This window comes from Tripterygium wilfordii, chromosome 8 (genome assembly GCF_013401445.1).
Source record: "Tripterygium wilfordii isolate XIE 37 chromosome 8, ASM1340144v1, whole genome shotgun sequence".
Classification (NCBI taxonomy): Eukaryota; Viridiplantae; Streptophyta; class Magnoliopsida; order Celastrales; family Celastraceae; genus Tripterygium; species Tripterygium wilfordii.
Window position 1 is genome coordinate 3,277,267 of NC_052239.1, and position 137,119 is coordinate 3,414,385.

The window sequence follows — 137,119 nt, forward strand, 5'->3', positions numbered from 1 at the left end:
ATTTAACAATATTTTGGGCTTCATAAATTATTTTAATTTAGAGCCCACTATTTTATTTAATTGGGCTGCAAATTTTTTTGTGTCTACAGTCTTATATGGGACAATTTGCAACAATTTTCTTTTTTTAACCCTCACTTTATATTGGAGTGACTATAATACCCTAATTCTCTCTCCACCTTTTTTATCCCAAATTTTTAGTTTGGATTAGTTAATAAATCAATTCTTTAAATAAAAATTATTAAAAATTATTTGAAAAGTAATTGCTGATATTAATATATTTATTTTATAAATTATTTGTTATTTATTTTACCATTTATTTTAATATGTTTCAACTTTAATGCATAATACCCCATACCCCTACACGTAATTTACATAACTAGTTTAACATAATTTGTGTTACCAACAAAAGTACAATCAAACAACTACCAGCATTTCCGGAACCATATCTACCATCATTTATTATCTACCATATATGCTACAATCAAAATTGTGCACCAAACGAACCCATGGTAATAGAAGTTTTCGTATTAGAGGAAGAAGAAAAAAAAAGAGAGAAGAAAGAGATGGAGAAGAAAGAGAAGAGAGAGAGGAGAAGAAAGAGACAAAGAAGAAAGAGAAGGAGGATATCTAAGGGAGAAATAATGATAAAGGATACGTACAAAGGTAAATGATCATTCTATGAGTATTTTTATATCCTTGTCTTTTTTTGTTTGACCTAAATGTCCAAAAATCCAATTGTGAGTACATGCCCGCCATTATAACTTGAAATTGTCCCAAATGAAAACGAAAGTTGGGCTAGGAAACTACTAATGTGTGTACTCATTAGGCCCACCTAATGGGCCTCAAAAAGAACAACCGATCCAAAAAAAAAGGAAAGATTTAGTCACACCCCGACCTTTTCGAAATACATCTATTGTTAAGCGTACATTTAAAAATGACTGATATTTCTAATCACACTACAAGTATCCAAAATCTCATACAATTCTCAAACCCTAAATTGATTCGCAGACAGCTTCGACCCGTGAAACTATCGCCTATCGACTCTTTAGCCCGGTAGTATCATCTCAAGTGCACTTTCACGTTGACCCCACGCTCATCCGACTTGATCCGGTAGACCCTCGCACGTCAAAAATAATTGCCAAACCAATCCATTTGATTCCAATGTTGTCAACGTTAAAATAGTTGTTCATGTGCTACCTTTGGTGGCTTTCTTGATGTGTTTGACTGTATAGGAAGCTAAGGTTCATCTCGGTGCCTTTGGTTTGGTCATGGAAGTTGAAGAACCATAAACGCCGACACAATTAAGGCCAAGTATACAGTCCACAGCTTCAAGAGCAACACCAAGCTTGATGCCGTTGGCAACGAAGACTTCTTCTGTTATATCGAGTATAATTCTAGTGCTGGAGCTTTCAATTCCGATCGAGTTGCTATCTAATGTCGCCTTGCTGGTGGTAAAGGTGAGAGAAGTTGGAGTGGGTGGGGTGGGAAGAGCTCACATCTAAAAAATCACAAGGTCAATGCAAAGTCAATGTAAATTGGGGTGTGGTTAGTCAAATCAGGTATGACTAAAGTTTAAAAAAAAAATTGTATTTGTCGAGTTGTTTGTGAGTTTTTTTTACGGTAGCACTACACGTCCATAAAAAATCCATCCATAAACTTACATAACTGATGTGGCATGCCACATATGCAAGCTGACATGGCAATTTTTTAAAAAAAGAAATACAACCTAATTTCACTTGTAAATAGGCATGACAGAGACATAATTTCGAATTTCGAAAACCCTCACCTCCCAAATCTTCTTGATGAAGCTTGAAATCCACCGCCCAGATCTAAAATCCATGGTTCGCGAGCGATTCAACTTCAAATCGGAGGCAACATTGAAGAGAATATTTTGACAATCCATACTTGTTCAAGAGACCTACGCGAGAAATCTAGTTATCTTCAACCCATGAACCAGTAACAACTTTCTTGGTTCAAAGAAGCAAGTTTATGGAAAACCATTACATTGCGTTCTTCTATGGATACTATTTTGAGCGTTTACAGATTTGCATGTTAGTGTGATGACGTTATTCTTATTAATAGGTTTCTGATATCAAATATTTGTGTGATTTTGATTTCTTAAAAATTATATATGAATATTTGAACATTCTGATTTTGCTTGGTGCAATCAAAATGATATAATTACATTGTCTAGTTGCAAATACCATAACTAAATATCATTTTTCGATTGGGACATCATACTAAAACACTTTTTTTCCATTTTGGACGACTTAAACAAACTTGACAGTGGTTTATTACACTGTCAAATTAGACAATGTAACTATTTACACTGTCCAATTGTGACAGTGTAATAAGACACTGTCTCCACTGGAGACAAAACATCCCAAAAGGGGTTGCCCTATTACATTATCTAGTTGCAAATATTGTAATTAAATATCATTTTTTAATTGGGTCATCGTACTAAGACACTTTCTCCATTTTGGACAATGCAAACAAATTTGATAGTGGTTTATTACATTGTCAAATTAGAAAATGTAACTAGTTACACTGTCCATGTAATTAATTACACTGTCAAATGTAATAAGCCACTCGTGAGTAAAGTTGACAGTGTTGGTTTATTTTGTTTGGCAGACACTTATTACACTTTATATATAAATGTTACTCAGTCAATATAATAAGGCACTTGTGCATAAAATTGACATTGATGGCTTAATAAGCTTGGCAGGATCTTATTACACTTTGAATATAATTAATTACACTATCAATGTAATAAGCCATTGGTGAGTAAACTTGACATTGATCTTTTATAAGGTGTTTGATGGTTGTCAAGCGTTTAGTTTTAGTGCGAATGAATGTTTGATTCTAATGCTTAAATAGCAAATATTGTCAGTATTTATAAGTTTTATCAGCTAACTCAACACGAATCATCAAACGTTTACATACGAAAAAACAAGTGAGAATTGCATATACCACTTTGGTAAAAATGGGACTGTATACCATTTTGTAGGAATTAAACTAAACTACCGTCTACTAAACAAACGATATTGTTAGACTAAAATTGTTTTGGTAAACTATTAGAACTCTATGGACAGCCTTCGCGTATAGCCCCATTAACAAAGCCAGTCAGGCCCACAATCGATTCAATTTCCCGTGATTGATCAAGTGAGGGTGTTTGATTGCAGTGACGGTGATTGCCGAGTCTCTCTATGCTTGAGTGGTCTATTGAACAGCAACATCGAAATTTATTTTTGCTAGTGGCGGCTTCTGTAATTTCATGGATCCATTGGTTTGGCCTGCACCACCACGATCTAATCATCTAAGAAGCATGTGGATTCAAGTCAGAGTGGCAAAGCAGCCCAACGACCGTTTACAAGATCGCAACATGATTATGCTCAAACGCGTTCTCCATGATTTGCTCTCGTACGTTGCAACCGATAAAGCTAGATCGTGTGATGACCTGCAGCTACAATGTGAGAGAAAAGTAAAAGAGCTGCAAAAGTAAAAAAGGAAGCTTGAGGAGAGAGGAAAAGAGAACTGCGAGAGTAAAAAAGAGGAGAGAGAAGCAGGAAAAACATATCTAGCTTTTTTTATTTTTTTAATTGAATCTAGGTGGCATGCTGAGTTGGATAGCCACTTAGATTATGTAAATTTATGGAAGGTAAAATTATGGACGTAAATCATTTTCGTTAGTCTCGTTGCAAGGTTTGTTTGTTAAGGTCGTAGGTATGTTTGGTTTGCAGGTATGCAAGGTTAGGGTTTAGATGAAGAATAAGGAGGAGAGCAACAAAAATCTAATATTATTTTTATTTTTTAAAAAATTTTCTTTTATCTCAACCGTTGATGAGATCCAAATGCTGAGATTATAAGATACAGATATTGTTAAATTTGAAAAAAATATAAAATTTGAGTATATTCATAAATGCTATATATTTTATTGACGTTTATTTAAATGAAATATGCTTAATTAAATAAGGGGTGCAAATAGTTTCTATCTTTTTTCTTATTTGTTTGAAATTTTATTTTGGACGCGAAAACAGCACAAATTCTTTTTAAGAAAAGAAAAGTAGTGTGGGACGAAGTACTGCACTTCAGAAACCAAGAACAGAAATAGAAATAGAAATTATGGCAAATTACATTTTAGTACAATGACGGGGGTTTAGGGTTTAGGGTTTTTCTTTGGTAGTCTCTCTACAGCGTCATTTCTCCGTCGCCTACACCACCGATCGAGGAAGTGAAGAGAAGAAGATGTGGTATCTCTGTGTGTTCTACCACAGATTATTAGACTACAGGAAGCCAGAAGTGGAATCTCTTGCGCAGCTGTTCGGAGTGTCCGGAGACCACATCGAGTGGAGGCTACCCGAAAGCCACCACCATGACTCCCCTTTCCACTTCGTCAATCTCCCATCCGAAGATGTCGCTGCAAAGGTCGCTAATCGAAGTGCGTAGGTTTTTTCTTTCTTTCTTCCTTATTGTATGTGTGGATTTTTCTTCACACTTTTCGAAATCCTTCTAATGATTGGGTAAATGTATTCTTTGAGTTTTCCCAATTATCTACTCCTTTTAGTAGCTACTTTATGTTAATCCACTTTAGCTCTGAAAAGAAGAAGAAGAAGAAAACACTACAGCTTATTGCATATACAAATTTTAAATTGTATCATGTAACTACTCATCTTGTATAAGTTTTCAGAGTTGAGGTAGGATATAGTATAGATAAAGATTGGAAATGCTCGTTTGAGTAATAGATGGAAACTATAGGAACCTTGTGCTAATGCAAGGTCCAAGAGAAGATGGAGCTTGTTGCATCTCCTAGTGAATTAATTTTTAAAGTCATTTTTACTCTCATTCCTTCAATCCTTTGTTGTATTAAATTGAGCATTATGTTCGGCCAATAGAAGGATCATAATTACCGACCATAAAAGTGGAAACTCTACATCCAACTGCATTATCACTATCGTGCTTAATTTCACTTTCGCAATTGAATTCTGCACCACCCTCCTTTATTTTAAAAGCATTTGTTATAGCAGTTGATTAGTTTTTGATATAATAGGAGCACTATGTATGTTTCTTGATGTCTTTCATCATCATTTTGTGTCAGGTTTTTTGGTATTTGCATACTAGACTGTTTACTACATGGGAGCATGTGACTCAATGGTAGAATTGAAAGGGTGCAACCTAGAGGTCACAAGTTTAATTCCTGAAACAATCTCTCAACATATTATGTGAGGATTGGGAATAAGGTCATCCTGCATGTCCCCAACTCCGTCCATTGCGGGAGCCTTGTACATGGGAGTTGTTTATACTTTTTACATGCTAGATTGTTGACTATGTTTTTTCGCTTTCCATTCACCTCATTGCCCTAAATCGGGAGAGTGCTATTAAGATTTTTGAAATTCAATGTCATTCAGCTATTCTGCACTTCTATTATTCTTATACTATTCTGCTGCATGGTGTCATATAAAAGTATAGGCTAATTGCTGAAGGCAGCTTCCTTTTCTGACTTAAAACACATAGGTATTCTTGTGAAGGGAATATATGAACTTTGGGGAGAAGGCAATAGCTATGGGGAACTGGAAGATGCTATAAGAAGCTATCCAGATGAACGCAAGTTGCCATACGTGAATTCTGAAAGTACTTTCAAGATCACCGTTGACAGCTTTGGAAAGGTCATGAGCTTTCAGGAGCAAAATGAAAGAATTAAATCTCTTGCATACATTCCCTTCAAGGTGCTATTTCTATCATAATTTAGGCTTCATTTTGGGCTGGGCTGGAGTTTTCTCTTCATAATTGATTTGCCATGCACTTGTGACTGTAAGGATATTCCCTTTTTATGTATCATTCAGCATTTTAATGTTTCATTTTGCCAAAGTGCTCACCTAGTGACACCAGGTCAGGCAATGGAGTATTGAACAGAATGTTGGGCCATTAAGGAATAACATGCCTAAAGAATGAGTATCGCATGAATGAGAACATTGAGTTGAATGTGCCGAAACACAAGAAATGATAGTACAAGAAGCTACTAGAGATATGGTAGGGGTAGATAAAATGCAGGAAAATAGGCTAACGTGGTTTATGCATGTACTATCTGGAGATATTACGACAGTTCTTTGTAGCATAGAGAAAATTCATAGAGATACTAAAAAGAGAAGAGGGAGACCCAAAAAAACACATGGATAGAATTGATAAGAAACGACATCGATGGTATAGCATGAGGTGTAGCTTCTGATAGGAACAAATGGCAAAAGAGAATTCTTCTGGTGAATGCTCATTAATTTCTTATATAGATTCATGTTGCAAGCCCAACGTTCTTTGGGACTAGATGGGAAAAGGCAGGCTGAATGGGGTTCATAGGAACTTGCTTGTCAATATTCCACTGAACTCCATGGTTGATCTTCCTGGTTGGTGCTTCTACCATGTGGTTTACTAAAATAATTTTATTGGTAGTTTAATGCATTTTTGCATGCACTTCTTCGGTTTTTTTTTTATTATTTATATTTGTTTTCATTTTCTAGTTTATGAGTCTAAAGCTCAATATTATTTTTGGTCTAGTTTAAGCACTAATCAATGTACTGCAGGGTCGGGTTAATTTAAAAACTCCAGATCACAAGTTTTATATTATAGAAACTGATGATTATGGATCTAGTAATGGGCTCCCACCAGTTGTCCAAAGGAGAATCTTTTTTGGTCGGGAGGTTGGTGGTGCTGACAGAAGGTTATTACCGACATACCAGTTGAAAAGCCGCACTTATCTTGGCCCAACCGCTATGGATGCTGAAATGGCTTTTTTAATGGCCAACCAAGCGCTGGCTGCCAAGGGAAAATTTGTCTATGACCCATTCGTCGGTACTGGGAGTATTCTTGTTGCAGCAGCTCACTTTGGAGCTATGACAATGGTATACGTTTCTGTGCTTTAATAGCTACAACAGCAACAATAATGACAATAAAATTATTGTCGAGGATATCATTTTGTTGTTGTTGTTATTATTATTATTATTATCATTATTTTTTAAGCTATATATATTCAGCAGCTGCTTCCTTTTAACGTCCAGCTCTGCTAATTATTCAGGGTGCGGATATTGACATCAGGGTGGTACGTGATGGACGTGGACCTGATTGTAATGTTTGGAGCAATTTCAAGCAGGTGAATGTGTGTAATATTGTGGTTTTAAAGATAAAATCCTACAAATTACTTGAAGTAGTGTTCGTTTTCCGGAACATTCAGTGACCAACAGTTGTGCTTATATTGGAAATTTGTCTTTGAATTTAAAGCTTAGATAAGTGATTTATTTATTTCTTTGAGCAGAAAAATGAGGTAACTTACTTTAGTGAAACGGATAATGGCTTCTGCTTTATATTATTGGCTCATTATTTTGGACCACTAGTGACATAGAAGTCCAAATGCATGTGTTACTGAGAAAGGCCTGCATAATGATATCTGTTTATGTCTATTTGTAGTATGGATTACCAGCTCCGCTGGCACTCTTAAGGGCAGACAATAACCTTCCTCCATGGCGTTCTGGTATGAAAGAGGTAATACATAGTTATTGGTCACACTTGCTGTGCATATGTATTTGCTGTCAGATATCATATTTAACGTCCTTTTTAAATCTGAAAAGGCATGCTTGGGCTAGCATTTCTTCTGTTTTCTTTATATTTACAGTTTCTAGTGTTCTTTTAGGATTGACGTACTTTTCTTCATATCACATGTGCGCAAGTTATCCGCACAAAGATAGTCGGAGACTTTAGTTCAATTGTCAAAATTCTAAAATAACTACACTCATCGGATCATAATTTATCTGACTAAATATATTATTTTAATTTTTGCCATATTGATTGACCCAATGAAATCCAGTTTGAATTGCTGCACTGAATTCCTTTTCTTAGTTGTAGCGAGCATCATACCTGTCACCTGAAGACAGTTTCATTTCATGTTTTGTCCCGTGATTTTCTTTTGCCTAGGTTTTTGATGCCATAATCTGTGACCCTCCTTATGGAGTTCGAGCTGGGGGGCGTAAATCTGGTGGCCGAAAATTGCTGAAGGGGGTTGTGGAACCTTACACTGTTCCAGATGACAAGAGAACGGACCACATACCATCAACTGCAGCATATAGCTTAGTTGAGTGTATACATGATTTGTTCGACCTAGCTGCTAGGATGCTAGTATTGGGTGGCAGGCTTGTATTCTTTTACCCAGAACTAAGACAAGATGATTCCAAGGAAGACCACTACCCGGAGCACCCATGTTTCAGACTAATTGCATCATCTGAACAGATCTTAAGCTCACGTTATAGCCGTGTATTACTGACCATGGTAAAGCTGTGTCCATACACGGATGATATTGCAGAGGCAGCTAGGATAAAACATTTAGATTTTAAGGAGAACCATCTAAAGTGGTTAGAAGATGGGAATCTTCATTCTTCTGTTCTCAGTCCAGCTGATACCCAGTCAATTGCATCAGGTGATTCCAATTCGAAGCCTAAATACAGAGGAAAATATGTTTAGTGTTTGTAGTAGGTGACTAAGCTTTGCCAATGGTATCTATTGGCAGAGGGTAGTTTTTGTCTGGGTGTTTTGGTTGTGGGGAGAGGAATACCTAGGGGAGTTTTATTATTTGTTGTCCCCTGCATTTGTCTTTTGTAACTGGGAAATATTTGATGACAATGAAGTTGAGTTGGATAATGAGTTTTAGTTACATTTGGCGAATCGCTGTGCAGATTATTTGGCATGATTAGTTATCTGGAACTTCCATTAAATTATGAAACAAGTACTCCAACCCTTAACAAAAAAGCTGAAAGAATAATGACTGATTCCAACAGATGAGAGACCCTACTTAAGCAACTTCTTCAATAACGGTATTGTGTGTAACCTCCCATGTTGTATGGACTAGGCTGTTGTAGCTTTGACAATCCAATCTGTCCTTGCATCCCATCCCTTTGATACTGTTGCCACAATAGCTGCTCTTCCACCAACAGTCTCTGCTTCTTCTCCATCTCTGACATTTGCACGTACGGTGGCATAGCCACTGCCAGCGACGCTGCAAATGGGTCTACGCTCGTTGAAGCTATGGCGCTGCCATCAGTCACCGGTGGTGCTGGCAGTGCCAACATGGCAGGCTGTCCAGCCAAAGGGATCGCAACGCTGCTTGCGCTGCCATTACTTACACCGGCACTTGCCATTGCCGCCTGCACCGCCCCTTGTTGATACATCCCATCAAGTAATAACTTATCAAAACCACCACCAAGTGAAGGCTTTTGATAGGACCAATTGCTTGCAGATTGAACCAGCGCCGTCTCCCAGTCCCCGTCATCGTTGAATGCTTCCCACGCTGGAGCTTGTGCAGGCTCAGGAGCTGAACCACCATCAAATAAAGCTAAGGCCAGTTTATCTGCATGGTCTTCACATGTCACTTCATCCTCTCCTAAATTCAACAGATCACCTTCCAGTTGGAGATTCCTTAATTTCTCTGGTTCCTTGGGTTCCTCTTTCTTTTCTTCCTCGGCGACACGTTCAGGGGCTGGTAGTGCCTTTATAGCATTCATGTCTTCCTCTGCTTCTGCTGGTTCTTGTTCATCTTTAGTTTCCTCTTCTGGCTCATTTTTCAATTCAAGAAATCTATCCCTCTTAGTTTGTGCCAATGCGGATTTGTCTCGGATAAAATCATCCATGAGATCAAGCTTCTTCTGTGTGATTTTCTCCACCTCTGGGTATTCTGACGAGCGCGCAATGCCAACGGTCTTGCACCATGCATAGAATGTTTCCAGCTCGTCGAACTGCTTCGAAATTCGACAGAAGATCTCATAAACTTTGATAGAATCAGATACTTCTAACTCCATGAAACGATCTATTAAGATCCCCAATATCTCTGTTATGTCAAAATATATCTGAAAACTTTCTTTCACCACTGGATAGAGAGCTACTATGACAACTCTGTTGTTCTTTGCTGCACCTGTGCAAGTGCTTACAAAGATGATCAATGTTAAGATAAGCTTCATTGTTGATTAAGAATGGAGTTTATGATCTTCAATACGCACCTGTTGGGCGACACGCCAAGAAGCGTTCAAGGAGCTGCTGGAAATGTTGTGCCTTTGAGAACACATGTTCAGTCTTCATCTCACGAACAGGCGTAGATTTCGAATAAGCAGGCACTTCCTCATCTTCTTCTTCATCAAATCCAAACACACTTCGCTTGCCACGCCTGCCTTGCATCCTGAACTCAAGCCGTTCATCAAGATAAAGCGCGTAAGTGCGCACAAATGCAGAGTAATCCCATGAATTATATGATTTAGAGGCATCGCGGAAATCAGACATGTTGAGGAGGCGAGTTCCACGTCTTGTTGAGAAGAAGATCTCCTGCTCGTACGCTGGATCACCCTCAACGATCAAACGCTGAATCAAAATGAGTGTCTTGAGTGCAACAATCCAGTTCTTGGTCTTGTTGAGGCGCCTGGAGAGGGTGTTGACACAGGCACTGATGTAGGTGCGAGAGTAGGAGGTTAAGCTCAGTATTTCACGAATGTACTTCTCCTCGGCGGGGTATTCTTCGTGTCTGGTAGCCTTTACGATCGCCACATCAAGATCAGAGAGTGAGTTGCTGTTATTGACCTTGGCTAGGCCTATGCTGGTCTGGTCCTTGACCACTCCAAGAGCTCTTCGGATCTTGCTCGGAGCCATTGACATTTAAGGCAATACCAGTAACCTTTGGTATTAGCTGGACCTTCAAAATTAGTTACCTGCTTCAATCTTTGACAGGAAGAACAAATATAGTCTTGAATATGATTGATCTGCACAAAAATTGTACAGAACTTCTCAAATAGGGTTACGTTAATCGAATTCGGTAATGGTACTTAAGGAAGAATTAGGCTTTGTTGATGAGGAAATTTTGAGAAAAGAAAAGAGGAGAAAGAAAGAAAGAAAGAAAGCTCTCTCTAAATCCCTCTTTTCTCTTCTTTCGTTTTGTTTTCTTTGTTTTTACCACCTCTTCATTCCCTCCTCTATTTTTCTTCTCAAATTTCTCTCTGTTTCTTTCTCTGAAACCAAACGTCAAAGTCCAACCTCTCAATCTGCTATACATTGCCCGTTATTGTAGCATGAAGATGAGGAGATTCAATGGTTTAGAAAGTTTGTTTCTTTCCATGCATGTACAAATTCTTACATTTCTATTTTTGGTTCAAAACGACATTAATCTCACAGTTGTCTTACATTGTCATCTTATTATGACCTTTTCAAAGTTTCTAACGACCCCCAAATACGAGTTTTGCCAACAACACCCAACATATATTTGATATATCAATGAGAGGTGGTTTGATTGACAATCGACTGAGTTAGACATATGTGTGCCCAAATCTTAGATTTGCCGAAACTTGTAAAAGTTGTAATTGATCAAAATGTACGCATGATGTCATACACATTCTTTCAACACCACCATCGGCCAAAGAAAAGTTTCCATTCAAAAAAGAAAACAGTTCAAGATGATACTGTGATGGAGAACAAAATCTTTGAAATTATAATCATTCATCTTATGGGTACATATTTTACCAAGTGCCATGGGCAATATTACAAATGCATAGAACAAAACAGAAACAGGAATCTATGAAGCTGTCTGAACTCATAGGTCAAAAATGTAACTTATATTAAGGGGACAACTACTATATAATGCCATTTTATTCCAAATAAAATGAGCAAGTAACAAAACACAGCATAAAATAATATGTATGAGAAATAGGATCTCAAAGCAAAAAAACTGTATGCAAGCAACTTTACACAATTTTCAAATACCGGTAGTCCGGGACCCCTTCAGAGTGCTGCCGGGATAAGCCACTTGCAGAAGCAGAAGCTTGAAGAGAAAAACCGCAAGACGGAAATGAACAATTGGAGAATCCTATAGATTTTCTGGAGCAATTTAAAGGCAATTCACACAGTGAAGCCTGAATCTGTTGATTTATGCCTTCATATAGGAACTTGAGTTTACCATTTGATGTAGATCGGCAACCTGACTTCCTTCTATACTTTAAGAAATATCGATCACCTGACCTTCTTCTATACTTTAAAGAAAAAGTGATCGCCTTTTCCATTGCATCTAGCAACCATTGGTTTATTGCAATCCCAATCATCTTGTTTACTGTAAATTTGAGACTCCGAGTTCATGCTCTCATCAACTATGCTTGAGTTTAATAACTTATTAGAACAGCTCCCATTTCCTTCAATTGAGCTCAACTCCACATCATAAACTAATCCATGTGATTTTGAATAATCCCTATGACTAGAAGAATCACTGTCCCCAATCCTAATAAAGTCGGGCTCTCCGGGAGCACCTCCTTCCACAGAAATTTCCTGCTTTCGACAATCCAAACTTTCCCCGCCATGCAACCTGAGTTCACCCCAAAAAAATTCTTAAAAATCCTTGGCGAGCTACTCATAGCCCTATGCAACCGAAATGCCAATGCAGAATCATCAACTTTATCATCACAGTCACACTCCTTCGCACTGCTCTTGTTGGAGTTGACGGAGGTGTTGGCCTTTCGGTTTAGGTTTCATGAGCTTCAAATTTCTGGCAAAATAGGGTTAGGGTTGTAGGGAATGAGACCTCTGAATTTTAACTTGTTCTGTACATAATTAAGATAGAATAATTCATTTTAAGGAAGTAAAAATGTAGGATGGGAAGACTTAACAAGAAAATCCTGGTTAATTAGGGACTCCACTCTCTCATTATAAATTTGTGGTAGAGTTCACAAATTTAATTCTAGAAACCGCATACATCTACATATTACATTTTTCCGATCCCCTCCTGTTCACGACAAGAGCCTTGCGCATGATCTTTACCATATTTTTTTCATACCAATATTACTTAGTTTCTATGAAAAAATGTGCATCTTCTAACATTTATTTGGTACGAACCCCAGTAACTCAATTGCTGAGTTGAATCGTATGTAATCTCGAACACTGTGTTTGAGCTCCATCCCCTTCCCTCATTAAAAAAAAAGTGCCAGTTGACTGTAGTGGTGTGTTAATACAAATGCAAAACATGCAATTTTCAAACATGCCCCACATTCTCAAGTCCTAACATTAACTTAAAAGAATTAGAGACTTAAACCAGTTCAAAAGAAGTTTATAACATTAAGCTGCTCATAGAGTCGAACTTCTGATCTCTTGAAATGTTGGTGAGAAGATGAGCAAAAATAAGAAGCTTATCTTCACCACCAACAAGGATATACCTGAAATACATGTTAAAAGTACATTCTAAGAACTCAAATCCAGGAATAAAATGGAAGCCGGAATCCACGGGCACATTAAGAGATGTTTTTATACAAGACCATGTATCACAACTGTGCTGCAGCTAGTTGATCTTAGTGTTTGGCATCCTCTATCAACCTTTTATCAGTACCAGCTGCATCTTCTTGCTTATAAAGCATTTCCCCATCCATCACAGCGGAACTCGTCGCAGTCCCATGAATCTGTCAATTTACTGACAGAGTAAAACAAACAGAATAATGCACACAGAAGGAATAGCCAATGTGCTTCAAACTCCCAGTACTGTGGATCGTAAGATATAAAAAAGAGTATATAGGTTTACCATGGGATTAGACTTGAGAGGCATAGCATCAGTAGTTGGCCTTGCAGATATGTCTGATGGCCTATGAAATAGTAAGTGTGCAATAGATCGATCTATTGGATTTGTATCAGTTTCCATATCCATTAACCTGTTGCAACTGATCAAGGCTAATTAGTAAAATAAAGGGCTTGGTGGGTTGAAAACCTGACATAAGATCAAACATAATGCATTCAGAAAACATCATGTTAAGAGCATTGCCTGAAATGAACTTTCATCTTGGAGAAATGAAGAGGAATATGTGAACCTTATATCTCTATCAGCTATGAACTTTAGAATTGGAGAACAAGATGAAGAAATTGCCTAAATTGTTATGTGCCAGGATATACTTCGGCATGAAAGGAATTCAAGTACAAACAAGCCATGCTCAACCGTGAGTTAGTACAACAACAGGTATGACTTCCATTAGGATTTGGTTAAATTTATACATTTTTCTTTTGGAACCCACCCGAATCCTCCTCTTTCCAACCACCGCAAACCCTTCTCCCAAGCTTAGCCTTAGAAAAGTTAAAAGAATTGGAAAATCCAGATCTCCAAACACAGATTGTAAACAGTTGGAGTCGTCTATCTAAAGTTTCACCAGCCACAAATCAAATAAGTAAACTACGTCTTTCCTTTTCAGAGAGCCTGGTGCAAAATACCTAATGATGAACGTTTTCTTGCTAAAAATCATCTCGTAGCCAATAATCAAATAACAAAATTTTAGTGATTTCATTGTAATAGTCTACTTCATGTCCTATGCTGTAGCCATTCCGTGTTACTCCAAGGTATGGTGAAAGAGGATTAAATACCAGTGTAGGGTGCTTCAATAAAATTTAAGCCTTAAAAAAAACACATGCATTATTGGCACTTGCTCCCCAACATCCAAGTGATCCGGAAGCTAACATCATCCCCAAGTGTCGTACAGCTTTATAGCAAGAAGCAGGCAAAAGTAATAATTGATAAATCTCTTGGCAGCTACATATGAAAGATAAAAAGTATAGAAGAAACAGTAACATACTTATCAGTTTCTTCAGTCAGTGGTGCTCCACTTGTCTGTCGGCCATTTTTTATGTCACCATTAGAATTCCTGCAATTATGCCTCTGCTCTGCACTCTTAGCCAAACGATATAGACTATCCCTTATGCACAGTTTTGTCCTAATATCCAACTGAATTTATGGTGCAACTCAGTAAGATCCAAACGAATCAAGAACAAATAAAGAACAATAAAACATTGGAAAATAATGGGTGTGTGTGTGTGTGTGTGTGTGTGTGTTCCCATTTCAACACATTCTCCGAGACCAGTAAAGAGAAATCTTAATCCTCTATAAAAATATCTTGGTAATACTTCTGCGACCGAATGAGGATGAGTTCTCTCTTTCTTATCACTCTTTTTTTGAAAAGAAAATGCAAGTAAAAAGGGTCGGTACTCTTTATTTTTACATGTTTGGTACTCCTTATTTTACATTTTTTCTCTCAATCTACAATTGCATAGTACTCTCATATTAAACGGATTGCGGGTAGAAGGACAGCAGACATTGTCAATACCGCTACTTGTAGATCACCATATAATGAGTCGGATATAGCAATGTCAACTAATTAATAGTAATACCAGTCAGTTTAAAGCAGGATAAGATATCCACTATGCCGATTAAATTATAGAAGTTCTAAAATAAGGTTTCTCTATGACCCCCGATGATGATTTTAATATTTTGGAAAATTCTAATTGTTTACTCTAGGGAAAAAAAATTTAGAAAAACCCAAAGATAGTTGTGTTCACTACAGATTTTTCTATGTGATGCACGATGTATTAGACGTTTAAAATACAGTTATTTAGATAAGCAGGAAGAAGGGAAGAAACGCAACAATAAGGAATTCCACAATCTCACTTTTTCTTGGATGAGAAACAATAGAAAATTTCAAATCATCTAAAAAAAGGAAAAGAAAATCTAAAATCCCACACCAGACATCTCAGAAAGTTAAAATTGGATCTCTTCCTATGGTAGAAAGAGAAACCAGTGAATAAGAATGGTGAATGCTAGTAGCTCGTAAGTTCAATCTAACAAAAAAAATTTTTTACGAGTGTCAAATCCATTATATTAAAGGTTAAACATGCAGCACAACAGCTATGGGAAAATGTACCACGATACACACATATGCTCATGACTACTTGCAGCAAGATAACATGATTCAATACTAGGATTTCTAATTATATAACCTTGATCATGTGAGCCAGTATACCTGTTTCATGACCTTTTGAAGCTGCCGAAAGCTACTCGCTTCTACTGATGATTCATCCAACAAAGAACTAACACTAGAGCTCTCATGCGCATTTGAAGAATCTAGTTCTGATGGGATTCCTACACTAACTCCTCCAACTTCACTACGACCTTCAATTTCAAGTTCAGATTGATGGGCTTGCTTCTGATCCGAGACTGGATCACAAAATGCTGATCGACTTACCATACCCTCATGCTGAAACTTTCCAGTGAATGAGGCTTCTAAATCCTTTTGGTGATACAGATTTTCTCTCTTTGAATTTGTTGCTATAGCAGAAGCATCACATGTAGCACAATAAGAGCTCTCCATGGACTGGACTGGATTTGATGCATAAGAAGACTCCCCCCACGGAGCAGATGACAAGCCAGTGTCTTCAGATTTGGCAACAGACTGAGTGCAACAGGATGAGATTTGATTTGATGGGTGACCATACTCTTGATGCATACATGGAGTTCGTGGCTGCATGAAGCACAAGTAGTTAAGTTTTCTTTCTTTCTTATGCTGTAAAATGCAACACACAAAAATTATGGGACGATTCTCCAGAGAAGTGCACTGAATTTGCTTATTGATTCAAGTCACCAGATTGAAGATTTTTGCTCATTAAGGTGGATTGAGCATTTAAATCAATTAGAAATTCTTGGATTAAACCACCAGAGGTATAATAGATAGGCACTGACATAAGAACATTATGAGATAGCTGAATCTACTGCATCAACTACCATTCATCAAAGGAAAATTGTACATTAATCTTCCAAGACTTCAAGAAGAAACTATATATCGGAAAAATCTAAAACTTCAATATGATAACAAAAAAAGATGGCCACCAGTGGCAGGATGAAGACGTATCTACTGATATACCAAAGACAAAATAAAAATCATTTTAAAATTGATGATGGGTGAAGTTATGGAATCAACATTTCAATATATCACATTCCAGCAGAAACGCAGTTAACTAACAAGCACTCATGAAAACTCTAGTTCTTTTTTCCCTGAAACAAAAAGGCTATGCTAACCTGCTCATTGGCCATCCAGCCATCCGAACTTCTAGACTTCGGGCTTGGGCCATTTAGAGATGATGTTTGGCCAATACAAGAATGGTTGCTACTGCTAGCATGCAGAGTCCAAGGATTTATTTTGTCGACAGTGGAAAAGCTTCTACTTTCATCATTTATTGAAGGAACTGCATCATTTGACCTGGAAGCTTCATAATGTTCAGATACACCACTCGATGCTCTTTCCTCAGAACAAGTGAACTTGGGACCAGATTTGAATGCATCTTCACTCACTTCAGTGGTATGCAACGGCGCAAACCAGCTCAACTCATCTTCATGACTTAGAGTCCCTAACCCAAATGAAGAATCACAACCTCTGAAATGGTCACAATCCACGATATTGTGAGTTAAGCAATATATGTGCACCAAAAATTGCATAAATATGATATAATCATTACAATGGAAACCCAAAGAAATTAAACTACCTAAGCAGAAGAAAGAAAGGACAAATTTTTAGTTATTGAAGTGGCATTAAGTAACTACCTAAACATCCTGTCAACATCCTCAAAATTTACAATATCCTGCCAACCGTCAAATAGATCACTGCTGGCTTTATCTTCGCGATCATTATCAAGAAAGCTGAGATCATTGTCCACCTGGGATATATGACTTAGCGGATAATGATACAAGTTACCATCAATTGCAGCACCACCTTCACCTAAGATGCGGTTGTCAACACAAAGCTCAGTACCAACAGAATCACTAGACATCTTTGCAGCATCAGATGCTGCCCTCGTCACTTCTTTGAATGACTCATCACATGAAGTAGGAAATACACCATCAGGTGCGACGGACCACGAATCCTTCTCCAGCATTTTAACCTCGTCAGTTAGAGTTGCTAAGTTACTTTTGTGCCCTCTCAGATTACTGTATTTAGCTTTATCAGCATAATTGGTGACAATCACTTCACGACGCAGTTTCTTACAGCTATCATCCAAATATCCACACTGATTCACATAACCGCCAGTACGATGAGGCACTATATGATCTTCACTCCCACCAAATTCATGCCACGCACTATCTTCGAGCTGCCACACCCACAAAAAGTTAAGGATGTACAACATTAACATTGCACTTGCAAAAATGTGCACAGAAATTTCTTCTTCAAAATGTATATAATTATAGAAATTAAGTAGCCACAAAGTTAGATAGTGGATTCTCAAATTTTCATTTAGGTAATAACTCATGTTGCTATCTCATTTTTCACTTCCAGGTAAAAATATAGATCGTAATAGACAGCTATGAATGTTTTAGAATTAGCACAGGAAGCTCATGAAATCCATCTTTGAGGCACTTGTGCATGATGTACCTTGAACTGGATTGCATATAGAACCATTACTTCTTCAAAACTTTTTTTTTTGAGGGAAGTAGAAAATTTTAAGGACAGGCACCATGCAGGTTCTCAGCCAAAAGAAGAAGAGCAAAAGAAAAATACATCAAATAAAAAAGGAACCAAAAGCAAAAAACATGTCAACTAGAAATCCTAACGACATCCAATAATACGCTACTAAGCCTGGAAAGCCAGAAGTCTGGTGTAGCTAAGTGAAATATTTAAGAAAAAGTTATATCAGTTTCTTTGTCTGCAAAAATTCTGTTGTTCCTTCTAACCAAATTAGCCAGCAAGGATCATCCTGATGCTCTGAATGATCTTCATGTTTTCTCTTCCTTTCTGAGAATATTCCAGGCTATGATTTCTGAAGACATGTTCTTGCTTATCACTCCCTTCACCACAATCTTGTTCCAAATAGAGCAAGAGATCTTTCTCCATGTAAATGAGTTCTCAAAAACTTCACATCTCTTCTAACAAGATCAAAATTTGACAGACCAAAATTTTGTTAATGTCAAGAAATTAGTTCATTTTCTTTTCACATAGTAGAACATAATTTCATTGAACCAAAGAAAAAAATTTCCCTGCAAAGTAAAATACTTTTTCAAAATTTAGTGATTAAACACAAAAGATAAACCAGCTAGGAAGGTGGAATAGTTAATCAGCTAAAGCATTTACATCTCGACAAATAATTTACCTCAAACGAAAAGCCCAAAAGAAGCAGCAATTATCAAACCATACAAGTAAAATACATGCATTGTAATTGTTAGAAAGTAGAGCTAGCCCAAATTGAAAGAAATTTCTACCTCATACAAGCACAAGTCTGACATTCCTCCACTTTTTTACCCGCCACTGAAGAGGGAAGCAACTTTGTTATCTGATGTCATGTTTGTTGAATTATTCCAAAACTTCCTTTACTGAATCAGAAAATGAGCCAACATGTCATCAGTTACTCACGACGCTTTTGGTTTGCAAAACCTTATAGAATGGAATCAAATAGATGACCCAGAAGCAAAAAAAAAAAACTCAAAAAAAGAAGGGAAATGTGAGCCTAAATCACGGCTATATTAACCTGAAAAACAATATCAGGCCACCAACATTATTGTCAACAAAGCTGTAACCCTTAAATTTAGGAATGGCCTACGTAAAGAGTCACACTAAATACAGAAGGCTCCAGCAATGATGCAGGTTGCGATAAGGACGAATATATGCAACGTTACCTAGAAACTCTCTCTGTTGTTTGAGCCTGGGGTGCCAAGTTGCAATACAGAAACTTTAACATTACACACAAATATTTCCCAATGAAGTAAGTTCACCAGTACACCAAGAGCCCTTCTGTTGGCTGTACAAATCTGTAAAGAACTTTATTTTGCAAAGATCGCTAAAGAGTATTAGTCAAAATCCACTACTTACATGGAAATCCTACGGGATTTGCTCTTTTAACACCAAATGTACTTTTGCAGTTCATTCAAAAAAATTGAGTTTGATGGGTACATCTTCTCAAACTCTCCATCATTCTGATTATTGACCCAAAACGTTTAAAGTCTCATATATTTTCTCTCTTTTCCTTCCCTTCTGACCAAACCCTAGTCTTCTTCCTAACTTTGCTAATCTTACTTTACATATTTTCTATTTTGGTCACACTCATTCCAAATCCTTTAGATCCCAAGATATATCTCCACAATATAACTTCAAACTAACTCCCTGTTTAGTTGCAATCTTTTTGACCTTTTCTTGTCTCATGTATAAATCATCAGGCTTTCTCATTAACTTAACTTTCGTTTGGTGTTCCGCTGTTCCTTTATACATTAGGAAACAACTCTAGATGCAAAGGTCAATTGACGAGATGGACTTTTACTAATATCTCATATGGATTCATATGCTACCATTGTTTGGGACTAAAGCTTTGATGGCGTCGAGGGTGATGATGAAACTGCTCTGACACTTTGCAGGGCTCAAAAACCTGATAATATTTTCTAAGCACCATCAACACTTAATTACTTTTAGTATGGCCACAAGCTAACTTAAACAATTCTATTTTCACAAGAAGGAACAATTAAAAATTTTATAAGATGTAAAGCAATCTTTTTATAGCCTTTAGAAAGAAATTGCTTAAGCCAGGTGAGGCGAAGTTGTGATCCTTGAAGATATAAACTCTATAAAGGGAGTAGGGACTGACTGTTTGTAGAATGAAAGTAGTTTACTGTATTCTTGAAGGGTTTAAAGGGTTCTAAGGCCCAAAAAAAGCAAAGAAACTTTGTGGAGGAAGGGCGATGTCAAAGCGGTTGTTAGGATTAGAAGTGCTACGTAATGCTGCATGATGAGAAAGGAGTTGAGCAATGGGAATTGCAGCTTATAAAAGAATTATGCTAGGAAGATTATAGGCTTTTCAAGGATGTATGTAATAAGTTAGATCTAATAATATCATTTCCTATCCCCTTTCTCTCGTGTAGCCACACTTCCAATGAAACATCACATTTCAGCTACATGCTTTTTTTTTATATGTTGTTTCTTAAAATCCCAACACTCAAAACCATACACAATCGCGGATCGAATAGCCGACCTATAGAAATTGCTAAAGTGTGAACAATAGGTGAATCTACTGAAAAATTCCCCTCAAAATCTCTGCCTATATTTAGGATGAAAAGGGTTTACCTACTCCCTTTTACAATGATGATAGACGAGCTTACAAGGTTCATTCAGGATGAAGCTCCTTGCTGTAAGTTGTCTGTAGAGGTTACGAATAACAGGACGGGAAGAGAAAATTGATCCTAGCACCCCCACCCAAAGCCTCTCATAACCCCTTACCAAGCAAAAAGATGGGCTGAAAATAAATAGAAGGCAAAGTCTAGGAAGAAAGAGGAAAGACAACTGGTTCACTGCCCAGTAGTAAATCAAATTACTGCCAAACTAGACTCCTAAACCAGTGTGTTCTACGAGCTTTACCAAGCTAGAACTGGCACCAGTACTAAAGGTCTTCGAATCAGAAGCCTGAACTGGATCTGTTTGACTCCTTACCTTTCTCTACATCCTATTTACTAGTCAGGGTACTTCAAACAAAAACACTTCTAGTGTATAAAAAATCCCCTTCATTTCCAACAATTCCTCATCCTCACCAAAAGCAAAAAAAAAACACCTAATTTCCAAAAAAAAAAACCAAAGACCAAGCAACCAAAAATTATCGTACTCGATTTAATTTTCTCGCCTCACCAGCACTAAATCGAAAACCAAAAAGTTCTTATCATCTTCCAACAACAAATCGGTAAACAAACAGAGCCACAACAACTAAAACCGTAAAGCATATAGCAAGCGCACAAAGATTCAGCTCAAAAACAAAAAGAGTAAGCGCATCTACCCCCCACAATCAAACTAACCTCAAAAAAACGAAACTATTCCAAAGAAATCCGAACTTTCCCAGAAAATCACAACTTTTCCCGGATAATCGTAACTCGCAGACACCCCTCCAAGTAATTCCACCACAAAAATTTACCACAAATCGAGTGAAACCGTGCCCTTAAACAGACAAATACGGTAGTTTCTAGACTTTCTCCTCCTCGAAGAAGCTCTCTCTCTCTCTCTCTGCAAGTTGCAGACAAAAAACTGGATTTTTTTTTATGTTCGATTTGATTTAATATTTGCGTATTATTTGGAGAGTCGTGCAGGAGGCGCCACGTGGCGAGGGGAAAATGTTAGATATCAGAATTCGTGGACGAGAGAAGGGGATGAGATCCGATCAGTTTCTGCACCTCAATTGCTCCACGTATGCCTGTAACTTCTAGAGACTCGACACGTGTGTCCCGACAACACTTAATGGAAATTTTGTACGGTCCATGTGGTTCCAGCTGTGAAATCCATCTTTGCTCTTGGTGCTCTTATTATTTTATTGTTTACCAGTAAAATTTGTACACCTAGTTACTTTTTCTCAAGCTTTTTTTTATTGTTTTTTTAAATGTTCTAAATACCGATCGATACTTATCTGATTAAATCGGATATCAAACTCTTTTTCCACGGATTAGGGGGCTCCGTAATTAGTTTCAAATTATAAAATCAACAATCGAAATCTAATGGATTGAGAGATGTGTCACATCACACCATATTTTTATTTTTTCATTTTTAAAATTTGTATGATTTTTTCTTCACTATTAGATATGAATTATAGACTCTAAGGAATTACGGAGCCTCTCAATCCCTTTTTAGTGAGAATTAACTTGGACACATCAAGTAGGAAATCCTAAGCTTTATGATTTGTATTACTTGTATCATCTGTGATATATATTTTATCTTTATGTCGCGGATTCGGTGAATCAACTATACTAGATATGATTATGATATCGATATTTAAAACTGATATTTATTTACGTAAATATATGATAGGTTGTAATATAAAATATGAAGGAAAGTTTATTGGTGGATATACTTGGTGGTACAAAGGAATTATCTACATGGAATCATTATCCTTTAGTTAGTTTTTGTAAAGGAATTTGCATAGTTGAAATTCAAAGGCAATCATTCAAACTTTTGTCCAAAAACTATTAAGCAAGTTTTTAGGAATAAAACTGTTAAAAACAGAGTTTTCATTCAACCAAAATACACAATGGTTTGGAAAAAGGTGTCTCACCATTATATAATACAAACACTCTTTCATAAATTAAAAAAATTTAACTTTTCATTACAATTTCATACAAATTCCTAAGAGTCTTCTATGGTTTTGCAATCGTAGAAGACTATGCTTTGTTGTATCCTGGAGATTAATTTGCTTCAAACCAATAACAACAATTCGCGTGGGTGCAAATATTGCTTTAAGATAGCGAATCATTCGCGCCTCAAAATCTGCAATATTTTTGATTTCTCTATTACTCACCATTGTTTTCCCAACAATTTAAGACAATATTTGTTTCTCAATCAATGGAAGAGAGATCTGCAACTTTGAAAGTGATGAATCAATACTTTGTGAAGTTGGATAGCTATACGATGGAACCAACTTTATCCGTTGGCAAGACAAGATGGAAGTTCCTTCTTACTGCACTCAAGATTTTCTATGTTCTGGATCCAGATCTGCAGCCAATTCCTACACCAACAGATAAGGATGTTGAAGAACGAATTGCAGCAAGGAAAAAATGCGAGGAGGATGAACTTGTGTGCATGAGACATATTCTTAATACCTTTACATATTGTCTGTATGATTTGTTTACTGCAATAAAATCACCAAAAGAGAGATGGAATGCTTTGGAAGCAAAATACAAGACAGAAAAGTAAGGTAAAAATAAATTTATTATTTCTAAATACTTTGATTTCTGTGCTAGACAAAGTTCATAAACTACAGATACTTGTGAAACTTAGCAGTTTGAACATCAAACTTCTTGAATCTTTCCTAGTTGGGGTGATTATTGCAAAACTTCCATCAAGTTGGAATGACTAGGAAGAAATTATTTCATATGTCAAAAGATCTTACTTTAGAGTAGATTGAAAAACATATGCAAATTGAGGAAGAATAGAAAATTCGTGATGGATCTTTCTTCAACTCTAAAATAAATGTAAATAATGTTCAATGGGGTTTTAGTACAACACATAACAGTCTAAAAGTGAAGAAAGGGAATAATTTGTCAAGTCATAGCTAAGTCAGTTTGTGACATAGATTTGGATTCAGTTGGGCTCACAGGCACTATTGTTTGCATAATTTGCACGCTTGAGTACTTTTTTTCTTTGAAATACCGTTAAGAAATATGTTTCTCATTGGAATATAACATTGGACATATATATGTCTAACCCAACCGATTATCAACCGAATCACCTCTCGTTGGTCCCGCTTGAGTACTTGGGAATTAAGCACCACTATGTCATGGGGTTTTTTTTTAAGACGGAGCTACCAATCTAAGTAAAACAAATATTATCCAAGCAAAACAAAGATTGTTGCTCACTTAGACATTTTATCGATACAAACCCCAAAAAAATTCCTTTTTTTTGGATACATCCACACATTGGCAATCAAAATGGTAAAAAACCCCCAATAACAATTGCAATAATCAATATGCTTCATTGAAAATGTATAATAAGGGTAATAAGTATACATTACAAACAACTAGGTCTGTTCTTGTTTCCTTCACTTGTCTGTTCTGTTGGGTGTCTTAGTTGAATAGTCCGTAAGTTGTTGTATTGTTTGTTTTATATGTCACAAGTTTCTAAAGCTCAACACTTTGATGGGTCCAGCAAGTGAAGGCCACTTGTAACCCTTTTTTGTCTTGTAGCTCCCATCTCCATATAACATCTGTGTTGAAATGTAATTTGAAGGCTCCGCACTTCGTTTAAAACTTTAGAGTTTACAATTTAAATCTAATGGTTTGAGAGGTACACCACGTCACATCACATTTTTGGTTTTACATTTTAAAATTTGTTCAGACTTTTTCTCCGCCATTAAATACAAACCGTAAACTTTAAGAAATTACAGATCCCCCAATGTGTGTTGCTGGTCGGATATAGGATCTGTTGAAGAGCATTTAATATCAAAAAGTCCCACATCTTTGTAGGCGCCAAGGAAGGCTTCAAGCTTTCATTTCATCATTTTTTTTACAGTTTCCTAGTGCATGTGAATAAATACTCTTCCCCTCTCAAATGCCATCAAACACTAATTAATCCCAAAATGGTAAGAAATCCTGCTAAGCAGATTTTGAAGTTCAATTCCTTTATTTCTTTTCTTTCACCCAGATTATAGATGTTTCCCGCATGAACAAGTGGTCATGGATTGATCTTACTAGTAACCGACTTAATCCCTCGCTTAGGCATCTTCTGCATCGATACCAGTGGAAGGATCTCCACCAGACCGAGAAGCGCTAGCAGGGGTGTGTGAGACATAGGCGGTGAAAGGGTACGGAAGGGTTAGGCGGAATGACTTACAGCGACGGAAGGTTAGAGCGTTAGATGAGGGTTAGAGAGTGGACTGGTTCTCCTACTAAAACGAGGGGATACGTCCAGGTTAAAAACCAGAAAATCGGGAAGCAGCCGAAAACAGGATGGAAGAAAATTTTAGAATACCAGAGTAAACGTTCATGAAAATCTAGACACATGGATCTGAATACATTTATCTTTTAAGTAATTACAGTAACAGTCTAATAGTATCTAGTTAAAGAATAAACCTTTACTCAGATGTCAGATCATCTTCACCTGCACAGGAGCATCTTATGCAGCATTGGCAGCAAGAAAGAGGCAAGAAGCCAGTCTAAACTTACAGGATCTGAAATGCCAAATACCTCCACGGCCCTCCACTTGATATAAGGCAACTACACAGTCGAAGAACTGTCACCCAAATCTGTATTGGGCAATATATACATCTCGGGGTTAAAATTTAATCACAAACCCGCAATAACCAAAACTATGTTTCGATATAAATTAGCATGCTTAAGGGGTCGGGATAGGTTAAGGCAATAAATACCAGCTGAAGCTAAAGAAAATAGACAAGGCTGTAAACCGATTAATTATTCAAAGACTTCTCAGATTTCACTTTGTCAAAACACTCACTTGGCAAGTTCACATAGGCAAACAAGCTAAACCCAAGCTTACATTATAGTTTGTTTTCTTTGACTAAACCCAAGCTTACATTATAGTTTGTTTTCTTTGAAAGCAAAAGAGGAATTTTATTGCAACCCATTGGGAAGGTTAACTCTTTAATCATCATCAAAATATAGTCTGCTGTTGGATTCAAAATGAAATATTATAGTCTGTAATCTGTACACAAATCGTAAAATCTCCAATGCTCTCACTCCACAATTGTGACTGCATATCTGATTAGATAACAAGTAATCGTTGTTTAACCACTGAACAAGCATTTTATGCATGCAATTTATTATTCATAAAACCACCACCTTATTCATTTATAACAGTACAAGGTGAAATGCTCAAGCCTCATCTTGCTTATCTTTAATAAAAAATAGTAACTCTTTCTTCAAAAACAAAAAGAAAAAAAAAATTACACATTTATAAAAATGATTGTTCAACTAAGACTTAAGAGGCTTTGTTCAGACCCCACACATGCATCTATTTGCACATGTATTTTTTTTGGTTATCAAAACACGTTCAAACCTAACCAATACCGCACTTCCAAAACATGGTCAAGGCTTCATCCTAACCTAAGTAACATCCCTCACTGCATATTAGTACGCCAAATTGCTGCCACATTAGAGTATTGAATTAACCACAGCACATATTTCAAAGAAATAATTTTCCGTACTCCATACTTCTTCATGCCAAACAAGATGTGAGATCTTGAGAAGCTTTGACAAAAAATGGTGACGATCTACATTTGACTCAACGCAGATTTCCAAAAAAAGATACATTCCAGCGTTGCTAAAGGCCTCCGGGTGGATACCTAGGGGGTTGGGAGAGACAAGGCGAGGCCAGGGTGATTTGCAGCCTCCAGGAGGGGTGCCTTCACCTAGCTGCGGCCTTGGCAAGCTATGAGGCACCAAGGTGCTTACATAAGCACCTTTTTTCTTTTAGTTTTTTAAGAATACACTTACGGGAATAAATAAAAAATTTGAAGTATCCTACAACAAATTTTTGGGCTAATTAAATCACATGAAATGATTCTCAATCTGTTTTGAGCTTCATTATAGCATTTGTGCACCCATTTAAGTCGCCCATATGAGCTTCGTTTTAGTTTTTAACGTGTTCAATAATAATTTATGTTATACTTTTGGTCCCATTTAGCACCTCCTTCCACTCGAGCTTGTTCCTAGAATGACCGCTAATGTCTTGGGCGACTTGGGGGGCTTGATGCCTTAACTTCTAACAATACTGCTGTCATCATGCTACTAGGCATCCACTTAGGATATTGCACAATGATCCTAACACTTCACGTCTTCAACACATCTCTATTATGGGGATGAGTAACCATGATTTTTTTTTCCCTGATTAGGAAAAAAGAATTTATAAAGGAAACTGTGGGTTGATACAGTAACCATGAGCGCAATTGCCGTTGGCGACATTTGGGTCCACTTGGTTATATGCTACTTAAATCCCCCCAATTTCTTAACCATCAGTTGTTTAATCTTCTAGAGAACATATCATTGACCATAAAACCCTAATTCAGTAAAGGTGCTCGACAAAAAAGTAACTGAAGATATTGATGGCAAAGCCACTGACAGCATAAAATTATGAAAGCAAAAATAATGGGTCAAATGCACAAGCATTATTTTAAGTTTTAAAAATATTCAACTATCTAGAGCATCCACAGGAGATCCAATAATAATTTAAGGACCACTCAGTCTCATTTTTTATTTTTTCATGTTTTTCCGATAGGAACAGAAATTTATTAGGGATTGCAACCCAAAGATTGCAAAGAGTTATATCGCCAAGACCACTGTCAGGTTAAAGTACTATCCTACATTGTGCAGTCAGGGAGACAATATGTGTATGTGTGGTGCGTATGCGTATGCGTATGCGCATGTGTGTGTGTATAAGAGAATCCCTACACTGAAGGTATTCAACCTTGTAGCAGTAAAATCTAAAAACACCACCTTAGAACAGAAATCATACATGATACACCAAATAACAACCAAATGTCTATTCCCTACCAAGACTCAACTAAAGGAACCACGTAAAAGCATGAATCCATACACATATGTAGCTTCATGAAAATAACTATATGAAATCCATACCTTCCAGCAAGAACACCCCTACCAATCACTTGGAAACCAAAAGAACTTCTGGCTTCTTAGCTTTACTAGGTGTGTTAACATTCGAAGATGAATTTGCTGCTGCTGCAGCCTTAGCAGCAGCACTCGCCCTCTTATTGAGCTGAATGAGACTCCGTGTAGCCAAAATTGCTTGTGGGTTGATATCATGAGACGCTCGAGCATACAACCGCCTCACAGCCATCGATGCTGCATCCTTAACATCTTGTGAATTCAAAGGCCCCAACAAGCAATGCCCCAATATACGCAGCATTGGCTGCAAAAGCTCCCAAGGCAGCGGAATCCTGAGCCCCTTTGGCTTCAAATCCTCTGCATTGTCATTGTCAATCCCCAATTTGCTCATCTTCTCCACTACAACATCCCCAATCTCATCATTTCCATTCTCCATGCCCGCGTCCTCCAAAAAATATCCAGCCTTTTCAGTTTCGTCATCCCCGTCAAACTCTCTCTCGCACAAGCAATCCTGCCCTGCCCAGGCGGTGGCGAATTTACAGAACTCAACCTTTGACCAACTTGGCATCTGCGAGATCTGTTTGAAGTAACAATCGAGTGCAACCCCAACAATGGTGGCTCGCTTCGTTGACTTCACCGCATTCTGATGCTCAAGCGGAGGACAAAGGATCCCAACAGAAGGCCCGGACTTGTCCGCAATGTTGGCGCTTTGCCTGTTGCGAGGTGTATGGTAGAGTGACGGCTGGGCGAGATCGGGAATTTGAACAGTGATAGCCTTGCCGGCACGTGACTTCGCCTCGGATGAATATATAGCTAGAAGGACTGCCTCAAAGCCGGCGAGAGAGGGAAGGGAGGAAGAGGAGGATTCAGGGTAGTGGAGACGAGAGAGGTAGATACCTGAAATTAGAGGGAGAAAGGAGAGGACGATGAGGCGGAGATGAGGGTCATTGGAGAGGTACGTTTCGTAGAGCCACTGGCAGAGCGGGTCGGGACCGGAGCCGGAGTGAGGGGCGGAGAGAGCGGAGGAGAGGAGCAAGTATGCATCGGGGGAGGAGAGAAAGGAAAGCGCAGGGCGGTCGGAGTCGGCAAGTGTAGATAGAGAGAACGAAGAAGAGAAGGATAAAGACAGATCGCTGATGATGGATGAGAGGGCAAGGATTTGAGAACGAGCCTTGGAGATTGATTCCCACCAAGAGTGCATCGGGTCACTGGTGGTGGTGGTCATCGGGTGTGGGGTGGAGGAGAAGGTGGAGGAGGAGGAGGGAGAACTGTTGACATTGAAGTCCATGGTCGAAATGAAATTGGGGAAGAAGGTTGGGGTTTCGAGATTTCTTTACTCTCCGGCTGCACTGGTAGTTGGTGCCTCGGTAAAGTGTAGTTACCGTAATGGACTGGATTGCTTCCAATGGGCCTGGCCCATAACTGCCTGTAGACGAAACCAACGTTAACTTCTTCCTCCTCCAAAACAAACGTTAACCTGCCCCCAGTCACGCTCGCGCTCTCTGTGCATCGTTAATCTCGCCACTAATTAGAATATGATGTTTTTCCTTCTCTTTACTTGGTTGTGGATTAGGTTTCTATTTCTCTTGGTGCATAGACTGATAGGAGTACAATCCTGGAGTTTCTGCTGTTGCAATCAAGAATTTTACCATAAATGATGAACTCTTTCCTGGGCATTTCCCTGAGAGGCCAATCATGCCTGGGGTTCTCATGGTTGAGGTAATTCTTTGAGTCTTTTCATATACTTCTCATTTCCTTTCTCCTTCTTGCTCTTTTTTTTTTTTTTTAAGCTGACCAACTAATGAGTGATTCTTTGATTCTAACTTTTGTGTTACGTTTCCTAGCTGATGCATTTTTTCTAAGGAAATGAAAATTATTATGTTGTGATGGGCCAATTTACAATTCCTTCATTTTGTCTTACCTTTCGAATTGTGCTTTCTTAAATTTAACAGCCGCAAATAGATTATCAGGAGCACAATTTATGTTCACATTTAGTTGTTCTTTTGGATTTTGGGATCTCTGATGGGAAGGTTTGCAATTTCTTCCTTACCATGTTCACAACCAACCGGCTCATTTGGAAGATTTTCCATTGCTGGGTGCTTTATTAACATTTTGTGGAAATGTTTGTTTCTCGTGCCACTTTGAACTTCTTTGGGATGGAAATTGATGACTTGGAAGTAAATTTTAATGAAGTTCTATTGACAAATATGCTGTAATGCACATTCCCTTTCTTCAATACCACTAGACCCCAGCGGAGGTGGTTCGCTTCATAAAATCTCTTCCATAGCTTTTCAAATCTCATTCAATACAGAGCAGATAGCTGAAAAGAAGACATAAGGAAAAAAAATTGTTGGCTTTGCCTTCCTCTGTCTGAACAAATATTGGTGTTTCCAAGTTTCAATTGCCTTTGTGATTTCTAATTATTTTTGACGTTACTGTATTTCAACATACTTGTTGACATTTTAAAGTTAACGTTGTGCATCCTAAAAACTTTGTTTAAGGTTTTCAGTTTATGCTTATAGACCTTTACGTGAGAAAATTAGCCTCGTCAACTAGGAGAATAAGATTCTTTAAGTCTTTCCCCAGTATGTAACAATCTATCTTGATCTTTGGGGCCTATAGTTAAGAACGGTAGAGTTAGCATGAGAATAACTCACATTATAGAATTACCTCTTAACTCTTTATGCTTGATTCGCTTCATTCTTCTTTTATACAATGGATTAGTCTTGCTACTGTTGATACATGCTTAAGGCAGTTCAAAGGTATTGAGCTAAATATTAATTTCCACTCATGTCACCTGCCATGTGCTGTTTGTGAGTTGTGGGATTTGTGAAATATATGTTTTTGATAACACTGTTTTTTGAATTAGCACAAAAAAGAATCTGGTGACCTTTATCTGCTGGTGATGTGATGGAATTGTTCATTTCATTATCATGGTTTCTCTGGTGTTGTAAATGGACCACCTCCTGAAATACTATGAGTGTGTGTCAACATCCATTTGATAATTAATTCATGGAATAAAGTTTTACCGCTAAATGACTGCAAAAAAATCATGTGTAGAAGCATATTTGCATAGCAGCCTGTACACTTCATAGTTTGGACAAGGTAGGATTTTTTTGAAGAAGACAAAAGATTGTAAATGTGCAGAAAATGCATCTGGCTGTGTGTTATGTGATTCATCAGCACCATTGCTCTGGTACTTTTTCATGTTCTTTGTCATGCATTGATAAAGCAAAGCAACTGAAAGGAATGCTAAAAAGTCTTTATTTAGATGTCAACTAGAAATAGTATTGGGAGTAGAATTATTGTTGATTGACCTGACCACAATTTTTTTATATGATAATTCTAAAAGTTCTTAATTTAGATGTTAACTAGAAATAGTATTGTAAACAAGAATCATTGACACCTTCGGTTGACCTGAATTTCAAAACATTTTATTTGTTATTAATTGGGAAGTCTTAGTTGTTTAATGTGAGTCACTACATAGGTGGAATTTTGATAAGCTCCCATAGATGCAGCTAGGTCGTTAATGTGCTTGGTTATGAACTAAAGTCTTAACCTGCTGTAAAACCAAGCTAAGCCAAAGCACATGGAAATCTAAACAACTCCCTAATCATTTGTAAATAAGAATATGTTTAGGTGGTAATTTGTGGGGGAAAAGGCAATTCAACTCCCTAATCATTTGCAAATAAGAATATGTTTAGGTGGTAGTCTGTGGAGGAAAAGGACAATATAACAATATCTCAATCCTTTCACTTTTTTTCCTTTTTTCATCTAGCTGTATTAATGCTCTTTGATCCCTTCATTGTACATTTTTAAAGATTTTGCTTTCTTAATATATCTTATGAGTGTGTTTGCCATGAAATAACTTACAACCATTAAAATTTCGTTTTAGTTACAACATTGTAACTTTTGAAATATTGCATTCATCTTCATGGTTGTTCAAATTGCTTTCAGTTAGGTTATAGTTGTTACCATGCATTCTATTTAGTTCCCTTGATCATATTCTTATTTTCTGTTATTAAATGGGCATAGTGTTTCCTTCTTGTTCAAAGATGAATTCCGTATCCTCTTTCTTCAAGGGCCTAATTCTATGAGTTCAAAGCTCATTTGGCTGCAACCTGGAAACTGCTGTATTTCAAAATTCTGTAAAGGGTTTAGTCAATGTTAGATTTGCTAAGTATATTCTAGATAATTTTACGAGGAATGCCACTCGTGGTTGGATCCAGGCAATTGCTGAAACCAGAAGTAGGAGGCTCACTTGAAAAATTCTTCTTTGCTGGAATTGACAAAGTAAGATTGAAGAAATCAGTGATTGCAGGTGACACCTTAGTTATGAGAATGACTCTTGTCGAGCTGCAGAAACGCTTTGGAATAGCAACAATGGAGGGCAAAGCTTATGTTGGGGGTAACTTTGTTTGTAAAGGCGTGTTTTTGATGGCTATGGGGAGTAAATAATTGCTGAACTGGCATAGGGAAGTCAAGTGCTCAATGCGAGAGAAAGTTCATGCTTTTGAATTTCTGGTCAGAAATGTATTTACAATTTCAAATTTCTAGCTTTCTACAATCCAAGAGCGCCAAGAGGTGTCTTGCCTTGTGCAGCTTCAAAATAGAAGATCAACATGGCCACCATAGCAAGCCTAGCATGCTTAATCTCAGCGAATTTGAGTCTCACAAGCTTCTCAGGATCAGGAACATAAAAACCATCCTTCAGCGTCCCTGCAAACCCCAGTGGATCAAAGAACTTGCCTCCTGGGTACCCCTGTTAACGGGTGGAGTTCGCAAAGTTCTCTGCAGTTCTTGACCATTGACCATGGCATCGCCCATTCCACGGACTGTGAGTCTGGGTTGAAGAAGTCCACCCACTGCTTGCTCTCCACCCAACCCATGAGGAGAAGCTGAGTGCCCAAGAGAGACCCGAATGAAAATGGTGCAACGGCACCAGGAGCTGCTCCGGCCTCAAACCATGGGATGCCACTCCATGTTTGCTCCACGAAGATTCCAACCCCCGTCGCCATAGCCCACCGGCCATGGATGAGTTCTGCTTCTCGGTACCACTTCAGAAATGTTGGGTCCTTGCCTAGGCCTAGTGGTTGAAACCCTAATCACCTGGCAGCCTAAACGAACAGAATTCCGTCAATATGTTAGACTGATGTTAGTACAAGTATACAAGGTGCTTGAGAAAATGCAGCAGAGAGAATTCAGTGTGCTAGAGTAATGTACTATTTATATGTACACAAGGTGTTTGACAATGTGTGAGTGAGTGCTTACAAGCCGACGCCGTTGAGCCACTCGGGGGTCCTTCAAGTTGCCCCCGCCTCTGACACCAGGAATCCAAGACGACTTGGGCTGAACAGCAGCCGCAACCACCAACTTCCTGCTTTCAGCAATGGCAGCACCGCCATCCACTCTCGCTGCACCAGCCAAGAAGGCCTGCCTTCTCCTCTCTCCACTTAAGAAAGAAGAGCCCAACCCATTTAGCACCGCACCGGATGTAGCTGCAGCCATTTTTCTTTCCAGGTTGGATCAGTTGTTGTTGAGTGCCAAGTGAGGATCTAAAGATGTGTTTGTAAGGAGCCATGTAAGATAACGAAAATCTAGAGACCAAATCTTGGTAACTACCTCGGATAGATTTGGGACCAATGAGAGTTTGAGCTCAATCCGCATATCTGTATTGGAGCCAACCGTGTGTACCTTCTTCTACTTACCAACTTGAATCTCAGTCGAGTGGGGGGCCGTTTCCTCGTCTACAGATCAAAAAGTCGCTTTTATTTTGGAGCCAACCGTGTGTACCTTCTTCTACTTACCAACTTGAATCTCAGTCGAGTGGGGGGCCGTTTCCTCGTCTACAGATCAAAAAGTCGCTTTTATTAACTTGCAGATTCGGAGAAATCTCTACCAGTTGTTTGTTCTACAATTGATTGAAACAAAGAAGAACCTGAGTTGATCAGCCTTCAGAATTCTTCTCGTCACGAAATTAAACTGTTATTTATGACTGTTTCCCTGGCTGGAAATGAATCCCTTCAAATATTGTGCTGAGATTTTGATTACTTTAGACTCTAATTGGACTTTTTCTCTATATGCAAGCTTCATTACTTCAGAGTTCAGACTATAATTGCTGAATTGCCATTTTTTCTTCTCACTCTTTTTCCTTATGATTTAGTATTTAGAATCTAATAGTTGTGGTCATGTTTTAGTAATGATTCTCTTTTCTTGTTGATTCCAGGGCAACGCAATTGACAAATGCGAATCAAGTCTCTTGAGCTCGCTAGAAACAACTTGTTTGTTCTAATAAATTCACATTCTAATGTGGCTTTTGATAACTAGTTTGGGTTTATGAGTTTCAGGAAATAGCAGAATTATTGGCTGCAGGATCACAAGAGGTTAACCGGTCTATCGATGTGAAGAGTCTGTTTACAGATGCAGCCCAGGCAGCTGGCTATGCAGGCTACAGGGGTGGCAAACTTGATAATGTTACTGTTATTGTGCCTTTGGTACAAAAGAAATCCAACTCTAACTTACATTAAGTTTGCTCTCTTTCTTTCTTTCTATTATTTATTATTTGTTTCAGTTTGTACATATGCGTCCAGATTTTGTAACATTTCATGACCTCTGGTCATGTGTTGGGTTTCGACCTAACTTATCCTATCGTTGTCAGGTGCGAATTTTATATGATGTCATTCTCAGTTACCAAAAAAATACCTCCGACCTCGTGGACATATATATCTTTAATGCCAAAGAGTTGGTTAATTGTGCTTAATTAATAGATCTTCCCCTATTGATATTTTCCTCTTCAACCACATTGTATTGTATTTTCCCCTATTGTGCTTAATTTGTAATACATGTGGGAAATTAGACCAACGATTCTCCTTGACAGAAATATCACACGATAATAGAGAAAATTGAAATTGAGAAAAACAACAATCACAACATAAGATTTACGTAAAAAACTTTCAAATAGGAGGAAAAACCACAGCCGTTGTAAAAAGATAATCAAGAGAAAACTTCACTACGTAGAAAACTTGTACAACCACACACTGATAATTTTCTTTCACTAAGAAACCCAAGAATATCCAAGAGATTATCATAAGCCCCAATCTAGCCTATGTCTCTAACACCCGCCTATATCTCTAACATCCTACATCTTGAATCTCTAACCGATAGAAACTTAGGCTAAAGCCGAGAGATACACCACAAAGTTATCACCATTTGCTCTCTCTCAACACAAACCTTTGATTTCTCTCTACTAAAACATTAGTAAACCACTAGTATTTATAGTAATACAAAATCTCCTAATTCAATTATACCTAGGAGTCCCTACTCGAGATGTTTTCAATTACAAATATGATCTCTTTCACAATCCTAACTAAATACCACCTTGAAAAACGAGTTTCCACTCTATCGGGACTCTTTCGTAGCAATTAAAACTGTCCAGCTTCGTCCTTTGGTTTTAACACTTGATTTTTGATCAAAATTCCGCAATACAACTTAATTTAATTTTAACTTTGGATTAAACATGGAAGAACTGCATAGTAGAGATGTTGAGGAGAGCGCCGAAAGCTAAAAAACTGAAGTGATAGAACTTTTGGGGTTGGTCGGTGATGGTTATAGCAACATAATATGTGCAGAAAGCCTAAATTGCTGGACGCCAGGGAATATTACGGACAAGCCACTGCTACAAGACCATACCAAAATTATGAAATATTTAAAATCTTTGTTCTGCCTTTCGGTGCATGCCCAAACAAGTGTGTTAGTCTCTCATGATGGCCATTCAACACTCAATATGAATCCAAATTTGGGTGTTAGACCCTGGCCTTAAGGGTGACAAAAAATCGATTCCGGGTCGATTTTGAGTTGGACAATAGTATGTGTTTATGAAATAGTTACATGCCCGGATCCTATCTCGGATTGGATTTCGGATGTACTTGATTGATTAATCTTCAATTGGTTTAAGTTCAGACAAGTAAATCGAAAATAACTTAATCCGAGACAAAAAAAAATCGGACAAGATTTATGTGTTTCGATTTGGACATGATTTTAAATCGAAAAAAATTGATGTCCAAACTTAGTTTAATCCAGATCGGATAAATTCGATCATCCGATTCTAATAAAGTTTTGTCACCCTTATCTCGTGATGACATGACAAGATAAGTTGGGGAAAAAAATTCACCACTAGCCTCACATAGTAATCACTCAAGTGGCTTTTCATAAAAGTTGTATGCTAGTGACACATGTCACATAGGCAGACTCAACAAAAAGTGGGTTCATGTGATCCTAGATTGGCATGGGTCCCTACAAACTACACGCCATTCCAGCATTTGGAATCAATTTTTTTAATGGTTGGCATGCTAATGCTCTCTATATACAAGAAAGTCGAATCATTGTAAAGAAGCCTAAGAATCATCGCTAACAGAGGGAACCCAATCTTTAAAAGAGAATTGGATACCAATCGCCTAATTAGACTATAGAGGAGAGGTAGTTGAGGGTAACTGCTGTAAGATTGTCTGCAGTTTCAATCAGTGTCATCAAATCTGTTTATTAAAGTTAAAAAAATAGACTCGAACTCACATTGATATGCACTATCAACGCTCCTGATTGAAACTGTACGGACGTTACAACGACTTTTACTGTAGAGAGCCTTAACTTAGAGGAGAGGAAACGAATGAGATACAAAAACTGGACCACCTGCTACATATTATCATGTCAAATCACGAGATGGGAGTCTGCCACAATCATTGATGCCTATTTGTTTTGCAAAGAAGGGGAACTTTGTGATCTCTCAAGTCAAATATTCAAACCATGCCAAACCTTTTTGAAATTCCAATCCCCAACAAGCTCCCCCATGCATGGACCCATCCTCCACCACACTAATGGAGAAATAAAGTAGAAAAAAGTAGGGAGCTTAGTGACCTCAAAGAGATATTGGTCCAAGTCGCAGGCATGTTTACTACTTAATTATACTCTATGGCTTCCATCAAAACTAGCAATAATCACTACAAAGAAAATTTGTCCAATCAGATTTCATGTTAACTCTTTGCTAGCACTTCCTTATTACTCATAAAATGTGCTCTCATGACTCATGCCTAGTGCTACAATAGTCTCAACACTTAACAAAGAAAAAACCAAACCACGTTCTATAAGGTGGTCCATGACATGGCCTATCTTCTTCTCATCTAATTCCAAAGTAGGTTGCTATCATCATGACACGGTCCCGAGTCTCTCTTTTTTTTTTTTTTGGAAGAATTGAACTAACTAGAATCGCAGAAACGGGAGCGAGCAATTCCTACGAAATCAGCTCGAATAAAAAGAATACAATCATGAGGTACATTGTGGGAATACATGAGTCTCTCTATGTTCAAACTAAAAGCATAATTAGCATAGGTATTTGCCTCCCTATAGATATGATTTATATGAATCTATCAGTCCCTAGCAAGCCACACACGAATAATGGATGTAAATTGATGACCCAAGTGACTAGGAACACCTTCATTAGTAAGCAGTGAAACTACCACCTAAGAATGGACCTCGAGCTCAACCTGACGGAATCCTAGCTCGGTAAACAATAAGGAAAAATAGTATGCAGGCATAGAGGAAGATAGGGAGAGGTTAGAGCTTTGTTCAATGCCCACAATTCAGCCTCGTTGGATTCACAAATCCCCACCTACAAGAGAATAGGCAGATCATCAACCCATTTTCATCACCGAAAACGCTTAGGCCATGTCTACAGTTGTTCTCAACAAAATGAGACCATCAAAATAACTTTGTTGTGCCCCAACAAAACCACACTCATGCCCAAATAAAATGACAATGTTGTGGTTGCTCTTAGATGGACCATACCTTATATGATAAACCACAAACACGTGAACTCTTGTTTCCACTAAAAGTGATTTCTAGTCACTTAATTGACACATGGCGGCATGAGTTCATCAATGGCCATTCTCATCCAATCACCAGTGAACATGTGGCGAGAGCAATGAGATTTCCCTAATCGTTTGTTCATTTTGCAAGAAATATGGATTTATTTGAGTTGAAATTCAAGAATATTGGTTGAAGATGATGTATCCGAAAGATGAAAATCTAGGAATTTATTGTTAAAGTTATTTTTATTCTATTTTAAAACAATTTGTTAGCTAATCGAAATAACCTTCTTCGTTAAAAGTAATCGGATATTTACTTATAAACTACATAAGTGACTTGCACTTAACTGTGATATAAGTCTAAACGATATTATGCTGCTTAGTTTTTTTCTAGAGACTTCGGTTTTTCCGCACCAATGTTTTTTTTAATCTTTATTTTTGAAAATAACAATGTAAAAACAAATACAGTTGTAGTCTATTCAAAGTCAACCGTCAAGTCTCTTCCTGGCCGTCGATGCCACATTAAATCGCTACAGTCGATGCGGACGCGTGTCCCACAAAGCGACTAGCGTGTTCACACATTTCACATTCTCAGAACATAAAACGCGCACACGTCTCTCTCATTTCCTACGCTATTTATTTGCCCCCACTCCCCCCATCACCGTCATTTAACTAAGCAAACCCACCCCACTGTCACTCTCTGTCCTCAAAATCACACACTCCGAGAGTCTACAATGGCAGCAGTGAAAGCGTGTTTGCTTCTGTGCGTTCTCTCCGTGCTCTCCATTTGCGCCGTTGATGGCGCTGGCCATTCCCACACTGTGGCGGCTCCGGCGCCGTCTGTGGACTGCAGCATGTTGATCATGAACATGGCGGACTGTCTGCCGTTTGTGTCGAACGGGAGTGGCCCTTCTAAGCCTGAGAAGACTTGTTGCACCGGGTTTAAGACCGTGTTGAAGGCAGATCCTGATTGTATTTGTCAGGCCTTCAAGAGCAGTGCACAGTTTGGTGTGGTAATTGATATCAAGAGGGCAATGGCTCTTCCTGCTGCTTGCGGAGTCCATGACTCCTCTGCTCCTACCTGTGGAAGTAAGTCCTGTTGATTTTATCTTTCCCTCTTTTGGTTCGGGTTAGATCTTTTCACATATGATTTTTAGATGGCCTTTTTTTCGTCGATTTGTTTTTTTCTTTTTCTTATTTTAGAAAGTTAAGAGGGTTTGTGGCAACTATCTGTTTGAGAGGAGAGAAAATTCTCTGAACTATTTATTGGTTGGATGGTCTATTTTTTGCTCTCTGTTTGTTCTAAACTTGATATTAATTTAATTATGGTGGTTGTCCTTTTGCAGTGTCCCTTTCTCCTGCTAGTGCTCCTGGTATGTCCTGACCTTAATCTTTTTAATTTTTTTTTTATGATAAATCTGAATCTTTAGAAGAGATAAATACGATTTGATGATGACAAATCTCTGTTTATGTTTGTGAGATATTTTATTTAAAATCAGATGCATGCTTGATTTCTGGATTTGATCTGAATCTTGTTTTTTAAGGGATAGTTTAGAGTTAAAACATTCTCTGCGTGGCTGTGTGAGGATGAAATCTGCATCTGGGTGTTCTGTGGGATTTTGGATAATGATCTATTTTGTTTCTAAAGAAGCATTTTGGAGAAATCTGCATCTTGTTGTGTTATGGTTTTCCTATCTTAATACTTACCTGATCACATTCAAATTTACCCTTTTTGAAACCATCTAATTGTTTTTACCTTACATGGAGAGTTCTACTCAGTGTGCTTACCTTTAATTGCACAAACACTAATGTCTTCCTTATTATATTGGGATTGAGCCATGGATGGATCCTATTAATCACTACTGCCCTTTTAAATCAAGACTCTGTATCTTACCAAGTTTGATGGAAGAATAAACTCCAATACGATCCAGACTCTGATAAGGAAATAACGTTACAAAAGCAGGATCAATTTGCTTAGCAAATATGCATAATCATAGGGGTGGCAGAAACCAAACCAAACTGTTTTGTAGACCAAAATTTACGGGTTGGGTTCAGGTTATCCATGTAAGAGTTTGTTTGTTGTTTGCAGTGATTAATGTATTTTGATATGTTTAGGGCTTGCATGATTACTAACTCAATCGTTTTCCTAGTTTAGCAATTGCGCAAAAAAAATGATCTTTAAGTTGACCCTTAGCTAGTAATTTGTGTTCAAAGTGAGCTATAATCACATTTTGATTTTTTAAGGGTCGATGTAGTCTTTTACTTTGAACAGAATTTCAACTACAATGCATATTTCCATGATTGTGATTATTGGTTGGCAAACTCTTTTTTTGTGTTTACTATCTTAGTATGCAAAGATTGATTGCTTTGCCCAACTGTTCTCACAGAGACCTCTCCCACATTGAGTGGACTTGGACCTACATCTGCGCAATCAGTGACACCAGCTCCAGCTCCTAAGAGCTCAAGTTCTGCATTGTCTTCCTCAGTCGCATCTCTTGTTCTTGGCCTCGTAGCTGCGGCATTCTCTAGCTTCTGAGTGTTTGAACCATTTTGAGAGTGGATCACTAATTTTATGTTTAGCTCGGACCTTATATTGAGGGTTTTCCTTTTTTGTCTCTTGGAGTGTCACTGAACTTGAGTAGAAAAAACTTGATTTTGTGGACTACTTTGAATTTGGTTTTGAGACATCTACTTTTTGTCATATGAAAATTCAACGCAACAAACAACTTAAGCATATACTCAAAAGGTTTGACTTAGGCCAAACTATTACCAAAAGTACTTGTTTTCAAGATGTGGGTGGGGAAAGATGGGTAGTTTAGGGAGTTAAAATTGAACTTTTGGCAATTTGGCCATTGAAAAATCACCGTTGTTCTAACTCAGCCCCTCAATCTTAAAATATTTATATTTCAATTCAGTCGCTTGAAGTTCATATTTGTTTTAAACATTATTTGGATGGATTTTATCAAATCCGATCATTCAACTATTCTCCATGGCATGTTGATCAGAAATATTTGGGTAGATTTTATCAAATCCGATCAATCAAACATCCTACATGGCATGTTGACTAGAGATGCCCATATTTGTTTTAACTATATCATTTGGGTAGATTTTATCAAATCCGGCCAATCAACCATTCTACATGGCATGTTGGCCAGAAATATGCGGGTAGATTTTATCAAATCTAGTCAGTCAAACATCTTACATGACATGTAGTTAAATATCCTACATGACATGTTTATCAGAGATGTACAAAAATGATGTGGAGTTGCAATTGCCACCTGTGAACAAATATCTAAATCCAAGAAAAATGTATACAGGGAAATAGACATGTAACTACGATTAAGATCAACATAACAAAATAAATTTCACATTTTTGTACCAAATCAGTCACCAAAAATCAATTTTTGTTCCAACAACAAAACAAAACAAGTTTTACATCTAGATTTTTGCAGCAGTTCCTAAACTGTAACAGATGGTCCTTGAATGTCATTCATACCATTTACCAAAACCTACCAGATGCAACTAGTCAACTGAACTGCAGGTAAACAAGCAAAACAACACAGAACAATGACTTACAAACTCAAATCAAAAGAAACCCTAATACCCAAATCTGGTACAAGAGATGAATCGAAGATTGGGCAAAATATCAATAAGGAGATTGGGGCAAATAAGCAATAAGCAGAGCATATGAAGAAACACCCAGAACCAGAGATGAATCGAAGTTGCACAATCATTGAGGAATGAGATGCTTCGTGGTTGATTACAGTTTCGGGGAGGATGATGTGTTGATCCTGGTAATTCTTAGTGCAAGCGGAAAGTTGTGAAGGTCCATGGGAGTTGCAGAATTTTTCATATGATTCAAGATTTATTAATCAGTTGTCCGGTAAGCAGCTGAGTGAGTTTTGTAGATCCAAAAATCTATAATCAATTTGTATTGTCGATCGAGACCTATGACAACCTTGCAAGATCACACTCAAGGTCGACCGTCAGGCTTGACACCGATGTGGTGCCGGCCGGGGAAGCTCCGACGGTCAAGTTAGTTGACGATGAGAGAAATATTTAGTGAGTGAAGTGGAGGTTTTTAGAAAGAGAGAGCAAGAGATACCTCAAGTGGTTCAGCCCCCCAAAGAGGTTGGGGCCTCATATATTTATATAGTAGGTTGGTCATGTGAGATGCACATGCCATCTAAGTTGACTAGCTTTGATTGGGCCTTGGGCCTTTAATGGAGCTTCTTGACAGTGGGCTTTAAACCTTTATAGAATAGATGTACACTTTTATGGGTTTGCTGGGGTGGACTTTAGAGTCTCATGTGTATAGTTACCAATTAACTTTGGCCTACTGAATTTGACTGAGACTCCCATAAGTCTAGTGTCGGCTGGATCATGGGCCTTGTGGTGTGGGTTTTCATGGAGACGATTTTTGGTCCAAACAGTTTGTCCCCCACTCTCGAAGTCAAGTTTCTTGGCTTTGAGAGTAGTCATGTCGTCGGTCTGATTGTAATTGGTGACCTCTTAGGCTTTGTTTCAGCTCCTCGTAGTTCAAATCCGATCGAATACTGGATCGTGACCACTTGAGCTTTAATTTGGACTCTTATGGGTCCAGTTCGATCTGACAAATGTCCGTGGCCTTTCTGCTTCAATCAAACTCTCGTGGGTCTAGTTCGGTTGGATGTTGTACCGTGACCCTTAGGCTTCATTTAGACTCCCGTGGGTCTAGTTCGATTGGGCGTCGGACCGTGGCCCTTAGGCTTCATTTAGACTCTCGTGGGTCTAGTTCGGTCGGAAGTTGTACCGTGGCCCTTAGGCTTAATTTAGACTCCCTTGGATCCAGATCGGTCGGACATTTGGACCGTGGCCCTTAGGCTTCATTTAGACTCTCGTGGGTCTAGTTCGATTGGACGTCGGACCGTGACCCTTAGGCTTCATTTAGACTGTCGTGGGTCTAGTTCGGTTGGACGTTATATCGTGGCTCTTAGGTTTAATTTAGACTCCCATGGATCCAATCCGGTCAGATGTTTAGACCGTGGCCCTTAGGCTTCATTTAGACTCTCGTGGGTCTAGTTCGGTCGGACGTTGTATCATGGCCCTTAGGCTTAATTTAGACTCCCATGGCCCCACGATGGGCGCCAAATTGTAGATCCAAAAATCTACAATCAATTTGTATTATCGATCGAGACCTATGACAACCCTGTAAGATTACACTCAAGGTCGACCGTTAGGCTTGACACCGGTGTGGTGTCGACCGGGGAAGCCCCGATGGTCAAGTCAGTTGACGATGAGGAAAATATTTAGTGAGAGAAGTGGAGGTTTTTAGAGAGAGAGGGAGAGTAAGAGATACCTCAGGTGGTTCAGCCCCCCAATGAGGTTGGGGCCTCATATATTTATAGTAGGTTGGTCATGTGAGAGGCACATACCATTTGAGTTGACTAGCTTTGACTGGGCCTTGGGCCTTTAATGGAGCTTCTTGGCAGTGGGCTCTGAACCTTTATATAATAGATGGACCCTCTTATGGGTTTGATGGGGTAGACTGTAGAGTCTCATGGGTATAGTTATCAATTAACTTGGGCCTACTGAGTTTGACTGAGACTCCCATGAATCTAGTGTTGGCTGGATCTTGAGTCTTGTGGTGTGGGTTTTCATGTAGACAATTCTTGGTCCAAACAGGTTTCACATTTAAAAAAAAAAAGAGATATGGATGGTTAAGTGAGACAACTAAAGAACAAATGATATGTGCTTTAATTGGAGCCATGCAATGCTAACTTGGTAAGTATATTACAATATTCCAATAAAGTACAAAAATAATTACCACTTACATATATTCATCACAACTTTCGTTCTCATTCATTTATTTTTCGAATCTTCATGGTGAAAACCTTGTATTATTTATCAGATGAATCATTATGAACCAATGCCCATGAACAAGTCTCAACATTTACAGGTGGGTGTGGAAGGGTCTCGGCCACTTGACTCATGGGGTTGCGTATGAACAATCGTGGTACCGAATGCATAGTGAGGAGAAGCAAACCATTACAAGAAGCCAAGGTGTGAGCACCACTTTAAAATAGTAACATGAAAATAGTAATGTTATCAGAATCATGCGAAATTTGACCGGGTGACTTGTTTTGACGTGGTGATCAAACCTAATGACTATGTCACTAACCTCACCCTATTTTTGACAAATTCCATTGTTTATGACCTTTAATGGGCCTTTTAATATTATAATGTTACCGTTTTGAAAGGTAACATTATAATGTTACTGTTTTGAAACGGTAACATTAGTCTAACATTTGTCTATCAATGTCAATAAAAAAAAATATTAGCATTATACCCACATATGAGGAGAATTTGCTTTCAAACAGTAACATTAGACTACATTTATCCGTGTCACATTAGACTACATTTACCCGTGCACACAATGAAATTGTGTTTTTTAAGGTCATTTGCACGAATAAAAAATATAGCAAGAGTATTGTTTATAATGTTACTGTTTTGCAAAGAAAAAAATTTAACATTGTAACCATATGCAATGACACAGTTTGTTCTTAATCATATATGTCAAGAGTAGTTTGCTTTTGTTAGGTTTTTCAAAAAATTAACAGTGTACTCATTCCAGAATATGAAATCTGAAACATGAAACAATTTTTTTTCGTCACTAAGATTTAAGGAATGAAGTTGCCAACTAGTTGCAGCGACTAGGGAGATATTATGGACTTGCTCGTTCTGGTCCGACAATGGAAGAAAGTGGGGAAGTACTAAGGAGCAGTGAAGAAGAAAGTTTAAGGTAAAAAAATAATTAGTCATTCTATAGATGCTTAAATGTCCAACAATTTTTTTTTGGTAAATCTAAATATCCAAAAGTCACACAAGTGACGCCGGCTTTGAGGTGTGCTAGGCCGACATGTCCAAAGGCCTAACTTTAGCTGCTTTGGGCACACAGCTCAGCCTGGGCACAAACACTGGTGGTCTGATCTTATTGTTATTAGTCAAAGTATACCTGGTAGTAGTAGTACTAAAGCCAGTGATGTGAATCATGAACAAGCCTTCGCCCGCTGGGCCGAGTGGTCGCCCAATTCAGAGTCTTCGCCTTTAGATTACAATAACAAAAAGTGTCCGCCCCGTAGGTCGCCAAACCACGACGAGAGTTTCGCCTTTTGAATCGCCAGTCGAGTAGGGTGACCGGGCCAGGCCGAGTCAGAAAGGCTTTGATGTTAGTACTAGCACTAGTGTCAAGTAATCTTGTGCAATCATCAGCTGCAAGTGTTGCAGCTGCCAATCTGCCATGCACACCGCAGCGGATGACGACTGGCACCTGATCAAATACCAAACGGGGAAAAAGAATTGACTAATATGCACAGACGTGTAGGAACCAGTTTCAAATGCAAAACGGGGCCTCGGAAGACTTTTACAAGGTGATAGAAAAGGACCATCTAGGACCAGACAGTTCCTCCCGAGGCATGTACGATTCGGAATCCATGCTCCAATTTGCATTTGTGTGGTGGGGATAAGTAAACTCTTCACTGAACACTTCCTCTTTCTGCCATTCTTCCCATTTCTCAGCCAAACCATCACCTTCAAGCATTCTTACTACCTCTGACATATTAGGTCGTTTCATTGGGGAGCTTTGCGTGCACAGAAGAGTCACCTGGATCAGCTGTTCCACTTCTTCATCATTATAATTGGACTGCAGATCCGCATCAACCAGTGTCTCCAATTTCTTATCTTTTAAAAAACCTTTCACCTGAATCCACAAGAAAGCAAGAGAGGTAAGAATATTAGGAGACCAAAAGGTCAAATTTATTGAGGTGGTTACAAAACACACTTTAACAAGCCAGTTTCCAGATTGCTTGTAGAGGGGAACTGTACAAGTTTACCCATTTTTTTGGTATGTGAAACAGATTAGTGTTCTAAAAACAATAAGAGTGATTAGTTAAATAAATACTATAATATGCTCCAACCAAACTACCCGAATGCATGACCGTCAGCAACAATGAAATCAGTAAACCCAACCCCACCAACTTTTATCACAAAAAATGATGTAGGACTAGTGGGCCATTAATTTTTTACGGCCTCAAATGAGCCTTTTAATATTTTAGGGATATTTTCATAATTTCTTGTTTTTGTGTTTTTCACTACATTAGGGTTGTAGCCGACCCTAGAACTCATCATCTTTTATCTTTGAAAAAATATATCCAAACGTGAGTGTGTTTCCTCTCTATTAGGTGGATTCCAGTGTTCTTTTTTTTTAGATTTAATGTTGGTTAGCCTTATTCGATTATATTTAATGTTGGCCTTATTCGATTGTTTCTGTCTACGTCAGGTACCTGTGGTATCAAAGCAAGGATTTGACCTTGGTTCAATGACTAATAACGAAGAAGGAAACCATATCCGCGATGATGGTCGAGGGATTGAGGCCGTTCGGGAAGCGCATGATTCCCAGAGGCAGTAGATGGAAGAGTTACGCAAAATGCTTGCTCAATTCATGATTCGGATGCAACCAAGACAAGTTGAACGCCAACCTCCTCTGGAGATCTAGCCCCAGAGGAACACGCGCGCACAGGCCTATCTGTGGTAGAGGTCGTGGTAAGCCTTACCACCCTGGTCGTCCTGTTCCTTTCCGTCCTCATCAACCCCCAGTGCTAAAAGATTTAGATTCGGAAGATGGTGATCGGTTTGCAGGGTATCAGCCAGTAAGACAACAAAGGGGATTTGAGGTGTATCGGCTCAAGTCTACCTTCAATGGGAATCTGCAGATAGAAGATCTCTTTGATTGGATATCTGAAGTTGAGCGGCTCTTTGATATGATGGACGTGCCTGAGGAACGAATGATGAAGTTAGTAGCCTTTTGAGTAAAGGGAAGCGCTGCAATGTGGTGGGATCAATTGCAGATTAATCGGCTACGTCAAGGGAAGGATTCTGTACGAATTTGGCACAAGATGAAGCAGTTGATGATGGGTAGGTTCCTACCACCAGATTATTAGCAATACCTATTCCAGATGTACCAGAACTGTTTTCAATGTAATCGACCTGTACACTTTTTGAATTTAATAGCCTATCTGCTCACAACAATCTTGCAGAGACTGATATGAAGCGGGTGGCACTGTATCTAAATGGCTTAAGGTTATCATTGAGGGAGAAGATTGGGAAACAAGTTGTGTAGTGAGGCTAGTAAGTAGTAACCTAGCCTTAAAGGCTGAGTTGATGGAGCAAAGCTTTGATAACCTCCTCCGACACTGGATCCTATCAAGCTTGGGAAACCATAGTCATAGGTGTAGCACCCCAGAATCCTCCTATTCTCAGTACAAAGAGAGGCACTCACGGACACCAGCACCCATGACAATGCCAGCAGTAGCGCCTAAAATGTAGTGTCTTGCAGGGACACAACCCAGGGAAGGGGCAGCAGCAAAGCACAAGTGGGTACCAGAAACCAGAATCCCAACCCAAACCCCTAAGCACGGGCAGCCCCAATCAAATGCTATCAGTGTAATAAATCGGGATACAAGTCCAATGAATGTTCGGATAGGAAACCCGTGAATATGGCAGAATGTGAAGGTGAGGAAGAACTTGTGGCAGCCGAGGAAGAGGAGTATGGTAATGAAACAACCCCACCAACTTTTATCACAAAAAAGCCTCTGAGACCTAAGAGAGGACAAGAAGTTCCTTAATTTGCCTAAAGAAACAATTCCTAAGAAAAAGGATTACAGGAGATATAAATTCATTCCCAACATAGCAGGAAAGGGGGAACCAGCTACATTTTGAAAATAGGAACAAGACATATGTCGGCCAAAGAAAACCAAAGAGAAAGATAGTTTGAGGAACAGGTTAATTGTCATTAGGATCACAAAAACAAATTTTCCATTGTCCCAAATGTTCCCGCTTTCTTTTATTTTCCTTACCCTTTTCCCTTTTCGGTTTCCCTGACAATATTTAATAATCCCTCACAGTTTTTTTGCTGTAATGTATTTAAGCTAACCTAGAACAGTAAGTGCTTGAATACATAAAGAACAAGGAATTTAGAAACCGTATGGTAATTGATGCAGATTAAAAGACAAAAGGGATTAAACAATCATGGAATTTTGAATTATGGTTTATTTGGAAGTTTAGGTCCTTTTCAATTAGATTTAGGTTTGATTTTATGTTTGATTAGGTAGTATAATTGTTAGCTCACTTTTATTAGGTTTTCTATAGAGTTTAGAAGCGAGATCATTATCGTAATTTCCATGTTAGTTAGACAAACAAAAATAATTATTTATTACTATTTTATTATGATATTTTAGCAAGTCTATTGCTTGTTAAACAAGTGGTATCTTTTTTAGGGGTCAATTAGGAGTAGTTTTATTTCCTTTTAATATTTGTTTCCAATTAGGAGTGGTTTAGGATTTGATTTATGATTTCTCTATTTAAGGATTGTAAGTTTGTAGCCTCTCATGAAAGGGAGAATTTTTATTCAATCATAGTACATAATTTTTTGTGAGCCTAGAGAATCCATTTAGTCGATTCTATCGTCCCTTCTTCTCATCTATGCATTCAAATCCCTATTTTGCTATTCTTATTATTGAATATCATTTTTCCTGCATCAATAAAGAAACGATCAACTGCAAGAAGTCGAGGGCCCAACTTCAATCACTTGGCTTTAGGTAAGAATTACGCGCCCTTGAACACTATCAAAGTCAGAGAATCACATCCTATGCATTATCGAATACAAAAAGGAGCTAGTTCACTCTCACATGCCATCTACTTGCTAAATTACCAAACTAAGGGCACAAGTGCGTGAAAAATAGTAGGTAAAAAATATAATAATAAACTAAAGTGTAATGTCCATGGCGGAGTAAGATGTAGGGACGTGTAGAAGGGAGAGAGTATATGGATATACATACCCAATCGAGTAGCATTACATCATCGTCATTTGCCTGCTGTATAAGATCAACAGCCCTCAGTCCAGTGATCAGTTCGAGAAGCATGGCACCATACCCGAAAACATCAGTCTTCTCTGAAGACTTTCCAGTTGAGAAGTACTCTGGGGCGACATGCCCCATTGTGCCACATACAGCAGTTGTAACATGAGTATCTCTGTAGTCCATGAGTTTTGCCAATCCAAAGTCTTCAACAACGGGTTCAAAATCCTCATTCAATAGTATCTTTGCAGCTTTTACATCACGGTGAATAATCTTGGGGTTACATTCATCATGCAAGTAAGCAAGCCCTCTTGCAGCTCCAAATGCAATCCGCTTCCGTACTGGCCAAGCAAGCGGAGCTTGCGACTCTGGGCGCTCTACAATAATTCGCCGAGTGAACTAACTAAGTAATTGCATCACAGTTAGAAACTTCAGGGGTGGGCCCAATGGCCCTACCTCTTAGAGATGCCACGTTCTCAAAGAAAATAATCAAATTTAATAACTATAAGAAGAAAATTCAAAACATTTACTTGTAAATAAGGATTTCTATTAAACTGCACGGAAGAAGAAAATGATCTATTTCTTCGTACTTGAAACCCTCTTTCAAAGTATAAAGCTAAAATTATAGGGGGTTGACCAGTTGCAACAAACATAAAAGCAAAGAGAGATGGGGAAAACGCATTGTAGTAAAAATGCTTAATTTAGTGAAAACAGACAAAAAAATACATCAGCAGAGTTTATATGCTAGCAAGCAATACCTCGTAAACACGATGCTACACTTCCATTTGACATATAGGGATAGACAAGTAATAGTTCCGTTGGAGTCATGCAAACGCCATGGAGACGAAGCAGATTCCGATGCATAATCTTGCTCATCATTTCCACTTCAGTTTGGAACTGCAGCTCCAAACCCCGATTATGCTCCCCTTTCAATCTCTTTACTGCCACTAGAGAACCATCAGCTAACTTTCCTTTATAAACGTTAACTCCACCCCTACCAAGAATATTTTTATTGCTAAAAGCATCAGTGGCAACTTGTAGTTCACGCAGAGAAAACCATTTGAGCAGTCCTAAATGGACTTCTGGATCTTCTTCAGCTGCAAAAGAAACGCAGTTTTAGATTCCATACAGAAATCATGAGGCCCTTTTTCCATGTAATACTAACCGGGTACATCAAAGAACAGATCTCGTGGTTTTCTCCACCGCCTTACTGCAAGTGCAATTGCAGGAGCAGCAAATACTAGAGCAGCACCAGCAGCGACTCCAATGTTACCTGTTGAGGTGACATTTTATGACTAAAATGTGCCAAATTTGACTAGTTTTGCAAATTTATTATTTTATCAGGTGTGTCAATTCAATCAAAATTGCATTTGGTGTCTATTTATTTGACCAGTAATATTTTCCGTTATAAAATTTCTTGCAAGAAAAGATAGTCCGAAAGAAATTAATTTGCACTCATACGAATTTATAATATTTATATGGATAAAAGACTATCAAGTATCAACTGCAAAGCACTCCACCACTGATAGTTGTTTCTTAAACATGATTGCTCATCAAATTGTTTTCCAGAACATATTGAATCTAAATTCTGTTTAAAATAAAAAAGAATAGGAGAATACAAGTAAATCTATGAAGGCACTAATCATGACACAAATTCAGGAAAAAGAGCAAAGAAAATTCTGACTGAAATTAAAGGGGAAAAAAAAGAGATCATGACTGCTCAACAGAAGTGGTCAAGGTATTGGATAGAGCCTCATAACCCCCCAATCCTGTCACCAGAGCTGGTATTGTAACCTCAACCCATGAATTTCATTTCAATAAAATGCATGATAGCTACTCTTTATTCCAGAATTCAACTACATTTCAAGAACTTGGACATGTGAAAGAATTATATTCAAGACACTATCATACTTAATAGATTATTCTCCTTCTCCATTTAAAAGAGAGAATCTCTCTTATATTTTTCTGTCTTTTATATCAAACCATCCTCATCATCAAAACCTTAATCCCAAAAAGTTTTATCAGCTCTTCATTAGCTATTTTCAGGATCTAGTTCACAGGTAACAGAAGATCAAACTCTCCAGTTTCAAAAGGTATACTCACCGATAGATGGAGCTGGGGGATTTGGAACAATCTGATTAGGGGGAGAAACAGGAGGAGTGTTAAGTTGATTATTTTGAACACTGTGAAAGGAGGAATGCCACGGTCAGTAATTTGATAGGTTAGTCCACTAAATGAGTGCAGAAGTTATAAACCACATGAGGAAAACCTGATGGGAAAAAATAGTGAAAATGAGCCATTGACTGTGATATCCCCAGTCAGATTGTTATTTGAAAGATCTCTGCATGGAAATATAAGTTACAGGAAAGATATATACCACACCTGAATGAAACAGTTAATTGAGTGTCCATTTTGAACTCGAAGAACTAAAGACATCATTTCAAACACTCACAGGACTTGCAGCGACCTAACAGCAGTCAATGACATAGGAATAGTTCCAGTTAAGCTGTTATTGTTAAGACGCCTGTTTCATTAGAGAGAAAATAGGGGCAGAATTTAGACCAAAGATATTGCATTCTAGAAACCCATAACTAATGCATAATAATATCAAATGGCCTGAAGCATATTACTCAATGTTATACTCTTATATAACAGCACAACATCTCTAATTGCAACTTTGTTGTCAAGACAAGTGAATTTAGACTCACTTCAAAGTTATAGCCTGTGCATTCTTCCAATCAATAAATAGCCTGTGAATTCTTAACTATAACTCCTGTCATGAAAATAATAAGTGAACAAACACGCGTAACATAGTGTAGGCAAGTTAATGTCAGCTTATCATTACAAAGTAGCAAGAAATTGACAAGCTTACAAATATTAACAACCATGAAGTGAGAAACCTTTTTCTCTTGTGTTGTTGTAATAATCACACTATAAACTCAGGCTATCAATTTTTGTCAATGGAAAATAAGAGTATATGAAAATTATGTGAGAGAAAGCACAAACATCATAAGTTCACGGATTAAAAAAAACAAGATTAAAGATACATGTGCATACAGGAAACGAAGTTTCGAAAGCTTGCCCAAGGTCGGTGTAATTGTACCCGTTAACCCGTTCAAGTAAAGATCCAAGCTCACCAAGTTTGTCAAATTCCCAAGCTCATCTGGAATTCTTCCACTTATGTTATTGCTATAAAGCTCCCTGCCATAAAAAGCAAAACATAATTATTCCACTGCAAAAGGAAAAAAAAAAAGTCTAATGGAAGCATATTCTACACTCTAAAAAGAAAACATGGGAGGTTCTATTATACAATCAACTGCAGGCAGTGTCAGAGACATTATTAAGACAGAATAGCACAAAGATAGAAACACAAGGTATAAAAGTCCATATTCTTTCTATTAAAAGAAACATATTTAGTGAAGTGTTCATTTCATCTGTTCAACCAAACAAGTACTACCTAATGCAGCAAACGAGAGGTCTACAGGAAAAAAACAAACACAGGGGACGGATAAGAGGGAGTTCTTGAAAGATCAGTTCCTAACTAAATTTCCCTTCTAATAAACACAGAAAAAATTTCTTTGAGAAGGAATAAATACATTGACATTGAAGAAGCATTTAGCAAACTATGGTAATCAACCTCTGCCAACTAATATTCCAGCAGATACATAAAAGTAGTATATGAGTATTATTGGAGTTCTTAGTACAAAAACTATTTTCTCCGCTCCAAGGGCAACGAATTGATGAACTGATCAGGAATATCAATTTTAATTGTAACAGGAAGGACCAATAGAGATGCATGGACAGCTGACAGGTCGAGACTGAGAACTTCTCAGTTAAAGACTCGCAGTTGCAGGAGATAGGAGGAGATATGGGTGTTTCCTTTGTAAAGACGAAGTGGAGACCGTTAGTCACCTCCTTTATTGCAAATTTTCTAGATATTTTTTTGCGTAGCTTAATTGTCTGTTTTTTCTTCTCCTTGTACTATATCGGTTGGCACAATCGTGGAATAAAAAAATTTTCATTCAAAAACATAAAAAGAGATAGGAGGGAAAAAATGACACACAGATTGACATATTGCTGCCTGTCGATTGCTGCATTGAGCGAAGAAAAGAGAACAGGCCCACCAATCTACTTTGCATTGTTAATAGGTGTCTATCGAAAGTCCTCACTAATAGACTTAAGCAGGTGATAAAATAAATTATCAATCCCGCTAGGAATGCGTACGTTCAAGGCCGTTAGATTATCGATGCTGCTTTTATTGCAAATGAGGTTTTGGATTATTATTTAATGCCGAGCAACATTTCTCCTTTACAAGCTTGATTGGAGAAAGCATTTGATAATCTCAATCGGAATTTGCTATTTTCTGCTATGGGAAAGAGAGGGTTTAGCGAGAAATGGATAAACTGGATGAGAAACCGCATAATACAGCCTTGTTTTCTGTCATTAAAAATGCTGGAGCTTCCAATTCTTTTCATTCTTCAAAGCATTTGTCCCCATTCCTGTGTATTCTTGCAATTGATACAATCAGTGCAATGATAGATAAGGGAGTCGAATATGTGTCTGTAGAGGGAACTAAAATAGGGCCGAGTGAAGAGCAAGTCATCATCTCCCAATTTTTATACACAGACAATGCTGCAATCATGTGTTGTGCTAACCTAGATCAACACATTAATCTTAGACCCATCTTGTTGGGTTGAGGCAGCATCTGGTTTGAAGGTGTGTCACAGTTGTTGGTCCTGCTTTCAGAGTGGATGCCCTTGCTGATGCTCTAAGGTGCAAAATCATTGCTTTACCTGGCCAGTATCTTTGTCTTCTACTCCGATTAATCTATCAGGAATGTCCAAGGAGTTCTTAGATCACATCAGATTGTTCAACTTTGAGTCAAATTCCAACTTTTCTTTCATATTATTCACTTTTTTACTTTTCTTTGAGGGTTATGTTGTTTATTTAATTCCCTAGATCCAACTGTATATGAACTCATCATTTTTGAGGAAGCAATACTAGTTCAAATGACTGTGTGAATAATTAGTGAAAAACTGCAAGAAAGGAATACGCAATCCATCAATAGTAACAAGCATTATCCAATCAGACCCACAAAAGACTACAATCCAAAAAGCCTCAGCACATAAAGAACTTACAAGTACTGCAAATTAGGAAGCTGACCAAGCTGCGGAACCAATTTCCCAGATAGATTTGCATTTCCAAGATCACTAAGTGAACAAAGATGACAACACAACAATATGATGCTTAAGTAAAACAAAAAATAGAAGGCAGATTAGTTCATAACAGCAAGTGAGAAAGCTTACACTCGTGTGACACTCTTTTCACTGTTGCATGTGACATGAAACCAAGTGCAGGGATTAACAAGGGTAGGATCCCAACTCTGTAAAACGTTGTTAGGATCAACCAAATTGGTTTTTAATGCATTCAATGCATCGCCTGCATCACATGACATAAAGACACCCATCATAAATCATCAATAACATCGTACAACATATTTTATCCGCATCAAGTGCCATGTTTACCAATCTTTCCAGATCCATAAAATTTATATTCTTTAAATGAGGTCAATTAATGGAGCTGAACATTATCTCTGATCCAATACTGCTATTTAGTATTTACAACAGGAAAGTCATAAAATCAGATATGCCACTACAATTACTAGCTGTACTTCAAGTTAGCAATTTTAATGTGCCCTCAATGTAACCAAATTGGGAGCTAAAAGTAAATTCTAAATTCATAACTAAATATAGATCTTCATAATCCTAAATTTGATTCCCCTAACAATAACAGGAAAAGCAGTCCACAAAACGCGCAAAAAAATTTGAGATTGAATCAAATAAGTGAAAACCGGTACGCACCTTCAGTATTAGCAGCGACTCTCAAAAGAATCAATTGAAAAAGAAAAACTGAGCAGACGAAAGTCGAGCCCGAGATCACCGTCACCGCTCGCGCCATCGTTCGCTAAAACCCCAATATCCTCATCGTAACATCAAAATTACAACATTTCAACGCTCCATCATTCGCTAGAACCCGATTTCCTCCTCATATTGAGCAATTCCAACTGCGTTTACTTCGAAAGACAATCGAAGGCCGCTTGTTTCTGCTGAGAAAATGCAGAGAAAGAGAGGGAGAGAGCATGCATCAACGTCCTCACGTTACAACCACGTGAGCCTCTGCTTCTGTTTTTGTTTCTTTTGTAGAACAAGTGGGTTTGGGCTTGGTCTTCTTCAAATAGTAATAGCTTAGCCCATCTTCTACTTCTAGTGGACTCATTGAAGTTTAGTCAATGGGCTTGAGCTTGGGCTTCTTCAAGTTTAGTTTTTTTATAATGAAATGGTATATGCATTTCATTTAATTTATATATATTTAATATCCAAATATATTTTTAAAAGATGATATTATAGCATATGTAATGTAGTATGGTGGATGAATTATGTGAAGTTTTGTTATAAGTACCGGTATTTGCACCCCAAAAAGTGGTGTTTGCACCTTGTGTCAAAGCAAATAGAAAAAAATTTTATTTTCGTGTAAAGCTTTAGCCCTTCAATTATCTGTTCGGCGGGACTATCCACACCTTCTAATTTGTTTGTTTCACCCCCCTTATTATGACATATTTTCTGACATTAGTTATTGCTTTATGAAATGACCTCATTTTTTTTGTTCGTTTTTGTCTAAAATTCAAAAAAAATGAGGTTCTTTTTTGTCTTTTTAATTTCAAAAATAAAATGATTATTGACGTGACAAAATAAAAGAGGGAGGGACATTTTTGTCTTAATTTCAAAACAATAGATGATCAATGTGATGGTTTAGATATTCAATGTAATCTCCCACCACCCTTACAATTATGTAAATTATAATACAACGGTTTCAGAAGGAAATATAGAACGTGTACATTGAATGTGTGCTGCAAGTTATTCCGAATACGATGTAACTCATGCAACTACGTGATCGTAGTTGTATCTAAACCATTGAATCATAACAGGAGGCATCGGGTAACCCTCTATGAGGCAATCTGGACAAAGTGATTATTATTAACGAACCCGATAGTGATAGTAACATGTTCATGCGGCGGTGGAGGCATTTATCGCAATGACAAAAATGTCAAGCACTGTTGATCTATGCATCCTCGCCAAAACCAAGCAACCTAGCAATAGCTCGAAAGTCACAATTTTCATCAGCTCTTACATCTTTTACGACATAATGTAAGGATGCATTGTAGGTGGGAACTAACTACGATATAGATGCTCATAATTAGCAGAACTCAATCTTGAAATCCTTGTGTAGGGAGTGGTGGAGTATTATAGAGAGATAAATAACTATGTCTACTTGGTTCTTGAGAATGAAGAAAATTGTGTTGAACGACCTCAAATGCAGACGGATTATTCCGAGTAGATCTGTCTACTTTCTTCTTTGAAGAGGGGCATACTGATGAACAACTGTGTCTACCTGGTTCCTGAGAATGAGGAAAATCATGTTGAGCGACCTCGAATGCAGACGAATTATCACGAGTTGATTTGTCTACTTTCTTTTTTGAGGAGGGACATCCACGAATATTTGTCTTAACAACTAGGTCAAGAAGTGCAATTATTGATGGATTAATTATCCCCCTCAACTTCCTTAGTAGACTGACTTTACCATGCCTTGATTGATGCTTAAACTGTTCTATGAACATTTGTAGCTCGACACTACAATTGATATCATCATTGACAGGGGAAACACCTGGCAATAAGTCAAGTTTTTTCCAAAACTTATCAATGCAAGCAATAATATAGGACGACCTTCATTCGTATATATTGCAAGCTTGTGCACACATGACAGTCCATTACTCGTATGAAGTTTACATATGCAAGAGTACATGTCTTCTCCAACAACTGTAGACCATTCAAATTCCAACCAAATCAGATTCAATGCATCAACTGAGACAAAACCCCGTAATTCTCGGAATTGGCCTGTTTTGAATCGATGTTGGACAATAGTTTTGCTTTTCTCCAAACTAGCTTTTATTGATGTGAACTAACCTTGGATGAGTTGATGAATAGACGACACTGCTGACTCCAAGTTCGATTGTGATGTGCCCAAGTATTATTTCCACTTAGTGGTCAGGTTTCCGAAATGCATATAGGTGTCTGTCCAAGCGGATATGAACATCTCCTTATATGGCGTCAACCATACATCTTTAATATAATTCACGACTTTGGAGTAGTTTTGTAAAATTATCTCATGAGCAGATAAATTGTACACATACGCATTCTCGGTTTCTGATTCCAATAATATGTGCCACATGGAGTAGAATGAATCCCAAGATTACTTGTCTCGAAATGATTTGTTTCAATGGGCTATAACAACTCTGTTGATGTGCCATCTACAGAGCAGTTTCATCATCTCGGGAAAAACTTGGGCACATGACCTCATCTATGTCAAATCTCTATCAATGACAATAACTCTTGAAAAGTGGATTCATCCATTGTAGACCTCAAACAATTCAGTGCCCAAGTATAATTGTCCTCCTTTTTTGATTGTAAGAATACAAATCCTATGCAAAATGTCATCTTCGTTGAAGTCACGTCCACAATCTCAAATAGAGGCATCATGAACCTGTTAGTTTTATATGTAGTATCCATTAATAACACATGCGGGAATGCACGCAATAGTTCTAACAAGCCTGGATGTGCAAAGAATAATTCTTCAAGCTCATTAGTCTGAGCATTGATTCGATTAAAGAAAACATACTCGTACTAGTGTAGGAATGACATTAGTTGTTGCATTTGAGATTTACCAGCTGTCCCTGCAGTCCGAAACTTCTAACGTGTATTGTATATAGTTTTAATGGTGGACAAGTTGTTCGGATCCCTGTTATTTAACGTGTATAAGATGTTTCGTGGCTTCACCAAATTCTTTGACATATCTACCAATATGTCATTTTCAACAGCAGAAAGCTTACCGACATATGAATGACCCTCCATATATAATGTCGCGGAATGGTTATACATTCCACATACTACTCTTACCATTCAATCATTATCTGTCTTCAATTTCATCCCTTTCACTCTGAATGAACAATCTCTTTTTTGTGTCAGTTACCCTTGTGGAGATTTTCTTACTATTAGAGGTGCCACCACGATCACATTGTAACAATAATTTGTGTCTCCTCTCGAATCCACCAATCTATGACCTTTTAATAACAATAACAAAACTCAAATTACGTCTAATATTTTGCACCTATTCAATTAACGATTGACGTGAATTGAATACCTGAGAATGTATTAATTTTGTTAGAAATTAACAAAATATAGCATGTATTAATTTGGTTATTTAGCATACCATATCGGCAGAAAATTCATTTGTAACATCCACTTCAATACCTTCTTCACTTTCATCTACAAGATCATGTTCTTCTTTTTGTTTTATTTTATTTCTATCAATGTCATCTTGCCAACAATACAAATTCACTTTAATATATGCAATTAATCAAAATAATCATTGAAAAAATAAAAATTAATATATTTAGCTTACCACTAGAATCACTTGACAATCATAGATCTTCACCCCATAATTTCAGATGATCAATTTTTTCTCAACCTCGGATGGGAGAATGGTGATTATAAGCCAAAAAAAAAGGAAAGGGTTGGTATAGACAGAATTGAAGATATAAATGTCTATAGTTATAATGAGTGAGAGGAGAAAGGTGATTATAAGCAAAAAAAAGACATGATTGGGGTATGCAGTACTGAAGATAGAAATGGGTATAATTATACTGAATGAGGTTGGGCGCACCATTCAAACTTCACATAATCCGCACACAGACTAACACATCTGACACCATGTGGATACCATTAATTTACATTTTTCATTTTTATTTTCAAAAATTGACACGACAAGATTGATGGACAAGAGGATTGAAATATATTTGAAACAATTGACAAGACTGACAACATTGTCATAGTGATAAAGAGATATTGTTACAAGAATTCTGTTGTCACTATGCTTAAATATAGTCATGATAATCGGGTTGTTTTTTTATATATATAATCATGGTTGTTTCTTTTTTTGAAAAAACAATAGAATTGATAATCATGGTTGTTGTATCTGATTCCTTTTTTTTATAGAAATTGCATGCTAAGTATCAATTTTTGGATTCTAGCACTTTTGGGTTGCAATTTCAATGGTATTTTTCATAGCTGCAACAACATTCACTTTATTGAAGTTATGCGGTAAGTTTCTAAAAGGGGAGTTTATAAAGTAAGGAGGGGGTGTTAATAGCAGCACCCTTATTTGTTTTGAAGTTGATGTGTCATGTCATTTTTGTATTTTTATAATAATATAGATACTTTTTTAAATGTCAACATTTCAATTATCACTAAAATGAATATATAAGAGACTCTAATTTACGAATTTACTTTTTGACACATAATAATAATCGAATACATCATTCTCACTACTCTCGCATGTTATGTAAATTACAAAACAATGACCTCAGAAAGAAACATAAATTGATTATGTTGAATATATGTCGTAAGTTTTTCCGTATATGATGTAACACATTCAGTTGCGCAATCATACATATATCTAAATTAAATCATAATAGCAGGCATCAAGTGACTCTTTGTCAAGGATAACTGAACAAAGTGATTACTATTTACGGATCTGATAGTAATAGTTACATATTCATGCACCGGTGGAGGTATTGATCGTAGAGCCAAAAATGTCATGCATTGTTTAGCACTAAGAAGGTGTAATATATTATTGTACTTTGAAGCAATCCAATGACCTATATCTAGCCTTGTGATCCAGTTTTGAAGAGGTGTTGGTCTATCTGATTCGTATAAGTCCAGTGAGTTGTAAATAGACCATGCCCGCTCATAACAACCAAATAGATCAACATACTATGCCCAGAATGTCCTTAGCTCGTCAATCAAGTTTCACTGAACGTTGATCAACACATTGTCGCCAAAATCAAGCAACCTACTAATAGTCATAAAGCCACAATTTTCATTCGCTCTTACATCTTTTACAGATATTACGTAAGGATGCAAAATAGGTTGTAACATACTAAGATAGACATGTTGAACTCCTTACTCAATCTTGAACTCCTTTGTTTAGGGAGTCGTGGAGGATTGTAGATAGACAAACAATTGTGTCTACTCGACTTCTGAGAATGAAGAAATTAGTACTCAACGTACTCAAATGTAGAGTAGATGTGTCTACTTTATTCTTTGAGGAGGAGTGTCCACGAGTATTTGTCTTTACAACTGGTTCAACAAGTGCAGTTATTGATGGATTAATTATCTCCCACAACTTCTTTAATGGACTAACTTTACCAATCATTGACTTATCTTAAATTGTTCTGTGAACATTTGTAGCTCGATGCTACAACCAATGTCATCATCTTCAAGAGAAACATATGGCAATAAGTCAAGTTTCTTCCAAAATTTATAAATGCATGCAAGAGGTATAGGAGGACCTTCGTTCATATATACTACAAGCTCGTGCACACATGATAATTCATTAATCAAACGAAGTTTACATCTACCATAGTGGATGTCTTCTCTGACTACTTTATACCACTCAAATTCTACCAAAATCATATTGAAGGCGTCAACTAAAATAAAACCACATATTTCTCATAATTGTGTTGGTTTGAATCGATGTTGAATAACATTTCTACTATTCTCGAAACTATTCGACATCTTCTCGAAACTAGCTTTTACTACTGTGAATTGATCTTGAAGGAGCTGATGATTATATATACAACCATGCTAACTCCAATTCCAACTATGATATGCCCATGTATCACTTCAACTTAGAATGCTGACTCTTAGCTCTATTAGTTGTCAGGTTTTCAAAATGCATATAACTATCAGTCCAGGCAAAGATAAACATATATTTATATGACGTCAACCATACATTGTTAATATAATCCACGACAGTCGGATAGTTTTGTTAAATTATCTTGATAGTGCATAAATTGTAAACATACTCTACCTTAATTTCTGATTCCATTAATGTGTGCCACATGGAGTAGAATGCATCTAAGGATTCCATGTCTCGAAATCATTTTCTGCAGTTCGCAATAACATTCTTACCAATTTTGTGTTTTTGTGCCAATTACCCTTGTGGAGGTTTTCTTACTTTTTGTAGGTGTCATCACGATCACATTGTAACAGTAATTTTGGCCTTCTCCCAAATCCACCAATATCTGACATTTAGTAACAATAACGAATCCTAGATTACGTCCAATATTTTGAACCCATTCAATTAACGATTGATGTGAATTGAATACCTGAGCATATATTTAATTTTGTTAGAAATTAACAAAAATACAACATATATTAATTATGTTATTTAGCTTACCATATCAATGGAAAATTCATTTGTGACATCAACTCCAATTTGTTCTTCACATTCTTGTATCAGATCATGTTCTTTTTCTTGTTGTATTTCATTTCTAATAATATCATCTTTCCAACAATAGAAGTTCATTTTAACATCTACAATTAATCAAACTTATTTTTGAAAAAAAAAAACATTAATATAATCGGTGAGGGTAGTCCCTTTTCTATTTTGATCTCTATGTAGAGATATATTTACCTCATTAGAACCACCTGACAATCTGATATCTTCATCCGAGATGATCCATTAAATACTAAAACTATATGGTGTGTTTTTCAAAAGTATTGAGAGAATATAATAATGATAGTGTGCGTGCTCGCGCGATAAGTGTGTGTTTCTTACATACACAAACAATACTTGTTTCAGAAAACAAAACAAAGGCATTGCACGCCAACCTTAAACCAGTTTAATGTTATTTAGAAGCCTACTATAGCCTCACATAGCATAACCTTGTTCTACATGGCAGCAACATTTAGATGAAAATCTCTTAAAACTGCGGTCGCGCCTTGTTTTTTGTTTTAAGATGGATAAGCCATAGGAATGAACAATGTTCCCTTCACCTTAAAGAAATTTTTTCAGCCTCCTCGAGGCTTCTACTATACTTTCCCGGTGTCCAAACGCACTGACTCTAATATACTCTTCCCCACCCGGACCAAATCCACAGCCTGGCACAGTTATAATATGAGTGTTCTCAAGAATCTGAGCAAATACTTCCCAAGAATCGAAACCAGGAAAGTGCACCCAGAGATAAGGAGCATTTTTACCACCATAAGCTTTTAGGCCAAGAGAAGCAAATGTGTCGGCCAATATTTTTGCATTCTCCTTGTAGTAATCAACAGTGGCACGCACAGCCTGAAAGAGTTTTGTGAAAGTAAATTAAATTACCAATTTTTTTTCCTTCATAACAATTCAAACTTAATGTCAAAATGGTCAGAAAGGCAACATAAACGACTGCTAAGATGTTTCCCTAAATTTACATGGGCAGTTCTTTAACTTTATAGCTTCTCCTAGTCTTTTTCTTTTCTAGGACACAGTTGATAGCTGCGAGAACAATATATCCGTCAGTTTCACATACGATTTGGAAGGAGGGTGAGGGGCATTTGTGACTACCTAAGCTTCGCAAGGTTTGGAGACTTTTCTTCAAAGGCGATATAAGGTCTTATTTTCCCAATACCTATTCCTCGCCTAAACAGAGCCCGAAGGGTTCAAGGTAACAGTGATGTCTCAATCTTTCAGGCTCCTGCCATAATTTTCTGAAAGCTAGATTCAACTCTACTTTTAACCATGAAAGTTGTTGATATCATAAACATAAACATGATGCAGAACTTGCATAGAAGAAAGTAACAGAACCTAACACATTCATACACATAAAACTTGAAGCAAATGAAATTTGATGACTCTATTATTCTGGGAACTTGCTTGAAGAATAACTTACCATTAAGCCTTCTGAGGAGAGACATGCTAGTCCACCAGCCTGAGCTATATTCGAAGCACCATTAAAGCAAGTGCAGACAATACGATTGAAGTCTTTTATGACAGGAAATCCATTTGAAAATTGGAGTTCTTCAGGTATTACCGTCCAACCAAGACGAACTCCAGTAAAACCAGCAAATTTTGAGAAAGATGATATTTCGATTGCAACCTGCAAAAAAAAAAATGAAATAATGGACGATCTGCCATGAACTGTTTAAGAAGCAAGTTTAGCAAATCGTACAGTGTCAGGGTGTTCACTGTCATTTACATTTTACGATAGATTTACTTCTTAAGGATCACATGAATATTCACTAAGAATGATTGTCATAATTCAATCACAATCATAGGCAAATAGATGCTTTATGGGAGATGCTAGACATTTTTTCCCCTGTTTCATTGGAGCAATTCCTTTATTCAACCCCAGTCATGAGTCATGACATTGTTTATAACAACAAAAGAGCTTAACACATTTGAATTAATTATAATGAGGAAAATTGGAATACATCCAATGCATATGTAAGTGAAAGGAACGAGTGGCTGATCAATAATAACCATGATGAAGGCCACCTGTGCATGTCTAACAAATCAAAATCAAAAATTTATCAAAACAAGTCAAACCAATAGCCATTAATAGTTACCTCTCTGGCACCAGGAATTTCAAAAATTGATCGTGCAGAATCATCTGTGATATAAGCAGCATAAGCAGAATCAAAAATTATGATCGATCCATTCTTCTTTGCAAACTTCACAACTTGCTCTAATTGCTGCCTTGTCGCTGCATGGCCTGTGGGATTATTTGGAGAGCAAAAGAAGATGATATCTGTTCTTGAAGTTTCTTTTAACTCGGGAAAGAAGTTATTTTGTGGCCCACATTTCATATATTCAATATCCTGATACATCCCAGTTTGGTCTTCCAAATCACCAGCCTGCCCTAATATGACACTTGAGTCTATGTAAGCCTGCCACAAAGAACATCTTAAAGTGAGTGCCATTGATGCTAATTTATTATTTGAAAAACTATATAGGATGCTATAGCCTATAATAGCTTTCTCATTCGGAGAGTTGTTCCTCTTATAAAACATACAATAATTTCTAGGAAAGATACAAAATAGCTTCGCACAACTTGCAACAACTAAGAAAACCTAAGAGAAATTAGAGACGAGGTTACAAAGCACTAACAAGATATATAATTTAATTGAATCTACTTCAGAAAAGTAAAAAAGATAATGTCACTTTAGAATTGACATCTTGAAAACTTTGAACCGTCCACTATAGGAGATAAACATGACTATTTAGGTGTAAGGTATGCATTACATGCAACACCATACTTTTGTAGACGATTGACAGTTGACACACTTCCCAAGAAGAAAGTTTCTTTCAGACCTTGATTCCTTGAATAAAGAAAAAATAAATAGGGGTAAAATCAAGGTGTTAATGACCACTAAGTGATTCAATGAACAAATTACAGATATTGGGTAGTTCATTCATTATTAGGCTACCAGAATTTGAAATACTTGAATAGCCTCTAGCTATAATATGATGAAATGTATCAAGATTTGTTACCTTGTATTCAACCCAATAAGTTAACTTGTTGGGTTGAGAAATTTCACATCATTTATACATATTCTAAAACAATGCATGAAGAGAGTGTATTCTATAATTACCGGAAAGGATGGATCCTGTACCGCTATCGTCACATTTGACCCCAGAAGCAACTGCAGATATGGAAACAAAAAAATCTTAATAGCAAAGAAACCTTAATTTGATTCTACAGCTGTTTTCTAGCTACAGTGTCCTAACATTTAAAAAGGGCCTTGAGTATAAAGGGCCTTGAGTATAGAATATGCCAACCAACTCGAAAGGACCACAAAATAGGAATGACAATTGAAAGAAACAGCCACAGACTCCTTAACCTGAAGGCGAGTAATGTCACACTGCGAACCATCTGATACAAAAACTTCTGTGTATTTTACAGGTAGGTCTTTGTAGAAATTCTGTGCAATTGATTTCCTTAATGCCTGTCAGGTACGAACAAAAGTCAACATATTGCACAGGTTCCTGATTAACAGATAATGAAAAAGAAAAAAAAGAGGAAGAAATTTGTCATTGCATACAGAACTGGCAGCAATAAGGACTGCCGTGAAAAGATCACCAGAGCAAATGATACTTAGCTAGATTAAGTAATCAAATTCTAAAAATATGAAAAAATTCAGGGATTCTATAAAGAACAAGAAAAAAATTTGCAAATAACAAATGACTGCAAAACAAACATGACAATACCTCATTGCCTTGCTCAGCTCCATATCCTCTATAACCTTCAGCTGTTGCAAGGGCATGAGCAAACTGCAAAATTTTATCTCAGCGGCCAATTATTTTCATACTGATGATTAATTTTTCATACACAGCTTACGGCTTACCAAACAACCACCCTATTTTTCTGACAAAATTCTACAACAATATAATGACAGTTTTTCTTAATTCAGCTTCAAGGATTACAAGTAATGGTTAACAATGAACTTTCGTTTTTCATACACAGCTTACGGCTTACCAAACAACCACCCTATTTTTCTGACAAAATTCTACAACAATATAATGACAGTTTTTCTTAATTCAGCTTCAAGGATTACAAGTAATGGTTAACAATGAACTTTCGTTTTCATCAAAAAAATTAAAGTTGTAGTGTCTTAAATATTTATCAGATTTCAGATCTCATGTTCCCTTGCGCTAATTGGATTATCAGGTTGCAAAGATAGAACCCTCGTTAAACATAACCGACTTGATTATGCAACTAAGAACTAGAGTAATTCTACCAGAAAATGGAGAAGCAACACTTCACAATCTTTTCCTCAAAGTAAAATGTGCTTGCACATCTCACTATTTTGAGTATACGAACTAACAAATACAGTATTTCCAGACTTGGAAGTTCATAAAAACTACTAGAAGCAGGCAGCAGGGTTCTTTAACTTATTGACAACCAAAGTTATAATTTAACATGTGTTTTCACATGTGGTTTATTCATTATCTATTATAGTTGCACAATTTCACAGCAATACTGCCACAAACTGTAACAATCCTTTTCCATTTTCTGAATAGTGAATACTAAGTAGTTATCCAGGTCATCTATTAAAGATTCAAATCTGTTTGCTACAACTCTACATGTTTAGAAGGCGATACATATTGCATATGCTGGTCACATAGGACCAGCTTGATCTTTGCCTTTAAACACTGCGATTAACTTTTCAATGCAAGCTGCTAGAGTATGCAGCTAATACAAGATACTAAATTAGACAAACATTAGAAGGATAGAAATATTTATGCATGTAATCATCGTATATGATGGTAGACACTGGCACGAATCCTTTCAACGATGACATGAAATGAAGGCCACTAAACCACATAGCCATTGAGCAACAAACAGAAAAGCAGCCATGTGCTAAAACTTAATACCGTGATTACTCCAATCCATTTTCTAGAGAGATTAACTAGCCCGAAATAAGAAATTGGGTATGTGAACAAGATAAGCGAAAAAGAGAGCCGGATAATTGAAAAGTAACTGTAGGGGATAGGCAGTTTCATGCAAGTTCGGTTTTAATCTGATGGGCCTTAAACTGCAAAGCTCAAATCAAACTGACAAACCTACATATATGTTGTATTAAACCTATTAAATTATTTGCATTTAAGAAAAGGAAAACCGAATCTGAATTCAAGCTTAACACTTTTAACGGAATAGATTTGGGCACATAGGTGAAGTCAAGGTGATATTAGCTCTCGGTAAAGTACATAAAAATATGGAAGCTCAATACATAAGCTGTAAAAACTGAGTAAGGCACAAACTTACATCAGCCATGCTCAATGCTACCATGTCTGGTATAGGCTGTGTAGTATCACCAATTCCAAGGCTTATCACTTTTGCACCTGGGTACTTCTCCATGTGTCGAATCTCATGCATCGAGATCTGCTTTAAATGCAATCAGAATTATTAGCAGCAATATCACATATCAGGAAACTAAGGGGCTGATCCAAGTCGGCAACAGTATTCAACTTAGCTATTACTAGACAACGGTATTGCTAGCACAGACCGGAGCAAGTAAAGGGAGCAGAGAAATAGATGATCCTAGTCTCAAGTCAATAATCAGACAATCAAAAAATTTTGTATCTAGCAAACTGCAAACACCTTAATGTGAGAGCAGGTGAAGGGTTTGGATTCAGAAGGTATATTATCAGTCTACTTGTCGAAAGAGAGCAAACAAAATGAGGGGATAGCTTAATTCACTACCACCCTCACAAGGAAAAAAGAAAGGACAAATGAAAGGACAGACATAAAAAAGTTCTATCAATATCTGAGCAAAGAGAAGAATAAATGGGAGATCATAAAGGGCACCTCAGGAAATAAATAGCCACTGTGCAACTTCTCCAAGTTGACATTGCGGGGTACCTTCGTCAAAGAAACTGTGATCAAGCAACATAAACTACAGATGAGAAATTCATGATCATGGAGAAGACATACAGAAACAACTAACAGAATAGAAGGCACAAGAATAAATCAAAAAATGCAGAACAATGCACATACCAATTCCCTCCTTTTGGTGCTTCGAATTTTGTCTAGATCAGTAAACAGTAGCACAATCCAATGAGTAGGGGGCACAAAATTACTTATGCATGTAGGAAAATAAAAGGCATGAGAGATTGGGATTCTGGATTATATTTTCCAACGTGAATACAGTACCTGCCAAGATCAATCTTAGGTCGTAGGAAAGATATAAAAGGTGCGGAATTGCCAGTTGAAAACTTGTACATTGTAGTGTTTGGATTCGTTCTCAATGACACAACCCTCTAAAGCACTCTACTTTTTGTAAGATGGGTAATAGAAAGTATGCTAGATTAGTAGCTATGCATATCAACATTTATATATAACACTACAGTCAATCAACACCGTAAAAGTGTTAAAAAAATTTACGTCTCCATCAAATAGGATTTATTTCAATTAGGCAAAAGGCAACCACCGATTTTCTTATAATAGTTATTAGTTAGTATGTGGAAAAAAACACATGAAAATCAATTGTTTCACACCACGCGCCAGCACCTGGAGCTTTACCACTTGATCATAGTTGTTGGAATGATTCATCACTTTCATGTCTTTGTTTTGAGTTACACAACAACTCTGATTTCCACAAATCCACCTAATTTCTTCCTTTTAGGATATATTCTTTGAGTGATCGTCTTGACTTCTACAATGCATGGAGAATTGGCTATTGATCAATCAAGTTGCTCTCATCAAAGAATATCTTGAAATATTTAGTCACCTAATCTATTTGGAAAGTGAAGGAGAAAAAAAGAACCAGTTAATACAAAAGGTTCTAAAAAATGGTCGAGCTTTCTCGTTAGTCAACAAAAATACTCGTTTGGCAACCGTCGCTCAGTCAACAAATGGTTCTCCATGAATTGTCTGTACCAGAAAATACATGCAGAGAGAAATCATAAATATTGAGCATAACAGCCTTCCATAACATATCAGATACTTTTCCACAACAAAATACTAATTTTCATTTCTTCCATTGAATTAGGTCATATGACTAGCCTGCTTGAAAATGTCCATTTGAAGCTGGCAATACACATGAAATCACTAGCACTTAATAAAAGCGAGGTAACTTAAAGTTATAATAAGCAAACTAGCTTAGAGATTGACAGGCCATGTATCATACAGACCTAACAAGTCAACGCTCTAACTGGGCGTATTCAATTGGTAAACAATTTGAAATGTGTTCACTTTGACAAGTCAAGAAAACATTTTGTTGCCAGTCTTTCAACACACATATGAAATGGATGAAGGTACGTTATATGTATACCAAACTATATCCCTTATTTCTCCAGTATTTAAGGTCAAAACATTCTCCATAAGTTCAATATATGGTTCTACATTCATTCACACAATTCTCGCTGATGTTTCAATTAGTTGTTCTACCGCATTAAAATTTTTCCCAACTTTAAAAAGTGGAGAAAGCATTTCATTGACAGCCTTTGCATGTTTACACAAATGCAGAGGATGAATGTAAGTGTAATACTTGTACTCAATCATATCACATATTTCTCTGATATCTAAAGCCGAAACAGCCTCCATAAGTCGGTATTTCACATAATTTTTAGGGACTGTTGTACAAGACATGGCCCAGTGGTGGAGTTGCAAGGGTATAACCTAGAGGTCACAAGTTTAATTCCTGGAAACAGTCTTTCCACATATAATGTGGGGATAAGGTCTGCGTATATCTTGCTTGTCCCCAACCCCGCCCATTACGGGAGTGTTGTGCACGGGTGTTGTTTACCCTTTTTACCCTTAAGGACTGTTGTACCTCATTAAAATGTTTTTGCAAAGAAAAATATTTAAATTTCACAAACAAAATCAGAAATTTCATAGAAGCATCATACCCACAAAGCCTAGTATATCATGTGCACCTCCTGATGCACTTATATAATGTGTCCAAGAAAATGTATTGAGTTTACCAAAAGCTTGACCACAAAGATTATTCTGAACTCTACAAATAAATCAAATAAAATAATGCCCATGTCACTTTCTAAGTGCAGAAGAAGGAAATTACAATGAAAATGACTTCGTCTAATATGAAACTATGAAGAAACTCAGCATTGGAAAATTTTATATTCCATTACAAGAAAACATATAGACATCTAACTTTGGCAAAGAACCAATGTCAATGACAGAACACACACACTCTAGTCATCAAATAAGAAATATTTGACAAAATCAAAATTCAGAGATGGAACCTGAATTTAAAACAAGAGTATCCGCATTTGACTAAAACCCATAATCTGAAACTTGGAAAATACAGAAGTCAATAAGCGTGAGGTTTTTGGATTCGTTGAAAGGTACTAAATTCAATCAGTCAAGGGAGAAATAAAGGTAAAAGGTGAACAACTCCCACACGCCTGCCGTTTCCAGGAACTGAACCTATTACGTCCTCTTGCACCCTCAACTCCACCACTGGTAAACTCTCCAGTCAATGGACAAATGATTAACTAATAACGATATGCAACTATACTGATAAAAAAAAATTTATATTAAAAAAAGCATAATTAACTCGCGAAAGTAGAAAGAATAATCAAACCTTAAAGAAGAACCAAGTTTGGCAGGAAAAACAAGTACATCATATCTACTCCTGTTCTCCATTCCATCTCGCAGCAGTCCACACCTGATCGAGTTCTAGAAAGGCATTTTCTGGTGGTTAAACTTCACTAGGGTTTACGCTCAAGAGCCATGAATGCGCTTGTCGCTTCATTATACATCATCAGTTGCCTTGCTTCGGTTTAGACTTTAGATCATGATCACATATATTTGCATGTTAAATTTGAATTTTATCAGATATGGGAATGGGGTTGTGCTTTTTAATTTTTAGGACAATGCTGCTAGAGATCTTAAAATTTAATTTCAAAAATTCTCTAAATTTATATGGTATTAAAATCTAAAAGTTTCCCTAAATTTATGATTGATTAAAAACACGACAATACTAAAAACTCTCAAAATATGATCCCAAAACTCCCTAAATTTATGTGATATTAAAATAACATTGATTAAAAATATACATGTAAAGTTTACTTCACATTCAACACTCCATATTTTCCATATTAAATAGGAGTATTTTGGGATCATTTTTTGGACATCTCTAATATTATCCTAAAAACACACAATATAGGACTCATTTCATATCCAATATTCCACATCAAATGTGAATCTTTTGGAGAGTCATTTTTGAAGAGTCAAACATTATCCTAAATTTTTTTGGAAAATGCTAAATGGTGAAATGATCAAATCTCAAATGGGTTGGATTCATCTGGCCGAGCAAAGTGTCTGTCATTTAATGAGCCCGAGTACAAATTTTTGGGACTCCATCAAATTCGGGACTCCTTGGAAATCAAGTGCCGAGTCTAGGGCCTCTCAAAGCCATACCATCTTTCATCCTTAGTGGGCTCGATTAATTGTTTGGGCCAAAATCTCTCCCAAATCCCCGTCAAAAAAATCAAGTCGGATTGTGTTTCATGACAAATTTGACTAGTAGTCAACATGATTGGCGAACGACTATGCATTGGATAACCTGCCCACGATCAACTCTAATCAAAGACAAGTGCCCTCAACTTTAAAAAAAAGTGAAAAACTCCCCCCTTCAACATTGGTGATTGGAATACAAAACAACTCTATGGAAGACTAAATATCTGGGTTATCAATTAATTATGTGATAACGTTCAAAATTCGCTTGGTTTTGTCGACGTATCATATGATTGGGTTAGTTGTCATGAAGTGACTTCTTGCTTATACTTAGGTGATCTGCACAAGAAGACATGTAAGCTTACGGGTCCTTGAGGATTCACCTCGGGGATGTTCTGATGCTCAAGTTAGCTGAAATGCTAGTAGGAGAGTAGTATGCTCAGAGTTATCGCTTTTAATCATAAAAAGTTCAAAGTTCAATATCATTTACCTGACACTAGAGCCCCCCTTTTATACGAGTCTGAGTGGGTTAATTTTATTTTGGTGGGAATAGATATATTTCTTCATGATGTTTAAGAGGATTTTTCAAAAGAGTGGATTACTTCATGATTCCTTTTCTAAATCGGAGTCTCTCTCCTCTAGGATTCTCAGCTCCCTTTGGTGTTTGATCATCCATGATTTCCGAGGTACATGCTGCTCGATTTAGCCGAGATGTCTTCTCGACTCAGTCACACTGCTCAAATGCACTGTCTGACGACTCTTCAGGTACCGTTTGCTCGGTTTGACACCTCGACTATGGCTTGGTCGGTATAACTCGGTGGGAGCTTGTTGGGTACAAAGCAAAACATATGCAAGCATGGATATTCTCATGTGATGTAAAATACTTGCCATAATTGTCCTCTAGTTGTTTTAGCCTTAATTTGTAGAGTTTTGAGGATATGTCCATTAATAGTTGAAGCTTTACGGTAAGCTTAATAGAACTAGCCCGACTAGTTCAAGACTGAAAAAGGACCATATGTAACCGTAGCCGTAGCCGTAGCCGATTTATACTGTCAGTGTGCCTCTTGAAGATTCATGGCGTTAGCATCCAATATTTTTATGCTGTTGTCATGTAACCCACAATTAGTAATCATCATATGCATTTCATGAACACTGAAATATGCTATTTACATGCTAATTAAATATCACACAAAAGTACAGGCGTAAGACCAGTGTATTTTCCAAGAAAAACCAGCCCATGGCTATACCCTTTTCTTTCTTTCTTTTTTTCCTAAGCAGTTCATGCCGTGAAAACATTTCATTTCTATTCTCAACCACCTCTGCAAACATGTCTCTCAATACATTTAGTCAGGTGAATTTCAGCGGACCATGTGCTTCCCGACTTCTGAAAAATATTCGTTCCAGCCGGCATAAAAAACATTCAATAATTCTGGTGATATATAAATAAAAATGAAACGGGTGCTCCAATGGCCTTTCCTGCCATGTTAACAAGCACCAGAGGTTTTGCCAATGCCAGTGGCCAACCCTATAAGAATTACAGCTATATCAGGTGACTCCAATTGTGTAATATAAACTACACATCAACCCATCCCCGACCAGAGATAAGTGGAGAAAGGAATGAAAAAAAAAATAGGGAAAAAGAAAAGGACTAATATGCACAGACGTGTAAGAACCAGATTCAAATACAAAACAAGGCCTCGGAGGGCATTCACCAGGTGACAGAAAAGGATCATCTAGGACCAGACAGTTCATCCGGAGGGACATTCGATGTGGAATCCATAATCCAATTTGCATTTGTGTGGTGGGGATAGGTAAACTCTTGACGAAACACCTCCTCTTTCTGCCATTCCTCCCATTTCTCAGCCAAACCATCACCTTCAAGCATTCTCACTACATCTGACATCTTAGGTCGTTCCATTGCGGAACTTTGCGTGCACAGGAGAGCCACCTGGATCAGCTGTTCCACTTCTTCGTCAATATAATTGCCCTGCAGATCCGCATCAACCAGCATCTCCAATTTCTTATCTTTTAAAAGACCTTTCACCTGAATCCACAAGAAAGCCAGAGAGGAAAGAATATTACGAGACCATACAGTCAAATTTACTGAGGTGGTTACAAAAAACACGTTAACAAGCCAGTTTCCAGATTGCTTGTAGAGGGGAACTTTACAAGTTTACCCCTTTTTTTGGTATGTGAACAGATTAGTGTCCTAAAAACAATATGAGTGAATAATAAAATAAATACTATAACATGCTCCAACCAAGCTACCCGAATGCATGACTGTCCGCAACCATGAAATCAGTAAACCCAACCCCATCAACTTTTATCACAAAAAGCCTCTGAGTCTCTGAGACCTCAGATAGGACAAGAAGTTCCTTAATTTACATAAAGAACAATTCTAAGAAAAAAAATTACGGTAGACAAATTCATTCCCAACATAGCAGGAAAGGGGGAACCGGCTAAATTTGAAAACGGGAACAATACGTACATCGGCCAAAGAAAATCAGAGAACAAGATAGTGTGAGGAACAGGTTAATTGTCATTAGGATCACTAAAAACAAATTTTTTTCCCACTGTCCCAAATGTTCGTTCTTTCTTTTCTTTTCCTCATCCTTTTCTCTTTTCGGTTTCCCTGACAATATTTAATAATCCCTCAAAATTTTTGCTGTGATGTATTTAAGCTAACCTAGAACAGCGAGTACTTGAATACATTAAGAACAAGGAATTTAGAAACCGTATGGTAATGAAACGATCAACTGCAGTAAGTCGAGGGCCCAACTTCAAGCACTTGGCTTAAGAATCACGTGCCCTTGAATACTATCAAAGTCAAAGAGAATCACATCCTATGCACTATCAAATACAAAAAAAAAGGAACTAGTTCACTCACATGCCATCTACTCCTAAATTACCAAACTAAGGGCACAACTGCACAAGTGGCTGAAAAATAGGATTTAAAATAATAATAATAAACTAAACTCTACAGTCCATGTTGGGGAAAGATGTAGGGAGGTGCAGAAGGGAGAATGGATATACATACCCAATCGAGTAGCATTACATCATCGTCATTTGCCAGCCGTGCAAGATCAAAAGCCCTCTGTCCAGTGATCAGTTCAAGAAGCATGACACCATACCCGAAAACATCAGTCTTCTCTGAAGACTTTCCAGTTGAGAGGTACTCTGGGGCGATATGCCCAATTGTGCCGCGTACAGCAGTTGTAACATGAGTATCTTTGTAGTCCATGAGTTTTGCCAATCCAAAGTCTCCAACAACGGCTTCAAATTCCTCATCCAGTAGTATATTTGCAGCTTTTACATCACGGTGAATAATCTTGGGGTCACAATGATCATGCAAGTAAGCAAGCCCTCTTGCAGCACCAAGAGCAATCTGCTGCCGTGCTGGCCAAGCAAGCGGGGCTTGCGACTCTGGGCGATCTACAATAATGTGCTAAGTGAACTAACTATGTAATTGCATCACAGTTACAAGAAGCTTCTCTAGGGGTGGGCCAGACGGCTCTACCTCTTAGAGATGCCACGTTCTCAAAGAAAATAATCAAATTTAATAACTATAAAAGGAAAATTCAGAACATGTACTTGTAAATAGGGTTGTATTGAACTTCCTGAAGAAGAAAATGATCTATTTCTTTGTACTTGAAACCCTCTTTGAAAGTATAAAGCTAAAATTATAGGGGATTGACCAGCAGCAACATGTATAAAAGCAAAGACAGATTGGAAAAAAACAATGGAGTAAACATGCTTAATGCAGTGAAAACAGACAAAAAAAGTACATCAGCAGAGTTTATATGCTAGCAAGCAATACCTCGTAAACACGATGCTACACTTCCATTTGCCATATAGGGATAGACAAGCAATCGTTCTGTCGGAGTCATGCAAAAGCCACGGAGACGAAGAAGATTCCGATGCACAGCCATGCTGATCATTTCCACTTCAGTTTGGAACTGCAGCTCCCCACCCTGAGTACGCTCCTCTTTCAATCTCTTGACTGCCACTAGAGAACCATCAGCTAACCGTCCCTTATAGACTTTACCAAATCCACCCCTACCCAGAATATTTTTATTGCTAAAAGCATCAGTTGCAACTTGTAGTTCACGGAGAGAAAATCTTTTGAGCTGTCCTAAATGGACTTCTGGATCTTCTTCAGCTGCAAAGAAATGCAGACTTTAGATTCCGTACAGAAATCATGATGCCCTTTTTCCATAAAATACTAACCGGGTACATCAAAGAAATGATCTTGTGGTTTTCTCAACCGCCAGTAAGCAAGTGCAATTGCAGGAGCAGCAAATAGGAGAGCAGCACCAGCAGCGACTCCTCCAGCAATAGCCCCAGTGGCACTGTTACCTGTTGAGGTGGCATTTTATGAATTAAAGGTGCCAAATTTGACTGGTTTTGCAAATATATCATTTTATCAGGTGTCAATTCAATCAAAATTTCATTCAGTGTCTATTTATTTCACCAGTAATATTTTCTGTTATAAAATTGCTTGCAAGAAAAGATGGTTCCAAAGAAATTAACTTGCTTTCATACGATTTTATAATATTATATGGATAAAAGAATCTATTCAATTTTATGAGTGGCTTTTCTTTTTAACTTTTTCCAACGTTGCACAAAATGCAGAAAAATACAGAATATTATTCTACTGGTTATCCAAAATGAAGACAAAACACCTCAGGGCAATCTTTATGTGGTTGGAACTTAGAAGTTGATTACAATGGTTTAATCAATGCCATTTTGTTTGTGGCTCTAGGCACAACCATGTGAGTCTCAGGGGAATTATAACATGTACATAAAACTTTACTGAAGACATCAGTTAATATTCAACTCTATCACTGACAAAATACTAGTGTTTGGTCACTAAAAGAAAACAAAATATCACGGTAAAGAGGAAACTACATTTGAATTTTTGTGAATGTAATGTAATGTTAAGTGGCTGGTCTAGACTCTAAAGACTATTAAGTATCAACAGCAAAGCACTCCACCACTGATAGTTATTTCTTAAACATGTTTGCTCATCAAATTGTTTTCTTGCACATATTCGTTCTAAATTCTGTTTAAATTTAAAAAGAATAGGAGAATACAAGTAAATCTATGAAGGCACTAATCATGAAACAAATTCAGGCAAAAGAGTAAAGAAAATTCTGACTGAAATTAAAGGGTAAATACAGAGATCATGACTGCCGACAGAAATGGTCAATGTATTGGATAGAGACTCCTAAGTCCTAACCCTAATTCCTGTCACCAGAGCTGGTATTGTAACTTCAACCCGTGAATTTCATTTCATTAAAATGCATGATAGCTACTCTTTATTCCTGGATTCAACTACATTCCAATTTCCAAGAACTTGGACGTGCGAAAGAATTATATTCATGACACTACCATACTTAATAGATTATTCTCCTCCTCCATTCAAAAGAGAGAAAATCTCTCTTATATTTTTCCATCCTTCATATCAAACCATCCTCATCATCAAAGCCTTAATCCCAAACAGTTTTACCTGCTCGTCACTAGCTATTTTCAGGATCTAGTTCACAGGTAACAGAAATTCAAACTCTCCAATTCCAAAAGGTATACTAACCGGTAGATGGAGCCGGGGGATTCGGAACAATCGGAGGAGGGGGAGAAACAGGAGGAGTGTTAAGTTGATTATTTTTAAAACTGCGAAAGGGGGAATGCCACAGTCAGTAATATGATTTGATAGGTTAGTCCAATAAATGAGCACAGAAGTTATAAACTACACGAGGAAAACCTGATGGGAGTAAAAAGTGAAAATGACCCATTGACTGGGATATCCCCGGTCAGTTTGTTGTTTGAAAGATCCCTGCATGGCAATATAAGTTACAGGAAAGATACATACCACACCTGAATGAAACAGTGAATTGAATATCTATTTTGAAATGGAAGTACTAAAGACATCATTCAAACACTTACAGGACTTGCAATGACATAACAGCGGTCAACGACATGGGAATAGTTCCAGTTAAGCTGTTGTTGTTAAGACGCCTGTTTCATTAGAGAGAAAATATTATTTTCTAGGGGCAGAATTTAGAACAAAGATATTGCATTCTAGAAACCCATAACTAATGGATAATAATATCAAATGGCCTGAAGCATATTGCTCAATGTTATACTCATATAACAGCGCAACATATCTCTAATTGCAACTTTGTTGTCTAGACAAGCGAATTTAGACTCTCTTCAGAGTTATAGCCTGTGCATTCTTCCAATCAATAAATAGCCTGTGAATTATAACCACTACTGTGAAAATAATTAGTGAACAGACATGAGTAACATAGTGTAGGCACGTTAATGTCAGCTTATCATTATAAAGTGGCACGAAATTGACTAGCTTACAAATATTAACAACCATGGAGTGAGAAACCTTTTTCTCTTGTTTTGCTGTAATAACTACTACAAACTATGGCCGTCAAATATTGTCAACGGAAAATAAGAGTATATGAAAATTATGAGTGACAAAGAACAAACATAATAAGTTCACGGATTAAAAAAAAGATTAAAGATACGTGTGCATACAGGAAACGAAGTTTCGAAAGCTTGCCCAAGGTCGGTGAAATTGTACCCGTTAACCCATTCAAGTAAAGATCCAAGCTCACCAAGTTCGTCAAATTCCCAAGCTCCTCTGGAATTCTTCCACTTATGTTATTGCTATAAAGTTCCCTGTCATAAAAAGCAAAACTTAATATTCCAGAGTAAAAAAGAAAAAAGTCTAATGGAATCATATTCTACACACAAAAAAAAAACACAGGAAGTTCCATTATACATTCAACTGCAGGCAGTGCCAGAGACATTATTAAGACAAAATGGCACAAAGATAGAAACACAAGGCACACTGGCACAGTAGCCCTTTTTTTATTAAAAGAAACATATCGAATTGTGAAATGTTCATTCCATCTGTTCAACCAAACAAGTACTACCTAATGCAGCAAAAGAAAGGTCTACTGGACAAACACAGGGGACGGATAAGAGAGTTCTTGAAAGATCAGTTCCTAAATAAATTTCCCTTGTAATAAACACAACCAAAAATTTCTTTTGGAAGGAATAAATAATTAAATACACTGACATTGAAGAAGCATTTATAATGTTGAAGCAAACTATGGTAATCAACCTCTGCCAACTAATATTTCAGCAGACACATAAAAGAAGTATATGAGTAGTATTGGAGTTCTCAGTACAAAAAATATGTTCTCTGCTCCTAGAGCAACGGTTTGATGAACGGGACAGGAAGGAATATCAATATTAATTGCAACGCGAAGGACCAATAAAGTTGAATGGAGACCCGACAGCTCGAGAATAAGAACTTATCGGTCAAAGACAAGCAGTTGCAAGAGATAGGAGATACGGGTGTTTCCTTTGTAAAGACAAAGTGGAGACTGTTAGTTACTTCCTTATTCATTGCAAATGTTAAGATTTTTTTTGTACCTTAATTGTCTGTTTTTTCTTCTCCTTGTACTATATCAGGTGGCACATTTGTGACATTCAATAAAAAATTTTCAATAAAAAACATAAAAAGAGAGATGAGGAAAAATATGACAGACAGATTGACATATTGCTGCCTCTCGATTGCTGTGTTGAGCAAGGAATAAAAGAGAACAGGCCCATCAATCTACTTCCAGTGTTAATAGGTGGTTATCGAAAGTCCTCACCAATAGACTTAACCAGGTGATAAAATAAATCATCAATCCCACTCAGAATACATAAGTTCAAGGCCGTCAGATTCTCGATGCTGTTTCTATTGCAAATGAGATTGTGGATTATTATTTAATTCTGAGCAACAATTTCTCCTTTACAAGCTCGTCATGGAGAAAAATTCGACAACCTCAATCGGAATTTGTTATTTTTTGTTATGGGAAAGAGAGGGTTTAAAGAAAAATGGATCAACTGGATGAGAACCCGCATAACTACAGCCTTTCTGTCATTATAAATGATGGAGCTTCTAATTTTTTTCATTCTTCAAAGCCTTTGTCCCCCTTCCTGTGCATTCTTGCAATTGATACAATCAGAGGAAGCAATGAAAAGGGAGTCGAAGATGTGCTTGTAGAGGGAAATAAAATAGGGTTGGGTGAAGACCACGTCACATCTCTCAATTTTTATACGAGAAGATACTCCAATCATGTGTGGTGCTAAATTAGATCAACACATTAATCTTAGACCCATGTTGGGTTGAGGCAGCATCCGGTTTGAAGGTGAACCTTGGCAAAAGCAATATCACAGCTGTTGGTCCAGCTTTCAGAGTTGATGCCCTTGCTGATGCCCTAGGGTGCGAAATCACTGCTTTACCTGGCCAGTATCTTGGTCTTCTACTCCGATTAATCTATCAGGAATCAGGATTGTTCAAGGAGTTCTTAGAGCACATCAGATTGCTCAGCTTTGAGTCAAATTCTAACTGTTCTTTCATGTTATTCACCTTCTACTTTTCTTTGAGGCTTATGTTGTTTATCCAATTCCCTAATTCCAACTGTATACGAACTCATCATTTTAGAGAAGCAATATTAGTTCAAATGGTCAAGCTCCTCACTGCCCTGCACAAGGGTAGCGATTAAGGGCAAAAAAGGAATTTAGTTTTCTACTGATTTAAGATTAGTGACACAGTTTTCTATCAGTAACAAAAATCAAAAAACATTAAAACCAATCCGTTTCCTATTGTCAAAACCCTGTCACAGCAGTTAGTAACACTGCAACCCCATTGTCACTTAAAAGAATGCATATTGTTAGAACTCAATGTATAAGAACTTGCTCTCTAGAAACTTCATGAACTAGTAGTATACTGCATCTCATTACTCTACATAGGCTACCATAGTAAACCTTTTAACCACTATTCTTATCAAAATGCAGCTTTGTGCAACAGAGACATACAGGTACTAGGAATGTAATAAGAAGCTCGACTGTGTGCTATACTTAGTGAAAACTGCAAGAAAGAAATACGCAATCCATCAATAGTAACAATCATTATCCAATCAGAACACAAAAGACTATAATCAAAAAAGCCTCAGCACATAAAGAACTTACAAGTACTGCAAATTAGGAAGCTGACCAAGCTGCGAAACCAATTTCCCAGATAAATTTGCATTTCCAAGATCACTAAGCGAAAAAAGATGGCAACACAATGATATCATGCTTAAGTAAAACTAAAAATAGAAGGCATAATTAGTTCAAAACAGCAAGTGAGAAAGCTTACACTCGTGTGACACTATTTTCACTGTTGCAAGTGACATGAAACCAAGTGCAGGGAGTAACAAGGGTAGGATCCCAACTCTGTAGTATGTTGTTAGGATCATCGAAATTGGATTTTAACGCATTCAATGCATCGCCTACATCACATGACATAAGACACCCATCATAAATCATCAATAACATCATACAACATAATTTATCCGCATAAAGGCCATGTTTACCAAACTATCCAAGTCCAGAAAATTTAAATCCTTTAAATGAGGTCAATTAATGGAGATCAACATTAGGCCAAGAATATCTAATCCAAGATTGCTATTTACAACAGGAAAATCATAAAATCAGTCATGCCACCATAATTAGAAGCTCCACTTCAAGTTAGAAATCTAAATGTGCCCTTAATGTATCCATATTGGGAGCTAAAACTAAATTCTAAAATTCATAACTAAATATAGATCTTCATAATCCTAAATTTGATTCCCCTGACAATAACAGGAAAAACAGTCCACAAAAAGCTTACATACCACACATAAAAAAAAATTGAGATTGAATCAAATAAGTGAAAATCCGTACACACCTTCAGTATTAGCAGCGACTCTCAAAAGAATCAATTGAAAAACAAAAACTGAGCAGACGAGAGTGGAGCCCGAGATCACCGTTACCGCTCGCTCCATCGTTCGCTAAAACCCCAATATCCACTTCCTAACATCAAAATTCCAACATTTCAACACTCCATCATCCGCTAGAACCCCGATTTCCTCCTCATACCATCAAATTTTGAGAAATTCCAACACCGTTGACTTCGAACAGCAATCGAAGACCGCTTGTTTCTGGTGAGAAAATGCAGAGAGAGAAAAGACGAATTTGGGGGGTTTCAATCAAATCTTCGATTTAATTACGGGGCATCCGAGTATCCCAACATGTTTTTCAATATTGTTTAATTTAATTTTAATTTTATTAGGGTTTTTGTTTTTTCTATTTTTTTTAAAACAATAGTAAAGTAAACTACAAGAGTACAAGGTGAGAACTGGAAGGTCAAATCAAAGACGCACGCCCGCGCGGTGGGGAGGGTGGGACCCACAACCCCCACTCGCTTAACAGAGAAAAACGCAGCCGTCAGTCAAGTCAGCGAGCTATTTTTAGTTAGAAAGAAAGCAAGCATCAACGTCCTCACGTTAACCAGCACGTGAGCTGCTGTTTTTGTTTCTTTTGTAGAACAACTGGGCTTGGTCTTGGGCTTAGGCTTCATTAAATAGTGACAGCTTAGCCCATCTTCTAGTGGACTTACTCAAGTTTAGTCAGTGGGTTTGGGCGTCTTCAAGTTTATTTTCTTTAATGAAATGGTATGTGCTTCTCATTTATTTTATGGCCAAAACTATAAGTATCCCAGCAAAATTTTGTCCCAGCAACTTCCCAGTCTATTTGGCATGCTGATTAGGATTGCTGATGTGTATGTCTTTTTGAAATTAGTTATTTCAATTTCTCTTCTTCTGTCTCTCTCTGCAACTCCTCTCTCTCTATGCAATCTCTCTCTCTTCGTCTTCTCTAGACTTTCCACAAGATCTACGAAATCTACGCATCTCCCCCTCTTCGTCTCGATCTCTCTCCTCCCCGCCCTTTATCTCTGATTTTGGTTTTTCTTTGCAATCTATTGCGGTGGTCATTTTGTTTCTTAAGATTTTCTATTTTTTTTTATCTTATTTGCCACTTCACTAGTTTCAAGGACTAAGTTCGTGTTTAGTGCATTATAATTAGTGCTGTTCTTCTGCTTGAAAATTTGATGAACAATTCGTTTTTGACTGCATTATAATTAGTCAATGGTTGTTCTTCTAGTGGGCCCACTTTTGGTGGCAGCAAAGATGAGATTTTGCCCCATGTTGAACAAAGAATAGTAAAATCATAGATGAACATAGGACGGGTGGCAGCAGACATGGGGCTTGTTTGGGAATGCTGTGAGGTGTGGTATGATGTTGTGAGTTATAAAACTGTGGTGCTGTGAGGTGAGTTGGAACGTAAAAAGCTGTTTGACACATCACTTTTAAAACTGTGATGCGGTGTCGTGCGGTGCTGTGAGGTGCGTTTGGCGTATCTAAATTACGGTTATATTAGATGACTAATAATATTAATATAAAATCACTTTAAGGTTTACATTGTACATTAATTTAAAATAAAATAATTGACCTAATTTGATTACGTAGGACAATTCAACATATATTGAGTTTTGGGTCTGATTCTGCTGCACTGAACCATTTGCGATGATGATAAACAATGTAATAATTGTTTGTGATTAATAGAAAACAATATAATAAATGTCTACGTAACTCAAGAATAATGTAATTGTAGTATGTGATTAAAAATAATGTAATTGAAAAATGTAATAATTGTTTGTGTAACTCAAAAATAATGTAATTACAATCTGTGTGATTCAAAAATAATGTAATTGCAGTCTGCTAATTAAGAACAATGATAACAGAAAACAATGTAATAATTCAAAAATAATGTAATTACAATCTTATAATGAAAACAATGTAATTATATTGTTTTCAAAAAAAATGTAATTAAGAATGATCCGATAAAACCTATTGACTATGGATCTTGTTGGAAAGAGTTTTACATACTGATTCTGAATATGTAATTTTTTTTGAAATCTAACATGTATTTGGAAAGATTAAACGTTTCTAAATTTCGTGTAAGAAAAAAAAAAAGAGAAAAAATAGTGATGTCATTAGATGATGTCAGCTTGGGTGGGAAAAGAAAATAGATAAAAAGATAGGGGCACTTTTGTCTCAGAAAATAACAAATGATCTACTTTCCATGTCACATGGTGATGTGTCATTGCCACATAGACTGGTCATTTTGCTGGGATGAAAATTACTGGGATATGTATCACTGTCGATTTTATGGATACGGTGGTAGTGCTAAATGATCCAACAGAAATATCCTAATTTCTCCATATCCTACATGGCATTGGCATGTCACATCAACAGCCACATCAGCATTTTTGTCTCTATATAACATCCACTCTCTCCCTTTTTATTCTCTTTTCCCCCTTCTCTCTCATCTCTCCTTTTCTCCCTCCCACTCTCATGAGAACCACCACAACCCACCAGAGCTCCTCCGTCCTCCATCACGTTCACTTTCCGACTCTCCGCACCACCCATTGCCACTCGTATCGTCGGAAAAAGCAGCCAAAGGAGGAGGTAACCGCTGCACAAATCGAGTCGATCTGGAGACCTCCAATGCACCTTACCCACTCATTTTTCGGTCAGATAGCTGCCAGAATCCGACAGCCCATTGCAAATTACATTGTTTAAAAATAATGTAATTCGTCGATCCGTGCATCCAACCACCTCCAGCAACGTCTCTGGCCACTTCCATCTCTAGCAATTCTCCAGCCACCTCCAGCAACTCTTTAGCAACAATGTAATTTGTTTCTTACTCTTTTTTTTTCATATTTTGGAAATCACATTGTATCAAAAATAATGTAACACTGTGTTTGACACCCATTTAAATGAAATATGCTTTTGAGACAATTTGTTTTACCTTGTTATTATTGACTGGTATGTAGACTATTTTTCTCCAACTTCTATGTGGTAAAACTGAAAATTACATTGTTTTGATAAATTTGACATTTGACATTATTATGAAAATTTGACAATTTACATTGTTCTGGAAATTTGACAAAAAAAGTGTAAATGTATTTATGTATGGCAAAAAAACAGTGTAATAACATGTTTGTGGCAAACAAAAAGCAATGTAATCACATTATTTTTCAATGTAATTCGTGAATATGAATGATTAATTTGTCTATTTGTACTTAAATGAGAGATGATGAAATCATGAAAGTGGAAGAGAAAAGGAAAGAGGGAGATAAAAGAGGAAATATTTGATTTTCAAATTTTAAACATTATAGGAGTGGGAGAGAGGAGTGAAATTTGATTTTCAAAAATGGTAGTGATACTCATACATAATTTTAGTATCCATAGAGATACATAATGACATGGCTTGCCATGTAAGATGCTGACTGGACAATTTTAAATTTTCAAATTTTGAAAAGCAAATCCCTAAAAGCAAGCTACCCGGCTCAACCTCCCAAAAATTGAAAAATAGATCCTTAACCTCCCCCACATTTCTCCCAAAATGTCGAAGAAAGCTCTAGATGCCGGACGACGAAGATCATCTTCCGGCAACTATTTCCGACGACGAATCGTGGCACAGTCGCACATACCTCTCATCTTTGACGGTAAGATTGAGCAGAGAGGCGCAGCCTCCGCAGCAACAATCAACCGCAGTCGTTGATGAGTGGAGGTTTTTGTTGATTTTTGTGAATTTTTGTTTGTTTTCGTCACTATGGTGGCACTATTTCTTGATTTTCGGAAATGAAACTGGATGCCGATTTCATTCCAATGGTATTCGTTGCTTGTTTTGTTGGGTTGGTTTGAGTGCTTTAATCATACTTGACCGAGTGGATCATGTTGGGTGGAAATGTTTCATAGTAGAACTTTATAGCCACTTAAATTTTGTCTTGATAATATATTTCTTGGGAATTTATTTTATCTATTAAAGTATGTGGGACATTTTGTTGATTCATTTCTCTTTTTTGGCTATTTTGATTGTGTTTAGGATTTAGGAAGATAAATTCATGGTGGATTTAGGAAAATAAGAGGAGAGTGACAATACAGAACTTCAGGGAAAGGAACTTGGTTTTGATAAAGGAATTCTACAATAAGAATGGCAAGGAATTTCTTTATATTGATCGGCAACGAAAAAGGGTAATCACACTGTCATGGGTATGCACACGGTTAAATACACTGTTAATGCGTAATGTAGTTAGGCTTTTGGTCTAAATTCATTTTGATACATGGTCATTTTGATTTATAATGTAATAAGATTTGCAGTGCAAATTTTTTTAAAGGTCTTGATTCGATTGAAGGTCTTGTTTAAATTGATCGGCCAAGAAAGTGATAAATACCTTGACAAAATCATCCCAAATTTCTCCCAAAATCGACAATCCCGACGACGACAAAGATGAAAATACTATTCCAGTGATTGTCCTCTGTCACATACAACAACGCTTCGATTGTATTTAGAGCTTCTCTGTTATTGTGTTTGGATCTTCAAGTAAACGCAATGTTATTAGGTTTTCGACATAGATTTGGGTTACACAGTCTTTGGCTTTCTATATGTAATAAGATTTGCAATTCTAAGTTGTTTTAAGGTAAATACACTGACAGTTTGCAATGTAATTAGTTTTTGAACATGGATGTTTGTTACACTGGTATTTGGGTAAACACAAAGTTAAATACACTGTCTGTTGCATAATATAAATGAGTTTGGTATCAATTTTTGGTTGAACACACATGTAAATACACTGGAAGTATGAACAATATAATTTTATTGTTTGAAGGCCTTGCACTATTGAAAGTTTGCACAACATGATTACAAAATTGAGGGCAAAATTCATTCGTAACTTTTTGAATGACGAAGGGTCTTCATGGGATGTGAATCGCTACAAAAAAATTCAAATGATGAACAACTTGAAGCTCAATGTTATTAGGTTTTCGACATAGATTTGGGTTACACTGTCATTTGGCTTTCTATATGTAATAAGATTTGCAATTCTAAGTTGTTTTAAGGTAAATACATTGACAGTTTGCAATGTAATTAGTTTTTGAACATGGATGTTTGTTACACTGTCATTTGGGTAAACATAAAGTTAAATACACTGTCTGTTGCATAATGTAAATGAGTTTGGTATCAATTTTTGGTTGAACACACATGTAAATACACTGGAAGTATGAACAATTAAATTTTGTTGTTTGAAGGCCTTGCACAATTGAAAGTTTGCACAACATAATTACAAAATTGAGGGCAAAATTCATTCATAACTTTTTGAATGACAAAGGATATTCATGGGATGTAAATTGCTACAAAAAAATTCAAATGATGAACAATTTGAAGCTTTAGTGCACCAATGGGGAAGGAAATTTTTTGTTTCTAACGAAACTGATTATCTTGAAAAGTGTTCACGATGTGGTAACACTAAGTTAATTTTTGTTTGTTTAAGATATTACAAGACATTTGAATACTATTAGTTGGTTTGTATGATAATTTGCTACTAATATTTAGTATTTATCAAGTGCAAATGCAATGACCATTTATTTTACTATTCTTTTTAAGTATAAGTTACTAACTACACTTTGAGGATGAATGGGGTAATAAGCAATTGAGATAATTACACTACCAAGTGCACAGCGTAATAGAACATTGGGTTAATTACACTGCCAAGTGCACAATGCAATAACTCATTGTGTTAAATACACTATCAAGTGTATAGTGTAATTCCCTTTACATTCCTCTTGAAAGTCTTTTTCTTCATCACAGAGTATTAAATACTTCACCAGCAATACTTCACCTACGAAAATTGACTTTAAAATGAAAGTTTTTGCATGTGAATTGGACATGAACCTTCAAATGCAATAACTTCCCTAGAACCGTTCAAATGCAATAGCTTCCCTAGAACCCTTCAACTATATACAAAGGAGTAATGAGAGAACGATGAAGGAGGTAAGAGACATAGAGAATACCCACTCTCTTGCAAGACATGAGATAGGTCGAATAACTCTGTCATTCCAACGTTGCCCACGTTCTTCAATGAAAGAGGGTTTTTCTACATAGCCCATATACATGGTGGACAAGCACTTGCTGCTTCTGGATTCGCAGGCACACGCACACACACTCTCTCTAGATCTTTCGATTCTCTCCCTACAAAGTTTATCAAACGATGGTTTAAAACAGAGTCCAACCACCAGCGATAATCGAACCACAAGATTTACAAAGAAAAAGCCAGATGGGCAGAACGAAGTCAGACTATTAACAAGCAACAAGTGATCGCACGAACCCATAGCTTTGATTCTATGGAGAGAGAAGAAAGACAGTAAAACCAGGTAGACCCATAACTTTGATTATGTGGGGAGAGAAGAAAAATAGTAAAATCAGGTACAGGGCAACATCAGAGAGAGAAGTGGGAAAACAATCTTGACATTTAGGGTTTTGTGGGACCTAGTCTATGTGGCATGCTTAGTTGGCATACCACATAGATTATGGATATTATGTACACCAAATATTATGTATGTATGTATGTCATTTTCCTTTTCAAAAAGGTGTGTCATGTCAACAATTCATTCCATGTTGGCATGCTTACTAAGCATGCCACCTAGATTTGGGATTTGTTGGGTTAAAAAAAGTTGGGTCATTTAGAGTTTTCGTTATGGATAATGCTTGAAACCCTTAAATAGTAACCCCAAAAGACTCTCATTTAATGTGGAATGTTTGATGTAAAGTGAGTCCTACATGTATTTTTAATCAATGATTATTTTAATGTCATATAAATTTAGAGTCTCAAAATGAGAGATTTAACATTGTCCTTATTATATATATATTTATTTTATTTTATTTTTTTGATAAACAGTATATTTTAGTTATATACACATACATGAACAAGTACAAATAAATAAATTATATATATATGTGTATATATACGAACTTTCTCCTTAACCATTCGATCTATTCAATGGCGCAGATCATATTAAAAAAATCTCACACTGAACCCTCACCTAATTAGAGATGGAGGTGAATCTGCGAAAGAGAAAGAGAGAGAATTGACTGGGTAAGAGTTCAGACTCTAAGAGTGTGATTTTTTTTTTAATATGATTTGAGCCATTGAATAGATCGAACGGCTATGGAGGAAGTTCGCATTTTGTGTCGACACTTGTCTTTTCAGGATTTGATGGTTGGTGCGTGTTTTTTTTGACAAGTGTGGTTGGTGCGTCCAAATAGAGTAATAGGCCTTGTGTTAGTGTTGACTAGTAATGTGTAGAAAGTTGGTAATTCCTTGAAATAGACAGTGACTAATGTTATATGGATAAAAGAATCTATTCAATTTTATGAGTGGCTTTTCTTTTTAACTTTTTCCAACGTTGCACAAAATGCAGAAAAATACAGAATATTATTCTACTGGTTATCCAAAATGAAGACAAAACACCTCAGGGCAATCTTTATGTGGTTGGAACTTAGAAGTTGATTACAATGGTTTAATCAATGCCATTTTGTTTGTGGCTCTAGGCACAACCATGTGAGTCTCAGGGGAATTATAACATGTACATAAAACTTTACTGAAGACATCAGTTAATATTCAACTCTATCACTGACAAAATACTAGTGTTTGGTCACTAAAAGAAAACAAAATATCACGGTAAAGAGGAAACTACATTTGAATTTTTGTGAATGTAATGTAATGTTAAGTGGCTGGTCTAGACTCTAAAGACTATTAAGTATCAACAGCAAAGCACTCCACCACTGATAGTTATTTCTTAAACATGTTTGCTCATCAAATTGTTTTCTTGCACATATTCGTTCTAAATTCTGTTTAAATTTAAAAAGAATAGGAGAATACAAGTAAATCTATGAAGGCACTAATCATGAAACAAATTCAGGCAAAAGAGTAAAGAAAATTCTGACTGAAATTAAAGGGTAAATACAGAGATCATGACTGCCGACAGAAATGGTCAATGTATTGGATAGAGACTCCTAAGTCCTAACCCTAATTCCTGTCACCAGAGCTGGTATTGTAACTTCAACCCGTGAATTTCATTTCATTAAAATGCATGATAGCTACTCTTTATTCCTGGATTCAACTACATTCCAATTTCCAAGAACTTGGACGTGCGAAAGAATTATATTCATGACACTACCATACTTAATAGATTATTCTCCTCCTCCATTCAAAAGAGAGAAAATCTCTCTTATATTTTTCCATCCTTCATATCAAACCATCCTCATCATCAAAGCCTTAATCCCAAACAGTTTTACCTGCTCGTCACTAGCTATTTTCAGGATCTAGTTCACAGGTAACAGAAATTCAAACTCTCCAATTCCAAAAGGTATACTAACCGGTAGATGGAGCCGGGGGATTCGGAACAATCGGAGGAGGGGGAGAAACAGGAGGAGTGTTAAGTTGATTATTTTTAAAACTGCGAAAGGGGGAATGCCACAGTCAGTAATATGATTTGATAGGTTAGTCCAATAAATGAGCACAGAAGTTATAAACTACACGAGGAAAACCTGATGGGAGTAAAAAGTGAAAATGACCCATTGACTGGGATATCCCCGGTCAGTTTGTTGTTTGAAAGATCCCTGCATGGCAATATAAGTTACAGGAAAGATACATACCACACCTGAATGAAACAGTGAATTGAATATCTATTTTGAAATGGAAGTACTAAAGACATCATTCAAACACTTACAGGACTTGCAATGACATAACAGCGGTCAACGACATGGGAATAGTTCCAGTTAAGCTGTTGTTGTTAAGACGCCTGTTTCATTAGAGAGAAAATATTATTTTCTAGGGGCAGAATTTAGAACAAAGATATTGCATTCTAGAAACCCATAACTAATGGATAATAATATCAAATGGCCTGAAGCATATTGCTCAATGTTATACTCATATAACAGCGCAACATATCTCTAATTGCAACTTTGTTGTCTAGACAAGCGAATTTAGACTCTCTTCAGAGTTATAGCCTGTGCATTCTTCCAATCAATAAATAGCCTGTGAATTATAACCACTACTGTGAAAATAATTAGTGAACAGACATGAGTAACATAGTGTAGGCACGTTAATGTCAGCTTATCATTATAAAGTGGCACGAAATTGACTAGCTTACAAATATTAACAACCATGGAGTGAGAAACCTTTTTCTCTTGTTTTGCTGTAATAACTACTACAAACTATGGCCGTCAAATATTGTCAACGGAAAATAAGAGTATATGAAAATTATGAGTGACAAAGAACAAACATAATAAGTTCACGGATTAAAAAAAAGATTAAAGATACGTGTGCATACAGGAAACGAAGTTTCGAAAGCTTGCCCAAGGTCGGTGAAATTGTACCCGTTAACCCATTCAAGTAAAGATCCAAGCTCACCAAGTTCGTCAAATTCCCAAGCTCCTCTGGAATTCTTCCACTTATGTTATTGCTATAAAGTTCCCTGTCATAAAAAGCAAAACTTAATATTCCAGAGTAAAAAAGAAAAAAGTCTAATGGAATCATATTCTACACACAAAAAAAAAACACAGGAAGTTCCATTATACATTCAACTGCAGGCAGTGCCAGAGACATTATTAAGACAAAATGGCACAAAGATAGAAACACAAGGCACACTGGCACAGTAGCCCTTTTTTTATTAAAAGAAACATATCGAATTGTGAAATGTTCATTCCATCTGTTCAACCAAACAGGTACTACCTAATGCAGCAAAAGAAAGGTCTACTGGACAAACACAGGGGACGGATAAGAGAGTTCTTGAAAGATCAGTTCCTAAATAAATTTCCCTTGTAATAAACACAACCAAAAATTTCTTTTGGAAGGAATAAATAATTAAATACACTGACATTGAAGAAGCATTTATAATGTTGAAGCAAACTATGGTAATCAACCTCTGCCAACTAATATTTCAGCAGACACATAAAAGAAGTATATGAGTAGTATTGGAGTTCTCAGTACAAAAAATATGTTCTCTGCTCCTAGAGCAACGGTTTGATGAACGGGACAGGAAGGAATATCAATATTAATTGCAACGCGAAGGACCAATAAAGTTGAATGGAGACCCGACAGCTCGAGAATAAGAACTTATCGGTCAAAGACAAGCAGTTGCAAGAGATAGGAGATACGGGTGTTTCCTTTGTAAAGACAAAGTGGAGACTGTTAGTTACTTCCTTATTCATTGCAAATGTTAAGATTTTTTTTGTACCTTAATTGTCTGTTTTTTCTTCTCCTTGTACTATATCAGGTGGCACATTTGTGACATTCAATAAGAAATTTTCAATCAAAAACATAAAAAGAGAGATGAGGAAAAATATGACAGACAGATTGACATATTGCTGCCTCTCGATTGCTGTGTTGAGCAAGGAATAAAAGAGAACAGGCCCATCAATCTACTTCCAGTGTTAATAGGTGGTTATCGAAAGTCCTCACCAATAGACTTAACCAGGTGATAAAATAAATCATCAATCCCACTCAGAATACATAAGTTCAAGGCCGTCAGATTCTCGATGCTGTTTCTATTGCAAATGAGATTGTGGATTATTATTTAATTCTGAGCAACAATTTCTCCTTTACAAGCTCGTCATGGAGAAAAATTCGACAACCTCAATCGGAATTTGCTATTTTTTGTTATGGGAAAGAGAGGGTTTAAAGAAAAATGGATCAACTGGATGAGAACCCGCATAACTACAGCCTTTCTGTCATTATAAATGATGGAGCTTCTAATTTTTTTCATTCTTCAAAGCCTTTGTCCCCCTTCCTGTGCATTCTTGCAATTGATACAATCAGAGGAAGCAATGAAAAGGGAGTCGAAGATGTGCTTGTAGAGGGAAATAAAATAGGGTTGGGTGAAGACCACGTCACATCTCTCAATTTTTATACGAGAAGATACTCCAATCATGTGTGGTGCTAAATTAGATCAACACATTAATCTTAGACCCATGTTGGGTTGAGGCAGCATCCGGTTTGAAGGTGAACCTTGGCAAAAGCAATATCACAGCTGTTGGTCCTGCTTTCAGAGTTGATGCCCTTGCTGATGCCCTAGGGTGCGAAATCACTGCTTTACCTGGCCAGTATCTTGGTCTTCTACTCCGATTAATCAATCAGGAATCAGGATTGTTCAAGGAGTTCTTAGAGCACATCAGATTGCTCAGCTTTGAGTCAAATTCTAACTGTTCTTTCATGTTATTCACCTTCTACTTTTCTTTGAGGCTTATGTTGTTTATCCAATTCCCTAATTCCAACTGTATACGAACTCATCATTTTAGAGAAGCAATATTAGTTCAAATGGTCAAGCTCCTCACTGCCCTGCACAAGGGTAGCGATTAAGGGCAAAAAAGGAATTTAGTTTTCTACTGATTTAAGATTAGTGACACAGTTTTCTATCAGTAACAAAAATCAAAAAACATTAAAACCAATCCGTATCCTATTGTCAAAACCCTGTCATAGCAGTTAGTAACACTGCAACCCCATTGTCACTTAAAAGAATGCATATTGTTAGAACTCAATGTATAAGAACTTGCTCTCTAGAAACTTCATGAACTAGTAGTATACTGCATCTCATTACTCTACATAGGCTACCATAGTAAACCTTTTAACCACTATTCTTATCAAAATGCAGCTTTGTGCAACAGAGACATACAGGTACTAGGAATGTAATAAGAAGCTTGACTGTGTGCTATACTTAGTGAAAACTGCAAGAAAGAAATACGCAATCCATCAATAGTAACAATCATTATCCAATCAGAACACAAAAGACTATAATCAAAAAAGCCTCAGCACATAAAGAACTTACAAGTACTGCAAATTAGGAAGCTGACCAAGCTGCGAAACCAATTTCCCAGATAAATTTGCATTTCCAAGATCACTAAGCGAAAAAAGATGGCGACACAATGATATCATGCTTAAGTAAAACTAAAAATAGAAGGCATAATTAGTTCAAAACAGCAAGTGAGAAAGCTTACACTCGTGTGACACTATTTTCACTGTTGCAAGTGACATGAAACCAAGTGCAGGGAGTAACAAGGGTAGGATCCCAACTCTGTAGTATGTTGTTAGGATCATCGAAATTGGATTTTAACGCATTCAATGCATCGCCTACATCACATGACATAAGACACCCATCATAAATCATCAATAACATCATACAACATAATTTATCCGCATAAAGGCCATGTTTACCAAACTATCCAAGTCCAGAAAATTTAAATCCTTTAAATGAGGTCAATTAATGGAGATCAACATTAGGCCAAGAATATCTAATCCAAGATTGCTATTTACAACAGGAAAATCATAAAATCAGTCATGCCACCATAATTAGAAGCTCCACTTCAAGTTAGAAATCTAAATGTGCCCTTAATGTATCCATATTGGGAGCTAAAACTAAATTCTAAAATTCATAACTAAATATAGATCTTCATAATCCTAAATTTGATTCCCCTAACAATAACAGGAAAAACAGTCCACAAAAAGCTTACATACCACACATAAAAAAAAATTGAGATTGAATCAAATAAGTGAAAATCCGTACACACCTTCAGTATTAGCAGCGACTCTCAAAAGAATCAATTGAAAAACAAAAACTGAGCAGACGAGAGTGGAGCCCGAGATCACCGTTACCGCTCGCTCCATCGTTCGCTAAAACCCCAATATCCACTTCCTAACATCAAAATTCCAACATTTCAACACTCCATCATCCGCTAGAAACCCGATTTCCTCCTCATACTATCAAATTTTGAGAAATTCCAACACCGTTGACTTCGAACAGCAATCGAAGACCGCTTGTTTCTGGTGAGAAAATGCAGAGAGAGAAAAGACGAATTTGGGGGGTTTCAATCAAATCTTCGATTTAATTAGGGGGCATCCGAGTATCCCAACTTGTTTTTCAATATTGTCTAATTTAATTTTAATTTTATTAGGGTTTTTGTTTTTTCTATTTTTTTTAAAACAATAGTAAAGTAAACTACAAGAGTACAAGGTGAGAACTGGAAGGTCAAATCAAAGACGCACGCCCGCGCGGTGGGGAGGGTGGGACCCAGAACCCCCACTCGCTTAACAGAGATAAACGCAGCCGTCAGTCAAGTCAGTGAGCTATTTTTAGTTAGAAAGCAAGCATCAACGTCCTCACGTTAACCAGCACGTGAGCTGCTGTTTTTGTTTCTTTTGTAGAACAAGTGGGCTTGGGCTTGGTCTTGGGCTTAGGCTTCATTAAATAGTGATAGCTTAGCCCATCTTCTAGTGGACTTACTCAAGTTTAGTCAGTGGGTTTGGGCGTCTTCAAGTTTATTTTCCTTAATAAAATGGTATGTGCTTCTCATTTATTTTATGGCGAAAACTATAAGTATCCCAGTAAAATTTTGTCCCAGCAACTTCTCAGTCTATTTGGCATGCTGATTAGGATTGTTGATGTGTATGTCTTTTTGAAATTAGTTATTTCAATTTCTCTTCTTCTGTCTCTCTCTGCAACTCCTCTCTCTCTCTATGCAATCTCTTTCTCTTCGTCTTATCTAGACTTTCCACAAGATCTACGAAATCTACGCATCTCCCCCTCTTCGTCTCGATCTCTCTCCTCCCCGCCCTTTATCTCTGATTTTGGTTTTTCTTTGCAATCTATTGCGGTGGTCATTTTCTTTGCAATCTCCCTCAATCGTATCCCCAATTTGTGGTCTCTACCCCTCATGTGTGATTTGTGGTGGTCATTTTGTTTCTTAAGATTTTCTATTTTTTTTTATCTTATTTGCCACTTCACTAGTTTCAAGGACTAAGTTCGTGTTTAGTGCATTATAATTAGTGCTGTTCTTCTGCTTGAAAATTTGATGAACAATTCGTTTTTGACTGCATTATAATTAGTCAATGGTTGTTCTTCTAGTGGGCCCACTTTTGGTGGCAGCAAACATGAGATTTTGCCCCATGTTGAACTAAGAATAGTAAAATCATAGATGAACATAGGACGGGTGGCAGCAGACATGAGTTTTGGGCCTGATTCTGCTGCACTGAACCATTTGCGATGATGATAAACAATGTAATAATTGTTTCTGATTAATAGAAAACAATATAATAAATGTCTACGTAACTCAAAAATAATGTAATTGTAGTATGTGATTAAAAAATAATGTAATTGAAAAATGTAATAATTGTTTGTGTAACTCAAAAATAATGTAATTACAATGTGTGATTCAAAAATAATGTAATTGCAGTCTACTAATTAAGAACAATGATAACAGAAAACAATGTAATAATTCAAAAATAATGTAATTACAATCTTATAATGAAAACAGTGTAATTACATTGTTTTCAAAAAAAATGTAATTAAGAATGACCCGATAAAACCTATTGACAATGAATCTTGTTGGAAAGAGTTTTACATACTGGTTTTGAATATGTAATTTTTTTTAAAATCTAACATGTATTTGGAAAGATTAAACGTTTCTAAATTTCGTGTAAGAAAAAAAAAAAGAGAAAAAATAGTGATGTCATTAGATGATGTCAGCTTGGGTGGGAAAAGAAAATAGATAAAAAGATAGGGGCACTTTTGTCTCAGAAAATAACAAATAATCTACTTTTCATGTCACATGGTGATGTGTCATTGCCACATAGACTGGTCATTTTGCTGGGATGAAAATTACTGGGATATGTATCACCGCCGATTTTATGGATACAGTGGTAGTGCTAAATGACCCAACAGAAATCATCCCAATTTCTCCATATCCTACATGGCATGTCACATCAACAGCCACATCAGCATTTTTGTCTCTATATAACATCCACTCTCTCCCTTTTTATTCTCTTTTCCCCTTTCTCTCTCATCTCTCCTTTTCTCCCTCCCACTCTCATGAGAACCACCACAACCCACCAGAGCTCCTCCGTCCACCATCACGTTCACTTTCCGACCCTCCGCACCACCCATTGCCACTCGTATCGTCGGAAAAAGCAGCCAAAGGAGGAGGTAACCGCGGCACAAATCGAGTCGATCTGGAGACCTCCAATGCACCTTACCCACTCATTTTTCGGTCAGATAGCTGCCAGAATCCGACAGCCCATTGCAAATTACATTGTTTAAAAATAATGTAATTCGTCGATCTGTGCATCCAACCACCTCCAGCAACGTCTCTGGCCACTTCCATCTCTAGCAATTCTCCAGCCACCTCCAGCAACTCTTCAGCAACAATGTAATTTGTTTCTTACTCTTTTTTTTCATATTTTGGAAATCACATTGTATCAAAAATAATGTAACACTGTGTTTGACACCCATTTGAATGAAATATGCTCTTGAGACAATTTGTTTTACCTTGTTATTATTGACTGGTATGTAGACTATTTTTCTCCAACTTCTATATGGTAAAACTGAAAATTACATTGTTTTGATAAATTTGACATTTGACATTATTATGAAAATTTGACAATTTACATTGTTCTGGAAATTTGACAAAAAAAATGTAAATGTATTTATGTATGGCAAAAAAACAGTGTAATAACATGTTTGTGGCAAACAAAAAACAATGTAATCACATTCTTTTTCAATGTAATTCGTGAATATGAATGATCAATTTGTCTATTTGTACTTAAATGAGAGATGATGAAATCATGAAAGTGGAAGAGAAAAGGAAAGAGGGAGATAAAAGAGGAAATATTTGATTTTCAAATTTTAAACATTATAGGAGTGGGAGAGAGGAGTGAAATTTGATTTTCAAAAATGGTAGTGATACTCATACATAATTTTAGTATCCATAGAGATACATAATGACATGGCTTGCCATGTAAGATGCTGACTGGACAATTTTAAATTTTCAAATTTTGAAAAGCAAATCCCTAAAAGCAAGCTACCCGGCTCAACCTCCCAAAAATTGAAAAATAGATCCTTAACCTCCCCCACATTTCTCCCAAAATGTCGAAGAAAGCTCTAGATGCCGGACGATGAAGATCATCTTCCGGCAACTATTTCCGACGACGAATCGTGGCACAGTCGCACATACCTCTCATCTTTGACGGTAAGATTGAGCAGAGAGGCGGCAGCCTCCGCAGCAACAATCAACCGCAGTCGTTGATGAGTGGAGGTTTTTTGTTGATTTTTGTGAATTTTTGTTTGTTTTCGTCACTATGGTGGCACTATTTCTTGATTTTCGGAAATGAAACTGGATGCTGATTTCATTCCAATGGTATTCGTTGCTTGTTTTGTTGGGTTGGTTTGAGTGCTTTAATCATACTTGACCGAGTGGATCATGTTGGGTGGAAATGTTTCATAGTAGAACTTTATAGCCACTTAAATTTTGTCTTGATAATATATTTCTTGGGAATTTATTTTATCTATTAAAGTATGTGGGACATTTTGTTGATTCATTTCTCTCTTTTGTGGCTATTTTGATTGTGTTTAGGATTTAGGAAAATAAATTCATGGTGGATTTAGGAAAATAAGAGGAGAGTGACAATACAGAACTTCAGGGAAAGGAACTTGGTTTTGATAAAGGAATTCTACAATAAGAATGGCAAGGAATTTCTTTATATTGATCGGCAATGAAAAAGGGTAATCACACTGTCATGGGTATGCACACGGTTAAATACACTGTTAATGCGTAATGTAGTTAGGCTTTTGGTCTAAATTCATTTTGATACATGGTCATTTTGATTTATAATGTAATAAGATTTGCAGTGCAAATTTTTTTAAAGGTCTTGATTCGATTGAAGGTCTTGTTTAAATTGATCGACCAAGAAAATGATAAATACATTGACAAAATCATCCCAAATTTCTCCCAAAATCGACAATCCCGACGACAATAAAGACGAAAATACTATTCCAGTGATTGTCCTCTGTCACATACAACAACGCTTCGATTGTATTTAGAGCTTCTCTGTTATTGTGTTTGGATCTTCAAGTAAACGCAATCTTATTAGGTTTTCGACATAGATTTGGGTTACACAGTCTTTGGCTTTCTATATGTAATAAGATTTGCAATTCTAGGTTGTTTTAAGGTAAATACACTGACAGTTTGCAATGTAATTAGTTTTTGAACATGGATGTTTGTTACACTGGTATTTGGGTAAACACAAAGTTAAATACACTGTCTGTTGCATAATATAAATGAGTTTGGTATCAATTTTTGGTTGAACACACATGTAAATACACTGGAAGTATGAACAATATAATTTTATTGTTTGAAGGCCTTGCACTATTGAAAGTTTGCACAACATGATTACAAAATTGAGGGCAAAATTCATTCGTAACATTTTGAATGACGAAGGGTTTTCATGGGATGTGAATTGAACAACTTGAAGCTCAATGTTATTAGGTTTTCGACATAGATTTGGGTTACACTGTCATTTGGCTTTCTATATGTAATAAGATTTTCAATTCTAAGTTGTTTTAAGGTAAATACAATGACAGTTTGCAATGTAATTAGTTTTTGAACATGGATGTTTGTTACACTGTCATTTGGGTAAACATAAAGTTAAATACACTGTCTGTTGCATAATGTAAATGAGTTTGGTATCAATTTTTGGTTGAACACACATGTAAATACACTGGAAGTATGAACAATGTAATTTTGTTGTTTGAAGGCCTTGCAATATTGAAAGTTTGCACAACATAATTACAAAATTGAGGGTAAAATTCATTCATAACTTTTTGAATGACAAAGGATATTCATGGGATGTAAATTACTACAAAAAAAATTCAAATGATGAACAATTTGAAGCTTTAGTGCACCAATGGGGAAGGAAATTTTTTGTTTCTAATGAAATTGATTATCTTGAAATGTGTTCACGATGTGGTAACATTAAGTTAATTTTTATTTGTTTAAGATACTACAAGACATTTGAATACTATTAGTCGGTTTGTATCATAATTTGCTACTAATATTTAGTATTTATCAAGTGCAAATGCAATGACCATTTATTTTACTATTCTTTTTAAGTATATGTTACTAACTACACTTTGAGGATGAATGGGGTAATAAGCAATTGAGATAATTACACTACCAAGTGCACAGCGTAATAGAACATTGGGTTAATTACACCGCCAAGTGCACAATGCAATAACTCATTGTGTTAAATACACTATCAAGTGCATAGTGTAATTCCCTTTACATTCCTCTTGAAAGTCTTTTTCTTCATCACAGAGTATTAAATACTTCACCAGCAATACTTCACCTATGAAAATTGACTTTAAAATGAAAGTTTTTGCATGTGAATTGGACATGAACCTTCAAATGCAATAACTTCCCTAGAACCGTTCAAATGCAATAGCTTCCCTAGAACCCTTCAACTATATACAAAGGAGTAATGAGAGAACGATGAAGAAGGTAAGAGACATAGAGAATACCCACTCTCTTACAAGACATGAGATAGGTCGAATAACTCTGTCATTCCAACGTTGCCCACATTCTTCAATGAAAGAGGGTTTTTCTACATAGCCCATATACATGGTGGACAAGCACTTGCTGCTTCTGGATTCGAAGGCACACGCACAAACACTCTCTCTAGATCTTTCGATTCTCTCTCTACAAAGTTTATCAAACGATGGTTTAAAACAGAGTCCAACCACCAGCGATAATCGAACCACAAGATTTACAAAGAAAAAGCCAGATGGGCATAACGAAGTCAGACTATTAACAAGCAACAAGTGATCGCATGAACCCATAGCTTTGATTCTATGGAGAGAGAAGAAAGACAGTAAAACCAGGTAGACCCATAACTTTGATTATGTGGGGAGAGAAGAAAAACAGTAAAATCAGGTACAGGGCAACATCAGAGAGAGAAGTGGGAAAACAATCTTGACATTTAGGGTTTTGTGGGACCTAGCCTATGTGGCATGCTTAGTTGGCATACCACATAGATTATGGATATTATGTACACCAAATATTATGTATGTATGTCATTTTCCTTTTCAAAAATGTGTGTCATGTCAACAATTCATTCCATGTTGTAAGCATGCCACCTAGATTTGGGATTTGTTGGGTTAAAAAAAGTTGGGTCATTTAGAGTTTTCGTTATGGATAATGCTTGAAACCCTTAAATAGTGACCCCAAAAGACTCTCATTTAATGTGGAGTGTTTGATGTAAAGTGAGTCCTACATGTATTTTTAATCAATGATTATTTTAATGTCACATAGATTTAGAGTCTCAAAATGGGAGATTTAACATTGTCCTTATTATATATATATATAGAGAGAGATTTTTTTTTTGATAAACAGTATATTTTAGTTATATACACATACATGAACAAGTACAAATAAATAAATAATATATATATATATATATGTATGTATCTATATACGAACTTTCTCCTTAACCATTCGATCTATTCAATGGCGCAGATCATATTAAAAAAAATCTCACATTGAACCCTCACCCAATCAGAGATGGAGGTGAATCTGCGAAAGAGAAAGAGAGAGAATTGACTAGGTAAGAGTTCAGACTCTAAGAGTGTGATTTTTTTTCTTTAATATGATTTGAGCCATTGAATAGATCGAACGGCTATGGAGGAAGTTCGCATTTTGTGTCGACACTTGCCTTTTCAGGATTTGATGGTTGGTGCGTGTTTTTTTTTGGCAAGTGTGGTTGGTGCGTCCAAATAGAGTAATAGGCCTTGTGTTAGTGTTGACTAGTAATGTGTAGAAAGTTGGTAATTCCTTGAAATAGACAGTGACTAATGTCTAATTAGGAACATGATGGTTATGAACAACAATTAAGGAAGCTTAGCTCTACTCTTACATTTTTTGTAAACCCAAAACAAAAGGAACAAAATCTGGTAATTAAAGACGTACCACGGTCCACAATTGTTATACAAAACAAGTTTAGTCAGTGGGATTGGGCTTCTTCAAGTTTATTTTTTTAATGAAAATGGTATGTGCTTTTCATTTATTTTATATATTTTGTAGTTATACACACATACACGAACAAGTACAAATAAATAAATAATATATATGTACGAACTTCTCCTTAATCGTTCGATCTATTCAATGGCTCGGATTATATTAAAAAAAATCTCTCGCATTGAACCCTCACCCAATCAAAGATGGAGGTGAGTTCGCGAAAGAGAAAGAGAGAGGATTGATTGGGTCAGAGTTTAGAGTGAGTTTTTTTTTTTTTTTTTTACTATGATTGAGTCATTGAATAGATCGAACGGCTCTGGAGGAAGTTCTTATTTTGTGTCGACACTAACCTTTTCAGGATTTGATGGTTGGTGCATTTTTTTTGGCAAGTGTGGTTGGTGCATCCTAAAAGAGTAATAGGCCTTCTGTAAGGGTTGACTACTATAATGGGCAGAAAGTAGGTAATTCCTTGAAATAGATAGTGACTAATGTCTAATTAGGAGTATGATGGTTATGAACAACAATTAAGGAAGCTTAGCTCTACTCTTACATTTTTTGTAAACCCAAAACAAGAACAAAATATGGTAATTAAAAACGTACCACAATTGTTAAACAACACAACATATATATATATATATATATATATATATATATATATAAGAATTCTGTACGTAAACCATTAGAACCCAATCAATCAAAATGTTCTTTCATGAAAAATCTGTGATTTTAGGGCTTTTGCTCTTTTGTGCGTCTCTGTATCACCCAGTAGAAGGGAAGACCTATCACCATGAGTTTGTGGTATACATATATGTGTTCATGATATCTCTCTCTCTTTTATATATACACACACACACATGATTGTATGTAATTAGTGTTATGATATTAAATATTGTTGCAGGTGAGATCATCTTCATACACCAGACTCTGTAGCACAAAAGAGATTTTGACTGTGAATGGGCAGTACCCAGGGCCAACCTTGAGAGCTCAACAAGGAGACGAATTGATTATAAGGGTCTACAATAAGGCAAATTATAACGTTACCCTCCATTGGTATGTTCTTAATTTCTCCCATCACTCATCGCCGTTTTTTTTTTTATATTTATACCAAACACGCCCTTTTACATATTTCAACTCTTATAAATTATATCTCACTGGAAAATTGGACAAGAATCTGGTTTGGGTTAGCTCGTTACTTGGATACCCCTCTCAAATTAGAGAAGTTATGGGTTCAAGTAGAGGAGGCGAAATAATTTCTTAAAATAAAATCACAAGAGGATGGTAGGGAGCATGAAAGAAACTCGAATGTCGAACATTATCATGATTCAAGCCCTAAAGAAGAATATATTACCAATATGCCCAAAGCTTCTTGTGTTATTGGATTTTAAGCCAAAATTTTGAGATAAAGGCTCGGATGATGATGATGAGATTTTAACCTATGAATCCATATATGTTTCATAATATCATATTTCTGTTTATAATTGTTGAATTATGTCTATATGGATCTATAAATGTATATATACAGGCATGGAGTGAGGCAAGTGAGGAATCCATGGGCCGATGGGCCTGAGTACATCACACAATGCCCAATCCAACCTGGAAAAGATTATACATATAGAGTGAGCTTGACTACTGAGGAAGGGACTGTTTGGTGGCATGCACATAATGGATGGACTAGAGCAACAGTTCATGGAGCATTCATTGTTTATCCCAAACAAGGATCAAACTATCCATTCCCAAAGCCTCATGAAGAAGTCCCCATTGTACTAGGTTTGGATATTATTTGATTTATAACATCTTTAGATGATTATTTAATTTATTTATAATATCTTTAGAATATTATTTAATTTATATTCAGGCATGACAATTGGTATCACTTTGTTTTTCACTAATATATATAGGAGAGTGGTGGAAGGAGAATGCCATGGAAATTCCTGGAAATGCAAATAAAACAGGAGGAGAACCTATCCTTTCCGATGCATACACCATCAACGGGCAACCTGGATACTTCTATTCTTGCTCCAGAGAAGGTACATTTACATAGGGTTTACCATGGATAGATTTTATCAGTCATTACCGGTCAACTGACCCATTACCGGTCAACTGATAATCAACCATCAACTGACCCATGTAGAGATGGATCGGATGGTGGTTGTCAATATACTCAAAAGTCTGTTGGTCGATAATTATCAGCCAACCGACTCTCATAATTAAATATATTCTTACAAGTTAAAATAAAGTTGATTTCTGTTGTCTAAGTTTATACTTGATATTATGCATCAAATAAGAAAATAAATCAAATTTGACACAGTATATCCAGTCTCCATTCATGTTGGTGTAAGATGCATCACATCAAAACTAGTCCTAGTTATTTTGGTGCCCAAAGCGACACGGTACATTGTTGTCCTATTGTAAATTTTTTTGGGTTTATTTTCGGGTTGGGCTTATTTTGAAAAAATGATTGTGATTTTTTGGACTTATTTTCGGATTGGGGAGAGGGAGAATGCAAAGGAAGTTGTTATATTTTTTTGGGCTTATTTTTGGGTTGGGCTAATTTTAGGCCCAATGTTTGGTGTAAAATTTTTTTTAAAAAAATGTGGTGTCCTTATGGCTTTAGACCCCAAGAAGTAACTTTTGTTGCTTTACCCCATAGTCGTCCTTGCATTACATTATTGGAGTCTATATTGGTGCCCACAGATTAAATAAAACTTTCACGAATTTGAGAGAAATAGCCTTTCTTGAGATTTTTCTTTTCAATTCCTTGTGTGAATTTCATTCACGAAGAGATGTCCCCTTAGGAGTTGTTTATATCTCCTCCATGGCGAGTTACAACTCCAACATCTCTCTCAACTATCCATGAGCAATCAAGATTGGGAATGGGTTGGGTTGATCCATCACGGGTGCCCCAAACCCATCTCACTCAACACATCGTGACCCTCTACCCTCATATTCAGTTGTACCAATGTTTATTTAACAAAAATAGAAGTCTCAATTTCACCTTTTTGGTGTGGCAGGTACTTTCAAATTGATGGTGAATCATGGCAAAACATACCTTCTTCGAATTGTAAATGCGATTATGGATGAAAATGTGTTCTTTGCCATTGCAAAGCACAAAATGACACTAGTAGGAAAAGATGGAATCTACATGAAGCCATTCAAAACAGATTTCATAATGATCACACCAGGCCAATCTATGGATCTCTTACTAGAAGCAGACCAAAACCCTAGTCAGTATTTCATGGCAGCAAGAGCTTACTCCAGCGCATTCGGGTCCGGCTTCGATAACACCACAACAACAGCAATACTAGAATACCATGGCACCAACCAGACTTCACCTACACCAATCCTTCCACAACTTCCTCCATATAACAAAACAGAAGCTTCAACTGATTTCACTAAGCAATTCAAAAGCCTCGTAACCAAGAACCATCCGATCCAAGTCCCTCGAAAAATCGACACTCGATTATTCTTCACTATATCAGTCAATCTACTTAATTGTAGCACCAATAACCCTTGCACAGGTCCATTCGGTAAAAGGTTTTCTGCTAGTTTAAACAACGTTAGCTTCGTGACACCATCGATCGATATTCTTCAAGCTTATTACTATGGTGTGAAGGGCGTTTTCGAGAACGATTTTCCAATCAATCCTCCTCATGAATTCAATTACACGGGCGATGATCTCCCGGAGAACCTGTTGACGCCTGAATTTGGTACTAAAGTGGTGGTTTTGGAGTATAATACCAGTGTGGAGTTGATATTGCAAGGGACTAATGTGTTGGCTAGTGACAACCATCCTATACATTTACATGGATATAGCTTCTATGTGGTTGGTTGGGGTTTCGGAAATTTTGACTCAAAGAAGGACCCTATGAATTATAATCTTGTTGATCCACCTGAGGAGACTACTGTTGGAGTTCCTAAGAATGGTTGGGCTGCTGTTAGGTTCAGGGCAGATAATCCAGGTAAGCTCTCTTCTCTCTCTATTTACTTAATTTTCGAGTTTGATTGTGAGCAGGGGCAGTACCAGGGGACTACACTAGGTTGTAGCCCCCAACTTTTTGACACAGTATAATACTACTATATATATATATATATATATGCATATATGTTTATATAGATTTTTTATGTGAAAATATCTTTTTATATTTGAAAATATCTTTTTTGGTGTACATATCTTTTTATGTGTATTTTTTAATAAGTGTATATATATGTTTGTATATTTAAATAATAATACACAACAATATTTACGTATTCTAGCTATACATTTATATATTATTTCATCTTATATGGTCTTTGATTAATGTTCATCAATTTTAATATGTATTTATATTACCCTTTTAAGTTACTTATGAGGCCAAACATTAAGATGAATGTTTATCGATAATATCATTTCAATAAGTTTTATTGTTGTAAAATAGTCCTAAAATTTTTTTTTCGTCCCATTAAATTTCTCCGAGCAAATCAAAATACAGTAACCCATGCCCTAGTATCAATTCCTAATTCCGCCCCTGAATGTGAGGGGAATTGAATTTACATGGTGGATTGGATTAATGATTATATGATTTTGTATGAATGTGCAGGTGTATGGTTCATGCATTGTCACATAGAGCGGCACTCGGTGTGGGGGATGAATATGGTGTTCGTAGTGAAAGATGGTGTTGCTCCTAATACTCACATGCTTCCACCTCCTCATGACTTACCCAAATGTTAATGGCCGTGTTAACTTTATTTGAAAAGATTGGATTCAAAGATAATTTATTTGTTTAGCTAGGGGTGTAAATGATCGATTTCGGTCATTTTCTTTTTGAATTTTTGAAAAGAAATAACCGATCGATCGATATTATCGACGATTATTTTGGTTATTCAATCAGTTAACCATTCGTGTCTCAGTTCTCACTAAATATTTTTTTGAAAATAAATGACAGTTCGATTTTATTTTTTAGATAATTTCTTACTGTCCTTTTTCTTATTTCATAACAAACTTCCCAAAAGAGAAACTGACATCTCATGTAAACTCTATATAATTTGATTATGCCACTCTCTGCAAATACACATATTTTGTTATTGAATGGTGGTGATTTGCTCATTATTAATTGCATAATGTTAAGGTTTCATCCCTTCTTCTTTCAAAAAATTAAAAATATAGAAAACAAAAATTAAGGGTAATGTCAATTGGATTCATCATATTTTCTTGTGGTACTACGCTATTACTTAATTTGGTTTTAATATTTATATTATGTTAGTAATTTAGACTTTAAATAGACAAGATAATATATCTTGGGGGCGGTATTGGCACCCCACAAATTGGTATTTGCATCCCAATTTGTTTTGAGACCCTCTTTTTTGGTGGAATTGGACCAATAATCCTCTGTAAATCCTTTTTTTGGGTGGTATTCAAACAGTTTAATTTAATGGAGATGAAAGTAGCTACAACGTGTTTTCAATAGCCGCATCCGGTGCTCCCTCATTCATCTTCTTCCTCACAAGCACTAGCCTCTGCAATTTTGTCTCATATTATGATTTAATGGTTTAGATACATGTATGATGCTACAAACGAATGAGTCACTCCGTACAGAAAACAACTTGTAACATACATTAATTTCAATAACACAAATCAAAGAATTAAATATCAAATTATATGTAAATTAATGTTAAAATAATGAACTCAATGATTTGGAGTGGGAATGCTAATTCTAGGAGATTTAAATACCATTACTTGTATTATAATGCTCCAACCACTTTATTAAGCGAAAATGACATGTAGCCCATCAGTTTGGTAATCCACGGGAGTCCAACAGGTTTATTTCATTGATTAATAGTTTTATTTTCATTCTTTTATCTCAAAATTCATTGTCCAAAATTTATTATTTTAATATAAATTATATTGTTTTTAAAGTACAGTATAGAATTCATTGTTTTAATTCTGAATTCATTTGTTTTTGAAATTCCATTGAATAAAACAATGGAATTAAGAAATTCCATTAAAAAAACAAATGGAATTAAGATTTACCTGATAAAACTCATAGACAATGGATCTGGTTAAAAAGAGTTTTATGCACTGATTCTGAATATGTATTTTTCTTTAAAATCTAACATGTATTTTCACTATTTTGAGAGTTAAAACGTTTTAAAATTTCGTTTAAGAAACTTTGACTCTCATGACTATCACTATATGAACTACTTAACACTATTGAGACTAAAAGTGGTTGTATTGTGGGCTCTTGGGAATCCAGTAAGCCAATGGAAGTCAATGGATTAGAATGATTAATTAATTAAATGGAAGTAAATTGTTAGGACAATTTTGTCAAAGAACAATGACATCAAACATGATTGGTGGACACCACCCAGGACAAAATATTCACTAACAAAGCATAGACATGAACACACGCACCTCTAGACTTGATTAGTTTTATCTTTATTACATAAGCCAAAATGGGGGAACCCTACCTCGTTCATGCCGGTCATTGTCTTAACAAAAATGACATGTAATCCATCAGTTTGATAGTTCATAGAAGCCCAATCAACTCTTTTATCTCAAAATTTATTATCAAAAATTTATTGTTTTAATATAGATTTTACTGTTTTTTAAAGCACAGTCTAGAATTTATTGTTTTAGTTCTGAATTTTTTTGTTTTTGAAATTCCATTGAAAAAATAATGGAATTAAGAAATTCCATTTTAAAAAAACAATGGAATTAAGATTTATCCGATAAAACTCATCGACAATAGATCTTGTTATAAAAAGTTGTATGCACTGATTCTGAATATGTAATTTTTTAAAAAATCTAACATGTATTTTGAGAGTTAAATGTTTTAAAATTTCGTTTAAGAGACTTTGGCTCCCATGAGTTACACTATATGGATTACCTAGCACTAATGTTCTACTTTTGGGTTCGAGTCCACATCATAAATAATTAAACTTCAGAAATGACAACATCTCCAATCTAGTAATTCACTTCTAGGTGGTTCATGGTTGAGTTAATCTTGTGGTCATGGGCTAGAGACTCTAACCCAACTTATTCTGTTGTCAAATAAAAACTCTGTTAACAAATACAATTTTATAACGGGATAAAATTGTATTTGTTGTAGATTTTGATGGAAAATAATAGTTAATAATTTTGAAGAAAATAATAGGGTTTTTTTTTTGTAAGGAAGAAAATAATAGTTTGAATTGATTATTAAATTTTGAGTTATTCTTTGATATTCAAATATAAATTTTAAAAATAATTAACAATCATGTGGAATTGATTTTTATAGGAGTAATCCATGGAGAAAAACACTAAAAAAAATATAAGAGAAGGTCGTGATAATAGGATAAGAGCATCCACAATGGTGCTACTTGTGCACACACTCCAAATTTCACTAAATTATATTCTCTCTCTTCTCATTTCTCTTAGGTGGCACAATTTAATTGGGTGATTGGGTCCCACAATCTACACTATTCATCAACACTCCATACATTCCAACACTCTATATTCATTTTCTTTATTCTCTCTCTTCTTTTTCATCATCTCTCTCTTATTTTTCATCACCTCTCTCTTTCTTTTTATCTTCTCTCTCTTTCTTTCCATCATCTCTCTCTTACTTTTCATCACATCTCTCTTCCTTTTTCATCACCTCTCTCTTCACTATTCATCAATTATCATACACTTCAAAGATCAAGTATGAACTAATTTTTCAAGTGTCATTTTTTATCACAAGTGTGCATGTAGTGCTTAACTTATCAAGAAAGTATCATCTCAAGTACCCATTGTGAACATCTAGCGCTTAATTTATCAAGAAAGTATCATCTCAAGCACTTCAAAATCATCCCATTGTGGATGCTCTAAGCACGTTCACATAGTGACTTTCCCCAATCCCATCGGGTTGAAAAACCAATTTATAGGCAGGCACCGTCAGTGTCCAACGCACCCTCGGATTTCGTGAATCTCATCGAATGTATATCAACCAATCAAAAGACGCCATATGTCGCCGCCCACTTCAAGGAACTAAGAGGAGGCTTTTTTTTTATTTTTTATTTTTAAATAGCACTCTTCATATTTAAATTTAAATATTAAAGTAGTATTTGATCTTTATTTTTTGGGATAAATACTGAGATGACTCCTATAATTTTAAAAAAAAAAAAAAGAGTCAATCAAATCGTTATACTTTGTTTCGGATTAAACAAGCTCCGTAAAATTTAGCTGATATGGATTATAATATGACATATCTTTGATTTGACAAAAAAGAAAATTAGGTATAAAATGTGATACGGCTCAAAAAAAAAATGCAAATCACTTAAATAAAAAATTGAAGGTATGATGTTTGGGAGAATACAGAGATGTTGTTTTAGTTTTATTATTAGGTTTTCATTTTTAGTTTGATTTGGGGGGTTTTGGTTAAGATTTTAGACACGAGTTTTGGTTAAGTGTTTCGATTTTGTATTCGTTTTAAGGTTTTTGATTCAATTATGAATTTGGTTGAAGTTTCGAATTAGAGATTCGTTTTTGATATTGATTTTGTTTTGTGAATTTAGACAGTGTTTCCGAACCTATTGGTTGTTACTAATTTTGGTATTTGTAAACCTAATTTTGTTTGCTTAGATGATATAATTGATTTCTGAAGCGAATTTTTGTGGTTCAACGAAAAAGCTCAATTGACCCACCTTTTCAAATCATAATAACTTAATTGGTCCATTAACTGAAATATAAGGGCTTCCTTGTTCCAAGTGTCTACCATGTCAATAATTATTTTTAAAAAATACATATCATATATTAAACAACCATGTTAGACCCGTTATGACATAAAAGAGTACAAGGGTTTGTTTAGACCAACATTCAAAATAGAATGACTTGTTTAATCCGAAACAAAGAATATAGGGCTTCATTGACATTTTTTTAAAGTATAGGGGTCATATGGATACTCATCCTTATTTTTTTTTATCGAAATAGCATTTGATGTTGTTGTGTACAATGTCATTAGTGTTTTTTTTTTTTACAATAATATTGTTGCAAAGAACGTCGTTACTTTGAAATAAAAATAGCCCATTGAAAATAAAAATAGCCAAATGACGTTTTTGGCAACAACGACATTATTGTTATTATTTTATTTTAAGTATTATTTATTATATTTAAGGTAGTATTCTATTATTATATTTAACTTCTATTCAAAAAAAATTTATAACTTTCTTTTTATTTGAGGTGTATTAATATTTATATTCAAGAATTCTAATTGAACTTCTATTTCTTTATGTTTATTCTTTTGATTTTAAGTAATAGTAGTACACGAAGTCAATTTCTTTAGCGCGTTTATGTGCCGAGAATAATTCAAAATGCAAAATATTTTAACATAAGATAACCTTTTTTGTTTTTTTTTTTTCACAAAATGAATAGGGAGATATGCGGATAAACATAAAGTAGAATAAAAATATGATGCTTATAAAAAAGGGGGAATAAACATGATGGTTTGAGTTTGCAACATATCTCCTTACTTCAAACAAAACAATAGATTGATGAACCGCCATACAAAAATCAGTAACACACACAACCTAAACAAGTTAATGACACTATTGCCTGATGATGTTCGGAACAACGTCAAGTGTTATTTCAGTAAAAAAAAAAAGACCAAATACTATTTTTGAAAAAAAGACTGAGTGCTATTTTGATATTTAAATATATAGAGAGTGCTATTTTGGGGAAAAAAATTTCAAACAAGAGAGCCAAAAATATTTGTTTTTTGAATATGTGCAAGTGTATGTTCACATCACACTTGAGTTATATATATACTAAACAAAGAGAGCTAGCTAATGCTATACAATGTGATAATAATAATAAAAAAGAAGAAGTGGTATCCCCACCCTCCAAATTGGTTATCCCACCCCCTAATAATTGATTTTAATTTATTATTATTATTATTTTATATATGTAAGTAAATAAAAGGTAATTTACATGTTTCACGTGCTTGTTAGCTTGATTTGATTTGTCTCTGTCTTTTATTTGCCTATGTCTTCTATCTCTATATCTGATTCATTAGAGAATCCCATCAACAGTGATGATGGCAATTGGACTAAAGTATCACGAGATATACTGTAGTATATCATGATGGCATTTGGCTGCTACCTTTAAAAGGCCAAATCTTCACTCAACTTCCTTTGCGGTCTGTTTGATTACATTTCTTTGTTCGATTGAGCTACTTTTCAAGGTTGTCTCTGTCTTCTATCTTTGTTTGATTGCATTTCCCCATGACATTAGTTGCAGCATATGGGTCAATGCCAGATATGAGTCACTTGATTGCTTCTAAGTACAATGTGATTTTACACGTTCTTAGTTATGAATAGTGCTTGACATTTTTACCTCTGCGTTCTATACCTCCATCTCAACATGAACGTATTACCATCACAATAGGATGGTAATCACTTTGTTCAATTGACATTGACATATGGTTACCCAATGTCTCCTATTATGATTAAGTGATTTGATATAGATATGATCATGCATTAGATGTACTAGCTAATCTACATTGATGTAATGTAATAAGTTTGCTTGAATTAATTGATGAGGGTGGGAAAACTAATTTCTTGAATGAGAATCAAATGTCAAATCACACGCAATTTAAAAGAATTAAATATCAAATCATATATAAAATAATAATAAAAAATTAAAATCAATGATTAGGGGGTGGGATAACCAAATTAAGGGGTGGGAATACTTTTTCTCTAAAAAAAACACATAAAGGAAACTATACACAAGCTATACATTCATATATTCAACAATGACAACAAACACCCACCCCTCAAAAAAGTCCTAAACAATTGATAGTTTTCTTAACAAATATTGATTTTAATCGCTAATTAACTTTTTAAGATGGCAACCATTAATTAATAGGAGTATAGGATAAAAGTAATTGCTATAAGAAAATGTTAATGAGTGTCCGTAGATCACTGAATAAAAATGAAAAAAATGTCAACCGTGAACATATTTCTCCATGATATTTAAAAAAAAAAAGAACGGAAAAAAAAGTATTGGAACTTAAAAACGATATGTATTTTAAGTTTTAAAAAATAGGTAAGAAAGTCTTTGTCACACATCATTTATCATGATATACTGTAATCAATTCTTAATAAGTGTCCTTAAAGCATCCCTTAACACCACCCGTTAAATATAAAAGCTTCAGTGAAAATGTGGCAACTCAGCATTAATCAATTTTTGAGTGGAAATACGGTCAAGGGAGACTTATTGACGTTGACTTTAATTACCATAATGAGCGATTAACACCAGTGCGGGCGCGCTGGAGCTGAAGCCAGCTACACTTCTGTCGGTTTAAAAATATCTATTTGTCTCCAACGAACTCGATGTGGCTGGCGGATTCGGGCGCTACGCGACAACTCCATCTCAGCCACTTATTTCTATTGGGAGTCAATCCCAATAGAGACAATCAAATTAAATGACATTAATGCCCATCCCAATAATGGAATACCCCTGTTTATGCAAGGATAGTTTAGTCATTTGAGGTGCCCTCCCTATCGTCAAAAGTAGGTAATGTCCAAAAGCAGGGGTGTGCCTGTGACTTGTCAAGGCCGTGGCAGTTTCTCTTCGCGGACAAACGCAAGGCTATTTTTGGTATTTCGCAAAAAATTTCCTTCGTATCCTCTGTTTTTATAGAGAAAAAAACACTTCTACCACTCTCTGTATTTCTGGTGTACTCTGGTTGGTAAACAGCTTTTGCGCACAAGGGGCTTGCGTTCTCGCAGTTGGTGGAGTCGGGACAGTCTGTACAGGGTCTGGTGTACTCTGCTTGTTTTTTTTTTTCGCTAATTCTCTCTGTCTGCATCATTTGGTGGTGTGTCTATTGGTTTCAACGCTTTCTATAGCCGCTTCTCAGATCCGCCTGTTTTCCCGAAAATTTCGATAGATTTTGTTGTCCCGGTATATCTTCTAATCTTCTATTGTCATTCTTTTTTGGGTTAATCCTGTTTGTGCAAAATGACCATTTGTATGGTTTTGTATTGGTATCAGTGAATGATATGGAGTTGTTGTGTTTGCTTCGATAATTTTTCTGCTTATTTTGTATTTCAAGTTTTCAACTGTGTTTTTTCTTTGTATGGTTTTGGGTTAGGGTTTTGACTTTCCAATCCTAATTTGCTACAAATTTGATGGCACAGTAATTTGTTTGTGAGGTTGTATATCGAAGGTTGGTGGCAGCTATTAATTTTTATCGGTAAATCTAGTTCTCTGGTGCTTTTGAATAGCTACCACTGATTTGGGGCTCTGATTCTCGCGCAGATTCATTTAATTTATAAATTTTTGTTTTCTGCTGGGAGATTGATTGGGAGAAGTTGACTTTATATTCTTTCTGGATTGGTAAACTGTAAACATCAATGTTTATTTGCTTGTAGGGCTTTTTCATCTGGCTGAGTAATCAGGGTTTTGATTTCTTGGGTAATTTTTTCCTTTTATTTTAATTGTGATGTCTTGGGTAGATCTTAAACAGTGGTATATCTGGTTTCAGGTTGTTTGTTAAGTTCTACTATGAAATCTATTATTTCTCACAGTTATTTATTTTCAGGGAGTGTGTAGTGTATTGATGCTATTTGTCTTGCCTTCTTCACCTACTTATTAGTCGTTGCATGCAAATTTAACTAATGCTTTTACAAACGTGTATGTGTAAATATGTTCAAACTTCAAAGTCTACATGCATTTGAACATGTGAATGCACATGCATGTGAACAGATACAGGTTAAGGTTGAACCTTATGTTGCAATAATATGATAATTGATAAACCATTTGGTGCAGAAATTTTGTAGTGATGACTTCCTTGGACACTCATACCCAGTTTCTTTTTTGAAGTTTGAATTTCGAACGATATATGAATTAGGAAGCTTGTTTTATTTGTTGTTTGCCAATCACCGACTATCTTTTGTCTTCCAATTTCCAAACATTGATTTAGAAGGCTTCCTTTTTCTACTTATCTGTGATTTCACTGGTTTTACTGTGGTTTACTTGTAAAGGAAAATATATCAGTCATCTTTGGCATCCTTTATGCGTGCTTTGAATTTTGAATTTGACAAATAAAAGCTTGTTCATTTGCATTGTTCGTATGCATGTATTTCGAGATGTTGTGGCCTTATGGGGTGAATCGCAAGAATTGATTCAATGGAAAATTGTAAAACTAGGATAGCTGGTGTTATGGTCTAGTAGAATTGTGGTTCACGCGGTTTCTTATGTTTCCTTATTGAATGCTCATATATGATTGCTATATAAATTCCTCATTCAAACACTTTTTTTCTTTTTAAAATTTCTGAGTTTTCCCTTACCATTAGAAGAATTTTATGAGATGCTTGCACAAACTTCTCCTTTGTGTCTCATAATTGTATCCTAACTGTTTGGGTCAAAGTACATATCATATGTTGAGGCCAATTGGAATTTCTTGCATGTCCTAGACAAATATATGTCCACATTTGATATATCATCATAATTTAGTCTTTTATCAGGGGTTCATCTCTCTCTCTCTCTCTCTGGGTGGCGTGTTTTTGCACTAGTGTGGTTGACTTCCAGAGGAACAGCTGTTGGGAATTGTATATCTCAAAGTTTGAACTTATCCCACATTTTAAGTTGGAGGACTTCATCCTCATTGTTAGTGTTTCATGGTTACGTGTAGAGTTCAAAAGGGCCTTTCCATGTGATGCTTCTGTCTGGAGTGTGAAAAATACTAGCAAAAGGCTTGAATTAATTGTTAATCTTGGTTTTGAAATTTTGAAATTGAATTTACTGTTTTATTTTGAATCGTGACTGTTATTCTTTTTTTGTTTATGTATTGGTGGCTGCATTTACTTTTTTTTTTCCAGCCATTTTAGTCCGCTGTTATGTTAGGGTCTTACGCTGGATTGTGGTTCTGACTACTATAATAACCTTGCAAATGTGATGAAATATCATTTTCATTCCAATTCTGTTATCTCATATTTTTCAACCATTTTGGTAGCTCCATCTATATTAGCATTGTCCTTTTGTGTCCTTTGTGTGCCCTGCTTTCTTTGTGCCCCCCAGATTTCTAAGGTGTTAGATCTAGCACTCATTTTTAAGGATATATATCTGGGTCCCTTTATATTCCTCTAAATTACCTGCAATGTACATAACACGAGTCTATTGTCATATGTATCTATGGTGTGGACTGCCTTTTGTTTTACTTTAATCAGTTATCAACTAATTGTCTCAAACTCTTTGTATATTGTTGTAGTAGTAATAGTAGTAGTAGTACTAGTTATTATTATTATTATTATTGTCATCATCATCATTATTATTATTTTCATCAGGGTGAATGAAGCTGAGTTATTCCTTGGCAAGGAGCGTAAGAAGTTCCAAGTACCTCTGTGCGTCAGTTTTGATTGTTCTCATTAAAGGATTTTATCCTAGAAATGTTGTTAGATATTCTGCGTATTAAGGGGGCCCATAATTGGATACCTTGTTGCTGGCGCCAAGTTTGATCAAATGGACAGATCAGACACATCGGGCTTTGTTAGTGGGGGAAGTAGCATATCTAAATATTTTCTACCTGTTCATTTGTTTTTTATATTTATATTCGCCAGTAGCTTGTTCTAGAAGCTGCTCGTTAGGGACCACTTGTTTCTCATTATTGTAGTCGACAGCTTCAGATGATGGATTTGAACAAGAATGGTGTACAGTTTTCTCATAATGTTATCACAATGAACGAAAACTTTGGGGATACCACTCTATGTTTGAACTGCCTCAGCTATGATGGAGGAAATACCGGTAGAATTGGAAGTAGCCAAAGCAACCATCGGGTTGATTTTTCTAATGCTTCTAATGACAGCTGTCAGTTGGTTCTTGGTTTGGGTCCAACACCTTGTGCAAATGGTGATGATTACTTTAGTATTGGGGTTAGCAAGAATAAAGAATCGGCTACTATGTTTCGGCAGGGGTTGTCAACTGAGGGTGATTCAACTCTAAAACTTGGACTACCTGGAGCAACTAAGGAAGCTACAAATGGGCTTGATTGTTCACTTTTGACAGAAACTGATAGTATTAGTTTACCTCTTTGGAACAAAGCTTCTGCAAATGATAATAGACTTCTTATTCCTGTTGTTGATGAAGGGTCTACTTCAGCCAAGAAATCTGGTGGCTATATGCCATCACTTCTCTTGGCTCCAAGAATGGAAAGTGGGAAAGTTTCTTCACAAACACAAGAAATTGTAGAGTTTGGCTCCAAGTCCCGATACTATCAGTCACAGTTGAGCCATGAACCATCTGCTACCACAGATTTCTCAGTCGGCACCATCTCTGAGCAAGCAACAACAGAGACATCCTCAGAATGCAGAATGAGCAATCAAAAGAAATGCAAGTTTGCTGGTTGTACAAAGGGGGCAAGAGGAGCAACTGGTCTCTGTATTGGGCATGGGGGCGGACATAGATGCCTAAAACCAGGATGTAACAAGGGTGCTGAGAGCCGAACTGCATTTTGTAAGGCCCATGGTGGAGGAAGGAGGTGTGAGCACTTGGGATGCACTAAAAGTGCAGAGGGGAAAACAGATTTTTGCATAGCACATGGTGGTGGCAGGCGATGTGGGTTTACAGGAGGCTGCATAAAGGCTGCACGAGGGAAGTCAGGGCTTTGCATTAAACATGGTGGGGGGAAGAGGTGCAAAGTAGAAGGCTGCACCCGCAGTGCTGAAGGGCAGGCGGGCTTGTGCATATCCCATGGTGGAGGGCGGCGTTGTCAGTTCCTTAGATGTACAAAGGGTGCTCAGGGTAGTACCATGTTCTGCAAAGCTCATGGTGGTGGAAAGCGTTGCATTTTTGCTGGATGCACCAAAGGTGCTGAAGGGAGCACTCCGTTGTGCAAGGGACATGGTGGGGGGAAACGTTGCCTCTTTGATGGTGGTGGGATTTGTCCAAAAAGTGTTCATGGAGGAACAAATTTCTGTGTCGCCCATGGTGGTGGAAAGAGGTGCGTTGTGACTGGTTGCACAAAGAGTGCACGTGGTCGCACTGATCGTTGTGTTAGGCATGGTGGCGGGAAGCGCTGCAAGTTTGAGAACTGTGGGAAGAGTGCCCAAGGTAGCACTGACTTTTGCAAGGCCCATGGTGGGGGAAAGCGATGCTCCTGGGGAGGGGGAAAATGTGAGAAATTTGCCAGGGGTAAGAGTGGTCTATGTGCAGCACACAGCAGCATGCTTCAGGAGAGGGAGAACAAAGGCGGTTTGATTGGTCCCGGACTTTTCCACGGTCTCATGTCTGGTGCTTCAACTACAAGAAGTAGCATTGATAACAATAATTCTTCTTCTGGAGTCAGCGTTGCCTCCGACTGCATTGATTCGCAGGAAACACCAGCAAAAAGACAACATCTCATACCCCCACAGGTATTGGTTCCTCTATCGATGAAATCGTCATCTTATCCCGGTTTCTTGAGCACTGAGAAGCAAGAAGAAGTTAGAAGACGCTATGGCACTGGTGTTGGTGGCAGTGGCGGGGCAAACAACTTCGACTATACAATTCCCGAGGGGAGGGTCCATGGTGGTGGCCTCATGTCATTATTTGGTGGGAATTTGAAGAATGCAATGGACAGAATTTGAATTTGAATTACAATTCCAATTTATCAGCTTGTATATAAATTTAGTTTCGGGTAGTGGGGCGATTCATGGGTGATGAAATTGTGTATAAAGGTTTGGTACTTGTTTAGTGTCAGCATATATAACTTAAGCTTGTGTATCTAATTAGCAAGGGGTGTATTTTATTTTTATGTGGATATTATTCTTCTAGTTTTTGGATTTGCGGTCAATAAAGACTTGGTGAAGACAATTCTTGGAAAACTTGCAATTGCGTAAGCTTCATGTGAGCCTGTAAAGGCCAAAATGTGGCAATGAACCGCCATCAGTTTATATCATACCCCCACAGGTATTGCAAACAGCATTTGCTACAGACCATCCTGAATACCCCTTCGCAGCTTCCCGCTCACCACCGAAACTGAGCAATTCAGCAAGATCCCTGGCCGGCCGCTCAGTCAACTTCAGGCCTGAAGAATACAATATCCTTTCCACCACTACAACCAGCAGCCTCAAGTACTGGTCATCCCAAGACGATGGCATTGAGGTTTGGTTGCCTTCTTGTTCAGACAAATCCCATCAAGGGAAGATGTTGACGCCTATAATGACTATTTTCTTTACGGTCCAACTTCAGGGAGCAGGTTGCCAGTATTCACTGAAGTTCTGCTAGAATAATGGTCTTTTGAAGAACCTTCCCATCTGCTCTGCAGGAAACTACTCGGTCTTCTTCAACACAGCAACTGCATTCTGCATATTTTTTGGGTATATAATTGTCAAGTGAGGGATCCCTTACTTTATTTAAAGTGAGGGGTCCATCTAATATCATTCATTTGGTGTAAGTGTGACCCCCACAGGTGATAAGGTTCGCACGTGAATGGTGTTAGATGGATTCCGTACTTTAAATAAAGTGTTTAAATAAGTGCAGGATCCCGCATCTGAGAAGCCATATTATATATATATATATATATGTCTTTTTTATCAGGTTGGATTAAGGTTAGTAATTTCAAAGAAAGTGTTTCCTTTTCAAGGAATAAAGTGACAAAGAGACGATCCTAATCTTGCATTATACAGCAATAGATACGGTCATGGAAACGCGTATGACTTTGCATAACTTGATTGATGCAGGTTACAAAATTAAATCCAAAATTGCAGATAGGGACTGTTAGCCCTCCTCGCTTGGGTTGACAAGCTTGGGCTTGTATATATGATGTGAGTTTCATTCCCCTTGTAAGCTGGTTTGCAAGGGAGAATATGGGGCCCACAAATTATCACATGATATCAGAGCATGTCCAAGGTCTAGATGGGGCGCACTATCCTTCACGTGTTGAGCTGTTGAATGTCACTTCCACTTTACACGTGCAGAGGAGTGTTATCCCACATCGCTTGGGTTGACAAGTTTGGGCTTGTATATATGATATGGGTTTCCCTATGGGGCCCACAAATTATGACACAGACAAATTGCTTTGACTTAATCTTGCCAATATATAACCACTTTGGTCATCACTATTCAATTATTCAACAAGAAAAGCACAAGCTAGTCGTACAATTACATCAATGTGAGAGGATTAATATAACATGATATGATGTTTGATCAATTAATAGCAGAACATACTCTGCGAATTTCACCATTATTTCCAGTCTTAACACCAATATTACCCATCTTAACCATGGCTCTTCCAAACTCCAAATTGAAGTTTATAGCGGCCGAGAATCGTTGAACAAAAGGTCTTGTGGTAGCATCACTCCATAACTTCTGATCCGACTCCAGAATTCCACGGCCCCCCTGCAGATTATTGAAGAATGAACCATCAAAGTTGTTAGGGCTGCCGGTGTCTAGTGCTATGCGCCTGTTTCCATCGCCGTTCTGAGGGCAAAGTGTTTGTAGTTGGGACACGAACAGGGGGTCGATCGATGGATCGGCTCCATTCCCGGTCGTGGTGAAGTTGAAGAGTCTGTATCTGAAGAACTGGCATGCTGAAGTACCTATGGAATGTCCACCTATTCAAAGAAAACAAAGAAAATTGCATATAAGTTAAATCATGTGTCTCACATTTTGTATTACAAAGTCCAAAAGCTTTTGTTAGTGTAATAGCCCATCCCTCCGCGCGCACTAGTAACACTATGTCCGCTTTGAGCTAGTCCATATTGACCCGCACGGTCTTGTGTTCCCAAACCCAATACTAGTCCATACTAGTTTGAGATTAAGAAAATCGTTTGTTACTAATTAGGAAGTTTTGCGTATTATATATTATATTTCACATCTTTCCCTGGGTGACATGGGACAAGAGACTTAACCCTTTCGCCACTCAATAGTTCGCCCAGCACCACCAAATTTACACGAGTCAGGTGTTATAGTTTGCATCCTCACTCTCATACTTCCAATCATATATATATTTGTACTTACCAACAAGAACAACGAGATCTTGAGTGTTGAGACCGAGTGCAGAAAACTTTTGCTTCTGCACGTCCACGGAGTCAGTGAAGCCTGGCAAATTGGCAGCATCAGATACCAATGAAACCCTGCCATCTCTGCGTCCTGTCGGAACTTGCCAGCTTTGTCCTCTTGTCTACATAAACAGAATCACAAAATTCTTTAGTCAGTATTGTTTTGCTTATGAAAATTTGAAACTAGCATTCTGAGTTGACACTCACAAGTGACCATGGAAGCTATAATATCGAAAATGATAAATAACTCAATAAATGGTATCCTTGTTATCCTAGCCGTTGAGCTGGCTGCATAAAATCCTAATGAATTTGTGAGCTCCACATATATGATCATGTGATGCATATAAAATCAGGTACGTACAACTCAGTAGCTAAGATAGTTGGGATATCAATTGTTAGGATCCCTATCATCACTGAATAAGTATTTATTATGCTTACCAAAACAACAGAATCGCGGGCCGCAAGGGCGAGGATATCAGCACAAGAGACAACACCAGGGCAATCTCTCTCAAGCTGAGCCTTGGCGTCCTCAACGACTTCATATCCTCTAAGCAAAACGTTTGCTAGCGCGGTTCTCTCAGTGCCAGGCCCATTGATGAGTATGGAACCATCACAACCTTGGACAAAGCAGTCATGGAAATGCATTCTAAGCAATCCGGGAGCAATCGTAGGATCGGACCGGAAATGAGCTTGAACTGTTGCTCGCACAACCGCCTCCACACGAGGACATGTTGCCGAATAGAAGCCAACTCTAGTACCACCTTGACCTTGCACCACTGTGACTACAATGCCAAGAAGAAGAAGAAACCCTACACAAATATTGAATGTTTTCATATTGTAATGTAGCTAGCTAGGTGGGCAAGAATATTAGAGAAAATTAATCTTGTGTGTATGAATTTGCTATGTAAGTTTTCTGTGTGTGGATTTATTATGAAATGGATTGTGATGGTATTTATAGAAGGAGAAGATGAGAACAAGTAAGCAAAGGTGGCTACGCGCATAAATTAAGAGCTAGTGATGTAAAATTCAAAGTTTACTGGAAATTCATGAGTTGGCATGCAATAAATATGTATATGCATGTGTTGACGTGCTAGATGCATTGCATGGATATGGATATATATTACAAGGGAAAAGTCATAGTCAATCCCAAGTTCCCAACCACTAAAGCATCACTTTTCCTCACCACCGCCGTTGACAAGTATCTAGATTACTAGATATGTCGTGATCTGGAGTTTGGAATATTACTTCATATGATTGATAATATCACTAGAGAATGAATCACATGTATGAAGGAACATTAGTTCACCTTTTTATAATTGGAAATATCAAGTATCCCAGTGTTTTTTGTCACAGTTATCCCAAATATTGAGATGGACGCACATGATGTTAATATATAGAGATAATTTCAGTTCTTATCCATCAACAACGCGTTTTATTATAGGAGAACATCTCATAGTAACTCCGCAGTTAAGCGTGCTTCTGTGAGAGCACTATTGGGATGGGTGACCTCCTAGGAAGGCAAAGTCGTGCGAACCCGATGTATCCACGAGAATCGAATAATATTGCTGATGTGTATTGGGTTGGAAATTCTAATACATGATGCTTGTGAAATCGTGGGTCTCACATGATCCATATGAAATCGTATGCGTTCATCTCAACATTTGATATAGTTGAGACAAAAAAAAATATGAGCATCCATAAGTCCCAACTAACTTGACCATATATCGATCCTTGACCTTGAGGGTACAGTTTCAATAGGGATCCCAACAATACATGTCCCAAATCATTCGAGTGCGTGTGTGACATTCACTTATTAGATGTGATGACATCATGATCAGGGCTTATTGAAAAATCAGATCCAATAAATGAATGCCACACATGAACTGTGACATTTTTGGGACATGTATTGCTGGAATCTTAATGATTTTCGATGTATTTAACTACATTTACGTGTGATTGTTCTTACTCTACCCTCTAAACCTACCTCCATAATCTCTCAATAACTAAAAAATGGATGTGGTCAGAATTAAGGATTGCAAATCCAAAAGATATAATAGATTACAGTAAGTTATAGATTGTATGGTCATGGAAACGCGTATGACTCTAAAGGCAGCAATACATATCTAAAGCCAAAACAAAACATATTGGGTTTACAAGTCAAATGTTATGTACTTTTGACTTTGGTTCTATACAGTGCATAATTAACTTATTATATGTTACGTAGGACCAGTTGAATGTTTGTCAAAAACAAAAAAAAAGTCGAATGTTTGTCCCAAAATTTAGTTTTTATATAAATTGTGCGGATACTTTTTTGTTATTTTTTTTTATGAATTGTTTAATTGATTAATTCGTGGAGTAAAGCTAAAAGCTTGCTTGATTATTAGTAATTAATTTCAACAACATGCTTTCATTTAAACTGTCAACCTAATGAATCATATATGTTAGGTTTATTGTTTTCTTTACTTTTGTCCTCTTGCAAGTTTCCTTTGGCACACTCAATTAACCATCTTCTTCAATTCTTGGTGCAATGGCAGTAGAAGGTCGACGTACTTTGAGAATTAATAATCAAAAGAGATAAAGATATTTATCTTTCCATTTCTGCAGTAATAAAAAAACAATATCAAACTTTTTACTAAAAGAGAATAGGAGAGTTAATAGAAAATTATATTTTAAAATTGGAGAATGACTCTATTTATAGAGTTTGTGATGACTCTTCACATAAGACATCATAAAAAGACATATTTTTACAATGAATGAGCATGTCTTTACAATGGTAACACTTCAATGAATGATCATGTCTTTTCATGTGAAGAGTTTCATTCAAACCAATGAACATGTCTTTTCGAAAGAAAAAGGTTAGTAAAATAGTCATGTTTTTTCAAATATCGAAGAGGTTTTAAATACACCAAATAAACAACTCAAACTTATTTTGAAAAATCTCCAATACATTGGACGGGTCCAGTGTTAACTAACACTGGACCTCCCCCGAATCCTAGCTGGAGCAAATGCTGATAAAAATATCCAATATTTGATTTGAAGTTTTGCCCTGATTTGGTTCATAGATGTATTCATAAAAGTAAACCCAACTAAAATTAAACCCAAATAGTAACTAAAACCCACCCGGTAATGTCAAGTAGATCTCTATTTCAGAGAGAGAGACAACCAAAGGTTCATACATAGAGACCACCGAATGGTATCTATCAACATATGAGGATCGATTGAGGCAGAGGAGGATGATTGCGGCTTACACGGTTGATAGAAACCCATGTCGGACCCCCTTTTGTGCCAATGAACCCAATCGGTGAATAAGGTTTTTCTAGTTTGGATAATTAAGTTGAAATGCGTCAACTATTTCAGTGACCTAAAGTATTAATCCCGAGCAATTTTTTTTGTGTGTGTGTTATATCTAATATGCCGCCTTCTTGTTTCGTTGTTATGCATCGTCAGCTTTGTTCCAGCACATATATATGTATTTGTCTTTTTATTTTTTTTACATCAGGCTGGATTAAGGCAAGTAATTGTTGGACAGGAATTTTATTCTAGGGTATAAAGAACATTGTCTATTCCATCTGCAACAGATCCAAGTTGTACTGTGATCTCAGTGATTGCTTCGTGCAATTTATCTGGGTCATGAGTACTTGCTTGTCTGCCCCATGACATATATCGAACACCTTGTATGGCATACTTTGAAACCATAAGTTGCCTTTTGTAGTCTTGAACTTTGTCGGTTGCTTTTTTAAGTCTCCTTTTGGTTTCCCTCAAAGCTTCTTGTAGAGATTCGATGGTTTTCTAGGGATCGTCCTCGTATACGTCTTCCCTTATAGGGGAAAGGTTGAATCTGGGATCATTTCCACCTTCATCTTTTTTAGAAGTAGAACCTTCATCAGTTCTAGACCTTTTTGCAGGTGGAGAGTTAGGAGTATCCATCCTTAAAGATTTCTTGAGGAAGATATTGGTTTCTGCTGATTCTTACTTGTGAATATTTATACGAATGGAATATGAAGGAAGTGTTGGACCAAGACTTACTGTCTAGGTCAACATTGTGTTTTTGATGATTGTGTATGATTGAATACTAAAATGTGTGTGAGCATGCTTGACTTGAACATATCCTAAAATGCTAGAAAACATGCTTAAATGGTTATTTGGTTAATTGTTTAATATCTTAATTGTGCATATACACTTAAATGAAGGCTTATGCATATCTCTATGTGAATTTGATATCTATATATTTTTGAGATAGTGCTGGAAATTAAGTTTTGAAAACAAACATACATGGACTAAGTTAGGGCATTAATCTTCTAATGATCATAACTTATCTTAACCAACTTAGGTCCAAATTACTTGAAACTTGAACCACATGCACATGAAGGTTTAATATATGTTCTAGGACTATAATCATGAGAAATTAAGTGCATCACATATATATTTGGCCATATGCTTAAATTCCGCCAAAACTAGGTTTTACCTAATTTTGTGCATGTGTTCTTTGTGAACGTGGTGAACCAAATGAACTCCGATTTAAATGAAATTTCGTGTGCATCTTAGTTTCATCACTATGAACATATTTGATTTAGTAAAATTCAAGAGAAAAGGTCATTTACACTGAGTTTGCAAAATGACTTTGAATTTACACTTAGAATTTATCGGTTTCACTATTAGTGACCTAATTGCTTGGTTGAGTGACCAAACGATTTCCGATTGTTATGAAATTTTACATGGACATTCTAATACCTATAAAATGATTTATCATGCAGTAATATGAATTTTCTGGGTTGTTTTTCTAATGTAATTAACCTATGCGCTTCATATGAAGCTCTTTGAGCTTACATGCAATTGGGGAGTTCTAACTCCTATTTCCTTGTAGGTTAATCATCATTGTGGTCTCATATGACTCAGAATTCAGTATGCTCAAGTGAATTGAAGTCCGGTTTTCGAGTATGAGCTTGGATCTCTAGAAAACCAAGAAAAAACCTATGTTCATCAACCTTCCACTAAGGCATTTTGATTGATGATTGGAACTAGCCTTAGGGCTCTATAATATGGATATATTGGTGCTGCCAAATTCAGAGTTTGAAGTCAAGATTGGAGGGACATGTTTGGTCACGTGAAGGATCTCTTGTCTTCATCAAACAAGATCTTGCACATGCTTCCTTTATTGAGGTCAATGATCAGATTTTTGTGAGAAGACAATTGATGAAGCTAAAGGACAAATGCAATGGTTGAAATTTGTAAGAGATGAGAAAGTATATTTTGCAACTAGACAAGACTTAGATTATGAAGATATTCTTGAAGACTACAAGCTCCAACGGTACACTAATCTATGACTGAGATTGAATTGTTTTGAATTATGAATGGATCATATTACAACAAGACTTGAAGGGTTAAGATGATCATTTAAAGGTGAATCCAATGGTAGTGCATAAGACAACATTCTTGCTTACAATTTTTGACTTAAAAGAAGATCTTACTTGATTTTGGAGTCAAAGATGGCTGCAAGTTGCTACACATTTAAAAGGAAATTGTTGGAGATACCAATGCCAAGATTTGGTGCAAGTTTGATCAAATGGTCAAAGATAACAAAATTGTTGGAGATACCAAGGTCAAGATTTGGTGCAAGTTTAATCAAATGGTCAAAGATGGCTGCAAGTGCACATGACAACTCAAATCTTGCAAAGCTAGACTTGGAAAATAATGCAAGTGCAACGGCTACATATTGCAAGGTTGAGATTTAATGATCTATTTATTCAATGGCCAAGATTTACACATGTAATTGAAGGTCGAGATTTGAAGATGGAAAAAGATCCAATGGTGGAAATCACAAGAGCTTGGTAAATTATAAAGAGGGGTTCTTCCTCATTCCAACTTGGAGAAGCCAAAATTACATTGAAGAAATTCTTGCTCTCAAAGCTTTCAAGCTAGTTTGTGCCATTGAATCCAAGCTTCTACCCAAGCCACTCTAAAGGCTTCCTCACTATTTTGCTTTTGCAAATAGGGAGTGCTTCTCATTTGGATTCTTATTTTCAGATTCGAAAATCTTCATTATTCTTCATTTTCTATCCAACCCGTGAGGTGATATTGTGATTCTTGAGTGTTCCTCAACCCCATTTGCTTAGTGCAAACCTTGAGTGAACCATTTATACCGAACACTTGTAAAAGTCCCTTCATTGGGCAAAAACCTTGTTGAGGTTGAGTTTAAGGGAGTGCTTGAAACCCTTGGTTGTAAAGTTTGAAGATTGTCTTGAAATCTTCAGTTTTAAGGGTGACCTAAAAACCCTTGTGAGTTTTGTGGAGCTCTTGAGAAAACCACATCCTTAGTGGAGGTTGGAAAATCCTAGGTTGGTGAACCTAGGTAGTAGATGTAGGAGAAGAGTCTCCGAACTACTATAAATTGCTGTGTGGACTTTCTTGATTGCATTGCATGCTTGTTGATTGATTATGTGTTTTGATTGCAGAATTTTCTGAACCACTAGTCTGTCCGTGCACTGTTCACATAGCTAAACTTTGAATTTTAATCTGAATTTTTGATATAGTATTCATTAGGGTGTTGTGATACTGCATACCAAATTTCATTGAATTCTGACTTGATTTGTTAGGTGAAATTTGAGTTGTAAAATCTGTGCGCAGTGTGTTGTTTAAAAAATCTGTTTTTGCAATTCCTTGATTATTTGATAATTGATCATTCACTATATTGTATCACATCTTGAATTGAAATGAATATTGATTAAGATAATCATTAGAGTCCAAATTTGTGTGCTAATTGTTAATTGACATTGATTTTCTTTTAAATTATAAAAAGAGATTCCTATCGGAATTTGGGTACACAATTCACCCCCCTCTTGTGTTAAGTACAATCCATCAGTAATTTTAAAGAAAGTGTTTTTCTTTCCAAGGAATAGAGTGACAAAAACAATCCTAATCTTGCGTTGTACAGCAATAGATATGGTTATGGAAAAGCGTATGACTTGGCATAAGTTAATTGATGCAGGTTACAAAATTGCAGGTACAGACAAATTGCTTTGACTTAATGTCTTAATCTTGCCAATATATAACCAATTTGGTCATAACTATTCAATTATTCAACAAGAAAAGCACAAGCTAGTTGTACAATTACATCAATGTGAGAGGATTAATATAACATGATATGATGTTTGATCAATTAATAGCAGAACATACTCTGCGAATTTCACCATTATTTCCAGTCTTAACACCAATATTACCCATCTTAACCATGGCTCTTCCAAACTCCAAATTGAAGTTTATAGCGGCCGAGAATCGTTGAACAAAAGGTCTTGTGGTAGCATCACTCCATAACTTCTGATCCGACTCCAGAATTCCACGGCCCCTCTGCAGATTATTGAAGAATGAACTATCAAAGTTGTTAGGGCTGCCGGTGTCTAGTGCTATGCGCCTGTTTCCATCGCCGTTCTGGGGGCAAAGTGTTTGTAGTTGGGACACGAACACGGGGTCGATAGATGGATCGGCTCCGTTCCCGGTTGTGGTGAAGTTGAAGAGTCTGTATCTGAAGAACTGGCATGCTGAAGTTCCTATGGAATGTCCACCTATTCAAAGAAAACAAAGAAAATTGCATATAAGTTAAATCATGTGTCTCATTTTGTATTACAAAGTCCAAAAGCCTTTGTTAGTGTAATAACCCGTCCCTCCACGCGCACTAGTAATTAACACTATGTTTGCTTTGAGCTTGTCCATATTGATCTGTACAGTTTTGTTTTCCCAAACCCAGTAGTAGTCCATACTAGTTTGAGACCAAGAAAATCGTTTGTTATTAATTAGAAAGTTTTGTGTATTATATATTGTATTTCACATCTTTCACTGGATGACGTAGGACAAGAGACTTAACTTCGTCACTCGATAATTCGCCCAACACCACCAAATTTACACTACAGAAACTTGTGACGCCGCCCACTCAAGTTAGGTGTTATAGTTTGCATCCTCATACTCTCATACTTCCAATCATATATATATTTGTACTTACCAACAAGAACAACGAGATCTTGAGTGTTGAGACCGAGTGCTGAAAACTTTTGCTTCTGCACATCCACGGAATCGGTGAAGCCTGGCAAATTGGCAGCATCAGATACCAATGAAACCCTGCCATCTCTGCGTCCTGTCGGAACTTGCCAGCTTTGTCCTCTTGTCTACATAAACAGAATCACAAAATTCTTTAATGAGTATTGTTTGCATATAGAAATTTCAAGCTAGCATTCTGAGTTGACACTCACAAGTGACAATGAGAATGTTATGAATATTGAAAATTATAAAGATTAAAGTTATCCTGGCTGTTGAGTTGAATGTATAAAATCTAAATGAATTCGTGAACTCTACATATACCATATGATACATATGAAATCTAGTGCATACAACTCAGTAGTTGGGATATTGGTTACTGAGATCCCTATCATGACTGAATAAATATTGATTATGCTTACCAAAACAACAGAATCGCGGGCGGCAAGGGCGAGGATATCAGCACAAGAGACAACACCAGGACAATCTCTCTCAAGCTGAGCCTTGGCGTCCTCAACGACTTCATATCCTCTAAGCAAAACGTTCGGTAGAGCGGTTCTCTCAGTGCCAGGCCCATTGATGAGAATGGAACCATCACAACCTTGGACAAAGCAGTCATGGAAATGCATTCTAAGCAATCCAGGAGCGATCGTAGGATCGGACCGGAAATGAGCTTGAACTCTTGCCCGCACAACCGCCTCCACACGAGGACATGTTGCCGAATAGAATCCAACTCTAGTACCACCTTGGCCTTGCACCACTGTGACTACAATGCCAAGAAGAAGAAGGAGAAACCCTAAACAAATATTGAATGTTTTCATATTGTAATGTACCTAGGTGGGCAAGAATATTAGAGAAAATTAATCTTGTGTGCATGAATTTGCTATGTAAGTTTTCTGTGTGTGGATTGTTATGAAATGGATTGTGATGGTATTTATAGAAGGAGAAGATGAGAACAAGTAAGCAAAGGTGGCTACGCGCATAAAGAGCTAGTGATGCAAAATTCAAAGTTGAGTGGAAATCCATGAGTTGGCACGCAATAAATATGTATATGCATGTGTTGACGTGCTAGTTGCATTGCATGGATATGGATATATGGGAGAGTACTACAAGGAAAAAGCCTTAAGTCAATCCCAACCACTAAATCATTACTTTTCTTTCACCACCGCCATTGACAAGTACTAGGTGTCATGATTTGGGGTTTGGATTAGTTCATATGATTAGTAATATCACTAGAGAAATGACATGTATGAAGGAAAATTAGTTCACCTTTTTATAATCGGAAATGTTAAGTATGTCAGTGTTTTTTGTCACAATTATCCCAAATATTGAGATGGTCAACCCACATGCGTGATTCTTGTGAAATCGTGGATCTCACATGATCCATATGAAATCGTGTACATCCATATTAACATTTGAGATAACTGAGACAAAAAATACTTGAATTGCAAAACTTATGTTTTATAATATATATGTACTCATTAGTGTATACTTACTCTAGCCTAAACTTGGTCCCAACTAACTTGACCATATATCTAAACCTACCTCCATAATAATCTCTCAATAACTAAAAAAAATGGATGTTGGAAGTAAGAATTAAGGATTTCAAACCCAAACCCAAAAGATAATAATGGATGACAGCAAGTTATAATGGATTGTATGGTCATGGAAACGCGTATGACTCTCCAGGCAGCAATGCATAAAGCCAAAACAAAACATATTGGGTTGACAAGTCAAACGTAGTTTTGACTTTGGTTCCTATGCAGTGCATAATTAACTAATTATTATGTAGGACCAGTTAAATGAAATCTTTGTCAAAAAAAAAAAAAAAGATGAATCTTTGTCCCAAAATTTAGTTTTTATATAATCGCAAGGAGACTTTTTTGTTTTTTTTTTTTTATGAATTGTTTACTTGATTAATTAGTTGTGTAAAGGTTGCTTGATTAATAATTAATCCAACATCATTCATTTAATCATTTATTTCAACTTTTTTTAACCTAATCAATCATATATGTTAGATTATTGTTTTCTTTACTTTTGTCCTCTTGCAACTTTTCTTTGACACTCTCAATTAACGCGTGATTTTTTTTGAAACAAATGGATCCATATATATAGTGTAAGAAATTATTTATACCCAAATATAATACAGACCATAAACCCAGACATTATGCTCAAGCAAAAGTGTATATACATATATATAAATATGTTTTTCATTGGAATCGAACTTTGAACACACATATGCCTAACCTAGTCGAGCCACCTCTCATTGGTCAAGCATAAGTACATTTAAGTATGTGTGTGTGAATATCCACAAGTAAAAAAATTATGTAGGACTACTTTTGAAGTTGGAGTTATTTACCAAAAATACCGATTAGTAGAAATCATTTTTGCCTTGACTTGGTTGGGTTGGAATTTTATGCAACATGGTCAGAATACGATGAAATTTAACTGATTGAAGCAAAACGACACGTTGAGCAAAACCAGTGGACCCCATCCTAACGGGCCGTTTTCTATTTTAGAGGTATTTTCATAATTTTATATTTTTACGTTTGACTTTTTGTAACCGACTCTAGTGATCATTATCTTTTACTTTTATGAAATATATTAAAACCCTATGAAATTTTCTCTCAAATTTTTGGTGAATTTCAGTGTTTTATCATTTTAATCAAATATTAGTTTGATTACTTTGTTGTTCTGGCTCCCTCTGTAAATACAACTTGCAGCTTATTGACTTTTTGTTTATTGCTAATCTAGAAAACTGGATGTGGAAATTCAACACACACACACATATATTTATATACAGAAATATGACCTCTTCAAATATATATATATATATATATATATATATATATGCATTTAATGGATTCTGTTAGGATTGTTTTCTTCTTTTTTTGGAGAGGAGGTCAAATTTTGGAGATCCTTTTAATTATATAATAAAAGTGAGGTTGACGACCGAGTCAACGGAGAATATCGTTAAATAGTTTTCAAACTAATAATTTGGAAAAAAGAATACTTAGTAGCCTTTTCTTTTGGCCTTCTCGGACGCAATAACAAATCTATCAATCTATCTATCTATACATATATAATTACGGAGTCCTAAAGTGTTTTGGAACTGTCCACGTCAGCTTCTATGAGCAACATACTGTTGCCACTTGGAAATTGTTTTTGATTAAATGAAATTTTCTTTGCTTTTAATTAAATGAAAGTAACTGCGGACTTTAAATGATTTGATTTGCCTCTTCGGTTCTCATCTCTCGCGCTCCTCCAGTGCATTCTCTCTCATATTCACCTCATTCATCGTATGTTCTCTTGCACGCCTCTTCGTATGTCCCGTTCATGCATCTCTCACGATTCACGGCAGTTGTTATTGGAGAACTGGGAAAGCCAAAAATTAGCCCATTAATTTTCTCTTTTACGCAGTAGCTACGTGTATTTCCTCTGGGTTCACAGAACCTTAGATTTCTTATCTCAGTTTCTCTTCTCTTTCATTCTCACATCTTGCGATCAAATTCCCACAGGAGATTGTATTTTAAAATGCGAATTTTTCCTGATTTTCGTTTTCCTCTTACCTCTTTGTTTTACTTCCATCCTTTATGAAGCAGCTTGATTTTGCAATGGGCCCTTTTGTTTCGAAGCTACAGGTTTTGCTAGCCGATTCCCATCAGGTATCTCGCGTGGTCTTCGATTTGCTGCGGATGTTTGGCTTGGTCTAGGATTTGGTTCTTCAGACAAAAATCAGGATATTTTTAAAAACTTTGAAACTGTATTTACAAGCTTAGCTGTGAAAATGTATGCTCCAGTCTTAGTTTTCTGAGTGTATAAAACATTTGATATTGATGACATACTTTAATTATGTGGTTAAAGTAATGATACCATTACTGAGGTCTGGGGATTAATTTGATGCACTGATTTCTATCTGCTTGGTGGTTTATAGTGTTAGTAGCTTATTATATTTTTGCTAACTATGTAGGAGCTGCTTCAGTTGGAAGAATGTGTCAAGCTATTAGAGGATGTGTACCCTCAAAGGGAAGCAGTAATGGCCTGTACTTTAATAGGTATAGAGCATTATTTTGCAATTTTTCCTCTGGTAATAATTTTTGTGCATGAATTCACCAGGCAGGGACTTCTTTGGCTTTTTGATGGTGCATGGTACCTAGCAAGATCTGTGTTGGGAATCTCAGGGTAAGTTCAGACTCCATGCTTTCCTATGCTATATTCATATTCAAAATTTTCAGGTAGTGTTTTCTTACGTGCGTGAAGTGTGATAAAATCATTGCATATGCCTTTGCTCATATAGTGATTTTATTTAGCCCCACCAATACGCAATTGTAGTTTTTCCTGAATTAGTTCCAGATGTTTTGTAAACTTCTCTTTTTTTAATATCCTTTATTACTACTCTTTGATTCAGTCTTTTGAGTCTCACAAAGGAATATTTTGAAAAGTGTTGGTCATTTTCTGTTTTTTGGTTAAACAAATTTATTGGAGGGGCCATTTTCTTGGATTTTCCAATGCATAGATATTTTTCTTATGCAGGACTCTTTTAAATTATTGAGTTCTATTTGGTTCAATGATTTATCAGTGTCAAGCATGATCCTCTCTTTGTTCTAATCTTCGTTCAATTCAAGCGCCTTCTTGGACTCAATTGAACACATTGAACGTAGTTGCTGAGTTTATGATTGTGATTGGGGAAAACATGATGGAAGATTCTGGTGTTGAATATTTTTTGCAGATCAAAGAGCTTTTTCTCTGCTTTATTTCCTTTTCCCTCTTAATTTTATTCCGTCTACTTGTCTATATTTTACTCTTACGATCTGTTTGCGATTTGAGTTTTAGTGGCATGAAACCTAAATTCATTGAGGCTAATCCCATATCATGTTTTTGCTTTGTAAATGACAAATTGATAGATGGTACCAACGTGGGTCATTTAGAATCCAAGCTATGGACCAGTGAAATATAGGTGCCTTTTTATAGAAATTTGAGATTATATTTGTTGGAAACATATGGACCACAAATTTGGAAACCAGACAAGTGAAAAAAGGTCATTAAGGTTTTAAAATTTCTTTTTCAGTTAAGTCCAGTCATTGGCCACCTAAAGAAAACGCTTCGAAGAGACATAAGCTGATGAACAGAATAAGAATGCTACTTAAGAATTTATGAAGCAATTTGGTGAGTCAAAATAGACTCAATGTTGTAAAAAAAAATACTGCAAGGAAAAGACGATTAGATTTAAATTAATTAACACACCTGAAATGTGTGAATTTTAGGTGAATGTGGAGAAGAAGGTGACAGGATGATATGTGGGCGATCAGAGCTGATCTCTACAACATGAAGTGTTCATGTTGCAGGAGCTCTATTCGGTACAGAATTACCTCTTAAACACATCTTTATATTGTTAAAAAAAATTGTGGATGAGCTTGGGATGGGGTTGAACCTTAGATCACCCAAGGTCTATATAACTTTTTGTTTACCTTTGTTGTTTGTATTATGTTGTGTTTTCCTTTTTGTTTTCTCTTTTCTTTGTTGTGTTTCTAAACACCATTAAACTTTGTAAAATTGAGTCTTGATTTGCTCCTTTATTTTGATTGTCAATGTACTTGATGTTATCATCAAGTAAAGGTTTGGCACTTGCTCAATTTGGGAGATTTACATTTGCTGTTTTGATGATTGAGTTGAAGATTTAGTTTGCCAATTAATTGAAAGTGGGGTATTTTACATTAAAGTTGCTAGGTTATGTTTGTTTCCAAGCTTTCTTGCATCTTAGCTGATGTATTGGAAGGTGTTAATTTCAACCAATCACAGCATACCCCTTTTCCCGTTTTATTATGTTTATTTGCAACTTCTCTGGTATTTTCTACAGTGATTTTATCACCGTCATTTTCTTCTGTAATTTATTTTTCTGAGGGGTGAGTCTTAAAATTCATGTTTGTTTTATTTATGTGTCTCTTACTATACTTTTAACCCCATGCAGATCAAAGATATGACCAGAGTGTTGGATATGGTTTTGTAAAGTATAGAGAAAGACATGCTTCTAAGATTCCTGCACTATTCTTCTGCAAAAGCTCAGTTGAAACATTGGAGGCGGGCATAAGGGCTCTTTCTAACAAAGGCAAAATTCAAAGGTGGCATTTGTGCTATTGCCTCTCACTATTTGCTGTTCAATACTTTATCAAATCCCATTCTCTACGGTCATATGACTTCTTTGACATATTCTAATTAGCTTATTCAATTAGTAACTATATTTTCCAGCCAAATTATTCTGTATGTAGTTAAGATTTTGCATTATATTTAAATGGCTTGAGGGGTCTGACAAAAACAGTGCAAATAAAATGAATTTAGTACAATACTTAAAGTGCATGTGGTTACCTCAAGGGAACTTGGGTCTGGTACTTTGTCACTATTCCCAAACTGACATATTACAGATACCCAGAGGTAAACCTCTTGGAAAATCCTTTTATGTTATGATTCAGAGGAGCCTTTAAAGGCTTCATATCATTGATGGTTTTGTTGATGGAATACACCCAGTGTCTTAGATGGTTTATTGGGTGTACCATAAATTTGAACTGATGGTTTCTTTTATGTGAGATTAAAATGTTCCAAATTTGTTTGACGTTTGATACAACTACACCACATTCACAGGCAGTGACTCAACACTATTGGACCAAAATCAACAAAAATTAATCTCCATAAGCGTGACATTATATCAATGGCTCTTTTTCTCAAGCCGGAGGTTGTTACATGCATCTCTAAAATTTTCATTTACTATCTTGGATGCAGTTCACTACTTCTCAACCATATTTCATTTGCTTTTTAAAAAAAAAATTGGGTTCTCAAAAGATGACTTTGCTTTGTATATGTAAGCCTTTAGTATTTGACATACTATAATTTGTTCGTGTCTCCTCAATATGTCTGTTAAGTTTACTGGTGTTCCTCTCATTCTTCTTTTAGTTGCACTGGAACACAAAATTGCAATTGTCCTAAAGGGGGTGGCTAATGATTTGCTCATGTATTTCTTCCATGTATGGAATTGCCGTGTTGGAAGATGTTTTAAATTATGTGAATGTGGAGTATACAATGTTTACATATTGGATATCTTTGCAGTGGTGATAGGTAACTTAGTTGCCAAGAACTTCCTACGAAATGCGTTCGGTAATGCTTTATTTTATAATTATATTTATTTCGTCATTATTCGATCTATTGGAATTTTTATGTTCATACCACATTTGTGACAACATAAAGATCATGCTTGGTTTCGTTAACACGACTAAGTGCGCGATGATATGAAAGTTAGACACAACTTATGACCAAATATGGCAAATTCACCGTCTACTATCCAGATCATTTGTTAATTTAAAACGTGTAATGCAATAGCCTTGATTTGACAATGCATTATTCCAAGGTGAAAGTTTAATAAACATAGGATTACATGCAGCGCGAAGCGCGGGTTCAAAACTAGTATCCATATATAGCTTTAGTCAATAGGATTTTAAGGGTGCAATCGGTGCGGTATCTTCCCCATCAGTTATTTGGAATGTCTTTAAAATACTTGATTTTTTAAAAAAAACAAATCATAATATACATTTAACTCAGCGTCAAGTTCTTATATCTGCTTGGAAGGTTTTGCATTCGATTCTTACTTAAAGAAATACTCTTGTGCGTGGACCTATTTACCCTATCGTCAAGTGAGAAACTTTTATGCGTACGGGCTTAACGGCCTAAGTTTATACTCATATCGAATGTCCAAATAATAAATTTGTATGTTGTTGTCCACAAAAGGCAACTTCTGTAATGATTAAGGGGCTGATTACATGGAAATCATAACATAATGTTGAAAATTCTCAGCCTAAACACTCCAATAATATTTTCTTCTTTGGGCCTCAACCCACAAACTTTGTTTCTATAGATCCTCTCACTTAACAATACTTAAAAGTCTTAAACCCAGAAAACACATTGGAGATTTGGCCATCTCAACAATATTGTCCTCTCTAAGGTTTTAGTTTATTGTACATACATCGGATTACCTTCAAGATTTTGGTGGCTCTTTAGCACTCGCGTTGTTGAAGTGAGAGGGAATAAGCTTTGCTTATAAGTCATTCGGCTAAGTTATGACAAACCGATGTGAAAATATATTCTTGACACTCCCCTGCACTTGCTAACCAACTTATGCGAGACCCAACAAGTGGAGTAGATGCCACGTCCAACCGATATCATGTTGAAATTCCCAACCCAAACACTCCAACAATATTGTCTTGTTAGGACCTAAGCCTGCAAACTTTGTTTCTCTGAACCATATCACTTAATGCTATTTGAGTTCATAAAACAAGTTGAAAATTTGACCCTCTTAACACAACAATAAAATTACTAAATCTAACTGATTTAGACAAAACGTATTAACTTTAACAAAAGACAAAACTAAAAGGAAACCTTCCCCCACAAAGGGTTTGCTCTCTTAAAAAAACCCTAATTTAAAGGGAATTCACTTCTAAAAAGGATTCCTACAAGATACATAATTTAAAGAAATCATCTTCTAATAAGGATTCCTAGAAAACTTAATTTAAAGAAAATCCTCCACTAATAAGGATTCATAGCAACCCACAATTCCAAGATTTATATAGATCAGCTGACCCCAAAGGCTCCCAGAACTGGAGGAAAACCAAAGTGTACAAACCTACATTGCCCAACCTGCGTTCTGGCTAATAATCACTTTGATGGTTCAAAAATATGATGATTAGATGGCGCCATGGAACAAACTTTCCACTGCATAAAGACCAGAACACAATTAACATTCACAAGTACCAAAAGAACGTGCATAGTTTTTCACCTTTGCAAAAAGAACAAGCATAAACAAGCCTTAGACCAAATGGTTATTAAAATACAAACCCCACCAAATAAAAAAATTCCAATATGCTTGCATCAAAATAAGATAAATGTAAGCACATATATATGTGCAGCGATTCTGTAAACTGAGCTTAAAGCTCTGAAATAAACTGTAAGGTGTTTAGTAAAACTGTTAACTGTTGTTAGCGATTAAGGTGTGTAAAATATATTTTGCTTGTATTATTATTAATTTATTAGGTAAAAATTGAAATTAATTTAATATAATATTTAAATAATAATTTAACAAGTATAATTATTAATTTATTATTAACTAATAATTATAATTGTTATTTTATAAGTATATTTAATAATTTATTAGTATAATTATTAATATATTATTAATTTATAAGTATAATTAATAATTTATTAGTATAATTAGTAACATATTATTAATTTATAAGTATAATTATTAATCTATTATTAACTTATAATTATAATTGTTATTTTACAAGTATAGTTATTAATTTATTAGTATAATTAGTAATATATTATTAATTTATAAGTATAATTATTAATTTATTATTAACTTATAAGAATTTATTAGTATAATTAGTAATATATTATTAATTTATAAGTATAATTATTAATTTATTATTAACTTATAAGCATAATTATTAATTTGTAAGTATAATTATTATAATTGTCTAAATATAAAATGAATATAGAGTATTTAATACAAAGACTGGGATCCACACAAGGAAAAAATTTTAAAAAAATCTACAACTCTTAGACAGGGGACCCATGCCTTTTTGCCATGGGTCCCACGAAAATGCCCCACCTACTCAAGAAAATGGAGCTTTTCCTTTGAGAGCGATACCGCCCTCAATTTTATGTTGTTTGGTGAGGCAATCCCAGCTAACGATATCGCTCTGCGGACCGCCTCACCAAACACAACCTATCCATAGATTGAGCTGTACAATTACTAAGACCCAGCACTCCAGAGGAAGTGAGATCTTGACAGAGTGTCAAGCTTATTTGCTGTTAAAATAAATTAACTTATAAACTGTAAAAAATAAGCTAATTTATAAATTGTGCGAGAAGCTATAAGTGTTTGACAAAATTTATAACATAAGGTATCTTATAAACTCTAAAAAGTCTATTTAAATTTAATTTAAAAGATAAAATAATTTTTTTTACAATATTA

At 36.4% G+C, this 137,119-nt stretch overlaps 14 protein-coding genes and 1 pseudogene across 27 annotated transcripts; 5 read left to right on the forward strand and 10 right to left on the reverse strand.

Annotated features, from left to right (window-relative positions):
* Positions 1 to 4,076: 4,076 nt before the first annotated feature.
* On the forward strand, positions 4,077 to 8,689 carry LOC120004634 (tRNA (guanine(10)-N2)-methyltransferase homolog). The gene is made up of 6 exons (XM_038854008.1): positions 4,077 to 4,438; positions 5,512 to 5,723; positions 6,573 to 6,890; positions 7,064 to 7,138; positions 7,453 to 7,527; positions 7,957 to 8,689. Exons 1-6 carry the CDS (start codon positions 4,246 to 4,248, stop codon positions 8,497 to 8,499), a joined length of 1,416 nt encoding a protein of 471 aa, XP_038709936.1. The 5' UTR covers positions 4,077 to 4,245; the 3' UTR covers positions 8,500 to 8,689.
* A 134-nt stretch (positions 8,690 to 8,823) lies between these two features.
* Positions 8,824 to 10,921, reverse strand: LOC120004633 (putative clathrin assembly protein At4g02650). Its single transcript, XM_038854007.1, has 2 exons — positions 10,029 to 10,921; positions 8,824 to 9,943 (listed from the first exon to the last, which is right to left on the reverse strand). Exons 1-2 carry the CDS (start codon positions 10,672 to 10,674, stop codon positions 8,841 to 8,843), a joined length of 1,749 nt encoding a protein of 582 aa, XP_038709935.1. The 5' UTR covers positions 10,675 to 10,921; the 3' UTR covers positions 8,824 to 8,840.
* A 2,138-nt stretch (positions 10,922 to 13,059) lies between these two features.
* On the reverse strand, positions 13,060 to 21,847 carry LOC120003265 (protein LNK1-like). 6 transcript variants are annotated; one of them, XM_038852174.1, is made up of 9 exons: positions 21,617 to 21,840; positions 19,463 to 19,594; positions 19,049 to 19,159; positions 17,399 to 17,943; positions 16,877 to 17,231; positions 15,825 to 16,322; positions 14,604 to 14,752; positions 13,568 to 13,703; positions 13,060 to 13,448 (listed from the first exon to the last, which is right to left on the reverse strand). In XM_038852174.1, the coding sequence occupies exons 3-9, from the start codon at positions 19,070 to 19,072 to the stop codon at positions 13,341 to 13,343; spliced, it is 1,815 nt and encodes a 604-aa protein (XP_038708102.1). In that variant the 5' UTR covers positions 19,073 to 19,159; positions 19,463 to 19,594; positions 21,617 to 21,840; the 3' UTR covers positions 13,060 to 13,340. The 6 variants fall into 6 exon arrangements, with proteins under 6 accessions (XP_038708102.1, XP_038708105.1, XP_038708099.1 ...); XM_038852177.1 differs by lacking the exon at positions 19,463 to 19,594 and having other exon boundaries at positions 13,060 to 13,459; positions 13,568 to 13,694; positions 21,617 to 21,847; XM_038852171.1 differs by lacking the exon at positions 19,463 to 19,594 and having other exon boundaries at positions 21,617 to 21,847.
* A 3,400-nt stretch (positions 21,848 to 25,247) lies between these two features.
* LOC120003267 lies at positions 25,248 to 29,230 on the reverse strand. Its single transcript, XM_038852178.1, has 2 exons — positions 27,893 to 29,230; positions 25,248 to 25,545 (listed from the first exon to the last, which is right to left on the reverse strand). Exon 1 carries the CDS (start codon positions 29,166 to 29,168, stop codon positions 27,918 to 27,920), a length of 1,251 nt encoding a protein of 416 aa, XP_038708106.1. The 5' UTR covers positions 29,169 to 29,230; the 3' UTR covers positions 25,248 to 25,545; positions 27,893 to 27,917.
* Positions 29,176 to 32,372, forward strand: LOC120003537 (3-hydroxyacyl-[acyl-carrier-protein] dehydratase FabZ-like). The gene is made up of 3 exons (XM_038852554.1): positions 29,176 to 29,247; positions 29,486 to 29,599; positions 32,072 to 32,372. The coding sequence occupies exons 1-3, from the start codon at positions 29,176 to 29,178 to the stop codon at positions 32,336 to 32,338; spliced, it is 453 nt and encodes a 150-aa protein (XP_038708482.1). The 3' UTR covers positions 32,339 to 32,372.
* LOC120003268 lies at positions 32,373 to 34,663 on the reverse strand (annotated as a pseudogene).
* A 3,723-nt stretch (positions 34,664 to 38,386) lies between these two features.
* On the forward strand, positions 38,387 to 40,440 carry LOC120004545 (non-specific lipid transfer protein GPI-anchored 31-like). The gene is made up of 3 exons (XM_038853909.1): positions 38,387 to 38,826; positions 39,084 to 39,110; positions 40,125 to 40,440. Exons 1-3 carry the CDS (start codon positions 38,472 to 38,474, stop codon positions 40,271 to 40,273), a joined length of 531 nt encoding a protein of 176 aa, XP_038709837.1. The 5' UTR covers positions 38,387 to 38,471; the 3' UTR covers positions 40,274 to 40,440.
* Positions 40,441 to 44,512: 4,072 nt separating this feature from the next.
* On the reverse strand, positions 44,513 to 54,800 carry LOC120003812 (BRASSINOSTEROID INSENSITIVE 1-associated receptor kinase 1-like). Its single transcript, XM_038852907.1, has 11 exons — positions 54,491 to 54,800; positions 53,936 to 54,068; positions 53,768 to 53,839; positions 51,687 to 51,830; positions 51,082 to 51,153; positions 50,899 to 50,970; positions 50,733 to 50,812; positions 49,795 to 49,902; positions 49,388 to 49,726; positions 48,612 to 49,006; positions 44,513 to 45,475 (listed from the first exon to the last, which is right to left on the reverse strand). The coding sequence occupies exons 1-11, from the start codon at positions 54,585 to 54,587 to the stop codon at positions 45,140 to 45,142; spliced, it is 1,848 nt and encodes a 615-aa protein (XP_038708835.1). The 5' UTR covers positions 54,588 to 54,800; the 3' UTR covers positions 44,513 to 45,139.
* A 6,510-nt stretch (positions 54,801 to 61,310) lies between these two features.
* LOC120003813 (aminotransferase ALD1, chloroplastic) lies at positions 61,311 to 69,872 on the reverse strand. 8 transcript variants are annotated; one of them, XM_038852912.1, is made up of 12 exons: positions 69,614 to 69,870; positions 67,845 to 67,941; positions 67,579 to 67,723; positions 67,066 to 67,221; positions 66,877 to 66,944; positions 66,334 to 66,450; positions 64,776 to 64,838; positions 64,409 to 64,513; positions 64,160 to 64,210; positions 63,134 to 63,454; positions 62,458 to 62,664; positions 61,311 to 61,874 (listed from the first exon to the last, which is right to left on the reverse strand). In XM_038852912.1, the coding sequence occupies exons 6-12, from the start codon at positions 66,442 to 66,444 to the stop codon at positions 61,584 to 61,586; spliced, it is 1,149 nt and encodes a 382-aa protein (XP_038708840.1). In that variant the 5' UTR covers positions 66,445 to 66,450; positions 66,877 to 66,944; positions 67,066 to 67,221; positions 67,579 to 67,723; positions 67,845 to 67,941; positions 69,614 to 69,870; the 3' UTR covers positions 61,311 to 61,583. The 8 variants fall into 8 exon arrangements, with proteins under 8 accessions (XP_038708840.1, XP_038708841.1, XP_038708839.1 ...); XM_038852913.1 differs by having other exon boundaries at positions 67,591 to 67,723; positions 67,835 to 67,941; XM_038852911.1 differs by having other exon boundaries at positions 67,835 to 67,941.
* Positions 69,873 to 71,898: 2,026 nt separating this feature from the next.
* LOC120003716 (BRASSINOSTEROID INSENSITIVE 1-associated receptor kinase 1-like) lies at positions 71,899 to 80,601 on the reverse strand. The gene is made up of 11 exons (XM_038852767.1): positions 80,267 to 80,601; positions 79,697 to 79,829; positions 79,528 to 79,599; positions 77,035 to 77,178; positions 76,432 to 76,503; positions 76,250 to 76,321; positions 76,079 to 76,158; positions 74,716 to 74,844; positions 74,306 to 74,647; positions 73,526 to 73,920; positions 71,899 to 72,532 (listed from the first exon to the last, which is right to left on the reverse strand). The coding sequence occupies exons 1-11, from the start codon at positions 80,361 to 80,363 to the stop codon at positions 72,218 to 72,220; spliced, it is 1,851 nt and encodes a 616-aa protein (XP_038708695.1). The 5' UTR covers positions 80,364 to 80,601; the 3' UTR covers positions 71,899 to 72,217.
* Positions 80,602 to 86,021: 5,420 nt separating this feature from the next.
* Positions 86,022 to 93,173, reverse strand: LOC120003717 (BRASSINOSTEROID INSENSITIVE 1-associated receptor kinase 1-like). 2 transcript variants are annotated; one of them, XM_038852768.1, is made up of 8 exons: positions 92,830 to 93,173; positions 92,260 to 92,392; positions 92,091 to 92,162; positions 89,598 to 89,741; positions 88,995 to 89,066; positions 88,813 to 88,884; positions 88,642 to 88,721; positions 86,022 to 86,454 (listed from the first exon to the last, which is right to left on the reverse strand). In XM_038852768.1, the coding sequence occupies exons 1-8, from the start codon at positions 92,924 to 92,926 to the stop codon at positions 86,360 to 86,362; spliced, it is 765 nt and encodes a 254-aa protein (XP_038708696.1). In that variant the 5' UTR covers positions 92,927 to 93,173; the 3' UTR covers positions 86,022 to 86,359. The 2 variants fall into 2 exon arrangements, with proteins under 2 accessions (XP_038708696.1, XP_038708697.1); XM_038852769.1 differs by lacking the exon at positions 86,022 to 86,454 and adding an exon at positions 88,026 to 88,551 and having other exon boundaries at positions 88,640 to 88,721; positions 92,830 to 93,172.
* Positions 93,174 to 96,198: 3,025 nt separating this feature from the next.
* Positions 96,199 to 104,809, forward strand: LOC120003538 (laccase-14). The gene is made up of 11 exons (XM_038852555.1): positions 96,199 to 96,282; positions 97,184 to 97,261; positions 98,515 to 98,589; positions 99,951 to 100,037; positions 100,514 to 100,562; positions 100,832 to 100,899; positions 101,000 to 101,151; positions 101,624 to 101,868; positions 102,000 to 102,128; positions 103,113 to 104,060; positions 104,679 to 104,809. Exons 1-11 carry the CDS (start codon positions 96,199 to 96,201, stop codon positions 104,807 to 104,809), a joined length of 2,046 nt encoding a protein of 681 aa, XP_038708483.1.
* Positions 104,810 to 111,666: 6,857 nt separating this feature from the next.
* On the forward strand, positions 111,667 to 116,898 carry LOC120003982. Its single transcript, XM_038853164.1, has 2 exons — positions 111,667 to 112,000; positions 114,385 to 116,898. The coding sequence occupies exon 2, from the start codon at positions 114,724 to 114,726 to the stop codon at positions 116,659 to 116,661; it is 1,938 nt and encodes a 645-aa protein (XP_038709092.1). The 5' UTR covers positions 111,667 to 112,000; positions 114,385 to 114,723; the 3' UTR covers positions 116,662 to 116,898.
* A 1,195-nt stretch (positions 116,899 to 118,093) lies between these two features.
* On the reverse strand, positions 118,094 to 120,007 carry LOC120004116 (peroxidase N1-like). The gene is made up of 3 exons (XM_038853365.1): positions 119,515 to 120,007; positions 119,036 to 119,198; positions 118,094 to 118,629 (listed from the first exon to the last, which is right to left on the reverse strand). The coding sequence occupies exons 1-3, from the start codon at positions 119,908 to 119,910 to the stop codon at positions 118,223 to 118,225; spliced, it is 966 nt and encodes a 321-aa protein (XP_038709293.1). The 5' UTR covers positions 119,911 to 120,007; the 3' UTR covers positions 118,094 to 118,222.
* Positions 120,008 to 126,091: 6,084 nt separating this feature from the next.
* LOC120004115 (peroxidase N1-like) lies at positions 126,092 to 127,946 on the reverse strand. The gene is made up of 3 exons (XM_038853364.1): positions 127,524 to 127,946; positions 127,070 to 127,232; positions 126,092 to 126,635 (listed from the first exon to the last, which is right to left on the reverse strand). Exons 1-3 carry the CDS (start codon positions 127,920 to 127,922, stop codon positions 126,229 to 126,231), a joined length of 969 nt encoding a protein of 322 aa, XP_038709292.1. The 5' UTR covers positions 127,923 to 127,946; the 3' UTR covers positions 126,092 to 126,228.
* Positions 127,947 to 137,119: the final 9,173 nt, after the last annotated feature.

What these genes read in the sequence shown, in the direction of transcription:
- LOC120004634 (XM_038854008.1), top strand. Translation starts at nt 4,246, where the DNA reads ATGTGGTATCTCTGTGTGTTCTACCACAGATTATTAGACTACAGGAAG. An exon ending in TTGCATACATTCCCTTCAAG is followed by an intron (nt 5,724 to 6,572) that starts GTGCTATTTCTA and finishes AATGTACTGCAG; the next exon opens with GGTCGGGTTAATTTAAAAAC. An exon ending in TTTGGAGCAATTTCAAGCAG is followed by an intron (nt 7,139 to 7,452) that starts GTGAATGTGTGT and finishes GTCTATTTGTAG; the next exon opens with TATGGATTACCAGCTCCGCT.
- LOC120004633 (XM_038854007.1), bottom strand. Translation starts at nt 10,674, where the DNA reads ATGTCAATGGCTCCGAGCAAGATCCGAAGAGCTCTTGGAGTGGTCAAG. An exon ending in CTTGGCGTGTCGCCCAACAG is followed by an intron (nt 9,944 to 10,028) that starts GTGCGTATTGAA and finishes GCACTTGCACAG; the next exon opens with GTGCAGCAAAGAACAACAGA.
- LOC120003265 (XM_038852171.1), bottom strand. Translation starts at nt 19,072, where the DNA reads ATGTCAGACTTGTGCTTGTATGAG. An exon ending in CAGACTTGTGCTTGTATGAG is followed by an intron (nt 17,944 to 19,048) that starts GTAGAAATTTCT and finishes TGGGTGTGGCAG; the next exon opens with CTCGAAGATAGTGCGTGGCA. An exon ending in TTCAAAAGGTCATGAAACAG is followed by an intron (nt 14,753 to 15,824) that starts GTATACTGGCTC and finishes CCATAAATTCAG; the next exon opens with TTGGATATTAGGACAAAACT.
- LOC120003267 (XM_038852178.1), bottom strand. Translation starts at nt 29,168, where the DNA reads ATGGACTTCAATGTCAACAGTTCTCCCTCCTCCTCCTCCACCTTCTCC.
- LOC120003537 (XM_038852554.1), top strand. Translation starts at nt 29,176, where the DNA reads ATGAAATTGGGGAAGAAGGTTGGGGTTTCGAGATTTCTTTACTCTCCG. An exon ending in CACTGGTAGTTGGTGCCTCG is followed by an intron (nt 29,248 to 29,485) that starts GTAAAGTGTAGT and finishes ATAGACTGATAG; the next exon opens with GAGTACAATCCTGGAGTTTC. An exon ending in CTGGGGTTCTCATGGTTGAG is followed by an intron (nt 29,600 to 32,071) that starts GTAATTCTTTGA and finishes AGTATATTCTAG; the next exon opens with ATAATTTTACGAGGAATGCC.
- LOC120004545 (XM_038853909.1), top strand. Translation starts at nt 38,472, where the DNA reads ATGGCAGCAGTGAAAGCGTGTTTGCTTCTGTGCGTTCTCTCCGTGCTC. An exon ending in CTCTGCTCCTACCTGTGGAA is followed by an intron (nt 38,827 to 39,083) that starts GTAAGTCCTGTT and finishes GTCCTTTTGCAG; the next exon opens with TGTCCCTTTCTCCTGCTAGT. An exon ending in TTCTCCTGCTAGTGCTCCTG is followed by an intron (nt 39,111 to 40,124) that starts GTATGTCCTGAC and finishes CTGTTCTCACAG; the next exon opens with AGACCTCTCCCACATTGAGT.
- LOC120003812 (XM_038852907.1), bottom strand. Translation starts at nt 54,587, where the DNA reads ATGGCGCGAGCGGTGACGGTGATCTCGGGCTCGACTTTCGTCTGCTCA. An exon ending in GAAAAGAGTGTCACACGAGT is followed by an intron (nt 53,840 to 53,935) that starts GTAAGCTTTCTC and finishes TTGTTCACTTAG; the next exon opens with TGATCTTGGAAATGCAAATC. An exon ending in TGTAGCATCGTGTTTACGAG is followed by an intron (nt 49,007 to 49,387) that starts GTATTGCTTGCT and finishes GAATTATTGTAG; the next exon opens with AGCGCCCAGAGTCGCAAGCT.
- LOC120003813 (XM_038852908.1), bottom strand. Translation starts at nt 67,292, where the DNA reads ATGTACAAGTTTTCAACTGGCAATTCCGCACCTTTTATATCTTTCCTA. An exon ending in CCTAAGATTGATCTTGGCAG is followed by an intron (nt 67,098 to 67,221) that starts GTACTGTATTCA and finishes TTACTGATCTAG; the next exon opens with ACAAAATTCGAAGCACCAAA. An exon ending in TCTCCTCAGAAGGCTTAATG is followed by an intron (nt 61,875 to 62,457) that starts GTAAGTTATTCT and finishes AAACTCTTTCAG; the next exon opens with GCTGTGCGTGCCACTGTTGA.
- LOC120003716 (XM_038852767.1), bottom strand. Translation starts at nt 80,363, where the DNA reads ATGGAGCGAGCGGTAACGGTGATCTCGGGCTCCACTCTCGTCTGCTCA. An exon ending in TCCCCCGGCTCCATCTACCG is followed by an intron (nt 74,845 to 76,078) that starts GTTAGTATACCT and finishes CCACCTCAACAG; the next exon opens with GTAACAGTGCCACTGGGGCT. An exon ending in TCATTTCTTTGATGTACCCG is followed by an intron (nt 74,648 to 74,715) that starts GTTAGTATTTTA and finishes ATTTCTTTGCAG; the next exon opens with CTGAAGAAGATCCAGAAGTC.
- LOC120003717 (XM_038852768.1), bottom strand. Translation starts at nt 92,926, where the DNA reads ATGGAGCGAGCGGTAACGGTGATCTCGGGCTCCACTCTCGTCTGCTCA. An exon ending in CTTCCTAATTTGCAGTACTT is followed by an intron (nt 89,742 to 92,090) that starts GTAAGTTCTTTA and finishes TTTTTATGACAG; the next exon opens with GGAACTTTATAGCAATAACA. An exon ending in CTTTCGAAACTTCGTTTCCT is followed by an intron (nt 89,067 to 89,597) that starts GTATGCACACGT and finishes CTAATGAAACAG; the next exon opens with GCGTCTTAACAACAACAGCT.
- LOC120003538 (XM_038852555.1), top strand. Translation starts at nt 96,199, where the DNA reads ATGCCGGACGATGAAGATCATCTTCCGGCAACTATTTCCGACGACGAA. An exon ending in CAATTCTAGGTTGTTTTAAG is followed by an intron (nt 97,262 to 98,514) that starts GTAAATACACTG and finishes TAACTTCCCTAG; the next exon opens with AACCGTTCAAATGCAATAGC. An exon ending in TATAACGTTACCCTCCATTG is followed by an intron (nt 101,152 to 101,623) that starts GTATGTTCTTAA and finishes GTATATATACAG; the next exon opens with GCATGGAGTGAGGCAAGTGA.
- LOC120003982 (XM_038853164.1), top strand. Translation starts at nt 114,724, where the DNA reads ATGATGGATTTGAACAAGAATGGTGTACAGTTTTCTCATAATGTTATC.
- LOC120004116 (XM_038853365.1), bottom strand. Translation starts at nt 119,910, where the DNA reads ATGAAAACATTCAATATTTGTGTAGGGTTTCTTCTTCTTCTTGGCATT. An exon ending in CCCGCGATTCTGTTGTTTTG is followed by an intron (nt 119,199 to 119,514) that starts GTAAGCATAATA and finishes CTGTTTATGTAG; the next exon opens with ACAAGAGGACAAAGCTGGCA. An exon ending in AGATCTCGTTGTTCTTGTTG is followed by an intron (nt 118,630 to 119,035) that starts GTAAGTACAAAT and finishes TTCTTTGAATAG; the next exon opens with GTGGACATTCCATAGGTACT.
- LOC120004115 (XM_038853364.1), bottom strand. Translation starts at nt 127,922, where the DNA reads ATGAAAACATTCAATATTTGTTTAGGGTTTCTCCTTCTTCTTCTTGGC. An exon ending in CCCGCGATTCTGTTGTTTTG is followed by an intron (nt 127,233 to 127,523) that starts GTAAGCATAATC and finishes CTGTTTATGTAG; the next exon opens with ACAAGAGGACAAAGCTGGCA. An exon ending in AGATCTCGTTGTTCTTGTTG is followed by an intron (nt 126,636 to 127,069) that starts GTAAGTACAAAT and finishes TTCTTTGAATAG; the next exon opens with GTGGACATTCCATAGGAACT.